The sequence below is a fragment of the Cyprinodon tularosa genome, unplaced genomic scaffold, assembly GCF_016077235.1.
Source record: "Cyprinodon tularosa strain WSP-4 unplaced genomic scaffold, ASM1607723v1 ctg166, whole genome shotgun sequence".
NCBI classification, from domain to species: Eukaryota; Metazoa; Chordata; class Actinopteri; order Cyprinodontiformes; family Cyprinodontidae; genus Cyprinodon; species Cyprinodon tularosa.
The window spans coordinates 842,357-986,535 of record NW_024038493.1 but is presented as its reverse complement, the minus strand read 5'-3'; the positions used below and the strand labels follow the sequence as shown (position 1 = coordinate 986,535).

Sequence of the window (144,179 nt, the reverse complement as noted above, 5' to 3'; positions counted from 1 at the left end):
ACCAAATCACTATAAAGAATAAGTACCCTCTACCTCTCCTAGCCTCAGCTTTTGAACCAGTTCAGGGGGCAACAGTCTTCACCAAACTGGATCTGAGAAACGCATATCATCTCCTCAGAATCAGAGAAGGTGATGAATGGAAGACTGCTTTCAAGACACCATTAGGTCAGTTCGAGTACCTGGTGATGCCTTTTGGTTTAACAAACGCCCCCGCCTGCTTTCAAGCACTAATGAATGATGTTCTCAGAGATTTTTTAAATGTGTTTGTCTTTGTCTATATAGACGACATACTCATTTATTCACGGAACTTAACTGATCACAAGAAACATGTCCGCCTGGTGTTACAGAGGCTACTGGAGAACAAGTTATTCGTCAAGGCAGAAAAATGTGAATTCCACCAACCATCAGTGACCTTTTTGGGGTTTGTGCTCGAGGGCGGGCAGGTTAAGCCTGCTGAGGACAAGATAAAGGCGGTATTGGACTGGCCAATTCCTGAAACTCGAAAACAGCTTCAAAGGTTTTTGGGGTTCGCCAATTTTTACCGTCGTTTCATTAGAAATTATAGCCAGACGGCTCAACCTCTGACCTCTTTAACTTCGGTTAAGAGGAATTTTCAATGGACTCCCGAAGCTCAGTCTGCTTTTGACAAACTGAAGTCATTGTTTTCCAGAGAACCGGTGTTAATTCAGCCTGACCTTTCTAAACAGTTCATCCTCGAGGTTGATGCTTCGGATTCTGGCGTCGGAGCCGTCCTTTCCCAGAGACACGACTCAGATCAAAAGATTCATCCATGTGCTTTTTTCTCTCGCAGACTCTCATCAGCAGAACAGAACTACGGTGTTGGAGATCGAGAACTATTAGCCATTAAGTTGGCGTTGGAGGAGTGGAGACACTGGTTAGAGGGAGCTGAGCATCCGGTTCTAGTCTGGACTGACCACAAGAACCTTGCTAGCATCCAGTCTGCCAAACAGGCCAATCCTCGTCAATCCAGGTGGTCCATTTTCTTCTCCAGATTTAATCTCGTTATCTCCTACAGACCCGGATCAAAGAATGTGAAACCAGACTCCCTCTCGCGCCTATACTCCGTCGATCAACCCGAGACACCAGAGCCAGTCCTCCCGGCCTCTTGTACTGTGGGAGTCGTGAATTGGGAGATCTCCGATCTCATTAACTCCGCCCTGGCCACGGAACCCGACCCAGGTAACGGTCCGGCTAACAGAACTTATGTCCCGTCTTCCGTCAGGTCCAGGCTCATTCAATGGATGCACACTGCCAAATTCTCGGCCCACCCTGGAGTCAGTAGAACCATCGCTCTCATCACCAGACGCTTCTGGTGGCCCACTCTCCACAGGGATGTAAAGGAATATGTGCTGGCCTGCCCCATTTGTGCTAGAAACAAGGCCTCGCATCAGCCACCCTCTGGTCTGCTTCAACCTCTTCCGATCCCTTCACGTCCATGGTCCCACATTGCCATAGATTTCGTCACTGGTCTCCCCGTCTCTCGAGGTATGTCCACAATACTCACCATCGTTGACCGTTTTTCCAAGTCCTGTCATTTAGTCCCTCTCAGGAAGCTCCCCTCGGCGTTCCAGACTTCTCAGCTTCTCGTGAAACACGTCTTCAGATTACATGGCATCCCCCAGGAAATCCTATCAGACCGTGGTCCTCAATTTATCTCTCAAGTTTGGAAAGCCTTCTGTTCAGCTCTGGGTTGTAAGTCTGCTTTGACTTCAGGTTATCATCCACAATCCAACGGTCAGACCGAGCGCATGAACCAGCACCTTGAATCCACCCTCCGCTGCCTAACTTCTAACAACCCCACCGACTGGAGCCAGTATCTCCCTTGGATCGAGTACGCCCATAACTCCCAGAGATCCGCTTCCACCGGCCAGTCACCATTTCAGGTCAGTCATGGATACCAACCACCACTTTTTCCCGCAGATGAAAAGGAGATATCTGTCAGGACCATCAACCAACACATCCGCCGCTGTCAAAGGATTTGGAAGGAAACCATCACTACCCTCAACAGATCATCAGAAACCACCAAACGTTTTGCCGACTCTAAGAGACGTCCCGCTCCTGAGTACACCATCGGACAGGAGGTATGGCTGTCTACCCGGGACATTCCCCTCAAGGGAATGTCTCGGAAACTGTCTCCCAGATTCATCGGTCCGTTTAAGGTTTCCCAGGTCATCAGTCCCTCCGCAGTCCGTCTCCAGCTACCTCCGAGTCTACGCATCCATCCCACCTTTCATGTATCTCAGGTCAAGCCCGTAGTCTCTAGCCCTCTGTGCCCGCCATCCGACTCCCCTCCACCCGCCCTGGAAGTCGATGGTCATCCTGCATTTACCGTCCGTCGCATCGTGGACTCCCGTCGGCGAGGTCGCGGCTGGCAGTACCTCGTCGACTGGGAGGGCTACGGACCTGAAGACCGTCAGTGGGTTCCCGGCTCTTACATCCTCGATCCTTCCCTGATCGAGGAGTACGAGCGTTCCTGCCCATCTACTTCCTCCGGACCGCCAAGGGGCGGTCGTTGAGGGGGGGGTACTGTTGGAGGCTGGAGAAGTACCTCTCTTCTCCAGCAGAGTCCGCCGTGGATCCTCCTGAGCAGAGCCCTCTGCACAGCTGCTGCTCGTTACCATCATCAGGAGGACCCACTACTTAAGCTGTCTTCAGACCTTGCCTCAACGCCGCAGTGTTGAGCCAGTTGGTTAGCACCTAAGCCCAGAACCTCTGAGAACTTTGCTTGCTCTGAGATCCTGACAGGATCCATGTCATCTCAAGTGCCTTGAGATGACATGTGTTGTGAATTTGGCGCTATATAAATAAACTGAATTGAATTGAATTGAATCTTGTCTCTGTCTTTCCAGGAAAACCTGATCTTCCTTCGTGAAGCTCTGGAAGAGCTTAACCCACCAAGCCTGCCCTCAGAGCCAAACCTGAAGACTTCCCCTGGATTCTCTTGCGGCTCTGGACCAAGAGCTGGAAATCCAAAGTCAAGGTCAGCAACCTTTCTAGAAGCAAGACGCTGAAGCAGCTAACGGACTCAGCTAATCAGACTCTCTCCAGTTCCAACAACCTTCCTCTCCAAGATCCATTCAAGGACCCACAAGGTACAAACCAGAGACTATCAAAGGACAAACCGCTAAGAGCCCAGCTAACTAACTGTCTTCCTCACAGACTCCGGTGAACCCATTTGCCCAGGACCAGAACCAGAACATTCTATCTTTAGATTGTATTCAATAAACTCTGTTAACTTTTCATCTGTTTCCTGTGTCGTGGTGTTCTGCATAATTGGGTCACATTCGTGTACCGATCATGACAAAGGGACTATACAAAATAAAAGCCTCTTCCTTACACACACTCATTCATTGTGCCGTATGGCTCGTAGCTATGACCCAAACTCAACCAATTTCTTCAAATAACACTACCATGGCCTGTTGACCACACACCTCAGTGCATATTTCTTAATAAGATTCTAAGATTTACACTGTAATAAAGCATCTGCTAACCTCGTAACATGCAGCCTAAGCCTGCTAACGGTGCTTTCATCACCACAGCGGCTCGTAACATGCAGGTTAGTTTGTTTTGATAAATTCAGCTCTTTAAGTGGTATTAGCTCTCTTTCTATAAGCTTCTCTCTCTGTCCTTCCTCTGCTTCTCATGGTCAGTCTTGCACATAGGTTTGTAGATTTTCAATCCTCTAAGGATGACACTGTTTTCTTTATGCTGATCAACCTACAAATTTTAAATCATTTCAAATAGTTTTGCCAAGTCTTGACATTTCCACATATGATTTCAAAATTCTGATACTTATTCAATACCATCTTCCTCAACATTTTATTTCCCATCCTTAAGCTTTTCCTTTTTTGTTCAACCAGAGAAGATTCAAGTTCTTCTTTGTTGTTTCTTTTCTGATTCAGCTAAATTAATACTATTTAGCCTATGCTGTGAACTTTGGCTTCATTCTGTTCTCTTTCTAGACAGGAATTAAGCTTTTCTGTTTGCTGCTAATTCATAACACGCCTGACATATTTCTGTGCAGTAGGTGACCCCCCCCTTCAAAATTTAAACATTTTCTAGAAACTTGGGAGACATTATGGTAAGACACTTCTAGTGCCCACTTTCAAGACATTTGTTGATATCATGTATGGTTTGGCTGAGCAGCTTTTAAGATGAGTCTGTTTCTGCCATTTTACTGCCAAATGATTCTACCCTACAAAATCTTCAGATGATTCAATTGTTTTCTGCAGTTTGAAGTTTCTGATGACTTCCTATCACATTTTCATATGTTCTTCAGGTAATTTCAGCTTTTTTCATTCAGCAGAAGCATTCTCACTGGCTGTTTCTCCGAAACAGCTTTTTCTAGTTTTAATTGTATGACTAATTTGACCATTAAAAAAAACATATCTCTATGTAGATGTACACAAATTTTCATTGAAGCACTCAACAATATTTCTCATTTTGAAGCGTGAAAGTCCACTCTGTGAATCCGCTAGGTTCTTCTCTCCTCTCAGTCTTTACGCAGGTAAATAAACCCAATATTTTCAGGCCGCCTCTAGACTTTAGACACTGGTTGCATTTGAAAAGAAGATTATTATGAAAAGATGAAATACTGGTGGCATATTGGCACTTTTGGGGGAGTGTTGGTCTTGTGGTTAGGGCAGTGCGCTTGTGCTCTGAGAACGTTGCAAGTATCCGGTTCAATCCCAACAGCCTCCACTCTGGGTTCCTAAATATCGACCCTTAACTCCAAACTGCTCCCTGGGCGCCGCATGATGGCAGCCCACTGATCCCCAAGGGGATGGGTTAAATGAGGAAAATTTCTCCAATGTGATCAATTAGTATTTATTATCTAGGCTGCAGTGTGAAATTTCAAATTCCTGGGTTTTTTCATTGGGTGCACAATCAATGTTTCAGTTTTGTTGGAAATTTGCCATAAGCCATTTACGTATTTCTTGGTTTTGTGTTGTGAAATTTCTCGCTCTCCATTCAACCCTCCTCTTTTATCCGGGCTTAGGACCGGCAAAGTGACCTTAAAAGATACTCAGGCAGAGGGGGGGCGACAGTGGCGTTGGATGTAGGAGTTTGCCCTGAGATCGAAGGGTTGACGGTTCAAGCCCTGACTCCGACTTTCAGTGTCGTTGTGTCCTTTGGCAAGACACCTGCATTGTCTAATGATGGTGGTCAGAGGGCCCGGTGGCGCCAGTGTACGGCAGCCCCGCTTCTGTCAGTGAGCCCCAGGGCAGCTGTGGCTACAATGTAGCTTGCCACCATCAGTGTGTGAGTGTGTGCGTGAATGGGTGAATGAATGTAGTGTAAAGCGCTTTGGTCAAGTCTCCTAACTTGAATAAAGGCGCTATATAAGTACATGCCATTTACCATTCATAGAGTTACTTTTTTATTTTTTTTATTCTTTTATTTTTTCAAACTCTAAAAGAATGAGCGTGCGATTTTACAACAAAGTGAGCTTCCCTTAAATGGTAGAGCTAACTAACTTGTTGGTCAACAAAACAGATATGACACTGTTATGCTTGATGGTATTAGTGATCATCCCTGATCTCTAGTTTCCTGAGAAGGGTCTGGCTTTTCTCCACAGCCTTCAGCCTTTCTGCCTCACTTCTCTCCAAAGAGGCTCGTACCCTTATGACTTCTTGATAAAGTTCTTGACACAAAGCGCTGACGCTTTCTACATGATTAAAGATTTCAATTTCTGCTTGGAGCCTCAATCTTTTCTCTTCTTGGAGCAACGTTTCCAGCTGCTGGATGTCATGTTGAAGTTTTTTCTGGTTGACCTCCTTGGATGTGCTCTGAGTTTCTTTTAGTTTCCGTTTTTCTGCCTGGATCCCTACTTTCCTCTTTTCTTGAAGCTCTTCTTGCAGTTATTGAATGTCCAGGTTCAACTATTGGATGTAATCTTGATGGTATTAGTGATCATCCCTGATCTCTAGTTTCCTGAGAAGGGTCTGGCTTTTCTCCACAGCCTTCAGCCTTTCTGCCTCACTTCTCCCCAAAGAAGCTCGTACCCTTATGACTTCTTGATTAAGTTCTGGAAATAATTCAAATTCCTGGGTTTTTTCATTGGGTGCTCAATCAATGTTTCAGTTTTGTTGGAAATTTGCCATAAGCCATTTACGTATTTCTTGGTTTTGTGTTGTGAAATTTCTCGCTCTCCATTCAACCCTCCTCTTTTATCCGGGCTTAGGACCGGCAAAGTGACCTTAAGCTCTTCTTCCAGTTGTTGAATCAGGTTAAACTATGGGATGTAATCTTGATGGTATTAGTGATCATCCCTGATCTCTAGTTTCCTGAGAAGGGTCTGGCTTTTCTCCACAGCCTTCAGCCTTTCTGCCTCACTTCTCCCCAAAGAAGCTCGTACCCTTATGACTTCTTGATTAAGTTCTTGACATAAAGCGCTGACGCTTTCTACATTATTAGAGATTTCAGTTTCTGCTTGAAGCCTCAAACTTTTCTCTTCTTAGAGCAACATTTCCAGCTGCTGGATGTCATGTTGAAGTTTTTTCTGGTCGACCTCCTTGGATGTGCTCTGAGTTTCTTTTAGTTCTACATTATTAGAGATTTCAGTTTCTGCTTGGAGCCTCAAACTTTTCTCTTCTTAGAGCAACGTTTCCAGCTGCTGGATGTCATGTTGAAGCTTTTTCTGGTCGACCTCCTTGGATGTGCTCTGAGTTTCTTTTAGTTTCCGTTTTTCTGCCTGGAGCCCTACTTTCCTCTTTTCTTGAAGCTGTTCTTCCAGTTGTTGAATGTCCAGGTTAAACTATTGGATTTAATCTTGATGGTATTAGTGATCATCCCTGATCTCTAGTTTCCTGAGAAGGGTCTGGCTTTTCTCCACAGCCTTCAGCCTTTCTGCCTCACTTCTCTCCAAAGAGGCTCGTACCCTTATGACTTCTTGATTAATTTCTTGATACAAAGCGCTGACGCTTTCTACATGATTAGAGATTTCAGTTTCTGCTTGAAGCCTCAATCTTTTCTCTTCTTAGAGCAACGTGTCCAGCTGCTGGATGTCATGTTGAAGCTTTTTCTGGTCGACCTCCTTGGATGTGCTCTGATTTTCTTTTAGTTTCCGTTTTTCTGCCTGGAGCCCTACTTTCCTCTTTTCTTGAAGCTCTTCTTCCAGTTGTTGAATGTCCAGGTTAAACTATGGGATGTAATCTTGATGGTATTAGTGATCATCCCTGATCTCTAGTTTCCTGAGAAGGGTCTGGCTTTTCTCCACAGCCTTCAGCCTTTCTGCCTCACTTCTCTCCAAAGAGGCTCGTACCCTTATGACTTTCTGATAAAGTTCTGGACACAAAGCGCTGACGCTTTCTACATGATTAGAGATATCAGTTTCTGCTTGAAGCCTCAATCTTTTCTCTTCTTAGAGCAACGTTTCCAGCTTCTGGATGTCATGTTGAAGTTTTTTCTGGTCGACCTCCTTGGATGTGCTCTGAGTTTCTTTTAGTTTCCGTTTTTCTGCCTGGAGCCCTACTTTCCTCTTTTCTTGAAGCTGTTCTTCCAGTTGTTGAATGTCCAGGTTAAACTATTGGATTTAATCTTGATGGTATTAGTGATCATCCCTGATCTCTAGTTTCCTGAGAAGGGTCTGGCTTTTCTCCACAGCCTTCAGCCTTTCTGCCTCACTTCTCTCCAAAGAGGCTCGTACCCTTATGACTTCTTGATTAATTTCTTGATACAAAGCGCTGACGCTTTCTACATGATTAGAGATTTCAGTTTCTGCTTGAAGCCTCAATCTTTTCTCTTCTTAGAGCAACGTGTCCAGCTGCTGGATGTCATGTTGAAGTTTTTTCTGGTCGACCTCCTTGGATGTGCTCTGTGTTTCTTTTAGTTTCCGTTTTTCTGCCTGGAGCCCTACTTTGCTCTTTTCTTGAAGCTCTTCTTCCAGTTGTTGAATGTCCAGGTTCATTATGTCCAGGTCACCCAGTTTCACAGAAGCTGAACCCTCCTGAAATCTTTTCTCTATATCTTTTAGTTTGTTGAAGAGTATCTGTATGATCTCTGTAGCCTTCTGTTTTTCTGCCTCTACTTGGATTCGAAGATCTTTCTCTCTCTTAATATCTTTGTCCGTTTCTTCGAACAAAGCCTCTAACTGTTCAAAGGTTGTAGTCTCTGCTTTCAACCTCAGCTCTCTTTCTTTTTCTAGCTTTTCTTGCAGCTCTCTGATAGTATTATGCATCTCACGTCTCTCTGAAAACCCTTTGGACATCTCCAATTTTTGGAGTTTGTCGGAAAGTGCCTGTGTGATCTCCAGAGCTTCCAGTTTTTTATATTCACTTTCAAATCTGAGGTGCTTTTCTTTTTGAAGCTCTGTCTCAGCTTTCTCCAACTTCAGTTCAGCCAAACGCATTTCAAACTCATGTTTAATGTTGAGGTGGAAAATTTGGTCTTCATATTTCATTTGTAAGTTAATGATTTCCTTGTGGTGTTTCTCTTTGGTGTGGCAGCAGGTGGATCTCATCTGCGGTGGATTTTGTCTTCAGCTTGCTGAAGTTTGTCCTTCAGCTCCATAATTTCCTGCTGCAAAGCCTCATTTTCTTGGCTCAAGACCTTGTTAAACCTTTGGAAGACGTTAGAAGGTTGATTGGCTCCAATATTCTCCATTGTCTTATTTTTAACAAGGTGCTGCTAAGTGAAACTGTTCTCTCAAGAATGCGTCTGGACTGTGCACTAGACTAGGCTTCTAGAATTACTTATAGAATTTTAGACTGATGATGTCATATCTATCACCATGGAAACAGTCACTGATCCCAGATCAGCCTTTCCACTGAATGGAACTTTGGTCACATGACTGCAACATAGCTAAAGATACAGGTGGATAAGACTGAGCAGATGGCATAGAACAAAGGTTCGACTTTTATATGGGACTAAGGACACTTTTAGCAGAGCTATTGGTTTTGATTGAACATAATAAAAAACTAATCCACTTCTAATATAAAGCAAAGTGACTGATGATGATATAGAAAAAAATATTCAAACATGAAAAGCATTTTAAATTGACAAACAAGTTATAGCAACACAATATTTTTTATATCCACAAAAGAATAAATAATCAAGTGGGAATGCATACGTTTTCAACCAATTTCAACAATTTTTGTATCAAAATGCTCAGCTTGTTCAGGAGAATTCTGCTATGTCTTTTGGTAAAGATTTTTTTTTTCTTCTTGATATTCAGCTTTTTCTGTGTTTTTTTTTTTGTCCCATTGAAATGCATTTAGAATTCTTAGATTTTAGCTAAATTCAGATAAAACTTCACCATATTTGACCTTTAACTACTTAAAATGTTTCCATATCTTTCTGCTATTACTGTTTAACTCAGCTTTTTGCTAACTTTTACAGGTTTGCTTCAGTGAAGCTTCAAACGTTTAAAGAATTTTTACAGATTTTCACATTTATAATGGAAGTCTATGGACAGAATGTTCAGCTGCTAGAGTGTGGTCACTCTAGGGTTTTCAAACATTTCACTCATGCCAAACAGCTTCCACTCACTCACTCATTTCTCACTCTATGTAGAAAAATTATACATCAAAACATAAGTATTTTTCTCACGATTCAGAAAATGTATTCCTCATTTGTGTGGGATTTACAGTTTTCCTACAGTTTGCCCTAGACCACGAAGAAGTCCACATTTCCCCAATAGAAATCCAATGAGAGACTTTCCAAAAATCACAGACAAAAATCCAAAACGACACATATTTTCGTATCGCTGCCATTGCTAAACTGTTTGATGTACAAACATGAAACTTGGTATAGAACATCTTCAGACCCTACTAGCACTTACATTGAAGGATTTTTTTCAATATCATTTATAGTTTAGCTGTTTAGCTGACTTTTTCGGGTATACGAAAACGTTGATTGTGAGAAAAATCCTTAGACTAGGAAAAAACACATTTTTACATCGTCACCATGGCCAAATAGTTTTTAGTAGGAACATGACATTTGGCATAATCGAAGCCGAGGGATGGCTGACACCCATAGTAAAAGAAGTTTTTGAATACCCTTTACAGCTTTGGCTCACCACTTGTTTGTGGGGTTTTTCAGCACCTGGAAGCTCAGTGAACCTGAGGTGCGCATGTAATCCAATCAGACGAGAAGGTGGGACAAACCATTATGTTTCTCTTCCCATTAGGGTTGTAAAAGAGCTACAGACATTAATGTTATCCCAATCGGACACAAGGGATAGCTGTCACTTAGACGGAAATCATTTTTTGGAAACCATTTACGGTTTTGGCTCACCACTGGTTTGTTTGGAGGGTTGGTTTGGCTTTTGAGAACTCAGTTCTAACAAGAAGCTACATATTATTTAATGAGAGGAGCAGGTGTGACACACCTTTTTTTTTCTCCTTCCCATTAAAGTTGTGAATGAGCGAGAGCCATGAAAGTTACTCCTATTGGAGACAAGGGATAGCTGTCGCTTAGATTGAAAGAATTTTTTACATACCATTTACGGTTTGCCTTCAGCACTCATTTGTTCAGAGCTGTTTTTCCCATTCAAAAAAGCCTGAGAGCGAAGGAACAATAGTGCTGCGCTTTTCTCTCACTGACAGGCTCTTTAAGCATCCTCAAGGTAACCGAGCTTCAAAGGGAATGCCTACCTCTGCCACTTTGTACAGCACATATTAATTTAATGGAGGGAGACAACACTGATTTAACATTTGGAAAAGGATGCTATATGACTACTGGCATGACCCTTCCCTTGACACTCAACCCTGATAGACTTTCAAAATAAGACTCCATGGACCCTACAAAATAAAAGCCTCTACATTACACTCATATATTTGTTGCAGCATATGGCTCAACATTATGCCACAAACTCAACCCCTTTTTAGAAATTAGACCTTAGGGGGCTTTTCAAAACACACCCCACAGAAAATTTCAAAATAAAAGCCTCCCGTTGCCAGGGAGGCAATGGGGAAAAGAGTGATTTAATGACTGGAAAGTCATCAAGTACCATTGCTGGGTCTGACCTTTTTCTCAACACACAACCCTGCTAGACTCTCAAAATAAGACTGCAGGGACCCTACAAAATAAAAGCCTCTATATTATACTGGTGTATTAATTGATGCAAATGGCTCAGCATTGTGACTCGAACTCCACAAACTAGTTTCTATTAGACTCTAGGGACCTTTTCAAAACACACCCCAGAGCAAATTTCATGATAAAAGTTTCCCATTTACGCTCTAATAAAGCATCTATTTACCCAATTACATGGAAAACCAGTGATTTCACATTTAGAAATGGATTCTATATCACTGCTGGGCATGACCCTTCCCTTGACACAAAGCCATGGTAGACTTTCAAAATAAGACTATGGGGACTGATAAAATAAAAGCCTCTTCCTTATGCACACTAATTTATTGTGCCATATGGTTCATAGCTATGACCCGAACTCAACCAATTTCTTCAAATTACACTACCAAGGCCTGTTGACAACACACCTACGTGCACATTTCTTAATGAAGCTCTAACGTTTCCACTGTAATAAAGCATCTGCTAACATCGTAAGCAGATGCTTTACATCTGTCAACTTCCAGGTAAACAGATACTTTTGGACTTTTTCTTCTGGTTAATCAACTTTAAATGTTTTGCTTTTAAGATGAGTGTGTTTCTGCCATTATTTTGCCAAATGATTCTATCCTACAAAATCTTCAGATGATTCTACTGGTTTCTGCTGTTTAAAGTTTCTGATTACTTCCTATCACATTTTGATATGTTCTTCAGCTAATTTGTGCCTCTTTTACGTTATACAGTTTCTTTAGCTAATTTTTCTTTTTTCATTCAGCATAAAAAAGCATTCCCACTTTGCTGTTTCTCAGAAACAGCTTTTTCTAGTTATTATTATGTTTAATGTATACCCTGTTTGAGCTTTGCAGTTGCTCCAGTCCCTTGGCGGAGCAACCAGCAGGAGGTCGAGGAGCTGAGTATATTAGACCACACCGCATCAGTTCTATATATGTTTTGCTCCATGTGTTTCTTTAGTGGACTAATCAGACACTGTTTAAGTTCACTTTGTCTCAATAAGAGAGGTCAGTTTGTTTGAGTTAGGCTGAATCCCAAACCGCTCCCTAACCACTAACCCTTAACTATCAATTTTCATTCTCAATCAAGTCCCATTCACAGCTGTGGAAGGTGCCTGTATTATACGCTGGGGGGTATAAACGTGAATGGGCCTCTTTTCTCCAACGGAAAGGGAAAACAGTTGTTCCTATGGCAACACAGTGATGCCTCATGGGCATAGGTGTAGCGCTGTGGTGCAGGTTAACATAATATGTCCTTTTCTTAAAAATAAATCTTTCCAGTCAAATAAAACAGTTTAAAAGAGGACCTTTTAGGGATTAATGACATATTTTTATTTTTGTTTTACCTAACTTGTTATTTTCTGTCAGTGTGACAGAAGAGGCTGGTTTTGGATTCAGCCTTAGTATTGTTACTAGTTATTTTGAGTAGTTTTTGTTCCTTCGACCTCTTTTCTAGATCTACTTTTTGAGAAATTTTTGTATTTGTCCCATTTTATTTATTCTTTTGGTTAAATAAAATAACCCTGTGTTGGACATACACCTTTGCCTGACTTTCCTTACTGATAAGGATAAGATAAGAGATCTCAAAATTGGAGAAAGTGATAAAAGTGAAATTATATTAAAAAAATTAATTGGACTTTTTTAAAAAGCAACATTTGTTTTTGTCCAAGTCCACGTCCAGCCTCTCTTTAGTTATTTAGGCTTCTTATCACAGTCCAAAAGACTTTTTTTTTTCCAAACCTAATATGAAATTCTCTATAATTGTGTACACCCCACACACACACACTGTCATGGTTGGTTTAGGGATTAACCCCACATGCAGAACACCACTGGAGACTGATAAAAAGTTCAACAGAGTTTATTGAAAGCTTTCACAATAATAATATGGACTGGATTCAGGAAACTGGTGCGGGCAGGATTCTCTGGTGTCTGCAGAGACGGATAGTTTGATTAGCCAGATAAACAGGTGATTTGTTGAGTTTCAGATGTTTCTGGAAATACCTTGAAGAGGTTCAGGCTTTCTCCTTTGAGAGAGGGAACCGGTTGGGTCCAGAGACTGTTGGTTCAGCAGAGTGCTCAGCAGCAGCAGCGTCTAGCTTCTGACTTTCCAGTGACAGACCTTGGTTTGACTGATCAGCTCTTTCCCTGAGAGCAGCAGGTGGATTCCAGAGTGAGATCTTCAGGTTTGGCTCTCTAGGGCAGGCAGGCAGGTAACTGGCTTAGCTCATCCAGAGCTTCAGAGCTTCATTTATCTCACAGGTCTGGAAAGCTTTCTGTTCTGCTCTAAACTGTAAATCCTCTCTCACCTCTGGTTACCATCCTCAGTCAAATGGGCAGACGGAGAGGATGAACCAGCAACTCGAGTCCACTCTCCGCTGCCTTACTTCTAGCAATCCTACCGACTGGAGTCAGTTCCTGACTTGGATTGAGTATGCGCATAATTCCCTGAAATCTGCTTCTACCGGTTTATCCCCCTTTCAAGTATCCATAGGTTATCAGCCTCCACTCTTCCCTGCAGACAAGAGAGAGATCACTGTCAGATCGGTTCATCATGACATCGGTCGTTGCCAACGTATCTGGAAGGAGACCATAAGCACCCTCACCCGCTCATCTGCCTCAACTAAGAGGTTCGCCGACTCAAAGAGGCGTCCGGCCCCTGACTACGCCCCAGGCCAAGAGGTTTGGTTATCTACTCTAGACATTCCCCTTAAAGCCATGTCCAGAAAACTTTCACCCCGGTTCATTGGTCCGTACAAGATTGATCGGATAATCAACCCCTCTGCTGTCCGCCTGCATCTGCCATCCTCTCTGCGCATCCATCCCACATTCCATGTCTCCCAGATAAAACCTGTAGTCACAAACCTTTGTGCCCGCCTTCCGACTCCCCTCCGACCGCCCTGGACATCGACGGCCATCCGGCCTACACTGTTCGCCGAATCGTGGACTCCCGTCGGCGAGGTCGCGGATGGCAGTACCTCGTCGACTGGGAGGGCTACGGTCCGGAGGACCGCACCTGGGTTCCTGGCTCATACATCCTCGATCCGTCCCTGATCGAGGAGTATGAGAGTTCCCTCCCGTCCACTTCCTCGGGACCGCCAAGAGGCGGTCGTTGAGAGGGGGGTACTGTTGGGATCTGGAGAAGTACCACCTTTCTCCAGCAGAGTGTGCCGTGGGTCTCCTGGGCTGGAGCCCTCCTGCACACCTGGATCTCGTCAGCCCATCAGGAGACCTGCTCTACTTAAGCAGCTGCCAGACCTTCCTTCAACGCTGCAGTGTTGACCAAGTTTGGTTAGCAAACCTGAGCCTCTGTGATTACTAGAATCTTTGTCTCCCAAGAGAAACCCAATTCTAACCTGCCTCTGTCTTCTCACTCACAGGAAACCTGTCTCTTGTCTGAAGCTCTGGATGAGCTAAGCCAGTTACCTGCCTGCCTGCCCTAGAGAGCCAAACCTGAAGGATGCAGCAGGCCAGAAGGTGGTTGGTGAGAGGTCTTGTTTTTGGCGCAGATGGGACAAGCCAGAACGTACTCTTTCACGTCATTATGCAGAGACGGCCACCAGAATCGTCTGTTTATGAGGGCAATGGTTCTGCTCACTCCAGGATGTGCCGAGAATTTTGCTGCGTGCATCCACTGGATGAGGCGGGATCTGACGGAAGACGGGACATACATTTTATTTGGAGGACCATTACCTGGGTCGGGTTCAGAAGCCAGGGCAGAGTTAATCAGATCAGTGATCTCCCAGGAAACGGCTCCAACTGTACAAGAGGCTGGGAGAACAGGTTCGGGTGTCTCAGGTTGGTCGGTGGAAAACAGACGAGAGAGAGAGTCGGGCTTGACGTTCTTGGAACCAGGTCTGTAGGAAATGATGAGATTAAAACGAGAAAAGAACAAGGACCACCTTGAATGCCGTGGGTTGGATCTCTTTGCCGATTGAATATAAGCCAGGTTCTTGTGGTCAGTCCAAACCAGTACTGGATGCTCAGCCCCCTCGAGCCAGGGCGAGCTTAATGGCCAGAAGTTCTCGGTCTCCAACATCATAATTTTGCTCGGCTGGAGAGAGTCTGCGTGAAAGAAATGCACATGTGTGAGTTTTCTGGTCAGAATCTGACTGCTGAGATAACACAGCTCCTACGCCGGAATCAGATGCATCAACCTCAAGGATGAACTGCTTCGTAGGATCAGGCTGGACCAAGATGGGGGCACTGGAAAAGAGTTTTTTTATTTATTTATTAAAGGCATTTTCGGCTTCAGAGGTCCATTGGAAAGTATTCTTAACAGAAATAAGAGCTGTGAGGGGTAGAACTGTCTGACTGTAGTTCCTTATGAACCTCCTGTAAAAATTTGCAAACCCAAGAAATCTCTGAAGTTGTTTGCGGTTTTCAGGTGTAGGCCACTCCAGAACTGCCTTTATCTTATATTCTGATGGCTTCACCTGCCCACCCTCGAGTACAAACCCTAGAAAGGTGACAGATTGCTGATGAAATTCACACTTTTCAGCCTTCACAAAAAGTTTATTTTCCAATAGCCTCTGAAGGACTAAACGAACATGTTTCCTGTGGTCTGAGAGGTTCTTGGAATAGATCAAAATATCATTGATGTAGACAAAGACAAAAACATTCAAAAAATCTCTGAGGACGTCATTGACAAGAGCTTGGAAACAGGCAGGAGCGTTTGTGAGACCAAAAGGCATGACCAGGTACTCAAACTGTCCTAAGGGGGTCTTAAAGGCTGTTTTCCATTCATCCCCTTCTCTTATTCTAAGGAGGTGGTAGGCGTTTCTTAGATCGAGCTTGGTAAACACTGTAGCACCCTGTACAGGTTCAAACACAGAAGCCAGTAAAGGTAGGGGATATTTTTTTTTTGACGGTAATTTGATTCAAACCTCTGTAGTCTATACAGGGGCGCAGGGAACCATCTTTTTTACCAACGAAGAAAAAACCAGCACCGAGAGGAGATGAAGATGGGCGAATTATTCCAGCAGCTAGAGACTCGTTGATGTATTTCTCCATGGTTTCACGCTCTGGTTTGGAAATATTATTTAATCTACTGCTGGGAAGAGGAGCTCCTGGTAGTAAGTCTATGGCGCAGTCATATGGTCTGTGAGGTGGAAGAGACGTCGCACTGACCTTACTGAAGACTGGTGCCAGATCATGATACTCGGGAGGAACAGAAGTAAGGTCAGGAGAGTCCATCTCCCCCCTACCTCTAGGGGACTGAATTGCAGGAGCAGCAAAACGAAGACAGGATTCGTGACAGGAGGTGGACCAGGATTCTATGTGGCGTTCAGCCCAGTTGATATGGGGGTTGTTACGTTCCAACCACTCGAATCCAAGCACCAGGGGAGAGCAAGCTGAAGGAAACACAAAAATTTTTAGCGTCTCCCGGTGGTTTCCAGAGATAAGCAGTTAAAGGGGTTGTGTCTGATGAGTGACTTGATAAAGCTTCTTTCCATCGATAGCAGATACTCTGAGAGGCTTAGTTAAAGGAACAGTCTCAATTCTTAACTGCTGGACCAGGTCTGAATCAATCAGATTTCTTTCACAGCCAGAGTCGATGAATGCAGATAAGGTGAGATTCTGATTAGAGAAGAACAGAGTTGCAGGCAATAACAGATGAGGAGTTTTCCCAGATTTTAGGTGGCCCGTCAGACTCCTCACATCCTCTGACGGGCCCTGGCTTTTGATTTAGCCGGGCATGAAGCAATAAAATGACCAGTCTCACCACAATACAGACACAGTTTAGCCTTAAATCTCCGTTGCCTCTCTTCAGGGGATAGCCTAGTGTGTCCAACTTGCATGGGTTTGGCCTCCGTTCCCTCTGAGGAAGAGAAATGAGAGATTTGGACAGGTGCTGGGAGAGTCTGATTCCTAGACCTTGGCTTGGTACTGGGTTCTGAGGATCCAGAAAAAACAGAAGCATTATTAAATGCAGGAGATGAAACAGGAAAATTCAGGTCTCTTTGCCTTGAGAGATTTCTAGTTCGAAGTCTATTATCCAACCTGATGGTCAAACGGATTAAATCCTCCAAACTAGCAGGCTCGTCTATAGTGGCGAGTTCATCCTTAATGTTGTCATTCAAAGCCTTAAAGTAAGCACTTTTAAGTGCACATCGTTCCATCCTGAGGCTGCGGCTTTAACCCGGAAGTCAATGGAGAGCTCAGCTACTGTGGAATCTCCCTGTTTTAAATCTAGCAGGGCTCTGGAATCAATAGTTTTATCTGCATCATGGTTGAAAACTTGAGAAAACTCAGATATGAATTCAGAAAAAGTACATGAAAAGCTGGACTCAGAAGAGAACCTTGCCTCCGCCCACTCAAGGGCTCGTCCAGTAAGCTGAGAGAGAATGAAGGAAATCTTTTTCCTATCATTTGGAAAACTGCCAGGTGAGTGCTCAAAAAGTAAACAACACTGAAACAAAAATCCTTTACACTCCTTTTGATCACCTGAAAATCTTTCAGGAGGGAACTCAGGAAATTACGTCACAGACGGTGACCTTAGTGGCGGAAGTGGTTCCGGAACAGGACGGACTGCAGGCGTAGCGTTAGCATTTGCCATGTAGCCAGCGTAATTCTGCAATACTTGGTTCTGATATTCAAATTGACGGTTTAACTCACGGAGGGTGTGCGTTTGTCCAAGGATTTGAGCATCCTGCTCCTCAAGCCTCCTCCGGAGGTGATCTGCTGGGCTTTGTGTTTGGCCGCAGTGTTCTGTCATGGTTGGTTTAGGGATTAACCCCACATGCAGAACACCACTGGAGACAACTGGTCCGGGCAGGATTCTCTGGCGTCTGCAGAGACGGATAGTTTGATTAGCCAGATAAACAGGTGATTTGTTGAGTTTCAGATGTTTCTGGAAATACCTTGAAGAGGTTCAGGCTTTCTTTTCTGAGAGAGGGAACCGGTTGGGTCCAGAGACTGTTGGTTCAGCAGAGTGCTCAGCAGCAGCAGCGTCTAGCTTCTGACTTTCCAGTGACAGACCTTGGTTTGACTGATCAGCTCTTTCCCTGAGAGCAGCAGGTGGATTCCAGAGTGAGATCTTCAGGTTTGGCTCTCTAGGGCAGGCAGGCAGGTAACTGGCTAAGCTCATCCAGAGCTTCAGACAAGAGACAGGTTTCCTGTGAGTGAGAAGACAGAGGCAGGTTAGAATTGGGTTTCTCTTGGGAGACAAAGATTCTAGTAATCACAGAGGCTCAGGTTTGCTAACCAAACTTGGTCAACACTGCGGCGTTGAAGGAAGGTCTGGCAGCTGCTTAAGTAGAGCAGGTCTCCTGATGGGCTGACGAGATCCAGGTGTGCAGGAGGGCTCCAGCCCAGGAGACCCACGGCGCACTCTGCTGGAGAAAGGTGGTACTTCTCCAGATCCCAACACACACAAACACCAGACGTCATCTAGACAGGTTTTTATTAGGCTAAATGCGGTTGGTTAGTCTGATTTAGTCCAGAAACATTTGTTGTGAACATCCAAGAAAATTATCTCTGCAAGATGATGTCCCTGGTGCAAAAGCAGATGTTGACTAGACATTAAAACTGGGTCTTAACATGGTCTCCTAGTGGCTTCCTGTCCTGCTGGCCTGGGACTGACTGGAAACCTGTTGATGGTAAAACCTGCTCCCCTATTCTACAAAAATTAATGTAGCATAATCATCAAGACAGTCAGACCAAGGCACAAATAATCCAAGCTGTTGAGTCAGGCCCTTAAACCATAAAGGCCCCCATAGAACCATAAAGGCCTGTTATAGACAAGATGATAATATCTAAATTGCTAAATTTTGTTTGACAGTTACAGTTTTTTTAATCGCTATGACACAGTTTTCAATACATTTAACAGGTTTTGGACCAAGGCTGGAACCATGGATGTTTAATCATCTGCTAACATGTATGATATGAAATGTGATGATGTGGCGGACTGGAGATGTATAAAATGCCTTTTTAATTGTTAATCGGGGGCCACTTCCTGAGAGGTGAGCCCAGAGGTGAGCTGCTGCCTTCTGTAAACTCTAAGCAACTTCTCTGATCTGAGTAAGGTTACAATTTATATCAAAATCTGTTGTCATGTCTCCTGGTTATTTAATACATATAAGTTATGAAGTAGTTGAAGAGTTTTAATCTGTTTTCAGGAAAAAGAACCAGAGAGCTAGAGCTTCAAGGTGCATACACAGAGCCTATCTTTAACAAATCCAGGTTTTTTCAATCGCTAAGAAGCGCTTATACATACTTCAGATACTTTCTCTAAACTTTTAACCCAGACTCACACCTACAAAACACAATTGTCCAAATGGGTAATTTTCCTCTCAAAAAGACATTTTGCTAAATATATAATAACTCTTCATTTCAAAATAGAACACATTTTTTTATGCACACACTATCTTTACAAAAAGAATGGAAATCTGACTCAAAATGAAATTATTCTATCAAAGAATGACACTTGTTTTCATTTCACAAACTACATGCAGTCAATCAAAGTACACCAGGTTTCAAAATACTGGCTATTGTTGACTTTACAAAAACTACATAGACTTTTATGTTTCAGTTTTACAGGCATTTGCATGCAAAACATGCATTCCACCATTTTTACACTTCTTGGTTGGTAACTGTATGTCCATATATACAGTAATTTTCACATTAAAAAGCAACAGCAGTAAAAAGCAAATCCGTTTTTTTTTCCCTTTACTGTTTACTACAGGAGGTACAGTAGAAACATGGTTTGATAGAACAGGAAAACTTTTTACAGTATTTCTTATAGTGAACAAAATATCTGTGAGACACACAAGACCATTCTGAACTAAAAAACAACAGCAACAAGTCCAGATAAATATTGGGGGAACTAAAGAAATAAAAAACACAACATTGCTGTGTCTAATACCTGCGATCTTCAGGGTTAGGCCACATGTTTTTGTCAACATCATATCTGATATTATCGAAGGCGATGCACCTGGGATAAAACCTCTTGATATGTCGGATCCACCCTTGACAATCCTGAACTGTGATGTCCCTGCAGCCAGCATCCATGGCTTCAAGGAGGGACATCTGGTCATGTGGCTGATGGTCATAAACCTTCCACCACCATGCTGAAAATAACTCCTCTATGAGGTTAAGGAAAGGGGAATAGGGTGTAAGGAAAAGACTTACCAGTCTTGGGTGAACTTCAAACCTTGTTGTTATTGCTTGCGAATCATGGAAAGCCACATTGTCCCAGGTAATTACAAAGTTCTTTATTTACTGTATATTGTTTTCGAATTTATATAATTGCAGAAACAGAGGTTTTTATACTGTATATAAGGTTTGAAATATTGTTTTTAGTATTGTGAGATGGTGTGTGTTACCATTTGTAAATACTACAAAAACAATCCATAATTTTGTTGGGAGGTATAGCCTGTCTGTTAAGAAAATTCAAGCATGTGGAAATGTGTTTACTGACTGCATATTGTGTGAAAATGATATGAAATGTGTGAATGGTATGGCCAGAAAAGACCGATGCTGTGCCAACTGTGTTTAGAGTTTTGAAAATGTGACAACTGATTGGACAAAGGCTTGTTAGTGACTGAAAAAACTGCAATTGTAGAAAAGTGTTTCTTGACTTGCCACCACTAGAGGGTGCCAGATATGTTTTGTAATGTTACTACCAAATCTTTCTAAATCCAATAGCTGTTTTTTAGACCAGCATCTTCTCTATCAGTCAACCTGTAAGTGTCAGGATGTGTAGAAGTTTGTAGCTGGACCCGAAATGCAGAGCCGAAGGCATAGATGGTTTGTTGTAGGTTTAATGATAAAGACAGTTGTGGTATAAATCCAAAAGTAATCAGGCAAGAAACACAGGAACCAGAACCGACTGCATGGAAGGTGACTGACAGGAACTGATGCAGACATGAAATGAAGATGACGATGCAGCAAAGACAAACTGCAGAGGACAGAGATTGGAGTAATGATCTGAGTGGGAACAGGTGTACAGAAAAAGAATAAGCAACCCAATGGGAAGGAAAGTGATACTAGGGGGCAGTGAAGACTAACTGGGAAATATAACATCAGGATAACTGTAAAAAAATAAAAAATAAAACTACAGCGAAACTAAAGAATACTGAATAGGCGATAAGTAAAACATCACCAAACAACAATTCACAACAACTTTAACAAAGATAATAACATAAACCCAAGCCTAACTGAAAACCCAAAGAAAAAAACTAAACAGAACAAAAAATCCCACTATGACAGATAATAAGAGTAAGCATTATTTGTTTGTTTTTTATGTCTTATTGTTCTCTTCCAAGTGAAATGCTCATCCGTAGGTAAAAGGCAAGGCAAGGCAAATTTATTTGTATAGAACAATTCAGTACAAAGACAATGCAAAGTGCTTTACATGATTATAATATAGGAAAATAAAACAGAATCAAAACAAGTAGGAAAAAATAAGAAAAAGAATGTAAATGAGAAAATAACAAAAAAAAAAAAAGAAAATAACATTAAATGAACATTAAATGAATGTTATTTCGCATTTGATTAATCATTTTATGGACATTTGCCTACAGATAAAGTCAAACCCCATATCAATTTTCTTTTTTTTCCCTGTATTTCTGATAGGATTGAGGATTTTGCTAAGTGAACATGAAAATACTCTAAAGCTTACACTTTTTCAGATATTTTAAAGTTTTTCTTTCAATAATATAGTATATTTTTTCTTACTTGTTTTTGCCTGTTTTATGTGAGATAGCGGGTTTAAATAAATGTAATTAGAACAACCTCAAAACATTTTTCTTACAGAAAGTAATAAAGTATGAATAAAAATTAAGAGAAATACCTGGTGAGGAAAAAAAGTCAGGATCTTCCTAATTATTTTCAGTCAGAATAATCTAACAGATCACATTAACTTTGATTTCATTCTGTCTATTGAAATCAGAGTAACCAAGAATTTATAGAGGTCTTAAAATATTTTTCAGTTCAACTCAGTTTAGCTACTATAACAAGGACAGGCAGAGAGAACATAAAGTTAGAGGTTGAACTAACAAATACTGCACATTGACTAGAGATAGAATGACGCAGAATGATGAAGGCTTTATATCCTCCAGCAGACTATGCTTATAGCACATGACTGTAGAAAATGCTCTGGACAACCTGAGTGACTGTAAAAAATAAGGAAGGAAGGTTTTAAGTCAAGTCTTAACAGTAAATATGGTCTGAGTTTCTTGCTGATGCTGCAAAATTTCAAGTTCCCTAGAAGTGAGGATGCGAGAAGTTGGTTGATGTTTTCGCCTATAAGTAATAGTTTATACTGTTTCTGCTCGAAGTTCTTCTCTCAGAAGGGGAATTAAATTAAGAATGGGTGTAACTCCTGGAAAAACTGCAGTGAGACTAAAAATTCATTTGAACAGTTCTGATTGCACTAAGAACGTGGGATCATGGATCGACCAAGGGAGCTGAATGAGAACAGGCCAAACAATAGAGAAAGTAGGAAAGGCACTGATAAATGCAGAAAGAAAGGTGGCATGAAGTGCTTAACCGGTTGGTCGCCATCAATGACTGTATGATGGCAACTAGCCTGGTTAACACTTCAACAAATGCCTGCGCTCATCCAGTCATTGTTTACATTGCAACATTTTCTCAGGTGGACCACTGAGAGATGAAATGCTCCCAACCAAGGGTGTACTGCAATACCTTATAGAAGGTTAGGTTTGATATATTGTTAAAAAATGTGCACAAACATAAATGGCAATGCCATATGTCTATCTAAAGCTTTCCTATTTTTGAGAATGCAAAAGTTGCAAAAAACACTAATATTTATAACTAAAGATAGATAGACGGATACCTTTTAGTGTCTCATTTATAAAGTGCTCTAAGTCATCAGGCACAATAACAAAAAATGTTGATATATACAGGTGCTGGTCATAAAATTAGAATATCATGAAAAAGTAGATTGATTTCAGTAATTCCATTTAAAAAGTGAAACTTGTATATTATATTCATACATTACATACAAACTCATATATTTCAGATGTTTATTTTGTTTAATTTTGATGATTACAAATGACAACAAATGAAAATCTCAAATTCATCATATCAGAAAATTAGAATATTACTGAAGACCAATAAAAACAAAGGATTTATAGAAATGTTGGCCAACTGAAAAGTATGAACATGAAAAGTATGAGCATGTACAGCACTCAGTATTTAGTTGGGCCTCCTTTGGCCTGTATTACTGCAGCAATGCGGCGTGGCATGGAGTCGATCAGTCTGTGGCACTGCTCAGGTGTTATGATAGCCCAGGTTGCTCTAATAGTGGCTTTTAGCTCTTCTGAATTGTTGGGTCTGGTGTATTGCATCTTCTTCTTCACAATACCCCATAGATTTTCTATGGGGTTAAGGTCAGGAGAGTTTGCTGGCCAATTAAGAACAGGGATACCATGGTCCTTCAACCAGGTACTGGTAGCTTTGGCACTGTGTGCAGGTGCCAAGTCCTGTTGGAAAATGAAATCTGCATCTCCAAAAAGTTGGTCAGATGCAGGAAGCATGAAGTGCTCTAAAACTTCCTGGTATGTGGCTGTGTTGACCCTGGACCTCAGAAAACACAATGGACCAACACCAGCAGATGACATGGCACCCCAAACCATCACTGACTGTGGAAACTTTACACTGGACTTCAAGCAACGTGGATGAAGTGCCTCTCTTCTTTTCCTCCAGACTCTGGGACCTTGATTTCCAAAGGAAATGCAAAATTTACTTTCATCAGAGAACATGACTTTGGACCACTCACCAGCAGTCCAGTCCTGTTTCTCTTTAGCCCAGGCAAGACGCTTCTGACGCTGTCTGTGGTTCAAGAGTGGCTTGACACAAGGAATGCGACAGCAGAAACCCATGTCTTTCATACGTCTGTGTGTGGTGGTTCTTGAAGCACTCACTCCAGCTGCAGTCCACTCTTTGTGAATCTCCCCCACATTTTTGAATGGGTTTTGTTTCACAATCCTCTCCAGGGTGCGGTTATCTCTCTTGCTTGTACACTTTTTTCGACCACATCTTTTCCTTCCCTTCGCCTCTCTATTAATGTGCTTGGACACTGAGCTCTGTGAACAGCCAGCCTCTTTAGCGATGACCTTTTGTGTCTTGCCCTCCTTGTGCAAGGTGTCGATGGTCGTCTTTTGGACAACTGTCAAGTCAGCAGTCTTCCCCATGATTGTGTAGCCTATAGAACTAGACTGAAAGACCATTTAAAGGCTTTTGCAGGTGGTTTGAGTTAATTAGCTGATTAGAGTGTGGCACCAGGGGCCATCAATTTTGAACCTTTTCACAATATTCTAATTTTCTGATATGATGAATTTGAGATTTTCATTTGTTGTCATTTGTAATCATCAAAATTAAACAAAATAAACATCTGAAATATATGAGTTTGTATGTAATGTATGAATATAATATACAAGTTTCACTTTTTAAATGGAATTACTGAAATCAATCTACTTTTTCATGATATTCTAATTTTATGACCAGCACCTGTATATATATATATATATATATATATATATATATATATATATATATATATATATATATATATATATATATGAAAAAAACAAATAGTAGCAGCTGATACTGATTTTAAGGGAAATATACTGGGCATTCCTGCATATGTACAATTTCAAATAGGAAGTCATTCAAAGAATAAGACAGCACTTTTTGGGGTTCCTTGTTGCAGACAAAAGAACTGGGCGATGTGAAGAAAAAGGGGATTATGGTGGACAACGACATCAGCAAGTTCGAGAGCTTTAAGCACTTGTTCCTGCCAAGCACCCACTCCATGGAGTTAGCGTATGGAAGCAAGTGCAACAGGATGGCCCAACGGAGAGAAACTGCGGTGATCTGCCTGCTGGACAGCAGGGGACAACATCACAGGGACAGCTCTGGGATGTGCTCTACATCTTTTTGGTGTTGAGAACAGCCAAAGGATGTGCGACAGTGATCTTCGAAAAAGGAGACAGTCGCATAATCGGCATCAGTTGCAGGTTTGACATACATGAGTGGTAATTTGCATTATTTACCTACTGTTGACAATGATGCTGACCAGTTGAAAGTGTGTCATGATGTGCAAACTGTCATGATCGGTTTTACCAATCTGATCCAAATGCAGAGAAACCCCTCAGAGAACACAGGAAACTGGTTTATTGTGGTAGAGTACAGGTGTTGGATCTGGTACTTAGTGAGCTGGTGAACCGGAACTGGAGGTGAGAAGGGAAATTCAGAGGTCAGTTCAGGAACTGTAGGAATCTTGGATGTTGTTATATTAAGCAGTAATGGTAGTCACATTTCAGGGGGCCTTGTCAGTCCTTGAATCCAGTCTGTGTGGGGGAATCCAGAGAATAGTGCACATGTTGGAGGACGGACAGGTAGATAGGCGTTGGACCCGGAGGAGTAATGGAGCGGACTGTCACTCAGATAACCGATGGGAACTTGAACGGATCATGTGGAGGTTTTCCCCTGCTCAGTGTGAACTTGGTATTTCCTTCCAGGGAGAGAAGGTCCAGGTATCCAGTAAAACAGGAAGACTTCCTGCCGAGGAAATAAATACAAAAGAATATAAGTCTCAGCTAATCTCAACTTGGATAGAGTACCCAAAACTGGCAAACACTCTGGCGTCGAGGTAGTGACAGCCCACTGCTCAAATACTCCTCCAGATAATGGTCCAATGAGCTGCAGGTGTGCAGGGAGGGCCAGCAAAGACAGGGCACCTCCTGGTGGTGGAGAAAAGGAAAACACAAAAACAGACAACACAAACTGGATTCCTAACACAAACTTGGTAGCAGATATTGGGTCACTGTAATTTTGAGGATGTGAAAAATTTAAAAAAGTGTTGTGAAGGGCATGGACATTAAGGGAGTTTCTTCTGGGGTGAATATGTCATGTTAGGTGTGGACACCAGGGAAATTCACACAGACACAAAATAGGAAGCCAGATAGGAAAGTAAAAAGGCCCCTAGGACTAGTACACACTTATTTAGCAGGCCCCATGCGCTGCGAGTATGTAAGGGCACCAATATGTGCAGTCATTTACAGATATCTATTCAGGCACTATGTTTGTGTACTTTCACAAGTCCAAGACTGACACAATTAAGGCAACAGATAAATTCCTGGCAGACGTAGCATCCTACGGGCAAGTGTATCTGTTCAGATATCGGCACTGAATTTACAGGTCACGAATTCCAGACACTGTTAACCAAATACAGGATCAGACACGAGATGTTCTTGCCTTACTCGCCCAACAAAAACGGCACTTCAGAAAGAGGTTGGCGCACACTCCATGAAATGAGAAGATTTCTGTTGATTGAAAGCGGGTTATCAAATAATATGTGCAACTAAACTGTTCAGACCTCAGCATATGTGAGAAAAAGGTGTTACAATAGGTGCACAAAGAAGACGGCATACGAGCTGTTCACAGGCAATATACCTAAGCTGTCCAGATTGCAAAAATTTAGATCCGCGTGTTTTGCTTACAAGCAAGAGAAAGGCAAAATGGAATCTAGATGTGGCCAAGGTGTTTTCATAGGCTATGGCAAAAACAGCCCAGCATACTTAGTGTACTACCCAGACACAGAGATGGTACAGAAACATATGTAGGTTGGTGAAATTCACAAAAAAGATGACAAACGAGAAAGGTACACAAACAGATCAGTCACACATAGGTTATGAGGACATGCCATGTGTATACCATGGTTGACAACACTGACGATGAGAGGGTTGGTGAGAAACCTGAGAAAGCAGGTCAGAGTGTTCAAAATAGTGGTGTTGGTGCTTCACCTGAAAAAACTGAAAGTACCCAGCCAGGTGAAGTCACAGAGATTGTTTACAGAAAGAACCCAACAAGAGCCAAAAGGAGGCTGGTTCACCTGCAGGACTATGACACAGGTGATACAGAGGACAATCTAAACACTTGCATGGACCTTTGTTACAGGGCAGTGTGCGATGTGCCTCATACTTACCAGGGTGACATTGCATCAACCAAAGCAATGGAGCGGAAAGCATCTATGAGAGAGGAGATGCAATCTCTCGAGGAGAACGAAGCCAACCAAAACAGCACTTGTGAAAGAGGTTGGTGCACACTCTATAAAATGAGAAGATTTCTATTTATTGAAAGCGGGTTATCAAATATGATGTACAAGTAAACTGTTCACCCCGAGCCAGTTACTGGGTTTATACACTTAAAACAGAAATTGATGGGTCTGACAAATACAAGGCAAGGCAAAGCAAAAGGCTACAGTCAGAAAAAAGGTACTGATTATGACAAAACTTTCTCACCTAGAGCTGAGAATGGGTATTAGGAGGGCTTATTTACATGTATATATATATATATATATATATATATATATATATATATATATATATATATATATATATATATATATATATATATATATATATATATATATATATATATATATATATATATATATATATAGATATAGATATAGATATATATAGATATATAACTGCATACTACTTGGAGGTAAAATAATTGCCATCATGGCTTTGTCAAGCTGCTGCCTACCTTTGTGAAGCAGGAAAAAGACTAATACAAGTGATTTTTTTATTGACTACCTGCAATGGGTGACAATAGTTCAATAAACTTTTGGCTCCCAAAATGGTATCGGTACCCTATTTGTCGGTACTCGCCGATACCGAAAACCACCATTTTAGTGCAGTATCGAGGCCCTGGCCGATACTGTTTTCGGTATCGGTTCAACACTAATTGATTGTGAGATTTACATGGAGCAACCTGAGGGTTTTTAAAAAAAATCAGACATGGGTGAGAAGCTAGTCTGCAAGCTTAAGAAATCCATTTACAGAGCACAATGTTGGACACATGCCTGGTTGAGAATGGTTTTATCCAAAATGCTGCAGATATATGTATTTACACTTGAAAAAAGCAACAACAAGAAAGCGACCATAATAGCTCGGGTTAATGATCTCATCATAGCTGCAAACAATGAGAATGGGGTGAAAATGGTGAAACCGATGCTCACTGAAAGGTTCAAAATGATTTTGAAACTGATTTTGAACATAAATATGGTGTTGTAACAGGTAAAATTTGTGAACAAGGTCTTAGACAGATTTGACATGCAGGACTGCATGCATAGAGAAAGACCATGTGAAGCCAAACTAGGATACACTGAAAATGGGGAGAAAATGCAAGAACCGAGAAAGTACAGGGAGGCTTTAGTAAACTTACTTTACTTGTAGACAGGCACTAGGCCTGATATTAGATTTGTGGTTAGTACACTCTCAAAGCACTTTGCTGAACCAAATAGTGAGCACTGAAACACTATCAAACACGTGTTCAGATACCTCAAAGGTACAATAGAGAAGAAAGTTTACTTCAGGAGAAGCGACACAGAAAAACTAGGCCTAAAGGTCTACAGTGATGCTAACTGTGCATCAGATTTGGTCGATAGGCAAAGTACATCAGGGTATTGTACCAGTCTACAGGAAGCTCTTTGCTTTCCTGGAAATCAAGAAAACAACAAACAAAGGGCTTTTTCAACATGTGAGGCGGAATATATGACCTTAGCATCAGCCATGCAGAAAGGCATATTTAGAGCAACTGCTTAGTGGGGTTGATAATTACCAATATGCACAAACAAAGGTTTACAAAGACAAACAAGGTGCCATAGCATTGGCAAAGAAGAATAGAGAGAGGTATAAGCATATTTACATAAGGTATGACTTCATTAGAGAAAATGTAAATAATGAAAAGTTTACCATGGCATATTGTCCTACAGAGCAAATGATTGGAAAAATCAGATCTCTGATATCAGATGTCGCTGATAGAGAAGGAGAATTTTAAATTCTATTCTGGATTTAACAGGAAGGCAATGAAGAGAAGCTAGGATTTGAGAGTTATGATCTCTTTTTAATTTTCATCAGAACTCTGGCTGCAGCATTTTGGAGGCTTTTAACTACAGTTTGTGGACTTTTGGATAGTAAAGAATTACAATAGGTCCAACCTTGAAGTACATAGCAAACACATGGACTAGCTTGTCAGTGTCACCCCTGGACAGGATACTTCTAATTTTTGCAATAATCCAAAGATGAAAATATTTTTTCCTTTATTATCTCAGATCAATATGATACCATCTAGTATGTGTATGTAGTATTTTTTTCCCCCAATTTTTATTTAAATAAAAGAACAGGTATTGTAAACCTAAATTTGAAGAAACACATTTTGCAAATTGAAACTTGAAAAAATACAATTCAGAATTCAAATTTGAAATAAAAAAGCGGTTTTAAGACATACTTGCTTCTTCTCTCAGATTGAGGCTGTAAATAGTCACTGCTCCCACCCACTGGTTTAGTGGAGAACTGCTTGTTCCACCAAATATCCCTAACTCAAAATGTTAGAGAATTGTTTAAGAATGCCCTGTATTCAGATCGTAATCTGAATCATAAACCAACATTTGATGGATTGTTCCTTGGCATGAGGGACACCTCTGATAAAAATCTTATTAAAATCCATCCATTTGACCAATTGATCCAACATTTGAAGTTATCCTATAGACAAACAGACAGACAGATAGAAAGACAGACCCACCCACACACACACCCACAAACTCTCCCGAAACATTACCTTTTTGGTGGAGGTAAAAAGCAAGATGCTAAAAGAAAATCAGAGGTGTTCTGTCTGACTGGACTGACCGAAGCCTGTTGTTGAGGAAGTCTAGCAGCCAGTTGCAAAGGTTTTTGCTGAAGCCGGGAACTCATATGGGTGAGTAGAACATGATGTAATAACATAAAATCAAGGGCCCAATGTAAAAAAAAAACCCACGGCACTCCCCTTTAAGGATGTGTGAATAAAGGTCTTTATAAATGCTGATACTAGTGATAGCAATACAATTCTTAGTCTCTACAAAGTATAAAACATGTTACAAATTGGCTCTTCTCTTAACGCTGTTTCCCTCTTGGCGTTTGTTAGAAAAAAATGCATTTTTTTCATTATTATTCTGAAAATAGGCTCTTGGGAGGATTAACTAGAACTTTCAGTTTCTATAGATTGTTTTGTTCAATTAATATAGGTTAGCCTTTGACCATACCAATCTGTTTCTTTACCGTAAGGTGTTGCAGTTTAGTGCCGTGTTCAGCTTCCAGATGGTGGCACATCTGCTTAAGCCTTGCCAGCCAGACTCAATTACACATAGTGTTAATAAAATAAAACAATTATATGTTAAATTAATAAACAGATCTATAGCAACACTTCTAATCAATCCTCCCATGATACTCCCATCAGAAAAAAACAAGGAAAAAAAAAATCTCCCTTCCTAACTAAAGGAAACATAGGAACATCATCAAGGTAAGATTTATTGTTACAACATCTTCGTGGGAGGTGCTAGCTGACTTAGTAAGCTAGCACCAGTAAGCTTCTTTGTTTGCCTCCTGCTGCTATGTGCATTATTGTGCACATTATATAGTATTTACTAAGTATTCAAGCAAAAACTAAGCATAATTCAGCCTGGAGAGACTCACACAGAGAAAGGTTGTAATGAGAAAATGATTTAGTTTATTTATACAGGTAACACAATCATATTTTTCAAAACATTTCAAACTAAGGAAAACCAGCTGATTGCAAGGACTAATTGATAGCAATCCCTCACAAGCAGGTCTGCATTTAGCGATGGTGGAGAGGAAAACTCCCTTTTAACTGGAAGAGACAGTAGAACCAGGGTCAGTGCGAAGGGTCATCTGCCGAGGCCGATGGAGTTTGAGGAAACAGAAGCAGATTAAACAGAAGACATAAATAATACTTCAACAGCACACAGTGATCTTTCAGAAAAAAAACTTAATATCTAAAATATGATAAAACATGATGATAAATGATAGACTAGAGGTCTGAGATGCTTCCTGTCTAGGAACCCATCAAAGCGCATGACATCTAGAAGTCTTAATACCAACAGATTTTGGTTAAAAACAAACTTAACTGAAAATAGGTTGTCTCTGTGTTTCACAACTGCATAAGAATCAAAAACATTTGGCCAAATACACACAGACATAATTTCCAAGACAAGAATCTAGACCTCGGCCTTTAAACCTAAAAAAAAGCTATGAAGTTAGCTCTGAAGATTGCATAAAAGACTCAGGATTTTAGAGCAACAAGAGAGATTCTGTAGAGGGAAGATCAAAGATCCCACTTTCTCTACACTCCAACGTTGTGTAATTTCATAGAAGGCGACCGTATTCTAGTGCGCAAATGACCATGATTTTTTTTCCAGCTGCAGAAATATAAAAAAAAAAAGCTTCATTTGAATTAATGAGATAAAATTATTTGAAAGCATTTCACACATGTTCATCTGGGATGGCAATACATAGGGGTTACGTAGGTAGATGTTAAATGATTCGGTTTTAAGCGCATGGAAGACCTTCATCTTTGTGTTTTAGGGCTTAGAACTGATTGCTGTGTTGGAGATTGAAAGAAAAGCTGACTAACCAGCGCAGGTGATGACCCAGACTTCTTATCTCTACTCTATCTGCTTGCTGTCCCTCTCCTCAGCTCTTCCTGATATTCCCCATTTCATTTTTCATCATTCTCACTCCATCCTCTCCCCCTCCTCCTCAGTCACTGTGCCTGGGATGAAGATTTGGCTCTTGCTCATCTATTCAGGCCCCCATGTGGCCAGCCTAATTCAATTTTTCCAATCTTTCTAATCTAAAGATTTTCATTTTCATTTTTCTAATACAATCAAGGCAGAATGGATGGGGTGGGGGCTACAATTTATGAATATTACAGCTTTATTTCTTGTTGGGATAAGACTTCTTTGAACACGTCCCGCTGCAGCTCTGCCCTCGTGTTCCTTTCTCTCTCTCACTTGTCATTTTTATTTAATTCCTATTCATCTTTCACTCACTTTTTATTTTCTTCTTTTGCTTTTTTTGTCATGTCTCCTGACTTTCTATCTCTCTTGAGTCAGACCTTAAGTCCTAAATCATTCCAAATATTTGGCTGTGGGCGGGGCAAGAGAGCATATGGGGGAATTGTTAAATCCATGATGGATTACGACGTCCAGATTGTCATTTTGAATTAAAGAAAATCATAAGGAATATATGAAAGAGGAATTTAAAAACAATCATAAGTGGATTTAGTTCTCAAGGAGAAACTGTGTTATTATGAAGAGAGGGTGGGGGTGCGGTGATGCAGTATTCAATCACTGAAAATCTTTTTCTTGCCCCAGCAGGACCAGCAAACAGTTTAGGATAAGTCATCATGTTTTGTTTTTTGTTTTGTTTGGGTTGTCTCTGTCCTTCCACAATCACACGGATTCTAGGCTATCATTATACAGTAGCTTATTTCTGAATGAAATGTTGCATAAACTTTTCTTCCTCAGACTTTCACAATATTCTAAGATACAACCTTTTTTAATCTCCAAAATTCCAGACTAAACCATAACTAGTAAAATTTTTGCCACTTTCAGATGTTTTTGCTAAAATGCTTTGTGATTGACTCTACTGGCTGTCAATTTCATCTTTTTACATGGTAGCAAACACAATGACAAGGTTTCATTTCTCAGATATCCCAGCTTTTCCCAAACCTTTAATGTATTTGTGAAGCACTCTTGCGGTAAGTAAGTCTCAAAGGTCAAAAGCACAGCAAACAACATTCATGCACTCGTGTTGTCCGATTATAGCCTGACGTAGTCCTACTCAATTCTAGTCAGAATATGAGTCTGATACTGCTCCATAGAGCTGTGATTATGGGGCGTGTTTTGAACGAACCAGGAAAAAAAATGCCTCTGCACTCAATTGGATAGACCTACAACCAATAAGAGCAACGGAGTGCGTGACGTATGTTAAGCGACGCATAGTTGTTGTCAACAAAAATCAAAGCGTGCAGTTGAACGCCTAGAATAAGAAGATGAGCCTTGATCGCGTTTCTCTGTTCCTCTTTTAAAATTAATTTGCTGTGGATATCTTCTAGAACAGACCTAATAGCAGAATCTACTCACCTCAACTCTCCAGCGGCAGCCATTGTTGCTGTCACCCAAGCACGCTTTGGTCACGTGGTTGATTACGTTACTGTTGATCATCTGTCCATCGTCGTATAAAGCCCGCCCTGACAATTTGATTGGCCCACCAGATATTGTGCTAGCATACTGGCGCTACTGTTGAGCAATGCCAGACCGAACTTCCCGACCTCAAACGTTGTGGGCGGGACTAAGTTCGGAATGGCACCCAGGCTAGTCCGATTAGTCCACAGCTGGCAATTTGTGCACGTGCAGTGTATTACTTGTGTATTTTGAATGGTGTGAATTTAAGAAATTGCAAACACATTTGTAAATGTCAAGGCACAGATTTAGGCTTTGTGTGGTACACCTTTGTGAATTGAGAGGTATACTTACGAATCTTGATGTACGCTTGTGAATCTAATTGTATGCTTACAAATCTTGCCATTTGCTTCGGAATTCATCTTGAAACTGATTTAGTTCCATACTCACATGGTTGGAATACATATGAAGGGAAAAAAAGGCAATATCTCTTTAAAGAATTTTTCTTAGAGTTTTTGTATTTGTTTTCTTACTCAAAAAAGGGTAAACATAGTAAATATAAACAGTGCTTGCATCAAAACAGAAAATAATATTCTCCAGGTGAACAGAGAAACGCGATCAAGGCGTTTGTTGAAAAGAAAGATGTTTTTGGCGTCCTTCCTACGGTATTCGGCAAAAGTTTAATTTATCAAAAATAGAATAATCTCGCCTCCATAAATGTACTTGCAAATGTTTTGCAAATGTCTTGAGGTCACACTTACTTTTAGTTGCAAAATATACAATTGCTTCAGAGTCTCTTGTTCTTATTATTGCATTGCATGCACAGTCTACTGTGTATATAGTACATACCTATATACTCAGATTAACAACTCAAATTGAAGTGGGTGCCTTTTTTTTTTTCTTCCACACTGAATGCTTCTGTTAAAGTCAAGTCATTCCCAATATTTCATATAATCTGAAGACAGAAGGAGAAGAGGAAGTTGATGATGAGAAAGCATGGGATTAGTAGATGAAGACCATGTGGTCTTTAGGGAGATTAAGGACTAGGCCACCAAAAGCTCAAACTCAGATTATATTTATAAAAGATTTTTGGATTTTGTAATCCCTGCCATGTGTTCTTGGTTTGAGTTTAGCATCCAGTGTTGATCTTTTCAGTTTAGTCATATCCCAGTCTGCACTAACCAATTCATGCCAAAGCTTTTATGATTTGGAGTGGAACACAATTTGTTTAATAGTTGCCATTATAATGATGCTGTTGAAGATTTATTTCTTATAATATTTAGCGCTGTCAAACGATAAAAATGTTAAATCATGATTAATCTCATAATGTCAACAGTTAACTCAATATTAATCGCAAATTAATCACATATTTTACCTTTTTATTTCATAAAGTGTAAAAGCCTATTTGGGCATTTTGAAAGTGCAATTGTGGAATAAATGACATGTAAAAACACGTGTACAAAAAGTTTTATTTATTTATTTTTGTTTAAAGCACTTTTAAGAAAATGGAGAGAAAACATCCTGATGCTATGATATTTTAAATTCTGGCAAATATTTCTTCAAAAATTGTAAAATGTAAGTGTTATGCTTGCATCAAAACAGTTCCACACTACAGAACAGTAAACAATACTTCAAAGTACTCTGTAAGCCTAAGTTGTTTCTCAAACATACATGGAAAAACAATCTAGCAATAAGTAAAAGTTTCCTAAATTAAGTGTATTTATGCTTAATTTGAGCAGGTAAATGAGATAGTTTGCCAATGAAATGAGCATTTTTACTCTTAAAATAAGATAATTAGATGACAATGCAATTGTGTTTTGTTATTTTAAGTGTAAATTGTCTTGTTCCACTTGCAAAATTTCTCTTTTACCTCCTCAATCCAAGAAAAAATTAATTATTTTAAGAAAATAATTACTTATCTAGTTTTAAATTTTTTCCAGTGTAGGAAGAAATTAAAGATGTACTGTTAAAATATGCTGGTGAAGGTTCTCAGTCATCCAGGTGATATTTAAATTTAAAATCTACTGGACTTGGTTTCCAAGTTTGAAGACGTTTCGCTTCAAACTTGGGAAAAAAAAAAACAAGGCTTTGTTGGGCTACTGCATAAAACCTCGAACTCAACGATAATCCTGACTTTTTGAAATGAAAAAGCTTCCTGGATGGGAAACGAAATGTCTTCAAACTTGGAAACCAAGTCCAGTTGATTTTTTATTTTCTTGGAATGTTAAAATAAAGTGCACATTAAGTCACTAAATACAGACTTAATTCAAATAAAATGAAATTACTCCCAAAATAATCAATAAATCAAATGAAATTACAATAGCTGGCTTTTTACACTTATCTCACTAACATAACATTTTACATCTAGAATATTTTCAAAATGGAGCAAATATTCCTTTGCTTTGAACAGGAACTTCAGCAGCAATACAATTCGTTTCTATGGCTTAATGAAAGAAATGGGCTTTATGCTGCCCTGCAAGGCTTTTAAAACTGGGTTTGAATGGCGACAAAGCCATCCTCAAGAAAATATCACAGTGCTTATTTGTGAGCCTGGATCGATATTTATTTTTTATTCTGTTCATGGTCAGGAATCCTGCTTCACAGCAGCAGGTTGAGCCAAACATACTCCAAATGTGCAGGGTCATCTTTGAGCAGGCCATTTCACTTTTCTTTCACCAGTTCACTGCAGCTTTTTCAGCAGTCCACACTTTCTCTGCTCTCTTTTTGTCATCGTCTTCTCCTTCATTGCCAATGCCCGGCATGCCACAGGTTTGTCTGCTGTGTCTAGAAGCAGCTCGCAGCAGTGACCCAAATTGACACAATTTGTATCACGTGTAGCCTGAACCTGGTATTCCACAGGGCTTTACCATATTAACAGGAGAAGCAGCGCAAGTAAAGTTAGACACTGTGGTTGCACAGCATGTGGTAATTTATAAATGTTTTAAATCAGGTTGGGTCCGGATTAGCCAGAAGGTTGGTCTGGATCTGTGACCTCTGTTCTAGGCCAACAATGGTTTCTCTAGCTCTATGCTCCTCTCAATCATGTCCTTATCCTCATCAGATGAATTAGAATGAGATGATGATGATGAATTAGAGACAGCTTTTTTTTAGGTGGTCCTGATGTCTCTTGATCTTACACTGGTCCATCAGGCATCAGGCATGTAGAGTGACCTCCATCACCCTTGAAAGATGGCATAATGCTGGCAGCACCACAGAGCAGGAAACAAATTCCTCTCCTCCCAGACTCACTGATGTGCCTATCAATATGCAAAAAAGGACAAACTTATCAGAAACTTGTATCTAGATTGTGTACGTTGAATAAATATAATCATATGGAGTTACAAGTGTAAAAAGCAAAAGCTCTTCCAGCTCAGCTGGTGTTGGTATAGTGATGTTGGTAGGATGTAGAGCAAGAACGTCTCTAATAGGTTCTTGATTTCTCAGTACACGGTTGATAATCTCCAGGGTACTGTTCCAGCTTGTAGACACATCTTGTGTGACTTAGTTTTTTATTGTGTTCAATCTGCTCCTGTTCAAGCTCTCTGGGTTAGAAGGACTATGTTTAAAATGCCGGACTAATTTTCTGCATTTTGCAAGCGTGTTTTCATAGGGACTGTTTTCCAAAGAAACAGTAATAGCTTGGTGGATACTGTGTGTGATACAAGGCATATGCTCGAACGACAACTGTCTGGCTGCAGCTACCATGTTGCGAGCACTATCTGTTGTCAGTGTACTGATTTTATACTCAATATCCCACTGCTTTGCAACCTGCACAAAGTGCTCTGGGCATATGCCTGCAAAGTGCCTCTCATCTATTTTTACAGACAAAGCTTGTAACTGTAGATTCCACTCAGGAGTAAAATAATGTGCCGCAATGCCAAGGTAGTTGTTGTTACCGAGAGAAGTCCAGTAGTCACCGCTGAGCGCTACTGCATGTAGCTGACTCAAAAGTTGTAACACAGAAACCTTATGTTCTTCATACAAGCTGTTAATCTTGTTCACAGTTGATGCTTTCGTGGGAAGTTCCTACAATAGATCATTGCTTGCAATGTGTTGCCAGGTATTTCTTAGTTGTGCTGTTTCCTGCGTTTTTTGGCAAATATTATCTTGCATTGTATGTCTTTGATGAGTTGCTTGCTGGCTTGAAGTCTCAGCGTTGTGTTTGGCTAAATGGTGGTATTTCAGACTTGACATACTCTTGTGGTAACTCATTTTGCAAGTACAGTACTTGCAATGCTACAATTACAGAGGATGTCGGCAGTAATTGAGGCATTAATTAGTCTGTCTGCCGGCAGCGTTTGACACGCTCACAAAGGCTGTGAATGAGCAGAACCGGGAGCTGAGCCGTATGCTTGGTGTGAATGAACTCAGGCTGACTGCGGTGGTTGAACTCAAAGTTGAAATGGGATAATATCTTGCAAGAAAAGACTCAATGCTGATGGAAAATTCCTGCTCTCAAAACAATAAGTGTTATTTTGGATTCGGCCTCCCCTTTATCAAACCTCGCCTAGATGTTATGGCGGAAGGGCCCAGAAGAACTGTACTGAGAACTCTATTGGCATTTGAGCCCCGGCAAGCCCCTTCTGTCTGTCGTCATACCTACATGTCCTGCCCCAAAAAGCATTGCTGACATGTCATTGGTCCGACTTGCAGCTAGTAGCGCAGGGTTATAGCGACCTGCCAGGTAGAACCGATCTCTCTCACTAGATCGGATACAATCAACCGTGGCAGGGGCGTGTACACGGCATGGACACTCAACAGCACTTTTCAGTGGAACTTAAAGGTTAAGCATACCACTGAGGATATCACTCAGGCATCAGAGGCCTGGCTGCCAGCTATTTATATTCAGTGGAAGTAAAGCCTTGATGGAAAACAAATGTGCAGGGAAACCTCTGCAGAAGTGCCCTTCAAGCTCTATTTGTCACAGTCTTGGTTTAGTTATGTTTATTTAGAGTATTCAGCTTTACTTTGCTCCTTATTTTGGTGTTTAATTATTATTTTGTTGTTTTCTTTGTTGTCCACTGCTGCCCTCTTGTGTCCTCTATCCCTAGCTCTGTTTTCTGCTCTGTCCTCACCTGTTTCTAATCCTCTCGTTAGCCCTCTCTTTGTCTCTGTCCCCTTTAAAAGCCTCCCTCTTCAGTTCCTGTTTGCTGGATCCTCGTCTAACGTCTGTCTGCTTACCTCGTCTCTCCCTGGCTCCTAGAGTTTGGTTTCCCCAGATGTCTTCTTGGTTCTGGTTTGTTTGTTATTTTTGTTGGATTTTTTGATTCCTGCCTCTGTACCTGTGGACCTCATTAAACCCAAATAAATTCACCTCTGCCTACTTGCCTCTGCTTTTGGGTCCTCAATCCAACACCAAATCGTGACACCAATGTTTGTTCTGGTGGAGGCTGAAAAAAATACCACCCAGCAAACCTACCTCATGACGTCAGGTTTTCAAAGTTGGATTTCTGGATTACAAAATCTGTTTTTCGAAAAACTCCTTCACTCCATAGGTATATTTTCCATGCAATTAAAGTAGGGCTGGGACTTAAAAGTTTTAGCTTTGTTTAATTAATAAGAAACATTTTAATGCGCTTAAAAAGAAAATGTATGCAGATAATAGCATTTTCCCATATACATACTAATGTCCCAAGCAGGAATCCTTGTACTTGATGTTTTTCTTATGCCGTACAACTGACATTACAGTCATTGGACAGAATATTCAAGATTAAAAACTATGGCTTGATCCGAATACCTCAAGTCGGTATTGACATCTATGCTATGGCTGGAGTGCTTCTGGTGTCACCATAAATACTTTCCAAATACTACTGGCAGTTTGAAAGGAACTAGGTGAAGGAATATGGATTATTGGTGTCAGTAATTGGCCTAACGAGGAAAAAATAGGAAATTATTTCAATTAAATTAAATGCTCCATGTTGAAAAGCAATTGTTAAACCCTTTTATGCCTTACACAAGGCTGAACTGGCATAGTTTAGCTTTGCAGCTTTATCTTCTGATTACAGAAAATTTTGTATAACTTATGCTATATATATTTTACTACCATATTTGGTGGAAGTAATTGTGCCATAATTAACGTTTTTGCGCTTTTTACACTTCTATAGAGGTAGATTTGCAATGTAATTGCATAAAATATTAGGGATTTCTAAAAAAAAAAAGCTAAAGAAATTATAACTTTCAGCCTATCAGATGGCTGAATAACCAAAATAGTTGGATAAAAAACAAGAAATATACATGTTGTTGTGCTTATGTAATTATTGATTCAACTATTGAGGAGAAAGACATTTTCTTAAAGAAAAGGTGGTTTTCAGATTAGATTTGGATTTCAGAGCTGACATGGTTTTAATAGACATCACCGCTTGGAGAGAGTGGAGGGCACTGGCGGTTTTAGACCAAATGTACGAGGGGGCCAGGCGGGGGCCAGAAAAGCATGAAATAAAAAACAGCGGCATTAAGATATTTAGATAGCTGCATGAAGGGAAATTTCTGTTCAATTAGGTTTTATTAAAATTATATGTCGTATTAGGTCTATATACATTCAGAATTTAGGAATTTTACATATTTTTCACTTAATTTAAGTTAAAATGACTGTTTTCTATAAAATCTGAATTAGAACTCAAGAAAAACTGATAAATTCAGCTGTAAAAATTAGAGCATTTTTTTTATTTGTTTTGAAAAAAACATTTAGCAGATGAAAACTGGGATCCTATCTCAATACCACTGAAGCTATCACCTTTTAGTTTTTAAATAATTAGTAAAACAGAATTTATAAAGAAAAAAATTAAATAATAGAACAAAAAAATTGTTTTACAAATAATGAGATATTAAACCCTTTAGCCGATTAGCATCAAACTATTAGGCTATTGTGTTTCACAAACGCAGCTAGATTGTTTTTTGTACAGAGCAGCTGTGCTGTCAGATATTGTTCGAAGATCTTTTTCTGAAGGGACTAATAACCTCATGACTTTATTCTATTATGACTTTATTATTGTAATATTTCTAGAATAAAGTCCTAATATTACTACTTTTATCAAGTAATATTATAGTTTTCTGCTGAAAATCTTACAGGAATAAAGATGGAATATTAGCCTAATACTTTAATCATGTAGTAATGCAATGTTTTTTCTGGTAATATTAGGACTTTATTCACATTATTAATTAATTAATTAATTTATTTATTTTTATCTGGCCCCAATACGCCCTTGTAAAAAGGCAATTGTGCAAAACACACACTCACAAAAAAAAAAATAATAATAATGTGAACGTCTGGCAGAAGAAGAAAAAAATCTTTGTCATTATATAATAATGTTTAAATGTAGAATTTTTTTAACATACGTTATAAAGGAACAGCTTAATCTTAAACTTAGATTATGTTACAATGGCATTTGTTAATTAGACCCTGGCATAGGCTAGTATTACAGACTAAATAAATTAAGTTTAACAGATTTTGTTCAGTTGTTTGAGGTGTTTCATAGTTCAGATGTAGGCAAGCTGTGATCATGAGATGGCCAGGATCCAGGGAAAAAGGTTAGTGTACTGTATAAAAATATTTTTATACGCCAGATTATAAGCTTTAAAAGAAGGACACTACGGTATGTTTCTTAAGAAAAATATTAACTTATGATTTTTTTGTTTATAGTGACTAATAAACCAGATTTAAGCGAAGCGAATGTGATCATCATGGGCTCCAACGACCACAGTCAGCTCTTTGAACAGAATTTAATCAGCCTGCTCAGCAGGTTTTATTTGCATCAGTTCTTTAAGATGGCACCCAGATGAATGAAGCTAATTATTGTTTAGGTAACAGATGCTCCAGCAAATTGTGCTCTCTCACCAACATACACTATATTGCCAAAAGTATTTGCTCACCCATCCAAATTATTGGAATCAGGTGTTCCAATCACTTCCATGGCCACAGGTGTATAAATTCAAGCACCTAGGCATGCAGACTGTTTTTACAAACATTTGTGAAAGAATGGGTCGCTCTCAGGAGCTCAGTGAATTCCAGCGTGGAACTGTGATAGGATGCCACCTGTGCAACAAATCCAGTCGTGAAATTTCCTCGCTCCTAAATATTCCACAGTCAACTGTCAGCTGTATTATAAGAAAATGGAAGTGTTTGGGAACGACAGCAACTCAGCCACGAAGTGGTAGGCCACGTAAACTGACGGAGCGGGGTCAGCGGATGCTGACGCGCATAGTGCGAAGAGGTCGCCAACTTTCTGCAGAGTCAATCACTACAGACCTCCAAACTTCATGTGGCCTTCAGATTAGCTCAAGAACAGTGCGCAGAGAGCTTCATGGAATGGGTTTCCATGGTCGAGCAGCTGCATCCAAGCCATACATCACCAAGTGCAATGCAAAGCGTCGGATGCGGTGGTGTAAAGCACGCCGCCACTGGACTCTAGAGCAGTGGAGACGCGTTCTCTGGAGTGACGAATCGCGCTTCTCCATCTGGCAATCTGATGGACGGGTCTGGGTTTGGCGGTTGCCAGGAGAACGGTACTTGTCTGACTGCATTGTGCCAAGTGTAAAGTTTGGTGGAGGGGGGATTATGGTGTGGGGTTGTTTTTCAGGAGTTGGGCTTGGCCCCTTAGTTCCAGTGAAAGGAACTCTGAATGCTTCAGCATACCAAGACATTTTGGACAATTCCATGCTCCCAACTTTGTGGGAACAGTTTGGAGCTGGCCCCTTCCTCTTCCAACATGACTGTGCACCAGTGCACAAAGCAAGGTCCATAAAGACATGGATGACAGAGTCTGGTGTGGATGAACTTGACTGGCCTGCACAGAGTCCTGACCTCAACCCGATAGAACACCTTTGGGATGAATTAGAGCGGAGACTGAGAGCCAGGCCTTCTCGTCCAACATCAGTGTGCGACCTCACAAATGCGCTTCTGGAAGAATGGTCAAAAATTCCCATAAACACACTCCTAAACCTTGTGGACAGCCTTCCCAGAAGAGTTGAAGCTGTTCTAGCTGCAAAGGGTGGACCGACGTCATATTGAACCCTATGGATTAGGAACGGGATGTCACTTAAGCTCATATGTGAGTCAAGGCAGGTGAGCAAATACTTTTGGCAATATAGTGTACATTCATCAATTTCCCTTCGAGTTTTTTGTTTAAAATGTCATTATGGGAAAACTTTAATGTTATGCTTGTAAATGTTTTTATCTCAGTATTTCAAAACTATAGTGTGAAATATTTATAGTATTTGTATTATAGATACAGTATGTGAGATTAACAGATAAAAATATTATATATTATACTTAAGAATGTTATTTAGTATCATCTGAAGGTCTCAATGTTTATGCTTAAGTTGCCTTAGAAATTGCTACTTATCATTACAGAGGAGCAGATCTGACAAACTAGTGACTTTGGAGATTGCCATGACACTTGAATGTGACTGCAGTAACTGATGCCTCTATAAAACTAGGAACATTGTTTGCTTGCTGACGAGGCAAATTGTGTTGGTCACCTGCATGGCCATGAAGGTTATGATAGACTTAGACTTTGACAAATTTTATTGTCATTCTTTATATACTGAGTGTATACAAAACAAAACATCTCATTTCTTAAAGGGCAGCAGTGATCAAATGTAAACATGTATTTAAATATAAACATAAGATATGATTTTCAACTTTTTTGTGTTTGTTTTTATCTAACATTCAGCAGTCTGATGGCAGTAAGGAAGAATCTGCTGGACTTGCATAATATGATTTGAAGCCTCTTCCCAGAGGGCAGCAGAGAGAACAGAGCATGGTGGGGGTGTGAGGGGTCATTGATAATGTTACGGGCTCGGGACAGGCAGCGCTGGGATGAAATGTCTTCTACGGAGGGAAGAGGACCCCTGATGATCTTCTCTGCTGTTCTCACTTCTCTTATCACCTTCTTCGAATCAGCAGTCAGCGGCATCGCAGCCTCCACACCACGCAGTGAGACAGCTGGTCAAAATGCTCTCTATGGTGGGTGAGGGCAGGTGGGCTCTCATCATCCTCCACAGGAAGTACATGCGCTTTTGTGGCCTTTTGACCAGCAAGGTTGTTTACAATCCAGGTCAGGTTATCTGTGATCTGCACTCCCAGAAATTTGGTGCTGCTGACAAACTCCACAACTGAGCTGTTGATAAGTAGTGTAGAGTGGTTAGGCCAGTTTTTCCTGAAATCAACGAGGATCTCCTTCATCTTCTCCACATTCAGGATCCGGCTGTTATCTTTGCACCAGCCCACCAGCTGTTCCATATTCTCTCTGTAGTCTTGGTTGTTCTTGTCTCTGGTGAGGCCCACCACCGTGGTGTCGTCTGCAAACTTCACTATGTGATTGGTGGTGAAACTGGACACAGTCATGTGTCATCAGGGTGATCAGCAGGGGACTCAGGATTCAGCCTTGAGGGGAGCCTGTGCTTAGGGTGGTGACATCAGAGTTGTTCTCTCCGACCCGTGCTAAATTAGGTCTGTTTGTAAGGAAATCTAACAGCCAATTGCAGAGGGGTGCAGTTGAGGGCGGGGACCTTGGCGTTCTGATCCTTGTCTGAAGAAGCTGGGTCTTGGGATGTGGAATTTTACCTCTCTGGTGGGGAAGGAGCCTGAGTATGTGCACAAGTTTGAAAGATTCTGACTAGAGGTAGTTGGACTTACCTTGACGCATGGCTCTTGCTCTGGAACAAGTTTCCTTGAGAGGGGCTGGAAATTCTTCCACTCTGGATTTGCCCCTGGTGAGAGGAGCTGACCAGGAGTGGGCTTACTTGTTGCCTGTACGTTGGGGTTCACCCCAGTGAGTGAGAGAATTGCCTCCCCACATATGGGAGGATGGGTTCTGACTGTTGTTTGTGCTTATGTGGCAAACAGCAGTTCAGATTACCCAGCTTTTTGGAGTCCTTAGGGGGGTACTGGAGAGTGCCCCTCCTGGCTACTCCCTTATTCTTCTGGGGGACTTGAATGGTCATGTGGGCAATGACAGTGAGACCTGGGGAGGCGGGGTTGGAAGGAATGGCCCACCTGACCTGAACTAGCGTGGTGTTCTGTTGTTGGACTTCTGTGCTGGTCATGGATTGTCCACAACAAACACCATGTTCAAGCATAAGATTTTCCATATGTGCTCTTGGCACCAGGACACCCTAGGCCATAGTTCAATGATCGACTATGTTATGTTTCATCTGACCTGCGGCCGCATGTTTTGGACACTAGAGTGAAGGGAGGGCCAGAGCTCTCCACCAACAACTACCTGGTGGTGAGTTGGCTCCGATGGTGGGGGAGGATGCGGGTCACACCTGGTAGCCCAAGCTTATTTTGAGGGTTTGCTGTGAATGTCTGGCAGAGTCCCCCATGAGAAGGAACTTTAGCTCCCACGTTCTGAGGGAGGTGGGGAACATTGAGTCTGAGTGGATCAGTGGATCAGGCTGATCAGTGGAGCAGTGCTTAGAAATCCTGCTTTGAAGCAAGATGGTTCTAGGTTCGATCCCTTGCCCATGGTCTTTCTGCATGGAGTGTGCATGTTCTCAGAGAGCATGGGTGGGTTCTCTCCGGGTGTTCTGGCTTCCTCCCACAGTCTTAAAAACATGACTGTTAGGTTAATTGGAATCTCTAAATGTGAGTAAGTGTGTGAATAGTTGTTGGTCTCTGTGTTTCCCTGTGATGGACTGGTGACCTGTCCAGGATGTACCCCGTTTCTCACCCTTGGACAGCTGGATATGGGCACCAAAACTTGAAGTTGGTCCAGCACATGGACCCCACTTGGTATAGAGCGTGACAGAAAATGGATGGGCTTCCTTAAAACCCCTTTCACACTACCTGTCTTCTTTGTCTAAAATGTCAACATTCTTAAAAGAATTTCCTTTGTCCTTAGGGTGTAGATATACAAACTTTACACTCTTGTCCGGAGGAGGTAGTTCTCCTTTGTTGAACCATACTTCTGTGTAGAGGTTGTTTGGTTTTTCCGATATAAAAATCAGAGCATTCCTCCCTGCACTGAACTGCATGCACCAGTCCGCTCATCTGAGGTCTGGGTTATTTTTTTTCTTCAAGTGGCATTTTTCCAGTCTAAGCGTAAATTTGTTTTCTTTTATTTCTCGTTTATGCCCTTATAACTGCCTTACATGTAATAGGAGTTTTCCTCTTTTTACATCAGTTGCCTCTACAGTTTCTAGTGGTCAATGTGTGAAGGAGAGATCTGGGTCAAATTTCCCTGGATGGGACAAGTTACACACTCGTCGCATGGCTACTTTGATTAGTTTCTGCAGGTGAAAGAATGGCGAAATAACCCAGGTTACCGTTTTTTAAGATGTAAGTGCACCTCAAACCAATAAAAGTTGTCTAAGGGCCATTCCCATTTCTGTCACTTGGTTCTACGAACACTCCAGTGAGTTCCCTCCACAATGAAGTCCACTCAATATGAGGGAAAATCAAGTGAAGATTCTTACTAAGAGACGGGACACAGCAATTAAAGCCCAGCCCAGTAGATGGCGGTAATACCCTCAACCCTTTGTGTGTTTTTTATCCGAGTTAGAAATGCCGGCCCCAGCAGTTATTTTACCTACTGCTTTGACGCTGATGAATGTTTGGACAAACAACAGAGAAGAAATGCGGAAAACCAAAGACGGCTCCACCTCTATCTTGCTCTTATTAATCCGTTTACGGTAAGTGGACTCATTTCCATCCAGGAAGCTTTTTCAATTTCAAAATTTCTGGATTAGCGTTAGATCCAAGGCTTTATAAAGTAGCCAACAAAGCCTTGTTATGGGACTCCATTTGTGTACTAAAATCTGATAGCAGACCACTTTGGACCAGAAGATTAAGAAGTAAGGGCCATGCTCATCAAAAAAAAGTCATATTCACCCCTCTAGATTAAATCCTACATCTCAGAACCAAAAATGTCTCTGTTCATATAAGTGTTATATATCGTTTGCTAGCTCCATGGTTGAATCAAGCAATGAATGTATGGTTGGATAGATAGTATGGAGGACCAATTCTGCCACAATCAAAAATACATAAATAAATAAATAAATAAATAAATAAATAAATAAATAAATAAATAAATAAATAAATAAATAAATAAATGACCCATTAATCCATTGCCAAAGATAATAGCTTAAAATGTATGTTAATAAGCAATTAAATGCAGCAAACTGATAAAAATGAATATTCTGCCATGGGTTATTTTCTGGGATGCTGTATTTTCCTTTATGTATTTTATTAAAAATAAATATATTGCTGTTTAATATTTCTTAAGCAGTTTTTAATTGTATGTATAATCCTTATAGGTCTGTTGCATTTAATAGCTCACTAGTTTAAATTTTAAGCTCTTATTTTGCCATGTCATTTACTTATTTCTTTATGTATTTTTAAGTATGGCAGAATTGGTACTCCAAGCAATGTATAATAAATAGATAACCAAAAACAACTCAAATTCAAAAGCACAAATATGTTCCACACTCTATCACAATGGGGAAAACTTTTTTAGAGCTCAGCAATAATAAGCTTTGTATAGAAGTGCAAGTGTTCATCCCTGCCTGATAATTATTCATGTGCATCTCTATTTTTCAAACTTTCTTCAACATTTTAATTCTTTTTCGGTTAATAACAGAAATTACCAGACATTTGTTTTGTGATTTTAATCCTGTTTTCATTTTTCATCATCTATCCATCCTTACTTCTCCTTATCCTCCCTTTGTCCCTCCATATCTACTTCCATCAGCGGTCTGTTCGCTAATCAAACACCATCTGTCCCTTCATCCCCAACCTGTCAGGAACAGCTGCCAGACGCTCTCTTAACAACACTTTTAACAACCCTGCCGCATCTTCCATGGCCTGCCACTTGCCACTTCCACGGGGTGGGTCGTTGCCAGGGAAGGCCGCCGGCCCCCATACAGGAACGAAGACACACATGCAGCAGACAAATAGTTTGATGGATATGTTGCCAAACGGTAGCTTAAATTGGAAAGGAAAAAAAAAAGATCACCAACTTCAATTGCCCTCTTGTTGAACCCAAGAAAAAAAAAACTCAAATTCATTAGGCAAAGGAATTAAAGTTCCAGAGGAGGAGCAATTATGGACAGATAGAGCAGAGCAGAAATCTAAATAGTAATCAAGGGAAGAATCACAAAAACAAACCAAAAATGCAATTTCTTCACAATCACCACTCACACAGGAATATTATACTATTAGCATAAATGTATTGCTACAATTCAATCCCCTCTCACACATGAACAGCAAATAAAATCTCACACAAGTAAATGTGCTGCTGTTGTCGTGAACATGCCAAGACATTTTCAAGTGTTATATCCCGAGGAACTTCCCCAACCAATCATTGGTGCACAGGCCAGATGTTCACTGGTGATTCACTGCAATTTGGCAAACACACACTGGGAGCGCCAAACTGACTGGTATCTCTATTTTTTATATGAGCTTTCATAAGTGACAGTCTTTCAATGCTTTAATCTTGAATGGTTTGTACTAAATCTTTATTCAAAGATTACATGCCAATGTCAGTACAAGAAGGAGCTCTTTCTTTGACTTCAGTAACAAATAGATAGCAGCTAAGGCTTCATAAAGGCCTCCAGTACATTACCAGGACCACTTTCAAGGTTCAAACAGGAATTAGCACCTTTCACACATGCAAAATATAGTTGTTGAATATTGGACTGTTTTTGGTCGGTCTGATTTTGTCTCACTTTAGTCAAATAATAGAGGTTGAAAAGATGTTGAAAACTGAGTTTTCAGGCATCCATCCATCCATCCATCCATCCAACCATCCATCCATCCATCCATCCATCCATCCATCCATCCATCCATCCATCCATCCATCCATCCATCCATCCATCCATCCATCCATCCATCCATCCATTTTCCATCACGGTTATCCCAAGTGGGGTGGCGATGGGTGCTGGTGCCTATCTCTAGCTGTCTACAGGCAAGAGGCGGGGTACATTCTGGATAGGTGACCAGTCCATTGCAGGGCAAATAAAATAAATAGCTCCTCAACAGTTAAATAATTAAAAATAGTTTCAAAATTGAACTATTAATTCAATTCAACTCAATTCAGTTTATTTATATAGCGCCAATTCACAACACGTCATCTCATGGCACTTTACAGTTCACCAGATCATAGAGTCAAATTTTCTATCTAAAGAAAACCAGTTGATTGCACTGACTCATTGACTTGAATGCAATCCGTCACACTAAGCATGCTTGTAGCGACAGTGGAGAGGAAAAACTCCCTTTTAACAGGAAGAAACCTCCAGCAGAACCAGGCTCAGAGTGAGCGGCCATCTGCCGAGGCCGACTGGGGTTCAAGGAGACAGAAGCAGAGATTAGACCATCAGTCTTGATGGAAAATGTGTGCTCGAGCTATATACTGCCCAACTATACAGAAATATACATACACATAAATATAAATATGCCTACATATACAGAACATATTTTGTAAATTGAAATTTGAAAAGGTAATGCCATCGAGAATTGAAACTAGATTATATAAGTTCAACTTTTTTATATTTTTTACTTTTCCCAAGAATGTTTTTGCTTGATATATTTTCTTTTCCAACATTTGTTTTATCTAAATAGCATAGATGTAAAGGAAAGTAGCATTAACTGGATAAATATCAAATCCATGAAGAGACAGACAAAGAAAACAGTTACGGAAACTTTTTTAAAGCATTAAATAAACTACATACATTTTTTAGAGATTGACAAGTAGTAGTTAATTAAGAAAAATGTTTGAAGGACAACCACATCTGAGTGTGTATGCAGTCAAAAACAAAGTGCAGTTGTAAAAGAAAACACCAAAGCAAAATAATAAAATTAATGACTTACATTTTTTTATTTTTGTTCATGGAGACAACTTCAAAGACAAAAAGTCAAACTGTAGGTCTTAGAGGTTATCATATTATGAAAGTTTGATAGCCACAGCATACATTAATGGAAATTACAGCTTTGAAACTTTCTGCTAATTGAAAGATGTTTTCCCCTTCAGCTTTGACTTCCCGACAGCCGCTAGTGGACACCCTGTGATAGTTAAACCCAACCAAGCAGAGAGCAAGAGGACACATCTGGTGAGGCAATCAATACAACCTCATGCAGAGCAGACACAAGGCTTTGCATACACATTAATACGTGATTATAGACCAACTCACTTTCAGCTTTTTTCCTGGACATACCAACTGTGGAGACTGTGTCAGCCACGTGTCTCATTTCCAATAAAGACATTAAGTCCGTCGATAAGGGCCTTTCGGCAATGCTGGGGGTTATATGGATAAAACACTCATCTCTATGAGCGCACATTAAATCATTACTACTTACAATTTTGTCCTTTTAACTCTTATCACTGAACTCCAATGGTTACATTTCTGTAGCCTTTTTCTGTACATGAAAGAATAAAAAAAAAAACACAAATTAGGCTCTTGCTTGGTGCTATGTTTTCAAATTGTATGAGTTTTTGCCCTTTTGGGGCCGATTCTCCAGTCCTACGAGATCTTTTTGGATCAGGCCAATTTCCAGCATCATCGTGCTAACCTCACTAAGACTAAGAAAGTAGAGCACATCAGCCCGGTTCTAAAGTCCTTAAACTGGCTCCCTGTATCTCAGAGAATAGACTTTAAAATACTTCTGTTAGTCTATAAATCTCTGAATGGCTTAGCACCTAAATACATCACAGACTTGCTATCAGTGTATCAACCCTCCAGACCACTCAGGTCTTCTGGCTCCAGCCTGCTCTGCATACCTAGAACCAGAACTAAACATGGAGAAGCAGCATTTAGTTCCTATGCTCCACTTAGACTAAAAACACATTTTGTTTAGGATTGCCTTCGACCGTTTTAGTTAAACAGTTCAACTAAAACATCATTAGTTCAACTATTTTATGTTCTTTAGTCCAACTTTTTTTTAATATTCTTTTTTGTTTCTGCATTTTTATTTTATTTTATTTATTTTTTCCTACTTGCCTTGATTCTGTTTTATTTTCCTATATGTTAATCATGTAAAGCACATTGCATTGTGTTTGTACTGAATTGTGCTTTAAACATAAATTTGCCTTGCCTTGCCTTGCCTTGCCTAACCTCTTAAACAGGAATCATAAGTTTGGCAGAAAAGTAAACATGTTTGAAATTCATTCTGCCCTCGTGAGGTGCTTGTGAGCAAATCCTACTTTTTTATGTAGAGCTACGAGCGTCTACGAGACAATTTTCCTTAACCTGGAACACTGAGCATGTGTATCTTCTACTTCTTCTAGATTGAAAAGTCCGACCAGCGCCATCTGTCAGCGCTGATTCCGACATGTGGTTTTTGGATTTACAGTGTGAGAAGGTACGTAGATCGCATCAAAGAATCGGGCCGTACATATATAGTGAGCTGTGAACTTTTGAAATCTGCGGTTTCATCATAGAGTTTGAGCTGTAGCTAAGTACAACGATTTGTGTATGTGCAGCTTAATATAGAAAGAAGTGTTTCCATCTCATTTAAAGTCATCTACACATGACAAATGAATTGCATTCTGGGTTTAAAATATGGCTGATCTAAATAAAAGAGTAAACAAATGCTTCAGTGTAAAAGCAATAAGCACAATTTGGAATAATTTTGAACATTTGAAGAGGTTTGGAGATGCTGGGGAAACTAATAGTGCCTGCTGTTGAGCATGTCTTTGTTACTGCTACACTTATTTTCCAGGAGATGCAAAACAACCATGTGTCATGTTTTAACTGCTGCAGTTTAGGATTTGCTTTAGTTACACCATTTTCACTTATATTTCCAGAAACTCGGATGTGTTAGCTTTCAAATGATGTATCACACATGTAATTTGTGCTTACAGTTCCTTAGTTATTTGCTTTTCTATTTGCCAATGCAAAAAGCTCAGGGATAACCTAAAATTAGGTGGGTGTTAATTAATGAATGATCACAGGAAATGATAAAATTCCCTCCTTTTTGAGAGGGTAGCTCACCGTCCAACTTAAGGTAATGTATATTCCGTAGAAAAGCAACAATCTTTATGAATATGGACCCGTCACCTTTGGTCAGGATGTTAGTTTTCCATGAGAGTTTAAAGTGTAAACACTAACTATTTGACTTAATTAGACTTAATTATAGGTTCTGCTGTTTTCATCTATTAAAAGCCCAGTAAAAGTGACACTGCCGAGAAAAAGAGAACTTTATCAGTGGGATCTTGTGATTGTAACAAAATATGATAGAATCGGGCACACACCTGGCTAATTATCAGATATGACTGTTAGAGGGAACTTCAGCTGGGTTTGGGATTGCAACTGATGCTGACATTGCTCATTTCCTCGTGACCAGTTAGGAAAACATTTCCGCATGTTTAGAGCTTTATATGAAAATGATAGGACTCGGTGAGACCTAACGTGATGCAGCATTAGCTGTTACCACAAATTAGTTGCTGTACAGTGCAATGTTAACAGAGGCCACATTTTCCAAAGCATACACAAAGGTTGCTAAACTTTTAGACCCAACCTCTTAGTCGGGATATTATGTTAGCACCTTGCTCTAGCCACATGCTAAAGGTTTTGTCTGTAGTAACATTTGTTGTTTTGCTTTAATGCAATTTGTTTACAAAAAAAAAGAAGGAAGCCAACCTATTGTTACTACCGTACAATAAAAATTTAATTCTACTCAATTCAGTTTATTAATGTGGCGGTAATTCAGAACACATCATCTCAAGGCACTTTACAATTCAACGAGATCATGCAGTCAGATTTCTGAGGAAAAGAAGTTGATTGCATCGACTGATTGACTCAAAGGCAATCCCTCACACTACACTGCAAAAAATTGAAATCTTAAGAAGTAAGTTTTCTTAAAATAGGTGCATTGTCTTATTTCAAGCGTATTTTCCTGCATAATCCTCTTATTTACCTACTCAAATTAAGGGTAAATACACTTGATTTAAGAAATCTTTACTTATTTCAAGACTGTTTTTGTAGTCTAAGCATGCTTGTAGCGACGGTGGAGTGGAAAATCTTCCTTTTAACAGGAAGAAATCTCGAGAACCAGGCTCAGTGTGATCAGCCATCTGCCGAGGTCGACTGGGGTTGAAGGAGACAGAAGCAGAGATACAGAAAGAAGCAGAGATACAAAAAGAAATTTTAAACCAGCTCCACAGGCGGCCCCATTCAGTTAACACACAGCCAGGTAGACGAGGTTCGAGCCAGCCCCTATGTCAGGGGATGAAGAGAGCACATTCAGCCAGTCACAGTCAGAGAAACAGGACTACTCTGAAAAATAGGCTGAGATCGAACATCTAGAAACAAAGGTGTTGATCGCTGCAGCACAGCTGATATTTCTCTCCAGGATGGTGTCACAGCCAAACAGGAACAGATGAAACTACTATGAGAAAAAGCAGAGAGAGCATAAAGTTAGAGGTTTGGCTGTCATAAGATATGCGCAGTGGTCTTGAAGTAAACCATCACGTAGTTAATAGCGGTACAGTATTACCAGTGCAGTAATCTGAATACGGCCTGTTTTTGATATGTTTCTTTGCGCTCCTGTGACGACCTGTCTTTGGATACAGTGAGAGTATACAAAATGAAATTTTGATGCACACAGCTTTATACAATGAAAGAGCAGCTTACAACAGTGAAATGAACATTACCATTTATAAAGTGCAGTAGTGGTGTCACTAGAAGTTGATAACATTTTATTCACCTTTTCTTCTTTCTTTATTGTTTCAGTTTTTTTTTTTTTTCGTTTCACATAGAAATACTTTCTCCAGCTGTCAGTCATCATTCTACAACCCATGACATCTAAATTTCACCTCCACACAGGGGCGTCAGTAACTTAAAATAACTAACCAATCCTAACTCAGCTGCTCAATCATTAAATCATAAGGTTGGATGACATTTGCATCGGGTGCAGGAGTTTGCCTTGCAATCTAAGGGTTGTCGGTTCGAGGCCAAGCTCTGGCTTTCAGTGTCATTGTGTCCTGGGGCAAGAAACTTCACCCACATTGCCTACTGATGGTGGTCAGAGGGCCAGGTGGTGCCAGTGTACAGCCTCACTTCTGTCAGTGAGTCCCAGCTGATTGCAGCTGTGGCTACAATGTAGTTTGACATCAGTGTGTGTGGGTGATGACTGAATGTAGTGTAAAGAGCTTTGGTCAAGTCGGCTGACTTGAAAAAGCGCTATATAAGTACGAAAATTGACCATTTAAGTCAATAAAGCTCATTAATATTGCTTGTCTGCTGTTATTCTCTATGCGTTGATATACTATTTCCATTACCGTTAAAAAATTTATAAAAAAGGTTTCTTTTATGTTTTTTTTTGTGTGTATACAATACATGTATCTATTTAACTGCCATTGTTAAGCTTCATATTTTTTCTCCATTTGTGTTTTTTTATGAAACAAGACAATAACTATCTTTTATTAAAGTTTAGGCTTTTATAAATCCTGAGCTTTCTTTTTACTGATTTTGTTTGTAGTGTGCTATGAGGTTTAAGAAATTAAAAAACTAACCAAATTATAAGATTTTAAAACTTACGGCATTTTAATTTCTTTATAAATATATTATTTATCATAGATTTTCGCAATTTTTCCACTACATCTGTTAGATTTATTTCTATCTAACTTAGCGCCCTGTTTTCCAATAATGCTGCTCTTTTGATACAAAGCACATCAAATCCTCTTACCGGGCATGCTATACTCTTAGTGTTTTCTTGGCAGTCCATATGCAATGAGGGGCACAGTTAGGAAAAACAAGAGGCAGCCTAAAGACATTGTTGTAGAGGGATAATCTAAGCCTTTGATAAGGATGATGGAGACAAACATATGATGAAAGTAGAAAGCGGGATTATTCTTCAACTGCTTTGGGGTCGCTACAGATTGGTGAAGTAAAGCTGAGGAAGCCTGGTTCTGGGTTTTTGTGGGCAATTCCTCTGATTTTATCAGAGCTTTTTTCCCTAGCGTTATAAAAGCCTTTGCTCTGATCCCGTCATAGAGACGGATTTTATCTCTAATGTTTAGGAGAGTTCCCCTAAAGTCAAGAGGGAAAGATTTTCACAGTAGAAAGTGCACATAAATCCAGATATTAACAAACTATAGTGTCTAACATTGGCACAGCAGATTAAACAATTATATTAACAAAGTACAAAAAAAATCTGTTCTAGTCTTATTATTTTCTAAATGAGCTTTTACAGAGAAGACATTATTAGTTAGATGAAGGGAGATAGTCTCTGTAATAAAGGCAGTTATCGCCCAGGCTGCGTCCCTGTCATTACATCTCTGTGTGTTTGGGTTTATGACGTACTGATTGAGATTAAAACAATCATCATGCCAACACAAACACAGCTGTTTTATTGTTGCACTGTTCAGATGTGCTTTCGCAGCCAGACGTTGTGGGTGTTTGCATGTGTGTGTGTGTGTGTGTGTGTGATCACGTACACTGATGACTGACCCCCACCTTCTGTTCAGCCTCTCTTGTTCTAATCGAAAGCTTTGCCAGTGACAGATAAAGTAAAACATATCATCCTTGTTGTTTGCCTTTCGTTTTTGATGGTGTACAGTTGAGTCACTTTTATCATTTCTGTCTCTTTAAAGCCCTTTTTTTAGCCAGTGTCAGATATTTGGGTTGTCAATTGTTGATTGATCAGCACTATTAAGATTAACCTTATAAAAAAGGCATCATAACCAGATAGGTTATGATGACCTTACTATGACCTTACTCTTAAGGTTATAATTTAAAGAATGAAAGGAAGTTAGGTTAAAATAGTAATGATAAAACATAAAGATATAATTAAGATCTGATTGTTGATCCTTTCATCCATCATCCATACGTCCCTCCTTCCAGCCGTTCATCCGTCTATTCATCATCCATCCATCCATCCATCCATCCATCCATCCATCCATCCATCCATCCATCCATCCATCCAAACATTTGCCCATCCATCCATCCATCCATCCATCCATCCATCCATCCATCCATCCATCCATCCATCCATCCATCCATCCAAACATTTGCCCATCCATCCATCCATCCATCCATCCATCCATCCATCCATCCATCCATCCATCCATCCATCCATCCATCCATCCATCCATCAAAACATTTGCCCATCCATCCATCCATCCATCCATTTGCCCATCCATATGTCCGTCCGTCCCTCCATCCATCCATCCATCCATCCATCCATCCATCCATCCATCCATCCATCCATCCATCCATCCATCCATCCATCCATCAAAACATTTGCCCATCCATCGATCCATCCATCAAAACATTTGCCCATCCATCCATCCATCCATCCATCCATCCATCCATCCATCCATCCATCCATCCATCCATCCATCCATCCATCCATCAAAACATTTGCCCATTCATCCATCCATCCATCCATCCATCCATCCATCCATCCATCCATCAAAACATTTGCCCATCCATATGTCCATCCGTCCATCCATCCATCCATCCATCCATCCATCCATCCATCCATCCATCCATCCATCCATTCATCAAAACATTTGTCCATCCATATGTCTGTCCGTCCCTCCATTCATCCATCCATCCATCCATCCATCCATCCATCCACCCATCCATCCATCCATTCATCAAAACATTTGCCCATCCATCCATCCATCCATCCATCCATCCATCCATCAAAACATTTGCCCATCCATATGTCCATCCATCCATCCATCCATCCATCCATCCATTTGCCCATCCATATGTCCGTCCGTCCGTCCCTCCATCCATCCATCCATCCATCCATCCATCCATCCATCCATCCATCCATCCATCCATCAAAACATTTGCCCATCCATCCATCCATCCATCCATCAAAACATTTGCCCATCCATATGTCCATCCATCCATCCATCCATCCATCCATCCATCCATCCATCCAAACATTTGCCCATCCATCCATCCATCCATCCATCCATCCATCCATCCATCCATCCATCCATCAAAACATTTGCCCATCCATCCATCCATCCATCCATCCATCCATCCATCCATCCATCCATCCATCCATCCAAACATTTGCCCATCCATCCATCCATCCATCCATCCATCCATCCATCCATCCATCAAAACATTTGCCCATCCATATGTCCGTCCGTCCCTCCATCCATCCATCCATCTATCCATCCATCCATCCATCCATCCATCCATCCATCCATCCATCCATCCATCCATCAATCCATCAAAACATTTGCCCATCCATATGTCCATCCGTCCATCCATCCATCCATCCATCCATCCATCCATCCATCCATCCATTCATCAAAACATTTGTCCATCCATATGTCTGTCCGTCCCTCCATCCATCCATCCATCCATCCATCCATCCATCCATTCATCAAAACATTTGCCCATCCATCCATCCATCCATCCATCCATCCATCCAAACATTTGCCCATCCATCCATCCATCCATCCATCCATCCATCCATCCATCCATCCATCCATCAAAACATTTGCCCATCCATATGTCCGTCCGTCCGTCCCTCCATCCATCCATCCATCCATCAAAACATTTGCCCATCCATCCATCCATCCATCCATCCATCCATCAAAACATTTGCCCATCCATCCATCCATCCATCAAAACATTTGCCCATCCATATGTCCATCCATCCATCCATCCATCCATCCATCCATCCATCCATCCATCCATCCATCCATCCATCCATCCATCCATCCAAACATTTGCCCATCCATCCATCCATCCATCCATCCATCCATCCATCCATCCATCCATCCATCCATCCATCCATCCATCAAAACATTTGCCCATCCATCCATCCATCCATCCATCCATCCATCATCCATCCATCCATCCATCCATCCATCCATCCATCAAAACATTTGCCCATCCATATGTCCGTCCGTCCCTCCATCCATCCATCCATCCATCCATCCATCCATCCATCCATCAATCCATCAAAACATTTGCCCATCCATATGTCCATCCGTCCATCCATCCATCCATCCATCCATCCATCCATCCATTCATCAAAACATTTGTCCATCCATATGTCTGTCCGTCCCTCCATCCATCCATCCATCCATCCATCCATCCATCCATCCATCCATCCATTCATCAAAACATTTGCCCATCCATCCATCCATCCATCCATCCATCCAAACATTTGCCCATCCATCCATCCATCCATCCATCCATCCATCCATCCATCCATCCATCCATCCATCCATCCATCCATCCAGCCATCCATCCATCCTTCAAAACATTTGCCCATCCATATGTCCGTCCGTCCGTCCGTCCCTCCATCCATCCATCCATCCATCCATCCATCCATCCATCCATCCATCCATCAAAACATTTGCCCATCCATATGTCCGTCCGTCCGTCCCTCCATCCATCCATCCATCCATCCATCAAAACATTTGCCCATCCATATGTCCATCCATCCATCCATCCATCCATCCATCCATCCATCCATCCATCCATCAAAACATTTGCCCATCCATCCATCCATCCATCCATCCATCCATCCATCCATCCATCCAGCCATCCATCCATCCTTCAAACATTTGCCCATCCATATGTCCGTCCGTCCGTCCGTCCCTCCATCCATCCATCCATCCATCCATCCATCCATCCATCCATCCATCCATCCATCCATCCATCCATCCATCCATCCATCCATCCATCCATCCATCCATCCATCCATTTTCCAGCTGATTGAAATATGCTATTTATACTTTTAAAATGGGCCCGAAGGACCTTGAACTTTAAATACTGATTTTGAAAGGTGAAAACTTCTCATGAAATAATGGATTAATTGTATTTTACAGCTCTACCACTAGATGCTGCTAAATTGCGTGCTTTTAAATTGTGTAATTCATTGTATCAGAGCAAACTGATTAAAACTGCACAATTTAAGGTTATAGTCTTTTAGTAAATTGTTTTTTCTTTAAGTTTACAACTTTATCTTGCTTTCCTCTGATCACTTTATCAGATTTCAAAATCTCTTTGTATAGCTCTACATTATAATTCCCTGCTTTTTTTGTTAGGTTTGTCAGAAAGAAGAACAGGAAGTATTCAGCCCTGAAGAGGGACACGGAGGAGCAAGAGAGACTTACAGTGTAAAGAGAAGCAAGAGGTTATGGTAGTGAGGGCAGCCAGGACTTATTTTGTGTGTCCGAGTGTGAGCCTGTACCTTTGTCTTTGTTCTGCCTAATCTAGGCGTCAGCAGCTTTTGAGGCTTTTGTGCTGACAATAATCGCACAGCGCTCTTCTTTTCAATTCATCAGCAACAACAGGGGATCACATGTCCCTGTGCAGAATCCAGAAAGAGAGAGGGCACTGATGGAGTGAAAGTGGCCATCGCGTTGCCTGGATACGGCTTGGGTCAATGGTGAGGAGTCTATGTGCGCAGGTACATGCTTTCTAACAGTCAACCCCCTTACACTAAAAAAAATAAATAATTTGGGTTGATTTTTTTTTTTTTTTTTTGGTTGCCCTTTTAAAGAACAATTTATCTCATGTTGCAGTGTGATGGAGAAACAATGAACATTAGGAGATATGATCATTTGTTATAAATTCAAAATATTTGCGCAGCTATGTAACTTAGAAATTTAGACTTTTTTCAACTTTTTTTTTCTCGCAAATAAAATCTATGAAATGGTCACAAATTACTTAGATCAGCCGCCCTCCCACCCAATCAGCACAGGAGGATGAGGAATTGTCATGATCTGGCCTGTTTGCTCCTCCCTACAGTAATTAGTAATTCCTCTCACCTGCCGTTTTCCCTCCCTGCTTTAAATACAATTTATTCCCCTTACCTGTTTCCTCTGGTTTAAATTCAGTTCAGCCTGAGCATTCATGGCCAGATCATTTCTTGTCTTTCTGTCAGTCTGTCTGTTCAGTTTTTAGTTCATGGTTCATATCCTGGATCCTGGCAGCCAGTGAAAGAGGGTTTTTGTGTTTGTCTCGTCTCCTGATCGTCCACTGTTCCTCCCCCGCGGAGTCCTCTGGGTTTTTGGCTCAATATGCGGTGAGGTTCAGTTTTTATCCAGTAAGCCTGGCTCCAGAGAGGAGACCAGTTTAAAGTCCTGCTTCAACTTCTGGTTCTACGTCCTGTCTCGGCTACCCTCTTCCACTGTGCCTGCCTGTCTGCACCTGATCCTGTCTGCTCCTGTGCGTGACCACCTGGTCATGCTTCTGGACCCTGTCAGACTCTGAACCCGCCTGGGAGCTTGTGTATGCCTGGAAGTCTGGATCCTGTTCTGTTCCCCCATTTCATCATTCTGCTTCATTCTCTCTCTGTTCTCCTATTCTGCAGAATCTGTTAGTTCAATCTCTAACCTTCTGCTCTCTCTGTTTTTCCTCAGAGTAGCTTTGCCTCGTCTGTTCCTGTTTGGCTGTGACGTCATCCTGGAAAGAAACATCAGCTGTGCTGCTTCCATCAACACCCTTGTTTATAGATGTTGGAGATCGGCCTGTTTTCCAGTGTGGTCCTGTTTCTCTGACCGTGACTGAGTGGATGTGCTCTCTTCGTCCTCTGGCATGGGAGCTGCCTTGGAGCTTGTCTGCCTGGCTGTGTGTTTCCTGGACGGGGCCGCCTTTTACAGCTGCTTTATGTATCTCTGCTTCTGTCTCCTTGAACCCCAGTCGGCCTCGACAGATGGCCGCTCACACTGAGCCTGGTTCTGCTGGAGGTTTCTTCCTGTTAAAAGGGAGTTTTTCCTCTCCACTGTCGCTACAAGCATGCTTAGTGTGAGGGATTGTACTTTATTTGAGTCAATGAGTCGATGCAATCAACTGGTTTTCCTTAGATAGAAAACTTTGTATCAATTTGACTGTATGATCTGGTTGAACTGTAAAGTGCCTTGAGATGACATGTGTTGTGAATTTGGCGCTATATAAATAAACTGAATTGAATTGAATCTGTTCTGGATCCCTGACCAGGATCGGCTTCCAGCATGACCTCTGGGACTGCAGCCTTTGGGGACATTCTTGGTCTGGACTGTTAAACCAGGTAAGTGACCAACTCAGATAATCTTCTGTCAAATGATCGTGGTCACTTACCTGTGTTTCTCCCACTACAGAGTGTCTGAGATTGGGCGGTGCCCCGCCCCCCTTGCCTGCAGTGTCCACGAGCCACAGCTCCGCTTTAGTTTGTTTTATTTAATAAACTTTTTTAACTTTCCTACTGGCTGTCTCTCCTTGAATACTGGGTCCATCTGTCCTCATTTTATGACAGGAGTATATCAAGATATCGAGATATTAACATATTTTAATCTGCCATTATTTATTCTCACCTTTTAAGAAGTCTTTGAGTATTTTAATACTGTAGAGTTACACATTTTTAGAGAAAAAACGTTAACTGGTTCTTAGATATTGTGACATAGTAAACATATAGTCATATCTGCAATATATGGTGAGTATCATAGGGTGACCAGGTTTGGGTTTTTTCTTTTGGGTTTGGGTTTCCTTCTTTTGCCTGCCTTGGGTCTGGGGATTTCCTCCTAGGCCTATGGGCCTGTTCCCCCTAGGGGGATTGGCCCCCAGACCTAAGAGAATAGTTTATGTATGAGGAGTATAAGAATATGTTTAGTGTCTGCCCCTCTGTGCATCTCCGTTGAGTGCTTGTATGTGTGTATATGGGTTTAATGGTGGTATTGTGTGACTGGCTGAATGTGATGCTGTTGCTGTCTACTTGTTAGGTTGGGTGTATGCATCCCCCGCACCACCTACTTAACATTCTAAGCCCCAAGAATGAGCAGGGCCTGCTTCCTTCCTCTTCTTTTGGTCCCTGCCAGTGACAGGTGCTTGTGTTTGTTGGGTTGGGTATGTCAGAGGGCGTTGTCTCATTCCTGGTTGTTGCTGGGCTTGAGCCTCCTGGCCCTGTGGGGTCTCCACTTGGGGATATAGTGTGCCCCCGTACCTCAGGGCTCTCATCGGTTTCCACCTTGGTCGGGACCAGCCGCCGGCATAGCCCATGGGCTCGCTGCCGCAGACCCATGGGACCACAACACAGGTCGGGCCCCTGTGCGGTTTGGCGCATCAGGGGTCTGGGTGCGGGTAACCTCATCTGACATTCTTCTCTGATGGGTTTGGCCAACCCTATGTCTGCCCTCCTTGTATCCCAGTGATCCAGAGTATCTCTGAATATCTTGGGCTCGCATCACCTCTTTTTCTGTCCAAGGCCTTGTAGGGTGACTCCGGGGCTGCTCACACCTGCTATTAGGCATAATTTCCTTCTGAAGCAGCTTTGTAAATCCTTTATACACGAGGATGCCTATGCATACATCCATACTATGGGAGTTGGGTTCCAGGTGTTATAAACACTAATACTTAATGCTAAGCTGCAGCTACAGATATGTACCACCCTGAATAATGATGTGTAATCACCTTACGTTTTGCCTTCCACACACATGAATATCTAAGGGATACACGCTGCTCATTTTTGGATGTGTACTTCGGTTTTATGTTGTCTGCTTTTTGCTGTTATGTTCTCTGTTTTCTGTTCCTCTCATCTCATACAGGTCAGGAAGCAGACTTCTAGTAGTTAGTGTATATCTTCTGTGTCTATTTTTGCTGTTTTGTTTTATTTTCTCTCTTTTCATTAACTCTATCCTGTCTCTCTCGCTCTCTCCCCCTTTAGTTTTCTTAAAACCTCTTTGTCCGTTGTAAACGGACACAGAGGTTAAAAGGATAACTACATTTGACCCCAAATATTATGACTATTTTGATGAAAAAAAGGCACATGTTATCCATAAGTTCAACATATTCTCATTATCAGTTCGTATGAAATCGTACGAAAAGTGATGCACAGTATTTCATGGGTTTTTGACGTTTTTCTACGAAAATACTGTGCATCACTTTTCGTATGATTTCATACGAACTGATAATGAGAATACACTGATAAGTTTGATGTTTATATAGATGATACATCTGTTATAAATTGGTATATATTTTCTTAGGTTACTTTCAGCAGTGAGGACAGGATTCTCTATGTGTTTGAAAACTCCTTCATTAACCTAGGTTAAGTGAATAACATCTTTTTAAGAATTCATTGAAAATTACAGCAAAAACAAAAAAGAGAACAAAAAGATAAAAACTTTGGAGGTACTGAAGGTTTTAGTTAATCCAAAGTTTTCTTTATTTATTGCCTCTTATTTAAAAGGATTTGCATCTATATATTCCAACACCATTTTTTCAAGTTACTCTACCTTCTATGCTCGGTGTGACATATTTGAGATTTTTTGGCATTGTGGTTTCTAGCCACACAAATTAAATGTTGATATCATTTAATCACATTAAAATGAATACCCTTTCACAGTTTTCACTTGCAACTCCAAGAGATTCTGTGTTCTATTTACAACAGGAATCTTGCTTGCTTTTAAGTGCAAAAAAGGCGCCAGAAATCCTTAATATCACTTATCTGGTAAAACCTGATGCTAATGTGTAACTTTATTATGAATAAAAAAAATAAATAACTGCATACAATAAAATATGATAACTGATTAAATGTACCTGTTGATGTAAAAATACGAGAAGTATCCCGATCCGATATCGTTCCAAATATATGCACATCCAAATATTATAGTGAATAGGATTCTCTGTTTAAATATTTCTTGATCAAGCCTTTTCCTTTATGATAAACTAATAATAAACTATAAATGCCTATAAACTATAAATATGATAAACTAATAAAAACTAATAAATTCAATACCCTAAACTTCAAGCCCAAAACAAACGTTCATTTCTGACAAATAAAAAAGGTTTTGCTAAAGTCCAGCAAACCAAAAGAAAAGCTAATTCTTCCAACGACAGAGGATAGAGGAAAGCCCGCCCCGGAAGAGAAGAGCTGACCTGTAAAACACAATTTAAGAAGAATAACATTCTTTAAACTCAACTGGAAAGAGAGGACTTCTACAGATATATTTTTAAAATAAAGAATCTGTAAACAAAAAAGAAAAAAATTGAAAAACTAAAATCTAAGACAACAGCAAAACCTTTTTTGATTAAACATTTTTCATAGCCTTATTTCTGATTGCATTTTGTTTTAAATGTACGTTTTTTTTTATTCATGTTTTATCTGTAGGAATCTTTTGATAACACTCAGGATTAGTCAGAAATAAGAACCAAGCAGTTTTTTTTCATGTCTCTTTTATGTTGTGACCAATACAGCGTCCCCCATTTTGAAACTGATTAAGCAATCAAACCCACAACTGAAGTTCATGAAATAAATTATTTTACTAATTTCTTTGAGAGAGAAAGCTGATATGGGTAAAGTGCCTCAACAGAGAATCTATACGCCTTAAAATCCACATTTTATCACAGTTCAACCAAGAAAAGAAATTTATTGAGATTTCACTTAATAGACCAACACAAAGTGGCACATAAATCTTAGGAGGAAAGTGATATCAATAAACAATTTTAATAAAGGGTAGCATGGGTTTATATTTACCCCCCTTTTACTTTGAAACCCTCAAATAAAACTTAATGCAACAACTTTGGGTAGGAATGCTTTTTCAAGGCGCTGGATATTATTCTGTGTTTTCAAGCAATGCACTGAAGTCTATCTTTCAGTTCAATAAAAAGAAAGGCTGAAGTGAAAAGATAAAAATGATGGGAAAATGGGGGGTTAAACTGTTTTTCTGCTTGTTCAAGTGAGGAGGATGGATGCTACTGTGCTTTGTCTATGTGTGTGCATGTTTGAGGGTTCATTGGAGAAAAGAACGGGGACTTGTACAAAGGAGCAAAGGAGGAGCAAATACAGAAACGTCACATTTTTTTTCCTTCAAAAATGTCCATGTAAGTTAAAAACATCCACAATAACAAGATTTTGTATATATTATCATCCCTGTTAGAAGTTCAATTCATGTCCAGCATCCTTTTCATATTTTTTATTTCCTTGAGAAGGATGACGAGAAAGAACAAAATGGACAAAACCTTTTTTTTTTTTTTTTATAAGTGCAAGGAGGATCAGTGGCTCATGTTTTTGCTTTTAATTTTTAAAAGTCCAGACATAAATATCTAAAACTGAGATGAGCCCTTTTTATTCTGTTATTCAGGAGGAGTAACTTTTCTTATAAAATCTTATTAAGGGCAGTGTTCTCTTTAAAAGAAGGCCTGCTAAAACATCCTCTGAGCAGGACAACTACCAAGATCTCTAAGGAGGATTGTGTTTTACGGTCTTCTGACAGTCCTTGGTGGTTCGTTCCTCTTGCCTGTTTTCCTTGAGTATCCTAGTCAGTCATGAAGGAGTTCTTGGAGACAGTTGGGAGATTTGAAGACCTCAGGAACGTCGCTGTCCAGTTTGCAGATTACTTTGTAAATGGCCTTCTTCCATGATGGATCTGCATCCTTTCCAGCCACTATAGCGTTGAAGAACTCACGAAGCGTCACCTGGGCCACTTCAAGAAATCGATCTGGAACCTGCCAAAGAATTTTGACAGGTAAGCCGAGAACTCATAACTACTTTATATATGAAGCCTGATTATTTTATATGACAAAGTTCTTAGTCTAATTGGGGGTCATATTCAGACGACGCAGCATCAAAACCAACAATATCCAAAACTTGCTTCCAGTGTTAGAATTAGTATAAAAAATACAACATCTACAGATGTTTGTACACCCTTAACTTGACTGGAACCTCTTGTGGTTTAAATCTTAAGATAACACCCATAGATTGTATGTAATAATTGTCATCCCATTTTCATTTAAGCTACAACCATTGTTTGCATTTAAAGCTGTGATGAATTCAAGATGAATTTGTGTGATCCTCAAATACAAGAGCTGTATACATTTGATGTGCCTACTTAAAAAATCTTATACCTCTTCCCCACTGGCCGAAAAACTCATTTAAACCTGGGAATAATCAGCCCTTCGCAGCAGTGGCATCAGCTCACTGACCCGTGTCTACCCAAAACGACTCGTTAAGCAACCCATGTTAAAAATCGCCTCAGCTCTGAATGGCATGCAGAGGCAACACCAGATGCGGGTCGACCCGCTAATTTACATAATACCATAGAGCTGTCTTCCTTCCATGTTGCTCTCCATTGTTTACTTTCCTGATTTCTGTTGCACTGATGTCCCGAGTGTAACAGAAAGTTGGTAGATTACAAAAACAGAAAAGGAAAGCTGTTTCTTTACTGACTTTGGACCAGGGTGGGGGTATAACCAGATTCAATGGAATAAACTGTAAGCAGCCAAAGTAGATATCTGCTTTAGTGCAAATTATTAAAGCATGAAGGAAAGCTTTCTAGTAAAAAAATTATTTTTCATTTTGTGGAATTTTACAAATACAGGTTAAATTAGAACCCCTTAAAAGAATAATTGTCTTTAATGCATGGTAGGTCTGTTGGCAAATAAAAAAAAACAAACACATTTTGTAAGATTAATGATGAGATGATATTAAAAATAACTGTACAAAAAACACTTGAAAAACCCTTGGAAAATTATTACCAAAAAAGGAAAAAAAATAAAATGGCGATCTTAGCGAACTGTGTAACTGAAAACAGTCCAGGATAAGAAAAGTCTGTTTGTTTCAGGTGTCTTTAAATTACTATTCCTGTAACCAAGTTCTCCTTCAGAACTTCCCTTAAAAACACTTCTTCTTTCTGTAAAGCCTGTTTTTGTGGGTGCTGTCAGAGTTCCTGATGCACGCAAAGTCACAATGACGACAGACAGCAGATGAACCGCATGGTTATTGACCAAGGCAGATGAACATCTGTCTGGGATCTGTCAGCGATACTGCTTGTATGAATTAACACCTTGTTTGAAAGGAGAACAATAGTACACACCCATCCCCCCCCCCCCCCACACACACACACCACCACACACACCACCACACACACCTCTCCCAGGGGGAAGATCATCCAAAAGCACAAAACAACCAGACCATGGTTTCCTTTGTATCTTTTTTTTCTTGTTTTGAACTTTTTTTTTTTTGCATGCACACACAGCTGACTCTTCCAGACTAAATGCAATGACCTATACACCCTGAAAATCTCATACACACACATGTAGAGGACAGTGGAGTATAACCCCGTCACGCGTGGCAGGACGTGCCAAGGTTAGCCGCCACCAGAACGGATGAATCACTCCACGTGCACGCACACACCGGTTAAATGATTCCCTGGACTCTCATATACTCCCTCTACCCCAACCTACCCTTCCTCTCTTTTTAGCTGATCCCCCCTCCCGAGACCACTGTTATTTCAATGAGGCTCTCTGTCATTGTCTTACAGCAGACGGTCCTGTACAAACGATATAGATGCAACTTTCAGGTAATTTCTACTATTGGGCTTAAAGTTTGCAACCAGTTTCCCATTCCAGTTTTTAAGCCATTATTTCGTAATATTTGAGAACTCTGTGGATGTTTGCAGTGATGACCTGATATCTTAATGAGGTTATCACTACTATCACTTCCTTTGCTTAGTGAAAGCACTGTTTGATTTTGGGTTAAATCAGAATTATATCCTGAAGTGAAGCAAACAATCATTTCTGATGTTGTGTGCAAAGGATGGTGTAATAAAGACAATCACCCATATTCATCCTTTTGCTGATGATAGTGTGATTTACATTGATTCCTTCAAATTTGATATGTGGGACATGGAACACGAGACCATCTCTACACCCTCTGTATGGTGCTTAAGGGTTTATGAAAGTTCACCCATTTGGTCCTCATATGCTTTGTTGACCTGCAGAAGACATTCGACCGTAACCATTGTTGTGCCCTGTAGGGAATGCTACATGTGTGGGGTCTGGGTAACTTTACTAAGGTAGTCCAGTCTCTGTAAAAAGTCAAAAGAAGTCAAATCCCCATTGCACGTTGACTCGTTTTTAGAACCATAACGGTCAGGATTTGTAGGTGCAGAGAAAGGCTAGAGGGTCTTGTTTGGGGAATTTATCCATACTTTTTGCAGATGGCTTCCCTGACTCATTTCAAGACCTATAATATACAGTATGCTAGACCAGTCTTCAACCAAGTGTGAAGCAGCCAGGATGCATATCAGCTCCTCCAAGTCCATGGTTTTAGACCCGAAATGTTTGGCTTTCTCAGTTGGTTTGAGTGTCTATAGGTCATGTTCACGAAAGAGTATAATTAGAAATATATATGGAGCTTTTCTTTGTTTTAAAAATGCCTCTTAGCAGTTAATCATATATAAATGGATAGTCTTTTTACTTCCCCTAAAAGTTGTGCCCCAAGAAAAACAAATTTGTGGATTAAGAGATAAGATGTGACAGTGTTTCTTTTCTCTTTTGGGCTAGATCCTACATGCTAAAATTAAACTCAATTTAGTTGAAGGTGGTGGAATGGGTGAATTCAAACTGGAAACTTTAATCCTCCATTCCAGTAAATTCCAGTTATTTTCCAGTGCATTGGAAATGTATATTTGTCAAAAATCTAATGTGTGAAACCGACTGCTTGTGCTTTGAAGGGCGTTGACAAACTAATTATTATCACATCTTTACCAATAGCTGTAGTTGTACACTCTAATTACAACAGACAACAGGGTATCACATGACAAAAAATGTAACAGAAAATAAAAATCATTGCTTCTTGTGCTAGGTATCTAATTTGTTGTTCTATACTTGAGCTACCACAAATGTCCAGCCAGAATTTGCATACAGGGCCTTCATGTTAGCAAGAAATTAGCTGAAAATCTGCCCCCCCCTAGAAGATGGGTTAAAAAATGCCATAATGCTAACTACAACTAAAAACTGTAGTTTTAACGATTGGTCTTGTCAAAGTCGTATGTAGCTAACCCCAGTAGCTTCCATATAAATGCTCATTGATTGTGCTAATAGAAGTACATATATTAAAACAGTGGAAGCTCCTCACTTTCTACTACTTTTATTTGTACATTTCAACATTATCCAATAGGGCTGTGAGAAAAATTTCGTCCTGTTAAAAATGGTGACCTTTAATTAGAAGATATTGCAATTGACTGAAAATATGATCCATTGAAAAAATATCAATGGGCCAATTTCTGTTTTTTGGCTAACTTTTATATAAAACTATTATATAAAACCCTAGAATCGATCTCTTGTATACAGTACTTCGACTGAGAGCATATAATTCAGCTGCTCGTCACCAGTCACAGCAAAGCAACAAGCTATTTTCCAGAGCTATATCAATCTTATTATATATAATAATTTTCTGGACGTAAATATTGCATAAATTGTGTGGCAATATTTTTTGTTACATACATCGTTTCGCATAATTCTTGCAATACACACAATGCCAAATGCCAAGGCTAATTAATAAATAGAGTTGGGCACCAAGAATCAATCGCAACCAGTTCTGACCTCTCAATTCAACTGGTACCCATCCATATTTTTTTTAACACTTAATCCCAAGTGAGGGGTGCTGTTGTCTATCTCCAGCTTACAATGGGCGAGAGGCGGGGTACACCCTGGACAGGTCACCAGTCCATCGCAGGGCAGCACAGAGACAAACAGGACAAACAACCATTCACACACACTCATGCCTAAGAAGAATTTAGAGAAGCCAATTAACCTAACAGTCACGTTTTTGGATCGTGGGAGGAAGCTGGAGTACCCACGTATAGTGAGGGAGAACATGCAAACTACATGCAGAAAGACCCTGATCCGGGAATTGAACCCAGAACCTTCTTGCGCCACTGAGCAGCCCTTCAACTGTTATCATTCACCTTTCTTTTATTTTTGATTCCTGGTTTTGATGCCCTGTTTACCGAGGAGAAATAGACTCCAGAATAGCTTGTGCAAAACAACCGTTTTGTGGCTTGAAGTAAAATACAGAAATTGCAAGTAGGTCACCTGTGACACTGGCGAGTTTATATGACAGACGTGATTGAACTCTGCTGCAAGAGTCCAGATGAGAGCCTTTCAGACTCTGGTACTGCTGTTTAAGGTAGGTTCTCTAAAGGAATATATTCCTCCTCTAACATAGCACCCCTTTTACTGGAAGAGCCTTTTTATGCTTTCTTCCTTTTACTTCCTTTACCTTCTTGATAGAATGGAAAGCATAAAGAGGCTGAACTTATGATTTGAAGCGCAACTTCATGAATTGCTTATTTTAGTTCATTTTAAATCTGTAAAATTCGGTAACTGAATGATGGAGTGCGAAATCTGATTGGTCCTACAAAAGTAAAACATCTCTACTTTCACATCTAGTTAAGTGAAATTGAAATTTAGGAAACAACACAGAGGATATAAGCCTAGAACCGCACCGCAGTCAGAATCAGATAGAATACTACAATTGCTTTATACAACAAAAGTAGCTAAAGAATCAAAAATTTGATGCATTTAAATGTTTCAACTGTTTTCAAACAGAAAGCAGAAAACACCCATATTTCTAACCTAAAACATTTAATGAATAAATCAGTTCTAATTGTATTCCTATTGAATGCAGAGGAAATGGCCTCACATTCAGAGTACAAATTCCTCTCCTGACTAAAATTTTTAGAAGTGAAAACCAGTTTAAACCACTAAGCTGCTGTCATTGCCTCAGATATATTCCTGCAATCTGTAAAAAAAAGCAGCAGAACGCTGAGAAAGCCCCAAAGTCGAGATGCTATTTAATGGCGTACATGAAACTGCCCACTGGGACAAATAAAAGTTGAAACCTGAGCTTGATCTTGAAGATGGATGTGCCTTTGAGGCAACCTTTCCCTTCTGGCACGCACCCGCTTCATCCCACAGCTCTTCCCATCTTAAAACAAGACTAATCGTCAATTCCCTTCGCAGTCATTTTAAAGGATGATCAGCCTCATCATCAGTCCGCGGATGTTTTCCAAATCTTTCACGGGTGAAACGGTTTTAAACTGCTGAAGCGAAAAGACCTAAAGGACAACGCTGACTTGCACGGAGATGTAAGGAAACACAAGCTGGAAGAAGGAGATTAAGCAAGCAGGATATTGAATGTCCAGGTTGGGTGTCGCCTCGACCGGACGGCCACACAATGACTCCAATTGACACTCTCTGGGATTCCAGATGCCCAGATTTGTCCAACTGCTGTAAATCAGTCCAATGAAGAGATCTAAATTAGGCCATCATCAATACAGATGGGTCTGTTTTCTCTTAGTGTGTGTGTGTGTGTGTCTCCTGGCCAGGATCTTGATATTATGTCTAGTTGCCAGGAGAGAGAGAGAAGGATGGAGCAATTGGGAAAGCGAGGAAGAAAAGGGAAGATAAAGAGGAAGAAAGACACTTTGTTTCCAGTAAACATAATTCGCATGATTGCTCCGGTTTGCTGGGTAAATATTGGATGAGGGGAGGCTCAATTACTCTGTCTTCACACAAGCACACACTAACACACGCACACACAAGGAGGACAAGAGCCTGTAAATCTTTAAATCTCTACCCATCAAAGGAGCTTACAGGGAGGACGCTTATTTTGTTCCGCTTGTTTTCCATTATGTTAGAAATATAGTCATCCATTTTTTCTATTTTATTCATTTTTTTTTTTTTATGAAGAGTATTTATATAAAAACTTCTGTACACCTGAACGGTAACAATGGCACTTGGGGGAAAAAGCTCCACATGAAGAGATGCAAAGCAATAAAAAGATACTGCTCTTTGCAGCAGCAAAGTCTTCCTAACTTTTTTCGTCTATATATTTTTATTTGACAAAGCAGGTCATACGTACAAGAAAATCAGGCTTGGACTTAAAATATTTTAGGACAAAGAAAAGTCCTTTAGAAGTAGGATACTTAATTATTAGAGTAAGACAGGCACCACTGAAATGTGACTTTAAAAAGGGGTTTATATATTCAAATAACTCTGGTGTGTTTGTCTAAATAAAACCAAATCAATGGCACTTTGGTACGGACCAGTGCCAAGACAAAATGGATGAGTTTTTGTTGATATAATTTATGCTTTAAAAGTGAATCCAACCTTAATATGGCAAAACTACTAAGTGTTTGCTGTTAGCTTGAGAAAAAGTATTTCCTCTAAGATCTACATTGCTTTGTTGTATGTAGTATGGTAAAAAAAAAAAAAAAAAAAACTGTTAAGCAAAGGCTATGAGTCTTTTTAAGGGAAAATAGAAGCCCAACAAAATTTTAGAGACGTCTTTTTAATTCAGATCATTCCGTATACCTCTTGAACTGTATCACATAAAAATAGAGATAAGAAAAATACTATGAGGAGTATATTCTCTGCAGTTCTTACTAACGTGGAACACAGTTTGTGCCTCTTTTATCCACATTTAATAATCTCATCCAAGATCAATCTGGTCAAAAAAAAATTCCTTTTAACAGGATTTGCCTTATCTGATAACAACTTAACAAACTTAGCAGCTGATTCAAAGATAGACGCAGATCACATGAAGATAATCACGTTTTTTAATAAGACGTCCTTACAAATACCTCCAGTACCAAAGACGAAGTTGTAGTACAACCGTGTCCGTTTGTTTGCGCTGTAACACAGAATTTACCAAAAACCTTTAACAGAAAACAGATTTGATGCTAATACCTTGAAATTGTAGCTTGTAAAGGTGCTAGGATCCCTGCACGTTTAGCAGGGTCAACAGTTGGAACGTTATCCAGGGAAGGAAAAGAGCTCTGGAGTGCTGTAATGAATCTAGACAGCTTTTAGCCTTAGGAATGTCATTGTGCAAGAAACACACACATAAAATGATGCTGTTTAATTTAGGACTACAATCATTGAGGGAAAAAAACTACAAATTGTTTTTTACACAAATGTAGCCAATGGCTGGCACTTTCCATTATGAAACCTCCATCATAGTGTGTTGATATGTGTTTATTAAAATAAAGCTTGTTGCACAGTATCTTAATCTTCATTAATTCCTTCTTTTCTAACTTAAATCCCTCCTCTTGTATTCTTTTTGTTTCTGATCTGATATTTTTCCACTTCTTCATTGGCTAAAAAAAGGAGACAAACATGATTTCTCCCTGCAATGTTCTACGCTTGAATCAACAGCAGTCTGTTTCACTTTGCTTGTCCATTTCTAAGATCTTTTCTTTAATTTACTGCTCTTTTTAAATTTTTCTTAACACACACCCATTCATTGGCTCTGTGGCCTTGAGCTCTGCTCCGCCGTTGGTCTGCTGAGTGTTTCTCCATCATGAAGACAATACTGGAACTATTTCATGTGCCGCTTCTTCATGGACTGTCAAATGTTGGATCTGTGAGTGCATGTGTATGGATGAGTGTGTGTGTACCTGTCTTGCCCTCAGAGTGAGCACCATGTTTCCAATTTCACCATCAAATTGAGGACCAGCTGTTGCAAAGTGAGGACATTTTGCTGGTCTTCAAATGCTATTTTGCTAATGGTTAGGGTTAGGGTGAGGTATGCATTGATAATGGTTAGATTTAGGGCTAGTTTTAGGTTAGGGCATAGAAAGGGTTGAAAATGACTGAAAATCAATGGGAGTCAACACATGGTCCTCACTACGATGGCATTACGAGTAGGGGTGTGTGTGTGTGTTGACTGTTTGGGACTAAGTGAGCATGTCACTTCTGCGCCAACACACAAGCATCTGTTTCCTTTTTCCTCTCTCTATCTCTATCCTGCTTTCACTGCTATCAGACCTGGCTTTAGTCACACTCAACCTGGCAGGAAAGTACACAAAAACAACCAGAGGAAGCCAGACAGCATTGCTCCTAGGTGGAATATGTAGTATTTAAGTGCTTTTAATTTTTTGGCATTTGCTTTCACTAACATATAAGATGAAGACAATGTCTATACTAATAATACATTTCCTCTCTAACACCAGACGTCATTTAGCTGTTGGATTTCAGGCTAAATCTGGTCGGTCATCAAAGCCTGGATTCGGTCCAGAAATACTTGTTGAAATTAATCTTGGTTTGGTTGGTCTGATATTGTCCCATTTTAGTCCAATAAAAGACATTGAAAACCCAGTTTTTGCACTCCCCTTTTACTCTCCAACCAAATATAGATGTCATTTGGATGTCAATCATGTTATCTTTTCAGCCAATTTTTGCTTGAGGGGTTCCACTAATAATCCAGAGATTACCGTAATATTTTAATAAATGGCATTTGCTTTACAAAAAATAAAGCAAATGTTTTCTAAGCTGTATCCTCTACCTATATATTTAGTGTTTGGTCCTGTTTTTCTCCTAGACAGGATTCTGGATTCAGCTTTTTACTGTGGCTAAATGTTTGTGCTCTCTTTCATCCTTTTTGACATGAAAATCGACTTAGAGCTCATTTGATTTACTGTTTCTTTCCTAAACAAAGACCCCTGTGGAGCCAGTTTACCTTTGTTCATCATAGAAAGTATTTATATATGCATACTTCTGTGTTCCTATTGTGTATCTCCTTCTGTCTCCTTGAACCCCAGTTCGCCTAAGCCGATCGCCGCTCACACTGAGTCGGGTTCTGTTGGAGGTTTCTTCCTGTTAAAGGGGAGTTTTTACTTCCCAGGGTCACTACATGCATGGCCAGTGTGAGGATTTGCTGTAAAGTCAATATTGATCAACTGTCTCTACCAGCTCATCCAGGAGGAGACAGTCTGGCAATGACTAGATTCAATCAGCTGGTTTTATTGGAAAGCCTTTAGCCAATCTGACTGAACCACTTCCTGTTTTCCCTCTTTCTACACCTTCTTTCTTCCTTAATTTCTCTTCATGAAAATTCCATATTTAAAACAAGAAAGCTCTAACAGATTCCAGTTTGTATAATGTTTTGCAAAGTAAAATATAAAAAGATGGTCCACTCTGGATCTTAACCGTCTTATCCCTGTGCAATATATGACGGCTGCTGATGTTTCTCTCATCAGCCCAATGTATTCTCACCTTCTTCAACATAAAACCTTTGTGTCCCTGTGTTTTCCTGCTTTATTAAACATGCCAACATAACAAGCAGCATTGGTTGCAAAGATACAGCGGGACAATGTATAAAGCTCTTTAAGCAGACTTTTAAAACATTTGTATCTCTAGGAAGAAGGCTAGGCTCCTTTGGGACATGAGCCATATGTTTCCCCTTTCAGCTGATCTGTTGTCAGTCGCGGATCTCACTGTCACCAGGACCAAAGTGTCTTTGTTCAGATTGCATGTGACTGAAGGAAGGGTCTGCGTCCTCAGATGGCGTCTCTGTCTGTTCTCGCTATCTCATCAGCGAGGGCTTCTTAACTTGGTGCGTCTCAGTGTCTCGCCGCTGAAACACGTGCTGCGTTTCCTTCGATCTTTCTCTCTTTGCTTCCTTCACTGTGTGTTTATGTGTGCCACCCATAGAGGACAATAGCCCCGGGTCATCTGACCGAGAGGCTGCAGACCACTACTATCACATGATGGGGGCTGAAGGCCGTGTCTTTGTTAGCAGCCCTATTGTTAAAGCTAAAGAGACAGCTGGAGCAGAGAAAAGGGAATCACTGCGTGCACAACACAAGCACATGCCTTCATACACCCCCCCTCGTGACTCCAATCAGGCTCGGTGACAAAGATGATGCCTTCGTCTTCTCAGCTGGAATACTAACACACGTATTCACACCAACGCGCACACTGTGAGCGGATCGCTATAATTATAGTGACAGAAACTGGCAGGTGGTATTGTCTGCAGCATACCGCTCTGTGAGAGGAAACACTGGAAGGAGACTTGCTCATTTAATGTTCTTTCTTCATGTTTATTGACCGACAGCAGAGTCAAGAGGGTGTAAATGTGAATTATAGGCTGGTGTTTACTCAAAAAAACCTGGGATGTCTTCAAATAAAAACAAAAACGGCAGAACTTTTTTGGCTTAAGTAATTAAAGTTTTTATTGAGAGAAAGTTTAACGTCTCCTCTCTAACTTTCTAAGAGCCAGGTAGGCATCTGGGTATCTGAGAACATTGAATGCCAAAATATAACCTACTTTGGCACATAAAAATAGATATGTGTATGACATATATAAAAAATTGATAAATAGCCATCAGATTTGCAGTTGAAATGTTTAATTTTTAACAAAGCAGGAAATAAATAATTAAAAACTTTATTTATATAGTCACACATAAAGTGTTTGACTTTAAGGACATCTAGCTACCAACCAACAATCTAACAAGAAATACTTAACAAAGAGCAAAAAGCTCTAACCAATAAGTTACACAACTATGTCAATGACAACCAACAAACAAGTAACAACCATGAATCAGCTAACATGTAATAATTAAAAACAAAGTAACTGCTAACAAAACAACTCACAAAATACTACTAGATCAACTAAGAACTCAAAAATTGCAAAAAAACAAACAACTACCAAATTAGAAAAAAATAACTTATTAATAGAAACAGCCATTAAACAACCAATCCTTTTGGGATTCAATAAAAATCCAACAACCACAAAACTACTATGAGGCAACAATGTACAACTAAAAACAACTAATAAATAGCTGAAAATTTTAATTAAGGAACCAACTCAGAACCGACAGCAACCTGAATCTGAAAAATAGTAAACCAGACAACCAATTACTGCAAACCAATCGACTTATACCTAACAACTATTAAGTAACAAATATTTACCAAGCTAAACAGCTAATAATGAACTAACTACAGATCTAAAAATAAAGCTGTTTAAAAAAAACTAGCTCTAGTAAAAAAGTACAATAAGACTTTTTCTACAAAAGTAACTTTTAACAGCATATATAGCCTGAAAAAATGACTAACAAGTGATCACATGGCTTTGAACAGACACTAGCCCTGTTGTTGCTAATGTCCATGTAGACCAAAATGTGTTTGCTCTGGGCTCCAAAGGGCTGAAGTGAAGAGAATATGATTCCTAAAGTGCAACTTAACAGAGCGCAATTCAAAAAAGCCAATATGAACAAAGGGAAATTTAAAAAAATATAGGAAAAATATATGAAATATATTGGACTTTTTAAAGAAAAAAGCAGTTCTCAAAACATTTTGTGATTAAGAAGTTTTTCAAAGTTTAATTTATAGATACATTTTTTTTTGTTTGTTTTTTCAAATTTCTATTTTAAAAACATGCTCCTTGCTTGCAAGAATAAAGGAACAATATTACCCCATAGGTACGTAAAAATATGTCACATAATGAAAATAAAAGAATTCTTTTAAAAGAGATTTTAATGAAAAAAAATCTATTTTATTTTATTAAAAGGGATTTGTATTAAGGGATATAAAAAGATTTTTTTTTTTTAAATAGTGTAAATAAAAGTAGTGAGGGACCAGAGATGGAGACAAAGACTTCGGACAAAGGAAAGCAGGACAGCTCTTTGTAGACTTCAACCACCTTCTTTTAAGAGGCTGATCCATTGGCTTAAGCGTGCACACACTTGTGCAAATGTGCCTTCTGGGTAGGTTATGGCTAAGATAAGCAGAGGAGGTAAAAGGACAAACTTCCAAAGAGAAAAAACTTAGTAAATTCAATGAGCTAGTTTAACCTGCTTTTTTATGCTTCCATAAAGAGGAAGTTGAAAAAAAGATTAGTACCTTGATGAAAAGGGGTGACAAAGGGGTGACACAGACATGAAAAGTTGAGCCTTTGATAAAGAGCGAAGCTTATGAAAGCAGATAGCTCTGAAATGTGAGTGTGTGACCACTCTATGGCCTCCAGGTGTGTGTGTCTGTGTGTGTGTGTTGCTCAAAGTCAAAGGGCAGATTTTGGTTGCAACCACACCCGCCATTCGAGGGAGAGGATATCTGCACATTCAGATGAACACAACCGGGCATCTCTGTGTGTGAGGCACAGCTGTGCCGTCATTTGGTGCTGACAGAGCCAACGAGGATCCTTGAACTGGAAAGATGAGAACGTCCTCTAGAAGGCTTCATAAAAATATCTCATTGTCCCCGCCGACACAGCGGAATATAACTGCGGGTTTGTTACGCTCCACATTAACAGCATTTAACCACTTTGGCGTTTCTAACCCTCTGAGTTGCAGGTTTGACGCTAGGCGATCTGTTTGAAGTTGAAACCAAACAAAAATTTCAGGAGGAGAAACATTTTTCTACCTTTTGGCAGAACGAGCGGCTGACACCTTTTCCCTGATTGTCCTGGCAACATGAGACTATTCCCACTTTCCTCATTAGTTAGTGGGAAGAGCAGCAATTAGCACAGAATTGTTAAGATGAGGAGCACCAAAGAAGGATAGGGGTAAACAAAAAAGAAGAGTAGAAAGAAGAGGCGGTAATTAATGAAGCTGCTATTATTACTCAAGCATGTTTACGCCAACTTTGGAAAATACACACACCCACACCCCACAAACAGAGCTTTGTTTTTATGACATATGGGGACATGAAATTGACTTAGATCCATTTTATATGGCCTAACCTGGACCCTAACTATTAACATATACCTAACTCTACCCCCCAAATCAAAGAAAAAAGCTTTACCATATGGGGACCAGTTGAATGTCCCCATATGTACCTGAAGGTTCCTACATATAGGATATTTTATTAAATACTTCCTCCACATTGTAGGTAAAACATCAGTTTTTTTAGGGGGTGTTGTTTTATTTTAGGAGAAGATGGTTTTAAAGCAACAGAAGAAGAATATGGTTTTAAAAACAGTAGAATAAGTCGAAGACTATTTTAAAACAGAAGAAGATGGACTTAAAACAGAAGAAGAAGACTTTTTTAAAACAGAGGCCGTTTCTCAATATGCATTCTTGAGAGAACACCAGAACGCCCAGAACGCCAGACCTAGAACGCACCAAATCCCCGGATGTTGTTCTCGCCCCGCCCTCTTTATCGAGTATGCATCAGAGCAGGCTGGTCCGTTCTTGAGATTGACAGCTGTCCCAGAATGCACTGCGGCAGCAGAAACTTTCAATGGAGCGCTCAATTGAAAATTAAAAGTTCTCTTTTCGGTTGCTGCCGTTCAATAAAAGTATGTTTTAAGATAATTTGAGGTGAGAATATTATACTTTAAAGGGTCACTATATGGTCCATTTACTGATTTAATGCGTAACTGAAAAAAAGATTTCCGAAGTTGAAGCTCCAAAGCTAACGGCAGCCAGGGCTAACCGCAGCCCTCTCTCAGCCTAGCTGGTTGTTAAGTTTCGCTGGCTCTGATGGCGATTTTTTTTGTTTTTTTTGGCAAAATGTTCATTTGATTTGTTTCTATCTGACTGTGTTCATTATTATTCCCCCACTAAATGAAAAAAGTCAGTATTTATTTTTATTATCTAGAAACTATTAGCTGAGCGTGTGATGACATCACCAGTACGCTTCTGTTCCAATTGACCCAGATTTATGCTGCATGCTCCCATTCTCACCAAGTCCAGACTTTCCTGTGTTCTTCTCAAGAACATGGTGAGAACACGAGTCCGTACTCGCGTTCTAGTGAATTGAGAAACGGCCAGAAGGTTTTAAAACAGAAGAAGATGATTTCAAAAGCTATATAGTTGAGGAACCAGCAGCTTAAATAAAGAGAGAGGAAAAAAATACCAAAGTGAAGGAAAGGATGGGACTGGGCTTATTATTAAAGGGCACATTCAGTTGGAAGATGGAAAAGACAGGAAAGAAGGGGCAGAGGGAGTTATGATGAGGGACAAAGCAAGGTGGAAGTTAGATGATGCTAAATTTGGCAAAAGGAGAAAGCTTATGTGTGTGTGTGTGTGTGTGTATACATCGGGAGACTTGCTGAATCGGCTGTGGTTCCAGTTTCATGCCTCTGAGTTTGACAGAGAGAGATAGAGAGTGAGAGAGAGAGGGGAAGACGGTCCCTAGCCAATAATGTTCCCTAAAAGAGAATGATGTGAAGAAAACCAGAGGTGAAAGCAACAAAGTCGTGGGAGACGAAGTAAATGTATCTTCACTTCAAGGAACATACAACCTTATTTCAATGTCCTTATCAGCATACACTGATCACAATTACACGGTAAAGCTTTCAAATTTAGGCTGTTAGCTGCAAGTATTTGTATTGATTTTCTGCCTTTCAATCAGCCTTTGATAAGCATTCAAGATAAGTCTGCATGAGTCAAAACCTTAGCCTCTGTTTGTAGATAAATCCACACATGGAGGACGTTTTGAAGCTTCCTCAAATGTCTCTCCAAGCAGGACCTTTTTAGAGATCTCTAAACAAGGACGTAAAGAATACCCACTGTTCGAGCAATTTATCTTTAAATCCTAAATAAAAAAACTTTTGTGTTGAGCAAACAAAACAAACAGAACATTTGTATGTGTGTCTATTTCCTGATCGTACCTTTCCATTCACCTTGTAAAAAAGCTGCCTGACTTTTGGTATGCAGACAGTTTCCTTTTCATTTTACCTTACATAGGATGCTCTGACCTCTCCGTTTTACCAAAGGGTTGGTTTAAGTGTGTGTATTTTGTCTACACATCATCCTCTTTGTTGCATTTTAGCTTCAACACCCATCTTGCTGAGCAAAAAAGACAAGTGTGCGTGTCAGCGGGAAGGTGCGCCCTAATGGACGTCTAAATGCTGCTGATGTTACGTTGCGCAGTTTAAGGGCCCTCAGGTCCCCTTAGACCAATATTGGCATGGAAGAAGTGTGATGGGGGGGTGGTGACTCCTGCAAATCGCTTTGACAAGGACACCCGCGCCTAGAGTCGCGTCCTCTTTCGTCTCATCGAACACACACACACACATTATCGTAACATCCACACCTCAGCAGAATTATGAGGGAAACAGCTGACATGATGGAGGACATTTTTTTTTTTTAGCAAGATGAGCTAAAAGGTTTATGAAATGCACATAAAAAAACTACTTAAGAAACTGAGGTAATAGACATGTCAGATGTAAAGCATTTATCCTGTTCAAAAATGTTGTCATTGATTTTTGGTTTAGGTTTTAATTGACCATTCTTTCTCCAAAGTGGGAACAAAGTGACGCAAACTACTTAAGTAAACTTTAAAATGAAGAATTCCTTATCCACAAACATATTTTAGTTTGGAGGGGATCAGGGCTTTCACATCGTTATGAAGAAAAAAAAGCACAAATGTTTTTGTCTAGGAAATTGAGCAATAAAGGGCATGGGGGAGACTAAGAGGGAATGATGGAATTGGCACCTCTAGGGAAAGAGATGTATATCTATCTATTTATTATTTTATATATGGGCACTACTGGAATAATTCTGGATGGATATTTCAATGTCCTTCTTGGAAGAATTGCAAAAGTTTATTAAAAAGGTTTAAATTTGTGTAAAGGATGTGGCTTTTAAGCAAAACCCTAAAGTTTGGTTGAGGTCATGAGCTTGCAAAGGTCATTTCTGAATATTTATTGAATAATAAAAATATTCAAACTCCAATGTAGATGTCACCCTCATTATAACAATTTAATGGCTTAGGATGTTAATGAGTCTCTGTAACTAAGTTCCAGAATGTTAGATCTACCTGAAAAAATATTGTTCTGAGATATACTAAGTAAGAGCAGATTCTCTTAGAAAATTAATCTTCCTAAGAGATTCAGTGCGGTGAGACAATTGCACATGGTAAGATTTCTTGGACGCAATATATATATTCTCTAAGCAAAAAGTCTTACCATGTTTAACTGTCTCTCTTCACTGGCAGATTATTGCACTTATTTTTGAGTACAATTTTCTCAAAAGATGGATAATTTCAATAGTGTTGCACCGATATTGCACTAAAGTATCGGTGGTGGTATCGATATGGGCGAGTATCGACAATAAGGGCACAATGCCATTTTGAGTGGCAAAAGTTTATTCAACTATTGTCACCCATTCCAGGTAGGCAATAAAAAGTTCTACTGGATTCACTGTGCATTAGTCTTCTTCCTGCTTAACGAAGGTAGGCAGCAGCTTGACAAAGCCATGATGGCAATTATTTTACATCAAAGTAGTATACAGTTCTTCATATATACACTCACACATCAATTTCAAACAGATGGCATCGGTATGGTATCGTCCGGAATTGCACAGCCAGGTATCAAGTATCAGTATCGGGGCCAAAAAATGGCATCGGCGGAACACTAAATTTAACATAGTTGGCTTAGTATATTGATCTCAAAACAAGATTAAAACTTTTTCTTTCTATAGATCAGAGATTGTAAGACTTGGTGTAATAGACACTATTACAGACTTCACTGAAGTAAAAATTGCTGCAAGACCAGTTTTTATGTCCAAAAGGAATATATATATATATATATATATATATATATATATATATATATATATATATATATATATATATATATATATATATATATATATATATATATATATATATATATATATATAATTCTCTTTTTGCTTTGTTTAGGAATAGAGCATCTACCTGGGAATATTTGACAACATGAACAAAAAGACATTGAAGGGTAAAGTTTAAGCTTTGAAAAAACAAAAAAGCTTTAAAAAGATTACTGCATATCAAGCTAAGTATGTAAAATATTGGCTTAGCTAGCAATGATCACTGCGGGCTACATGGTTTTAGTATTACTTTAAACTAACAGCTATGTGTTATGTAAGATGAGAAATCATGTGTGCCAAGATCCAAATGGTGTGAAGAATATGTTAGATCTGCTTTAAGCGAAGGATAAACACCAAGTCAGGCTCTAGAATCAACTAAATGTCAACTTTGTAAAAATCCATTGACCTTTCCCTAACAGCTGAATGGCTCTCTGGTAACGGCCGGTTTAAATTGGTTGTGTCACAAAGAGTGTTGGAAAATTCAGAGAGGACTATGTCTCAAGCAATCTAATGGCTCCGTCCCGTTCACAAGACCAATGTGGTGCCTCATACTGTTACAGTGAGGCTACTGTCAACCATTATATGACAGGGTAGATCCTCTAAAGCAGAGGTGGAAAATTAGGCCAGTTACTGGGTTAAAATGGCATAAGGCTTGGGGTTAGCTCAGTCCAAGTATTTGTTTCCCAGATTCTTTATGGCAGTGATAAGGGTGTGCTACCAATTGAAATTTGTCCAACTATCGTTGGGCTCTATAGTACGTCTTTTGGGTCTAAGAACCAATCTTACCTCAAAGTCGTTTGCCTTGTTGTAGTGCATGTTGAGCGCCCGGTAGAGTTCTGCGTCCCTGCTCACCGTCAGGTCTTCGGCCACCGTCACACCCTCATTGATGGCCTGCCGGGCAAACTTCTCCATCTGGATGTAGTAAAACTCTCTAAAGTTGCTGAACCACTTGATCAGCTGGGAGGTGATGCACCGATTAAACTGGGGGTAAAAATAAATAAATGCATGTATTAAATCTAATACATCAAAAAATAAAGGTAGTGATGTTTACTTTCTAAGAAGAATACATCAAAATTATGGAAGTGGATCAATATGTCAGCTGTGTTTAGATACTGATAGTAAAACCATCAAGTGTTTTCTACTGTATCGGGTATTATGTCATAACCTGATGTTTGCTTTTTCCTCATTTGCATGAGAGCATCTTACCATATTTGCCTTCATTGGAGCCCCTGAATGACTGCTAGCACTGATTACTGCCCGGCATGAACGCAGGAATTTGCTTTTAATTTGGCGAGGTGGATTTTAGATGGAAATAACTCTAATTTCCCATTTATGAATAGGCAGGAAGTTGGATCTGTAACTAAATATTTTCTTCATAAATCCCTCTAAATCTAAATAAGGGGGAGATGAAACAGGATCCAAATACAACGCTTTGGATCTATCAAAAAAGCTACTTTAAGCCTAAGTGAAGCTTAAGGGTTGCAGAGCTACAAGGAAAATTGTTTCCTTTTAATTTTGAGGGTTTTACAAGGTGTCCCTTTTTGCAACCTTGCTGCAGTTAATCTTTGCAAATATTCATTTCTACGCTGTTCTTTTGCAGTCATTCCACATCTTTTGGATCAGCTTGAGGTTTGGACATTGACAGGGCTTTTCAAATACCTTCATTTTTTTCTTTATTTCATTCTTTTTTCTTTTTTTCCATCTAAAGGTGTAATTTAGGTCATTCCTCTTTTACCAACATCAGCTGTAGAGATGGAGACTCCAAGCACTTGACTTGGACTCCAGTCATTAATTTTATGACCTTAGATGTGCCTTTAAAAAAATCCTTGAGCAGATTTTTTGACTTTTATACCACTGACTCAGGACTTGAATGGGAATGGAATGTGTCCTTAAAAAGACAAACCCTAAATAATTACCTTAATTTAAGTGCCATTTTATGAGGCTTGTACACCCATTAATGATTTATATTATGTATCAATTTTTTTGTGTTCTTTTTTTTCTTTTTTGTGTTCATTGCAGATTTAAAGACTTTTGTGAAGACAATGTTGTTGCCTGCACTTTAGCTATAGAGGGTGCAACTGTGTTATATTGCCCAAGAAGAAGAAATTGACTGGGGGATCAATAGGGTAGTTTTTACCGTGCTGCGACGGAATAGGTTGTCACACAAACATTTAAGTAAAGAGGGTACATTGAAAATGAAGAAGAAATAACGAAAAACTAAAGATTAAACTCTAGAGTAACCAACAACTTGAAAACACTCCTTTCAGTGTTACATAATGCAGACCAACTCTCTGACTTTTCACACTCATGCATGAGCTGCTGTTCAGACAAATGGATTTTGGAAAGCATTTCTTTCAAATTTCTGTTGATCAATTTCTTTTTTTTATTTCAAATTAAACAAACATGTTCTTTCTTTGCAACAATAATGCAACTTTTCTAGAAGGAGGGTGAGCATCGTGCAGCATAAGCTCAAGCAAAGGATCCCAGTTTTTGCAACTTTTTGAGTAATTGCAACAGAATTGTGACATTTACCTACGAAAATGTAGAATAACATTGATATCTGTGAGAAAATCCAATAAAAATTTATTTTGTAGAAAACTTGATATTTCTCTCAATTTACAGATGTGATAAGGATATGTAGCACAATTTTATATGTTTAGTGGCTTCTGACCAGTTTATATTTTATTAATAAAAACATCTAAATATTAGAAAAGATTAACCTAGTAAAGAATTACCTGTCCTTTTGTTTTTTATCTATCTTTCAGTAGAAGTAAAACATGCAGGAAAGCAAAAAGACATCCCAGTGAAAGTGCATGTGTGTGTTTGTTTGTGTGTGAGCGTTCGCTGAAGGGGAAAAACTGCTTTGACATGGAGATTAAACGCGGTATTGTTACAAGACATTGTCTCACAGGAACGAGGGATGAGGAGTGGAAACATGGGAGGCTGGGACGGATAACAGACAGAGTAGCTGAGCGAGGGATGAATGGTGGGTAGGAAAAAAGGAATGCACGAAGGGCAGGGTGAGATGAGGGAAAGAGATATTTTGTCACTGGTAGTCACAGGGGGTGACATAATGGAGCATAACTGAAGCCAGAGGCGGGGGTGCGAAGGTCAGAGGGCTTGGTCTGCTGGGGCAGGACTGTGAGTTGTTTTAAAAAAAATAAATAAACAGGAGTGACAGGAGGCGAAAGTGCTTGTGAAGGTGGGAGTTGTTCTTACATATAAGTTAACAGTTGCATGAAACAAAAGCTTAACTCAACAACTAAATAATTCTGGAAAGAAAATGGGTAGAAAGTCTTAAAATAAAATATTTTTAAACAAAGAACCATCTTCTTAACCTGACTCCGCCAGATGGATTTGCCCCGCATATCCATCTGGAAACCTTCGGTTGAAGTAATTTTGGGAAGGGGCGAAAATACTGGTTAGCTGATTGGCCTATGTTGGTGATAGACGGGCCAAATAAATGACGTATTTACAGAGCGACGACGAAGAGGAGCCAATTGATAGATCAAACTCTTACCGAAACCAGTCGGGAGAAGAGCAAAAACATCTTTTCTTCTGAGAAAAGCCTCCAGAGGAGTGTTTTGCTCTTCTTTCAGTGAAGAAATACTCTGTAATTCCGATAAAACTTGCTCGATAGCCATGCTAACGCTAGTTTCATCCGCTGAAGCCGCCATGTTCTTTAGACTGTTAGACTGAACTGTCGTGCTTCTCGTTGCGTCACACCTTAACCCGCCTCAAAGCCAATGCTGATTGGACGCTCGTTTGGTGAACGGCTCCAAATTTTCTTTACCGGAGAGTAGCCAGACTAGCCTGGGTGCCATTCCGAACTTAGTCCTGCCCACAAGGTTTGAGGTTGGGAAGTTCGGTCTGGCATTGCTCCATAGTAGCGCGAGTATGATCGCCCACTCTCTGGCGATGCAATCAAATTGTCAGGGCGGGCTTTATACGATGATGAACAGATGATCAACAGTAACGTAATAAACCATGTGACCAAAGCGCGCTTGGGTGACAACAACAATGGCTGCCGCCGGAGAGTTTAGGTGAGTAGATTCTTCTATTAGGTCTGTTCTAGAAGATATCGACAGCAAATTAATTTTGAAAGAGGAACAGAGAAACGCGATCAAGGCTCATCTTCTTATTCTAGGCGCTTTGAGTTTTGTTGACAAGAACTATGCGTCGCTTAACATACGTCACGCACTCCGTTGCTCTTATTGGTTGTAGGTCTATCCAATTGAGTGCTGAGGCATTTTTTTTCCTGGTTTGTTCAAAACACGCCCCATAATCACAGCTCTATGGAGCAGTATCAGACTCATATTCTGGCTAGAATTGAGTAGGACTACGTCAGGCTATAGCCAGACTGATCTGCGAGTGAAACCTTGAAAGCTCACGAGATCAGGATGGTCTCACGAGGCTACCATCTTCTCACACTGAGATACAGAAAAAAACTCAACATTTAATTCGAGTATATCTGTTTTTAATGTGGTGATACGATATGTATTACAATACGTGTCCAAATACAATATTTATCTGAATATATCCAAATGCAATAACAAAGATGATATGTTGAGATCATTAGATCTTAATGCTGCTCTGGTCTGGATGGTGCAGAGCAGATAACTAATAGGCTCTATAAATTTAAATAAAAGTTTTAATTCTAGATAGTTTTTACATTTACTTTTGGCTCTATTTTTGACCAATGCCAATATCGTCCAATGAAATATTGCGATTTTGGTATTTTGTATCAATACAAATACTTTTAAATAAAATATCATGATATTTGACAAAAGCATTTTTTTTTGTACACCCCTCATTTTTGACACAACAGAAGAATTCTGCACCAATATTAATAGTAAGTTTAAGCCAAGTGAGCGAGAGCTTGGGTGTTGCCGGATCCTAGTTGCTCCATGACGGAGCTAGAAAACAGCTCTTCTTGGCAATATATTTCTCTGATTAAGGAAAAAAAAAGAAGAAAAAAATGAGGCAATAACGTCTAGGCCAGGAGGAATTCAACATGTAGCAATTGCCTTCAAAAAGTCTTTACACATCATAAAACTTCCCCCCCCATCGATGTACTCTAACGGATGCTGCCCAATTTACCATTACACAAAAAAGGTTTTGGAGAAATGGTATCTTTTTCCATTTGGGGCAAAAGAAGTTCAGTCATTCAAATATTCCAAACAGGTTTTTGTAACATATTTGCAGCAAGAAAATTCTGAATAATTCTTTAGAATAACTGACCCCTTGGGAAAAGCCCAATTGGCGACTACTTTCACTCTGCAATATCTAACCAGTATAGACACTAGACTGAAAATCTATCAGATTACGAGAATATATATTTGACCTTATCCTCTGCAGGACAGACGCAGATTTTGTGCCATACTTAGTTTGGACTTTTTTTTCATTTCAAACTGTTACCTTTGTATAAGGAGATCAGCTTTGTCCACGGTAACCTATCTGCTTACAGTGGATTGTGAAGGATGCACATTTCAAGAATATCCTAGTAGGGGAGCTGAACTTGATTAAAGATTAATCAGATACTCTGAATTAATCAAGCCAAGAAGACTGAATGCTGCATTTGGATGAAAAAGGTGAAACAGTAAAAGTACTACAATAGGAGGGGGGGTGTCGGTGAGTGTGAAAGCAGTTATAATCTTTAGGGTTGAAACAATTAATTGCCAGAATTCAGAATTTCTTAGTCATTAGAAGTAAGACTTAATGATATCAGGAAACTTCCTGATTGATTTAGAAGTTATATTATCCAAGTTGATGCTTTTTTCTAACTTTAGACCTGTTTCTAAGTTCTACACAAACATGCGCCTATGTTTGTGCACCCATGAACCAACAAACTGCTTACATACAGAGTCCCATCCAGCTCATGCCAATCAGCACAAAAAAAAAAACAGACAAAAGAAAGAAAGATAATGGAAGTGGTGAACAGGCAAATTGCTGAGTTTGAGGAATGCCATTTTCTGTTTACAATGAAATGGTGGTAAAGGGAGGGTGTCAGGGAGGCCTGACTCCCTGTTTTCTTCTGTTGACAGTGGGTGTTGTCAGTGCCCTACGGGGGCTCAACTGAAGGGTTTGCACTCACATCCTTAAAGAATACGCCAACTTTAACAAAAATCGTCATAGTCAGCAGGTTTGTTTTTCTGTTTGTTTCTAACAGACAGTATATGTGCTTACTGAACAGAAGTCTGGAGAAATAAATTCTGTCCATATGTCCATTCATCCAGATAGATCTAGAGATTTCATCATGAGATTCGAGGTCCAGGAGGGAAAATCAGATATCCACCCCCCCAGAGACATGATCCAGCCCATTCTGGGTAATCCCTAGGTGTTCTAATTCCAGAAGGTATGTATACCCCCTCTAGGGTCTCATTCCCATAGCTTTTATCTCTTTTTGTTTCAGCCATGATCAAAATGCCTATGGTCATCATTGAAGATGACTTCACTAAAACCAACCCTCACAATAAAGGCCTCTCCAATTAACAGTCACTGTTGTTGAACTTATCATTACTTCTAAACTAGATGTGATAATATTTAAACTCTTCTACTTGAGTCTACAGTGATTTTTAATCTATTGGGAGTTCAACTTGTTCCTTTTGAGTTGTTGCTGTTGAAGGAACACCACCTTAAAATGACTGAGCCTAAGTGACTATTAATTTGCGGGCTTAGACTTAGAAATATAGGAAGATTTTCAATGACATATTCGCCTGAAAGAGTTGATCAGTCAGTTTGAAGTAAACTTAAAGGCATAAAAGAAATGGAAAACCTTCATGACATCAGATAAATGGGGGCACCCTTCTTTGTAGTTCCCATGGTGTACTAACTCAAAATGTTTTTTCGCTCTCAAGAGTCTCAAGATTTGGTCGTCAGGATTCAATGTGGCTTAGCTTGAACGGGGTACACACGAAACAACTAATCCACAAATCCACACCTGATCAAAAAACACATACAGTGTCCAATAGGTACATACGGTTTTCCTTTACAAGTCGTAAGAAAGCAGCTTTTTGGAAAATTTAACAAAAAGTCTTACAGTTATTTGAAGGGTGGGGAAAAAAGGGTTTGGCAGGCCCTAGATCGACTACTTAGAAAGATGAAAAAGGTCTGTTATTTTCAACAACATGGACTTTCATCCCCCTCCACAAATTGTCATGTGGTCGTGGTCCAGAGACTGGCAAAGCCACTACAGGACATTGAAATACTTTTTATAGTGCCACTCCATCATCAGTGAAGGATTTGGGATTACTATCAGGGTAGAAGACCCATCAACATTCAATCGTTGTTGCTCTCACTGATGAAAAGTTTCGGCTTAAAATCTAACCTTTCGTTTTTCCCTTAAGATGGATCAGTCTTCCTGTCCCTTTACAGAAAATCAGCCTTAAATCATGACGTTTGCAACACCAGGCTTCAGAGTAGGTATGCTGTTCTTGGTATACCATTCTTCTTTTCTCAAACACGAAGTGTTGGGTAGTGCCAAAATGTCTGAGATCTACAATATGCTCTCGGGCAAATCAAATATCGGATGATATCTAATTTGACAATATTGGTATTGATTAAATATACAGATCCTATTTTTTTTTATATATATTTCTATTGGCCAGCATCAAATTCAGTGTATTTTTTTCATGTAACTCTTAAATCTCCAGCCACTTGTTGGCAGTGCAACACACAAGAGCCTGTTATCCTGCTGCTCCGCGCCAGCTGTAGCAGGGTAATAAAAAGATCTCGCTGGATTTTCAAGAGCTGAAAAATTGTAATAGCTTCAATATATCATCTTTGTTTATTTGTCGCAATAACTGGGATTAATTCGACTGTAACACATGTATCGTGATATTGTATCACTAGATTCTTGTCAGTTCACACCCCTGCAATTTTCTTCCTGGTCTATGGTTTTGTTTGTTGTCTGACTGTTTAAGGGTATGCACAGGTGTCTTTTATGCAGATAAAAGAGTTAAAACAGGTGCCATTAATGCAGGTAAATAATGGAGGACAGAAAGGAAAAAGATAAAGGACTGGGAGATCCTTTTAAAAAAAAGAATTTAGTGACTAACTAAATATTGTACGAAAACTATAGCTTTTCACAATTCACTTAACCCTGGCGTAAGTTGTAATATTTGTATGACATGAGTAGAGCTCAGCTACAGTACTAAACTTGCCAACTGCTAGGGTAGAGTTATATTGGAAAGGGTAAATTGTTTTGATTTCTTTCCTTAATTCTCTAAAGTGACAGTGTATCTTCTTGTCTTAGCAATTGATGGGACAGCTAAACGGGCGGTGTGGACGCTAATTAATTCCCGCTGAGGTGGATGCGTTAAGATGTCATTTCAGTTTCATACCAGCTGCATGCATGTAAGTTAGCGACAGTATAAACTCTCAGCTGTGTGTGACTTCCAAGGAGCTCCCTGAGCCAGAAAGCGTCTAATTAATCCTCCCCCAGTCTTAACGAGGTCTTAATAACTCTCACTGACTCTCAAGATGAGACACTGGAAAACCCCAGCTTCTCATGCTAACATGTATGACTGTCTGGTCAGAAGGCAAGAGGTCTAGCCGTGCTGTTAGGATTCCCCGTGTGTGTGTGTGTGCATCTGCGAGTGTGCGCGTTCACTTGCTTGTCTTCCCCTAAAACAGTTGTCAGATCAACCCACTTCCCACACTCAGTGAGGAGGCTATTGTACATAAGAGGCTCATCTTTAAGAACTAGTTTCCCATAGACAAAGTCCATTCAAGTCCAATTAGCAGAAGCCATTCAGGGACCTAATTCCCTTACAGTGAATCTCCCCAATCCTTCTAACACATGCTACTTATTGTTCCCCTGGAAGGAGGGAGTCATTGGTTGGAGTAAGAGTGAGGGTGAGAGAGGGGACCGGGAAAGAGACACTGACCCGAATTTTAGAGTTATGATAATGAATGCTGTGGGACAATGAAATGGGACACACATATAGAGACAGACAGCAACAGGGAGCTCGCTATCTCCAGTCGCCTACGCAGACTTTCATAAAGCCACAAAAAGAACAGCTTTACTCAACAAAAATAGGATTATCCATAGTAATTTTTTTTAAGTGTTTCATAAATCTGATAGATTAAGTGGGATTATGACTTAATTAAAGTTTAGCATAAACACTTATTTGCATAAGCCGAACTGATAAAAGACCCTGTATTTCTTGAAGTATCTGGAATATCTAGAAGTTATGTTAAATTTTGTTAAAAAATCTAATTCTTGTCGTAATTATCCCCTATTACACAATATGCTAATGACAGTGTTTGTTTTTTTATATGATAAGTCTAAGGGAAACTTTGAATCCTGCTTTTAGTTTTATGCTAAAATAACAGGAATAAAAAAAGTCTAAGAACTGTTGCTTGAATTTAGTCTCTTTTGTTTTTATACCTGTAATTACAACAAAAAACTGTAATAAAGTCTTGCAGGGCAATGTAGGTCAGTGTAAAGTGGTTATTTTAGCAAAATAAAAAAAACGCTTAACCAACTCATCAGGCAACTTGAAACATGTATTTCACCAAATATCTTCACAGTGATTAAAAATCTAAGGATAGATTGCAATGTTCCATGAAATCCTAGTTTTGACCTGAATAAAATTAAGGATGATCTGATACCAAAAGTTGGTACTTTCTTGGCACTGACCAAATTTAGCTGGTGTTACCAAGTAGCTTTTCATGAAAAGATACTATTGTTTTGTGCCCTAAAGTATGAACAGCATATATTTAAAGCTATTAGAAACATAAAATAAAAAGTTTAAGATCTGGACCTGAGAGGAGCATCATATTTAAGGTGATTGCCTAGCCTGTTTAGCTAAAGACTAAACTCTACAACTGATTTTCTGGAATGTGATTGTATGATCAAGTGATACCCAAGTAAAGATATAAAAATAATAAACTGTCTAATATCATATCATATATATGTCTAATATTATATTGTAAAGTGTCTATATTATAGTTATAGCACTGCTGCAAACTGTCTTTAAGTATGGAGTGAATTTTGTTCCATTATTGTTGCAAGTAACAAACACGTTTTGTAAATTGAAATTTGAAAAAGAAATGCAATCCAGAGACGGAACTTTGAAAAATGTTTAAACCTGTTATTTGACCAGACCAAAACGACCAAAAGGGCTAAAAAGAATAAATTAACTCAGCCGCTGTTCTTTTACTCCTGGGACGGTCATGCCTGACATATAAAACTGTTATAATTTGGACAGTAAATATATCTTTAATGTAGTGGTAAGATGCTGTAAATTTGGAAGTATCATGTATGTCCCCGCAGACGTCACCTTACCGATTAACAGGTTTATTAAAAAAAATGTGTTACACATTTCTCTTTTTCAGATTGAGTTTTACATATTGCACTATTTTCACTAAGGATGTTGTTGCTAACGTTGATGCAATCCAATAGATATGGGTCTCTGATTTTCTCTCCAGAGGAAAGTCTGCCATAAGAAGTAACAAGAAACAGATCATGAAAAAGAGAAGTTTGAAAAGAAAAAAAGGGAAAATTAAAAAAAAAAATGAAGAAAAGATTATGGTTTGCATTCGTTTCTCTAATTTCCATTGATAAACATGTTCTTTGCTTGCAGCAATAATGGAACAAAATTCACTCCATAGTCTTGGGAAGCACTCTGCCCTGTGGTTTCTTAAAATCTTTTTTATATTTTATTGCATCTTTTTTTTGTTTTATTAGTTTAAAAATCAATTAGAGTTTTTTAAAATGTGCAAAAAACCCTTTTGGACATGTTGTGAAACTTTCTAAATGTAAACGGCTTAAATTGTTTTCATTGAACTGATACCAGTGTTTCTTTCTGAATTTTAGGTGGAGTATTGCCAGAGTCCCTATATCCCCTCGTAGAACAAAAAGCAGTTTTTAATCACTTAATGGGCTCCTGGTTAATGACAAGTCGGACTCTCACTCTCCTGTGGTAGGTCAGCTTAGCAACCTTGAGTTTGCTTGGCAACCCAGTGTCCCATGGCAGCCAATAAGGATGTGGCACTGCCACAAGGAAGTGGTCACCATAGACATGAGCCAAAGGGCAGCTGGTGTGTGTGAAAGAGAGAGAGTAGATGCTCATTTGAATAGAGCGTCCTGAATCTGTCGAGGAGCCCTATGCTCTTTAGCAAAAAAAAAAAAACCTGTAGCAGCCTGTAAACATGAAACAATCAGCGCTTTTGTTTCAAAGCTGTTGTTCTGTTGTCATCCATTTTATTTGTCCCCCACCCACATCTCCCCTCCTCCCCCACAATCCCTCTGTCATTTTCCCCCAAACATGAAATCACTTGCACATGGTCTTTTTTTTTTTTTTTTTAACCAACTTCTCTGAGGTCCATTAACCTTCTTTATCTAACGTCTGTCATCGGGCTCTCCCAGGTAAGGTTTAACAGCTTGGCTAAAAGCACTAGCATACATGCCTGTGTTTGGAGTAAAAACAGCTAAAAGGTTCAGGTCGGGGTGTGTGTGAGTCAGGGGGAAGGGATTGTACAGTATGTGTGGGAGTGTGTGAGAGGGAAAGTGGGCGTTAACCCCCTCCTAAATAACCCTGCGCCGATTAAGGGCAGAAACTGTAATTACGCTATATAAAAAAAAACAAAGAACAAAAAAAAAAAAATGCCAGACTGGAGCGCCCATCTGGGCTTCAAGTTTTAACAACACACACACCCATACACACATATATATACATATAAATATATATATATATATATATATATATATATATATATATATATATATATATATATATATATATATATATATATATATATATATATATATATATATATATGTATATATATATATATATATTTATATATATATTAGGGATGGGACGATTTATGAAAACCGTCTGAACCGTTCGGTTCGACTGTCTCGGTTCGATTCGCGTGTGTTGCGTTCGGTTCATGCGCTGCTCCTTTTTCTCATAGGAGAAGCGATTACACTTCAGAGCAGAAGGTGGCGGTACTGCGACCAAAGCCAACCACCAGTAGTAAACAAAAAGAAGAAGCAGCGTAGCCGGGTGTAGCAGGGGAAAAAAATCAGTTGTTGTGGAGAATTGTGTAGGAATGGCGAGTGCGAAAGAACAGGAGTTGGAAGACGCGCCAGCAGCACTTTATAGGTCTGCTGTATGGGACCACTTTGCATTTAGTGACCTACGATGAAGGCGGAAAGAAAGTTGTGGATAAAAGTGCAACAGTGTGCAAGCATTGTGCAACATGTTTTGTTTATGCTAATAGCAAGATGACCAACATGTCATGCTAACCCCAAAATCCCTCATACTCCGTCAGCAACCCCCCTTCCGCCCCGCTGCGCTCCAGACCGGCTGCTCAAAGCAAAGCCTACAGCCTCCACTGTGGCTCCCGTCCGTTCCCCTCTGAGTCCCTTGGAGATGGTAGAGAGCATGCGCGAGATGATTAAATTCAAAGTAGTAAAACATACGGAAATAATCCGGGGTTTCCGCGGATCATTTAAAATAATTACAATCCATTATTTTTGGGGTGATTTTTTCATTAATTTCATAAATTTTTATGGGATTTCGGTGTAACAATCAACATATACCGAATCGAACCGAACCGAAAACCGTGACCACGAAACCGTGAATCGAACCGAACCGTGGATTTTGTGAACTGTTCCACCCCTAATATATATATATATATATATATATATATATAGAGGCTGGGGTCTACCACACCAGGCAGGACCCCCGGTGCAGACTGTGCAAAGATGCCTCTGAAACAATACAGCACATAACAGCAGGGTGTAAAATGCAGGCAGGAAGTGCATACATGGAACACCACAACCAGGTAGCTGTCATAGTGTACAGGAACATCTGCCATGAGTATGGGCTGGAAGTCCCAAGGTCAAAATGGAAGACACCTCCTAAGGTAGTTGAGAATGACCGAGGCTAAGATCCTATGGGACTTCAAGATCCAGACTGACAAACAGGTGATGGCTAACCAACCAGACATCGTGTTGATCTACAAACAGCAGAAGAAGGCAGTAGTGATAGATGTGGCAATCCCAACATCAAGAAGAAAGAACACGAGAAGCTTGAAAAATACCAAGGGCTGAAATAGGAGCAAGAAAAGATGTGGAAAGTAAAAGCAGCAGTGGTGCCAGTGGTAATTGGAGCACTGGGGTTTGTGACCTCCAAACTGAGAGAGTGGCTACAGCAGATTCCAGGTAAAACATTAGAGGTCTCTGTCTAGAAGAGTGCAGTCCTAGGAATAGCTAAGATACTGCGCAGAACCCTCAAACTCCCAGGCCTCTGGTAGAGGACCCGAGCTTGAGGATGACACATACCACCCCACAAGGGGTGAGAAAATAACTTAGGATCAGAAGGAGCCCGATCTCAAAGGCAATAGTAACAGAGTCGACGGAAGGGGTTTAAAAAAAGTCGGATGTGCCACGAAAACATTATTTAAAGAAGAAAACTTTTGCGGCAGCCAGTTCTTCAAAATTAAACAATATAGACAACTCTTTCACAGCCGTGTAAAAGGTATAATAAAAAGATCAGTGATGCAGCTTAATTCTGTACTAAAATGGTTAAAGCAAAGCGCTGTTGAATTATGGGCCCGCCTCCCATGATTGGTGCAGCCTGTTTTAGACCGCAGAATTTTGAATCTTAATAGACTGACCTATGCCCCCTGCAACTCTAGCCTGACCGGCCAGGCTAAAAAAAGAAACAGCTTTTTAACATGTCAAACTATCTTTCTGTTTTAATCTCTCCAAACAGAAATACCAACATTCTCCCCCCTGCAAAACACCTTAAAGGAATAGTACACCCAAAACATGATTAGCCTTCATTTTCTACTCACCCCCATGCTGAACAACACTCTGGAGTACTTTTTTGATATCTCAAATGCATCTGGAGATCTGGGAGGCTTCTTGCTGTCTGCTGACATTCAAATAATGGAGGTCTATGGTGTCCGAGGCAGAAAGGTCCATAAAAGTCCACAAAAAACGTGTCAATATTCCTCCATACTGCTCGTCCAATGTATTCCAAGTGTCCTGAGTTGTTAGCATCCAGAATTTACTCGAAACGAAGTCATTTAGAATGTTTTTAGAGCATAAACAGTAGTGTATAGGATTACCTGAAAGCGCGCGCCTGCGAGCTCACGACGCTACAGAAACCGCGGCAGACCAAACCAGGCGAAAGTGCGCATTCAGCTCGGCAAAGAACTCATGCTCTTCCTCAACACTGAAGTCCTCAGACATTCTTCTTTCGTTGTTTCTTTCTTTGCACAGGTAAACAGCACATTTCTTCTTCTACGCTTGCATTATCGGCAGAGCAGACGCTGAATGCGCACTTTCATCTGGTTTGGTCTGCCGGCTTCCGTAGCGTCGTGAACTCGCATGCGCTTTCAGGAAATCCTATACACTACTGTTTATGCTCTAAAAACATTCTAAATGACTTCGTTTCGAGTATATTCTGGATGCTACCCACTCAGGACACTTGGAATACATTGGACGAGCAGTATGGAGGAATATTGACACGTTTTTTGTGGACTTTTATGAACCTTTCTGTCTCGGGCACCATAGACCTCCATTATTTGAATGTCAGCAGACAGCAAGAAGCCTCCCAGATCTCCAGATGCATTTGAGATATCAAAAAAGTACTCCAGAGTGTTGTTCAGCATGGGGGTGAGTAGAAAATGAAGGCTAATCATGTTTTGGGTGTACTATTACTTTAAGGAAAAATTAAAGAGATTTTTAATGTCAGCCAGTTTTACTTGTCAAACTGATACAGTTATGTTAAGAATAAATACATAAATAAAATCGGCCAATACCAATTACAATTGCTATATTATACTTCCCTAGGTTGTGGCAGTAATATGCTGGGGTATGCAGTACTAACCTGACTCCGCCAGATGGATTTGCGCCACATATCCATCTGGAAACCTTCCGTTGAAGTAATTTTGGGAAGGGGCGAAAATACGGGTTAGCTGATTGGCCTATGTTGGTGATAGACGGGCCAAATAAACCAATCAGATCAACGAAGCATATGACGTACTAACAGAGTGACGACGAAAACACAACCACAAGCCGCTACTCTTGCTGCTGCAGGTAAAGGCTCGTTAGCTCAGCAAATAAGCAACATGTCGGCAAAGAATATTTTCCGTTTATGTTTTTTCAGTGAAGAAATACTCCGATAAAACTTGCTCGATAGCCACGCTAATGCTAGTTTCATCGGCTGAAGCCGCCATTTTCTTTAGACTGAACTGTCGCGCTTCTCGTTGCGTCACACCTCAACCCGCCTCAAAGCCAACACTGATTGGACGTTCGTTTGGTAAACTGCTCCAAATTTTCTTTAATGGAAAGTAGCCAGACTGATCTGCGAGTGAAACCTTGAAAGCTCGCGAGATCAGGATGGTCTCACGAGGCTAATGCAGTACTAAAGCATACTGGAGTTGATGGGAAGATAAAAGAAGCTAAAAACAGGCTCATCATGAAAAAAAATAAATAAATTGGAGCTATAAGGGAATAATTTAGGCCAAATTACATTTAAACTTTACTTTTATATTTTGCAATGGCCCAGTCAAAGTCCAAACCTAGATTATATAAGACATTTTTACCAGACATCAATATTGGATCTCAAAGATGCTCCCAAAAATAAAAAAAAAACATGATCCTGTCAAATATCATTTGGTATTTAATTTGACAATATCGGTATTGATTAAATATACAGATCCTAAATGTTTAAAAAATGTATATATTGGCAAACAACCACTTTAGTGTATTATTTTCATATAACTCTTAAATCTCCAGCAACTAGTTGGCAGTTCAACACATGAGACCAGTTATGCTGCTGCTCCACTCCCAGCCGTTGCAGGGTAATAAAAAGATCTTGTTGGCTTTTCCAGAGCTGAATTATTTAATAGCCGCAATATATCGTCTTTGTTTATATATCACAATAATTGGGATAAATCGTGATACGTAGCGTAACACTAGATTCTTGTCAATTTGCACCCCTCCTCTCCATCCAATCAGTCTGAGCTTAAGAGTTGGAGGAGAGTTATTCTGCAAAGTCCAAATTGTATGTGGAATAAAAACAGATGTGCATGAAACTTTTCGCTTTAACTAAAAAATAACTTTATAAACCACCAATTTCCCTCTTTCCTGCTTCGTATTTGCATATCATGTAGTTTACTCATATGGTGAAGTTTATGGGAAATGTATGAACAGATCAAAGGTAGGAGGTTTTTAATAGAAATATTTACCTCTAAATAAATATCTTTTAAACTGCTTATCATCCAAGAGAAAATAAAAGAACAGTCAAACCAGAAAGCAGTAAAGAAGATCAATGTTCACAAAAGGGAATGGAGGATTAAAACCAAAGACAAGTGGAACGCTGTGGTGATAGCCGTACTGCTCCACTTGTGAAAACACAATCTGTTGGGCTATTTTTTTGGCATCAAGACAATTATTCTTATCGCCACATCGGCAGACAGGACAATGTTAAAAGAACAAACAAACAAAGAGATCTGGTCTTACCTTTACGTCAGAGAAGAACATTTTGAGCATATTAGAGGAAGGGTAGCGAGTGTAGAAGAACATCAGCTTGGCTTTCTTCAGATGGTTTGGAGACAAGCCTTCCTGAATCTGAGATATGAATGTTAAGGAGGTAAAGGGAAAACATTTTTTTGTAATCTCCTGTACATCACTTCAAATGACCAAGTTCTGAAACATGAAGAGGTTTTTCAACTCGACAGAGCTCAGACAGACACATAAACTAAGACATTTTTTATGGTTACTGAAGAAACTTAACACAGAAATAACAAATCATGCAATTTATAATTTTACACCTTTTCTGCTTTTAGAAGCTGAGCTTCATTTTAAAGAACAAAAATGGAAACCCTGCAAAATCTTTTTATTTTAACAAAAATAAAAAGAAGAAAAACTATTAAAGCTTTTAATGAAGAATGCCTGCTGTGTTTGTCTTAGACTTTCTGTTTAATCTAACCTGACCTCAAAACAATTATAATAAAACTAAATTATTGAAACTTTAATGTTAAAATATTATTAAAATATAGCCAAATAAAAAACAGCAAGTATGAAATATTTTACTCTCCGCTAGGAAACCATTAGCTTGCAAGAAAAGGTTGTTTACATGCTGTTAATAAGTCTTCACACTACTTTCAGTCATTTGGGGTATGTTTCCTTATATGGAGTGAATTTTGTTCACTCCATTTAAGGATGTATTCCAAAATGAAACCTTGAAAAACTTCATCAAAAAAAGATTTTGAGAGGAACTTTTTTGTTTTCACTGATTTTTATATATTTTTCCTATTACAATTTTTGAAATCTGATTTAATTTTTAACATTTTATTTTTTTATTTCTTAATTTACAATTGCATGTAATGGATTACATTTTCCAGATAACATTCTATCCACTTCAGTGGGTAGGCTTCAGGCTAGAGTTATTAGTGAAGAAGCATTTCTATTAGTCTGCATGATGCAAGCAAAAATATTCATATTGGTTTATGTGTGTTAAGAGCGAGCTTTTGAAAGGGGCTTCAAGTGACAAGAATATGATTTGTAAAGCCCGGTTTAAAAAGAATGTCATTTGTAAAACTTGAAAACATATAACATGTTTTGAAAAAGTAAAAAAAAAAAAAAAAGTTGGAAAAAGAAATCTGAGAAAGCGACATATCTACTTTTAAAAACATATTTTTGGTTAAAGGCATAATAGAGTATTTTCACAAATGTTCTATAGACCCGCCATGTACCTGTTGTTAAGAAGGAACGACTATTAAACGTGTGCGAGAGCATGCATGTGCCCATTTCTCCTCGTGCACACTTTTGTTTAAGCGTTGTTGTTTGTATCGCTCATAGAAGCTTACTTTCCAAAAGACGATTTGCAATTTTTCCACTATGTCAGCCTCACCAATGCTAAGTCGAAATGGGGACGAGCATGTAGGACATCCTTACGTAAACATATCAACAGAATGATGAGAATTAGGAAGACCACTTATTTTGATTATCTACCCGGAAAAATAACATCCTCCACTATACCTTTTCTTTTCTTCTCCTGAAAGTTCAGAATTTTCATAATTTATAATGTTAAAAAGGTATAAAAATCCCCAAATTTCACCTATACCTTAAAAAAGGCGTTACTCTTTAATCAACAATGTTAATCTACACCAAGCTGATCAAACCAATCATTTGAGTTCAATCCAGCTCCATATTTGACACAAGATTGTGGTATTAGCAGCATCTGTCCAAACCAGACTTACAAATAAAAAAAAATCTTAAAATAAGAATATTTGCCCTTAATTTTAACATGTAAATATGTGTTTTTTTTAAAGCGTAAAATAAGATAATCTGTTATTATGCACTTGTACCTAAATGATTTTATTCCAATGGCAAATTGTCTTACTCACCTACTCAAATTCAGGGTAAAACACACTTATTTCAAGAAAATATATTTCACTTTTTGCAGTGAGGCATTCCCTTGATGTGACACTGCAAAGACTGATCTAAAAATAATAAGATTTTTCGAGAAAAAAAAAAATTATTATTTACCCTTTAGTGAAACAATTAAGACAATCTGTGTCTCTAAAGTAAGATCATTAGATATTATGCATTTAAAACAAGATAACAGATGTATTTATTTATTTATCTAATGTAAGTCATTTTATTGCAATGGTCTTACCTGTTCAATTCAAGGGAATATTCACTTATCTCAGAAATTTTCAACACTTTTTATTGATTTATTTAGTACTTCCGTATTCGCTATCCACTAGTGCTGAAATGTAGATACTTTTAGGAGATCTGGTACCTATGTGTCACTCTACAGCTTTTCCATTCAGTAGTCTTTTAGAGAAAGTTGCTTTAAATTGTCAATGTGGATGTGAAACATCGTTATCAATAGAATTAACTTGTAAAAGCTTGGAAGAAATTGTCTCTTTGCTTTTTTTGGCATACATTTAACAGTCGAGTACAACGCAACCAAAGCTGCAGTATATGTGAAAGGGCTGAGATGGTTGGAATATGAAAAGGCAAAAAGAGGTCACTCTGTTTGGATAAACATGTATGGCCTAAAACAGACTTACATGGAAGGTTTTGGAACCTTCTGACTCATTACTGAGTGGAAAACATACATTTTTATATCACATGCCCCAATTTAGCTTAAATTCATATAAACAAAGATGTCCTGGTGTTGCGATAAATCCGGTCGTTTAAACCCAAAGCAAACACTAGCACCTGCCGGCTTTTGATCCAATCCCAAAAACACCCCTGCATCCCACAGTCTCTGCGACAAAAATCATAATTTTGAGGGCCTTGAATTCAGGGGTGCCGAGAGCATGTGTGTCTAACAGCAAGTGAGTGTTAGTGCGTTTGTGTGCCGTGGCAACAGCTGTGCCCCACCATGCTGCCATTTCCCCACCACATTAAAAGGCCTATAATCTATCAGAGAAGATGAGGCAATCAATGGAGCCCCCTGCAAGGTCAATTAGCAGACAGAAAGACACACACACACACAGACACACATAAAGAAAACCTTAGGGGCCATCCACAGCTGGAAAATAGTGGTATTAAAAAAAATTATCTAAGCACAGGATAAAATCTAAAAACATGCTAAAGTGGTATATTTTAGTTTTCAGGGCTTCCTTATAATCATACACCTCTCCGAATCATAATCAAGCAAACATCTGGAAAGTACCCTGATGCGGCCACAATGTAGAAACAAATCTCGGCGCGATCCATCATTCATTTAGAGGTGGATTCATCAGGTCAGGGTATGAAACAAACACAATCGCATTGTTAACATTCATACCAACCTGTCACTACGCGTTCGTTCAGTACATTTTGTCCGGATTTTGTTCCGTTTTTTTGACACAAACAGACTAAACAGGACTGTGAGTAAACAAGGGTGATATAATATGATGAATAATGAGTAATTGGGCTTTGTTTTTGGGTAATTTTTTGTGTAATAGTAGCTAAAGGTGGTCTCTTAATAAACAACATGTTCTTTTTCCTTCCATTCCTCATCCCCACTAGTCCGCTTCTACCTTCCTATTGGTCTGTGTTTAGCCCCACGCATGTCTGTCGAAGAGCCTGTGGGAGTTGTGCGGAGCTCACTATACCAGCAGTAACTTGACCTTGTTACCAGGTGTGTGTGTGGGGGTTTGTGTGTAAATGGGAGGGCAGGATTGAGAGGCAAAGAGGGAGGGTAGTGGGATAAATTCATATATGAATGGAGGACATCTGCTCAGCTCAAATTTAAAGGATTAAAGATACAGAGACCTGAGTGTGTTTGCTGAAGAAGAAAAAAAAAGGACTTTCAGGTGAAAGATGATCATTGCAAACTGTCTTGAGGAAACTGCAAAAAATAGGAACATCTCAACTTGAATAAAATTATTAATTACTTAACTGATCATTTATATATTGGTGACTTTAATTTGCCATTTTGTCTTTTATTTTTCGATTCACTTAGTTTGAAAATTGAACAAAGATACTTCCCTAGTGGTTGCTTTGGAAACGAGGAAAATTGACCTAAAGGAGTCCTTGAGATGATGCTGTCTTTTTTGCAGTTTGACCCAGTAAAGGCCAAAATCTTTCAACGTTGGCCAAAATCGCATTCTTTTGTTGAAAAGAGCTCCCTGTGACTGCTTTATAAATAAGACCTTTACCCTCAGCGTTGATACTTTGCAAACAAGTTTACTTTAAAAGGAATGAATATCACAGAGAGTACTGGAAAATGGAAAAATTAAATCACCTTCTCTTAGACAATACTGCTTATTTTTACGGTAATGCTGACATTTATACCAGGAGGTGTGATGAAATCACAATAATCATAATAATTCATATTTCTTAAGGAAATAAATCACTATCACTGCAAACTGTATGATAAAAGATATTGATGAATTGTACAAATGAAATTATGTTTCTATTTTAATTCATCAAAATTTCTAACCACCGGTTAAAAAGAAAATATGTCCAATTTGAACCTATTAATTTTATTTGTTTAGAGGCATTAAAATAAAATAGAGATATATTGTGTCATTATATTGGGTCTTTTACTTTTTATATCAGATTAATATTGTTATCGAGACAATAACATTAACATTTTAAAATAAAAAATAAAAAATTCCCATTTTCAGTCTATCTAGCAAGTAGCTGCCACACACCAACGATGAATTTTTATTTCTTAAAAGAATAGTAGCTGACATGTTTTAATTATATACTTCTTTTTTTTTTTTAAGTACTAATGTTCTTATTGTACGACTTTTTGTACCTTTTGACATTAGGGTACATTTGGTCAAAAAAATGTAGAGACAACAGGAAACAAGGCTCCATTAGTATGCTACTGAGCGCTATCATACGGAAAGCAGTTTTGAGTTTTAATGGCATTGTTTACAACATTAAGTGATTTTTTTAAATAAAAATAAAGTTGTGAAACTATAAACTGTACTTGGAAGAGCTACTGAATGTATGAAGCTACAAACCAAATGTGGTAAGTAAGTTTTGCCAATTAACTTGTAACCCGTACTAGCTAGTCATTGGCTATCAACCCACAAGCTAGCTAGTTTTTCACTCAAAAGAGTACTTAGCTTACATTTTGTTTGGATTTTTTTCACATAGTTTTCTCTCAACAATTTTTTTTTTTTGTTTTGTTTTTTTAATGGATATTTTCCTTTTTTCACCATGTTAAAATCAGAGTAAATTTGGAAAAATCTAGAAGGAACCAACAGCATGTTACTTAGGATTATCGTAAGAAAAGCAGTATTTAGGTTTTGATGGCACTGTTTAAAAACTTTAAGTAATTTTAAAAATTCATGTTAAGTATTACAACAAACTTGATATATATTTCAGTAACAAAAATGTGATGTACATATGGTGAAGCTAAAAACTAACAAAACTTACTAAATTTAGCTATCGGCAAATTCAAAACTTTTAACTCTGTCAAATTGTTAGCTTAATAAGAATGTGATTTTGAAAATATACCGGGAAAAAAATGCTTTAAAGCTTAGTCTTTGTCTATAAATCAATTAAGCATTTCAAAGATTTGTTTTTCTTTAACAAATGAATAGAGGAGCATTTTGGTATGAATCGGCTCAACAGGATCAAGAGCCACGTCAAATATTTCTTGTCTTTCCATGAAAGCAACATCTAAATTAGCTTTGAAGACGACGTTGTAATTGAAACCCCATCACAGCTGCAAGGAGTCCCCGTTTTTCAGGTTCAAAGTCTTATTTCTCTTTTTACTTTGTTGTTCAAACGTGCGCATTTGTGCACATGTCCCTGTTTGCTTTCTTGTCTGAGTCAAAGTGAGGTGGCCTGGAGATGCCCCCCCATATAAAAGGTTAGGAATGAAAAGATAAACAGCTACCTGCAAACACCTGTCCACATGCATGCGCCATGAAAGAAGAGGGGGGAGTGTTTCTGCGTGCATGGGTGTGTGCACTAAACATACACAGCTGCCTGGCAACTAAGAACGACGGACCAACAAATGAAAGTGAGTGGGTGGGTTTCAAAAAACATTAGGGTGAAGGAGATGGAGCTAAATAGGATAAAGACGAAACTTCACTTTTTAGATAACACTCTTTTCCTTATTATTGCCAACAAATCTGTTACACACAACTTTAGGGAGCTGCCGTCAATAAAACCAAACATTTGCCTGCTCCTCTAACATGCTCTTTGAAATATGATTAGCTTTGAGCTCCTGTGAACAAGGTCTTACCTCACACACATGCACTCAGACAAAGTGAAATATGATTTGCTTTGAGCGTTTATGTACAAAGTCTTTGTGATGAAAGAGAACCTAACAGCACCGGAGTGTCTCAGACAGTGCAAATAGTGTGTGTCTGTGTGTGTGTGTGCATGTTCAAGAGGGAGCTCACTAGCCTCTACCCTGCACCTTTAAACAACACAACCTGCTGCACAGACTTAAAAGAGCTGGAGAGAGCAGCGTGCGACCTGTTTAATCTTCCCCCTCTTGCAAGACCCGGCGCGCCCTTTTCATCTTCCCTACTCGCTGTAGAAACAAGAGGCTTAGAGCAGGAACCAATTAATGCAGATTAATTGATATTAAAGACTTTTTGTCACTTTGCCTCCTGCTGCTGCCTCCCTTTATGAAAAATGTGACTCTTGTGGGCAAGAGAACTAAAATATGAATATCCAGGATCACAGCAAGAGTTTTGAGGCTCATCTTCCAAACCAGTATAGGCTATACCTTGGTTTTTTTTAGAAGTATGTCTAACAGGGAACTCATGAGTTAGCAAAATACTTAAGAAATGTTTGACTCTTCCACAGCTCTTTTTAGACATTACCTTCAACAATCAACATGGTAAGGATACAGTACTGCCTGAGTAAGGAGATATGTCAGCCATATCCTGCAGATCCCCACACTCTGACTTGATAAGGGACAGCGACAGGCCCTCTGGTCCGTGCTGGCTTTCAGAGCTCTGTCTGTGGTGATGGTGACCCATGTGGCCCCCTCCGAGAGATGCCATTTTGGTTCTGAGGCTGACAGTTTCCCGGTTTATGTCCATAGAGTCGGGGGACACCCGACTGTGGTCTTTCGTTCCTGGAGGGTAGCCACCTCCATGTGACCCTAGGGGATTCTGAAAGGGGTAACCCATGAGGGGGATGGGAAACGGGTGGCGAAATGATGGAGGGCTGAAGCCAAGAGAAGCAGTGAGCGGAGATGGGTGGAGCGAGGGATGATGAGGAGGTGGAGGGGGGGGGAGAGAAGGGTTGGTGGTCTCTACTGCGCCGCCACCACTCTTGCGCACTACCAATGGCAGTGCCTCCGTTTGATCGTTGGGTGTTGGCACACCACTAAGCCTGCTGCTCAGCCCACCGAAGGAATCAAGGGGGCTGGGGATGATTACATCCCCAAAGCAGTGCAGCCTCTGGTTGGATGAATGATAATTAGGGGTGGGACTGCCTTCACCATTCAAGCTGAGTGCCAAATTACCGCCACCAAAGCGTGACTCTGGGGTAAGTGGGGGTAGTGGCACAAAAGGTGGTGGACAGGATGAAGATGAGTTGGAGGAAGAGGAAGGTGCAGCTGGTGTGCTACTGTGACAGCTATGATGGTGACTGGCAGTCTGTTTGGGAGAGGAAAAACCTTTGACAACTGTGTCAACAACCTGTGATACGGCACAGTTTAGCTCCTGCTTCAGAGTCTCGGCCAACTGCCTACCCCCACCTCCCCCACCTCCTGTTACTGCTCTCCTCTTTACCCCCCTTTCTCCATTTCTTTCCTCCTCTTCTCTGCTGTCAGCGTCCTCCTCCATTTCTCCATCTATCAACGCTTGCTCACGGAGGAGGGCTCGAGCCCGGTCGAGAAACAGTCCTGGGTCCAGTTCAGAAAGTTCATCGTGGCTGTGCCGTCCTCTGTCTCTGTGCCTCTCCTCTAGGCCGTCAGAGCGGATGCTGTCCTCTGAAAGGTTGCCGTCCTCCTCTCTGTCCCCTCCTCGGTTGGCCTGTCCGTTCACTATATTTTCTTCCTCTTCCTCTGTCTCAGAGTCATAGATCTGGTAGAACTTCTCTTGCAATTGGCGCAGTTGTTTCTACACAAATAAAAGAAAAAGACCATTGTGGTTGATTGTTTATTGTGTGGACTGATTTGTTTGGGAAACATAGATTAACTCTTATGTGATATTTAAAGCTTAAGAAATCAAATGAGGAGGGAAAAAATTGCCCAAAGATTGTGGTCCTTTTTAAAAAAAAAAGGCCTGGTTACCTGCATGTCTTCAAGTTGTAGTTTGAGTTGCCTTCTTTCTTCCTGTCTCTGCTCCTGCCTGGAACAAACCAGCTGGGTGAAACTGTGTTGCTGCTGAGGTAGACGCTGCTTCCTCTTATTCTCTCTGTAAACTTCACCGATGCCAACCACTCCACCTCGTGAACCAGGAGAGCTTAAGAGGGAAGGGCAGTCCCCACGACGGCCGCTTTCCTCCCCTCTGCGGTTGTTACTGTTGCTACTGCCATTTTGATTCTCATGATTGCCTTCTTGGTTGTGGTCGCCGCCGCTGGGACGGACCAACGGGGAGTGACTCATGCCACGGATTATGTTCTCTACGCGGGCTCTCTTGGCACGAAGATGCTCATCGGACAGTCTGTCCAAGTCGAACGAGGTTAAGGATTGAGTGGAGGTGTGAGAAATGTGATTTGAGGGTGGCAGTGGTCTTCCGAAGTTGGAGGAGGAAGATGAAGGAGGTAATGGAGGACCAGGGGAAAGGCAGTCAGATGGACTGTCCCGCGAAGAGTTACTACAGGCGTCTTCCGCCTGAATCTCTGAACCCCCACTGGACAAAGCCCCACTACCCTGCAAAAAAGAACAAAAAGTACCTCATTTGTCAATTGTTAATGTAAACAGCATTCATTTTTAACCTATATTGCTGATTTACTCGTACCTGAAAGCCTGAGTCACTCCCTCCATTCTTTCCTATATTGTTCTTTAATAACTGAGAGATAATAGTAGCCCCAGGAAAAGGTATCATGGCATCCTCATAAGAGTTGGCCCTCTTCAGCAGCTTTCTGAGTACATTCGACTTCTCCCCGTCACCATTGGTGGGCCCGTGGCCGTGACTCCCCAGTGAGCAGTCGCCATCCTGATCGGGGCCGTGTGACTGGTTCATGGCATCAAGCAGGGTCTCCCGGGAACGAGGGAATATAGCACTACCCACGGTCCTTTTCACTCCGATGTCGACACGTCTGCGTTTGGTTTGTCTGGTTAGGAGGGTGGTGCTGTCATGATCAGGCATCACGCAGGGCAGCTAAACAGGCATGTCCAGGGGGGGCCTCACAGTCCAATGCACAGTGAGGGGATTCGCTAAGAAACAGAGTCAAAATGAATTGCCATTGGGTTATTATCGTCAGTCTTATTTGTGTTTTTTTAAACTGTTCAAATAATTAAATAAAAAAATAACAAACAGTTTCTTGCCTGGCTTATATGTTGCTGACAAAAAAAGCAAGAACTGGCTATTTTTTTTTTTTTAAGCGAAGGGAATGCCTTAAAGTAACAACATATTTTAAAATGGCTCAAGGACATATTCCCACATGAACGAAGCACCAAAAATCATTTCCTCTTTCCTTTACATCCCCTTAAGAGGCAATCTTGTTTTCTGCATCTTGGAGCGAGTCGGGTCAACTGGTTCTTAATGCCAGAGGTGTTCCCTTCACTCTAAATTTAACATGTTCTTCCAAGTTGTGTATTGTTTCGATGGTTAACTGTCTCTCTTGAAAAAAAAAAACATAAACCAAACTATAGTTCCTGGACATTAGTTATTTTAATCTGAAAAAGAAGAGACGCTATTTTAAATGTCTAAACTGATGCAGGCATTCCCGAGGTGTTTTTCTTTACCTATTTTAAAGGACTAGACGAGGTTGTTTTTGTCAGCCTGAAAGTAATTCTGTTCAAATCACCTCGTTTTTCAATGCCTGTGAAATATACAGGTGTAAATCTGTTCTTTTATTATTTAAGTGAAACTTTTCATAAAGGACTTCTAGTCCGACAGAGCGTTCTCTGGAGGTAAAGCTGTGAACCCAGCTTTGTGTTTGTTCTTCAAACAGATGGACATTGGACCTTTTTTGAGTAAACAAGTGAGGTTAAAGCAATGTTACCTAACTCAATTTCACAATACACCCATTTATCGCTTTTTATTGACATGAAATCAACTTATATGTTTTGCTTGAAATTTAAATTACACCACAGGAGGCAGAGGGAGAAGCAGATTAAAACAATTAGACGGAAATAGATTTACTTCAGTTGATTTTCATGAAACTGAGGAGAGGTGTCGAATAAAATTGTCCATATTATGTGAATTTAACTGATTTAAGTTTCAGGTTTTTAGTTGATAAACAGAGGAAGAAGGAAAGGAATCAGGACAGCTGTTCCTTTTTGAGTTAAACTGTTCAAAAGCTTTTAAAAAATGAATTATTTCAACAGTTTTATTTATCTGTCACCATTTGGACAGTTAGTTGTCTATATTTTCTGAATTTCTCAGATGGCTTGCCTTAGAACCAGAAACTTTGGGGACCCTAAATCCTTTTTTTAAAGACACCGTGGAAGTTTGAAGAACCTTTCAACAGCTATTGTTACTTTAGCTTTAAATTTGTAAACCCCACTGATTGTAGTTCTTTTTATGCATAAATCATAGTAGTTCATACATGAAAGGATGTTTTGCATCTTTTACAATAGGGATAGAAGTTTTAAAACTGTTTCCAAATCGAGGCATTGCCAGCTCCAACGAACATGACAGGCAGAGTTGTTCCAGTTACGAGAATGCATATTTTTGCAAGAGATTTCAAGGCCATGATTCAAACAATACCCTTTTTTTTGCTATGCAGTTGTGAAGAAATATGTTAGCTAAGAAGACCTGAAAAGTTTGTTTCATTTAACCAAAATAGGTCTGTTTGTTTTATTTTTAAATCACTCAATACATGCATACACACCTTCCTCTCTGCTGGTGTTATTTGTGCACATCTTATTCTAAAAAGAGTCATTTTGCAACAGAATCACAAATACCATCAAATATTTCTATTCCAAAGAAGCCAGTTAAGATTGTACTTACACACACACACACATGCAAAAAAAAAGTTGCAGATTAAATTTAGCAGTGTTCGTTTAAAGGTAAAACTTACTGAAAAAGGAGATGTGAGACAGTTTGAGTGTGTGGTTTTGATGTCAAAACTGAAACTTGAGTTTGACTCTGAATTTAAAGAGCAGGAAAACCAACCACACAACTGAGAAGTGAAATGCAGGTAATGACTGGAAAGGCTATTTTTCATATCTAAACTCTAAATGGTTAATACTCGGATTCAGAAATACCTAATTCAGCCAAATTTGACTGCTTTAAATTTATTTGAGTTTATTTAAACTCTTCAGATTATCTAACCTAAATCTAGATTGAAATTCTAACTTGTAGTCCTTAACCTAAAAAGCATTATTGTGTCTCTAAGTCCGGACTCCGGAGTCTTGTTACTTTTACGCACAGGAGATCTGTAGATAGGGGGATATTTGTCATCTTCTAAACAACTAGACAGTTGAAGGAGGATGAATCTGCGCTCCCAAGATGAGCGCATTACCATCCAGAAATATATTTTTTGACTCTTATGCGGCGTTTATGTTAAACCAAAACCATTTAAGAGTAAAAACTGACTATGTCTCTGAGCTTTAATCGGAAAATGAAATGAAAATGATGTTTTTAGTTGATTTGAAAACGTGCGTCAGTAAACGCTACTTTTTTGTTGTTGTTTTTCTCTCAAACAGAAGCAGATAGAAACAAACTGAATGCGGAACAAGTGCCGCCTCAGACATCTGGAAGCTTAACTTAACCTGGACTGGGTAAAACAGGAATAAGCTTTTTTTTACTTACTTTCTTTTCTCCCTGCGCCTCTCCGAGACCCTCCGTCAAACTGAAGAGACAGATCCACACTCGCCTCCGAGATCAATGCAGCAATTTACTACGGCCAAGTGGAGACGTACGCGTGCGCGCGCGAGGTGCGTGCGTGTGTGTGCGGGAGCAAGAGAGAGAGAGAGAGAGAGAGAGAGAGAGAGAGAGAGAAAAGGGACGCGCAGAGATGGAGAGAGTGCATGCGTTTCAGCGCGCCGCGCTCCTGCCGGGATGGAAAGTGTGTGGTTATCGAGCACACCCCTCCGCCAGGTTCCGCGTCCCGCTTTATCCTCTCTGAGCGGACTGGAAGACTCTTAAGTTAAGAAACAAGAAGAAGGGAGGAATAAAAAAAAAAGAAAAAATACGAAGGATACGTGAAGACGCTGCGTCACTGGAGTGAGGTAACGGCTTCACCTGACCAATAAGGACGAGGAACCGGGTTGGCGGTGAGGGGGGGGGGGTGTTGGTCACTGGATAGTATTTATAAAGAGGCGCGCTAATAGAGCAGAGGAGAAGGGACAGGAGAGAGAGTAAGTGGGAACTGGGATTTCCCTTATTTGCTTAAAATATTGGCTGCCTTTTTATAAATATATAAACTAAAGTCTTATAACTAAGTTAGTAACAAATAATAAGCTACTTTTTATATAAAACGATTGATAAAAGCTATAATAAGTAACAATTATCTTCTTATCTTCTAGCTTTTTTTATTTTAACTTTTTCATCTTTGCTAATTTAATAATTTTTTTTACTATTTTTTACTATTATATGGCTTCACTTTTATTAATCATCGATGATAAATTAATATTAAACATTGCCTGCTTTTATGGGACCTGTATAAAACCAGAGAGAGCTGTACAAATTTATGACAGAGTAAATAAAATCTATCTATCTATCTATCTATCTATCTATCTATCTATCTATCTATCTATCTATCTATCTATCTATCTATCTATCTATCTATCTATCTATCTATCTATCTATCTATCTATCTATCTATCTACCTACCTACCTACCTACCTACCTACCTACCTACCTACCTATCTATCTATCTATCTATCTATCTATCTATCTATCTATCTATCTATCTATCTATCTATCTATCTATCTATCTATCTATCTATCTATCTATCAAATTTATTTTTTGAATCAGATGAAAAATAAATCCGCGTGGTTAATTTAATTGAATTTCACTCATAAAAGCATTTTGTAGTCTCCTTCTACACCTAAAATTAGCTTTCAGAAATGAACGCATACAGTTTTCCCGGTTAAATGTCACAGGTGAGTTGGAGATGTTATTAAAAAGGTTAAGAGGCGCCGAGTTTTGGATCCAACAAGGTGGTTTTTAAAAGGCAGCAAAGTGATTATTTAGTAGGTTTAATATTAGGTATTTATACCCTTAAATGACTGGTGTCAAAAATAAAAGTAAGACAGGAGCATTTGATTTATTATTTTTGAAATGATAATAAAAATTAAAAAAAAGTACAGCTGAAGATCCTTTTAAAAAAAAATGTTTTCTCCTCGAATGCGCTCTCATTCCAGCGCTCATCTCATTTCAAGCACGGAATCTTTCCACAACATAAAAGTTTAATCCAAATATGATCATTAATATTCAGTCTGACTGTTTTTTTTATAATTTTTTTTTTGTTGTTGTTTTTCTTTTATTCTACATAACATGCAGATTATTAAAAACTGTCCTGAGCGCAGCGCGTCGCTGAGCCACTTCTCCAGGATCCGTAATCGACATTTTAAGCCGCAGCAGGGAAAAAAAAAACCTTACAGAAAATAAATAACGGAACTGCGTAGAAGCTGTCTGCTTTCTCGGTAAGGCCCCGTCGATTTTAATTTTAGACTTCAAAAAAAATAAAAGTAACATTTCCGAGAATTTGAGCTCATATCTGCACACATAACACCATATGATACCGATCTGTAATAAGTGGAGGCATCCTGAATGGCGCAGATATTTAGCCACAATGGGAACATTATGTAAGGCCGAAAACATGACAGGCGTTTGTTGGGACTTATTTTGGAAAACAGGACAAGACAGTTTTGATGAAGGCATAAAAACGACTTTCACGATTCAAAGAAATATAATACAACAGTTCAATTAAAATCACTCTGGAAATAATCATTTAGAGACCATACCTCATCAAAGAGAAGCAGAGAAGGGATTTGTGTGTTTGAATTAGTAAAAACAACAACAATAAAACACAAAGACAAGTTGGAAACTGTGTTAACTTTCTATCAAACTTAAACAGTAAAGTTTATACCAAGAGAAATACACACTGGAAAAAATGATCTAGAAATAAGTAAAAAATTTTCTTAAATTAAGTGTATTTACCCTTATTTTGAGTAGGTAAATGAGATAGTTGCCAATGGAATGAGTGTTTTTACTCTTAAAATAAGATAATTAGATAAAATGCACCTGAAATAAGACCATACAATTGTGATTTCTTATTTTAAGTGTAAATTGTGTTGTTCCATGGGCAAAATGTCTTTTTTTCCACCTCAGTTCAAAAACAAATGCACTTATTTTAAGAAGAAATGACTTATCTAGATTTGGATTTTTTTTCCAGTGCAGATGAGCTGACTACAGGCTGTTCGCCTGTATGATATAAAGTAATTCATGCGAAAGAAGCTCCTATTGTTTAGGTCATTTACTTCACTGTGAATAGAAATTATAGGCTGACATCTCTGTTACAAATATAATGTATTATTTTATTTTTGGGTGGGGGTAAAATAAGTTTTTTTAAAAAGGTTGGAAGCCAGTATAATCAGAATAATGTGTAAATGTATTTCACTGTAGTTGATACATATAAAAGATGGATTCCTCTTTCTGAAGTGAACTACCGGTACATTCTAGAACTTAGAATTTCCAGTAATGATGCTGTTTTTTTTTTGTATGACCAGTTTTTTTCTTCCACTAAATTTTCAATAAATATGCTGTGGTGTAGTGCTAATAGTCAACAGCCAATTTATTTTCTATTTATCGTTTCTGCGCCACCCTAATCAGATCCTAATCAAAAGTTTGGAGTCTTTCGCATTGACTGTGTTTGAATTAGTTGTTATATTTACACAGGACTCCATATTGGGTTATTAGAAACCAGCCATATATGTATAGTATATAATTTTATAGCAAAAATAAAAGTTAAGTAGAATCTAAAGAATTCTTAGATGCACCTTTTTTCTGTTTATTTATTTATTTTTTTTACAAAAAATGTCAAAAGCCAAAAACACATGTGGAGTTTAAATCTCCCTCTTTTTTTAGGAAGAAAACACAAAGATGAAAACTGTTAATAAACAATGTCTAAATGGAGCACTGAAGTCCACTTTAAAAAATAAAATAAAAACATTTGCTCAGAAATTCTGTGAATTGTCACAAAGCTGCTGTCAACGTGATTAGTAAACGTTTATAGCCAGACTGGAAAAAATTAGAGGTGGACTGAGGCAGCCCTCAGAAAGATCTGGAACATCAGAGGCTGCTTATAGCAGGTGTGAATACTTCTTTGTGGCATTCAAATAGGAAGCAGCATTATCTTGTAAGTCTTGAGCGGTTTTCTTCCAGTTCCACTTTTTCTGTTTCAACCACGCACTCAAGGGGAGGGTACACATGTATAGACTTGACTTCCTTTTTTGTTTTGTTTTTTTACATTGAGATCCATAGTTGGAAACAAACACTTTTTTTCCAACAAGATGAAACTTTTTGGTGTAAACAAGAAGCTGTATTGTATTTTCTTGGAAATAATGCTTCATTTTTATTAAAAGTTTGGAGCCACTAAAGGCCCGGGTGGAAGGACTCCTTATATGAAGACGGACGGAATGAGAGGTGGGCTTTTGCAAAAGTAAGTAAAATGTCAGGATTATCATCCTGCTCAAAAAAAAAAAAAAAAAAACACAAAGAGGGGAATAATGAAAATAGAGGAGCTGAGAGAGGGAATAATGGTAGTTCTGCTCCTGATGGTGCTCCGCAGGTAAAGACACAAGGGCGCGGGTTTCTCATTCTGTCTTTCTCTATGTCTCTGTCCCCCCTTCTATCTCTTTTCCCTCCGCTCTGTCTCCATCAAGATGCCATTATTCAGGACATTAGCGAGGAAGAGCTAAAAGCTCTCTCTGTCGAGGAGGGTCCCAGGGTCCTCTCTGAGAGCTCTGATGCCAACGTGTGCTCACGCAACCATACACATGCGCGCACACTCACACTTTACCTAGAGAAGTACAGTGTAGTATAGGTGAAGAGGTAAGAGGTGGTAAAAAGGTCTTATTGCAGGCATTACCAGGTATCTAAGCTCTTCTGTGACCAGAAATATGGACATTAGGAGACACAAAGAGAAATGAATATGGGTTTATTTATACAGGTGAACTTTCATACACATCACCTACTCTTTTCTACCTTCTTTTGTTCCCAACCCCCCCCAAGAGCACTGTAGAAAAATAGTGAAAACTGCAGCGAATCATCACAAAAGAAGCAGAACTTTTCTTCTTTTTTTCTCCATCAGGTTTGCTGTAACTTATCTTAGTAACGTCAACAGCCTCAATCCTTAGCTTAGCATTTTTTTGCACATGAACCAACAAGCTTATCTCTACAATTAATCAGTGCAAGAGCAAGAGGTTATAATGGGATACTAAATTAGAACAAACACGCAAACGCAAAAAAAGTAAAGAAAAAAAACCATCAGCTATTGCAGCTTAATGAAAATTCTCCAGACCACTAGGAGGAGTCGACAATCATCAACTCATATGGGACCTTACCCTCAGAAATGGTTTCAGTTGAATACTAAAAGATATATTTTTCCACCAGATATCTACTGGATATCATCCAATGCAGCATTTTTCCTGTTGCATGCTTTTGTACTGGTGTGTTAGTCTAATTTTTTGTGCTTTCCATTGTAACTTTTCAGCTTGATATTCCAATGTTTAAGTTTGCAGGTCTTTTTGAGTTTGCTGTAAAATCATTCATTCATTCACATGACATTTGCACCCCTCGGACACCGTAGCGTTCATGCCGCTATTCTGTGAAGACTGTAGAGTTCGGATGGTAGTGGATTTATTAATTAGAATTTAGCAAGGTTTAAAAAAGATTTCCTCATTAATAGTTGGTATAATGAGGAGTTCTTCTGGTAAAAGTAGATGACAAATTAATCAAAGTTGACCAAAACGGCAATCTTGGCATATGGATCAAGCAAGTTTTCTTAATGTTTTAGACTTTAAGCAAGCTTCAGCTAAATGTTTTGAAACATTGGATTTCTTCAGTGTATGATTTTCATTGAAAACTAAAAGGTATTTGAAAACAGTTACTGTCACCTGGAGGATGTTGTCTTATTTAAGGTAATCAGTGGGTATGGTACAGTGCGAAATGCTGACTTCTTTAGGAATTCTCCAGAATTACATATGAAATACATCTGACCGGTAAGATTATGTAGTCGTATTAGCTACTGCCAATCGAAAAAAGGTATTTGCATGTTTTATGCATGTTTTACATAAATGTCTCTTTCTCCTATGTTCTTAACAGTTTGTTGATGAAGATTCTCAGTCACCCAGGTCATAGTCATTCCGTAAAAGTTTAAAAAACAATCCACTGGACTTGAACTTGGTTTCCAAGGTTTGAAGACGTTTCGCTTCCCCTCCAGGAAGCTTTCTCAATTCAAATGTCACTATCGACATTCCTGGAGGGGAAGCGAAACATCTTCAAACCTTGAAAACAAGTCCATTGGATTGTTTTTTAAACTTTTATGGAATTCTGAACATTTCAACTTAAAAACCAGAAACCACCTAACCCTTACAGAAAGTCCTACATTTTTGATTTCCCTTAAAAAAAAAAACCTTAGCCACAAAGTTTATGCGTGTTGCTGGTTCTTAGCCTCTTTCCAACTCAACTTTTAATCTCTTTCTGCGAAAGAGGAGGATGCTTTATTAACATTGCTTACCACAATCAGCAAGACAGCAATAATGTCTTAAGAGGCAATATTTTCCAAAACATAGCCATACTCAGGTGATGTGCTTTCTCCGCTAATTGACATCCTCTAACTGAAAACAGTTGACAAGAGTGTGAAGAAACAAGTCAACATGCAAATATTAAAAGAGGCTACGAGTTCAGAAAAAATACTATGCACTGTGACACACAGTGTTAGGTCTTGTGTTACCAAATCTGCATTTGTAAAATCTACAAAACACATCTGGAAAAAGTAGTTCTTGTTACTGTTTACAAAAAAAAATAAAAATAAAAATAAATAAAAGGCTGGTATGAGTATTGCCAAAAAAGTTTAAAAAAAGACCACTGGACTTTGTTTTCCAAGTTTGAAGGCATTTTCCTTCCCATTCAGGAAGCTTTTTCAATTTAAAATGTCTGTATTAGTGTTGAATTCCAAGCTTTTATAGAGTAGCCGAAAAAAGCTTTGTTATGGCTTAAAAAACATGCAACTTGAAGCAGAAGAGCAGGTCCACCGCTTAGTAATGGGGAGTTGTTGAGGTCTTTGTTAGCCAGCAATACCCGATACTAGCCAATACCTCTGAAAGGAGAGTCGTTAGGGTCGCTGTTGGCCTGGTTGACCAGGCGAGATGTCTTGGTCCCCTACATGGCAATGAGTGTTGAGGTGATTGTGGGAAGGAATCAACACTATCGCTGTGTTGTAGGTTTTTAAAAGCTGAAACCTGAGTCTACCCCCTCTGTTTAAGGTTGGTTATTCCCTCTTAACATAGATGCTTCCTTCACACCCCTTTCAAACCACCCTTTCTTCTTTGTCCAAAATGTGAACATTCTTGTCCTCAAAAGAATGTCCTTTGTCAAAGTATTGTTTTCGTCAAGGATGAGGATGACAAAATTGCTTTATTGACGTGTTCATGACGATAACGAAAACTGACGAGCTAAACGTGGATCTTTGATGATGAAAACTTAAAAATGATTAAAATGATAAAAATAAAATGAAAATGAAAATAATGATGAAAATAATCCAGAATGGTCCGGGTGTCTGACAGAACACCGGCACAGCACACTGAACTCTGACAAAACTTCTTCCAGCCGTGCTTGTGCAGAAATGCATCTTTGCTCTTACTTACTGTAGCTCAGAGTCTGCGCTTCTCCCCCTCCACATTGATGGTTCGGTCTCAGCAGTATGGCTCTTCCCGCTCTCGCAACTTAATAAACTATATGGCTGATCATCTTCTACCAAGCGTAAAAAATTCCTTTGTCTAACTACTGTATCAAGATTTTATTGCTTCCAGCTCATAAGAAGTGATTTTAAACATTATTTAACTTCTACCATAATCCATAAATTATATTCAAACAAAATCTTTATTTGCTTACTGTTTTATTTTTGGATAAAGAGCCAGGTGAAAAGGTACATAGATCTTTGAATATGTCTTTGTCATAGTTGTCCTTTCTATCTATTTAAATATGATTTAAATGTTTCCTTGTATTTTCATTAAAACATGTTCCATGCTTCCTTTAAATATTTCAACTTTTTAGTTAGCATATTCATTCAAATTATATCTGGATGGCCATGGCATTACAAGGCAATTATGTATGTTATCTCTGTATTTTTGTTTTTATATCAAAACCCTGTGATTTTAAATCTATTTTGACCCCTGAGCAGCGGTAACAAAGGGGTAAATTCTCAGAAATAAAGCCAAAATTGCCAAAGTAGAAAGAAGATTTTTTTTTCTTTGCTTATCTGGAGTAATGAAAATTTTATTGATGCATGCTTAATGCAAAATTCATAGTAGCATATTAGCTAATATGATGTTTTGAGCTAGATCTGCTATTTTCACAACTTTTGTGAGACACTTTTGTATAAAGTAGGGCATTAATTTATAAAGATGTTTATTTGAATTCTATAAATCAAAATGTTCTGCCCAACAGCAATGATGAACTGCACGGCAGCATCTATACCCAGCAATTATATGAAGGCAAAAGCTGTCAGTCTGGTGAAGAATCTGGTTGTGATTCGCAATTATTAAGTTTAACTTTATTTCAAAAAATAAAATTGACTAAAACTGGACTAAAAACCGACTAAAACTATTACATATAGTCATGACTAAAATGTGACTAAGACTGATGATAATTTTCGTCCTAAAGAATAAGACTAAATCTAAGATGGCTGTCGAAAACAACACTGCTTTGTCCATAAGGTTAAGATGGACAGCCGAGTCTTGTCCAGGTAGCCCATGTGTGGAAACAAAGTCCATTGGTTTTTTTTTTTTTACTTTTTAAACTTTTTTTGGAATGTCTATGACCTGGATGACTGAGAATCTTCACCAGCAAATTGTATATTTGGGTTATCTGAATACTAAAAAACAAAGATGTTTTTTTTTTTTTTGTATCTTTGGCCCTTACTTTGTTGAAGCAGTTTGGGGTTGTCCCCTTTTTGTTCAACTGTCAATGCTCCTCACTGATCAAGCAAGAGCAACAACACAACGTGGTTGCACATGTTGATCTAAATGTGTTGAAATTTCCCTATAAACTTGAAAATTCCCATTGGTGATACAACCTTATAATTGCTTCTACCGTTACCAGACTAGAACCAACAGAGTAAACACAGGGAGGCTAACATTAGCTAAACTGTTGTTTTATCGTATTGCGTTTGATTGGTGTAAATTTCGCCCCGTGTGTCACTGCATTAAACTTTTCATGAGCCATTGTACATAACATATGTGTGGAAACAAGCTAATGTGATCAGTTTGTGATCTACTGTTTATTAGCTAGAGCTAACATCGTCCGCAGAAACTTTCCTTCTTTCTACGTTTTGACCTCATCTTCATCACCTCTTGTGATTTTTACATTCTCATCAATTTCAAGCCGCTGCGGTTCAATCTGAAAAGGTTTGATTTTTATCTATTGCTGTTTTAGCTGGATGGAGCTAGGGCTACGGGTCCTAGCATAAAGCATCATTTACCAAAAATACATTGCAATGTATGCAACATGGTAATGTCCGTGCAATAACAATAGGCCTATTCAAACTAAACACCTTACCGTATTTCATTTACATCAAAAATAAATATTTGTCAAAGAAAGTCTATTGTTACTGCTAACCATGCATCCATTTAAAGTAACCAACATGATATTAAGTTCTGTGGGTGTTTGTATGAAATAAAATGTGATGATGCTTACACTCCATTCAGTATTTACTGTTTTTCAGTTTTCGCATCAACATCAGAACAATTTATCTCAACTTTTTCTGCTCTTGTTTCTCTCAGGACATGTTTTTCTTTTATCAGACTTTTAAAGCTGATGTATTTGCCAATGTCTTTCTGCCTCTGATGGATCAAATAGAATAGAGGCGGTTTGCATGTGCGCTGCAGACTTTGTCCATTGTCGGATTCTAAGAGAAAAGGTCTTAATCTAGCCGCTGCCATTGCCTCTGTTGAGACCTCCACCTCCCCTCTTGCCCTGATGTCGTGTCCAGCCATGAAGGCCCTGTCGCAAGTAGGTTGGCAAGCCAGATCAGGGTCCTGGGTCTAGAGCTTGGCTTGGATCCTCTGTCCTCAGCCTCCAGCACTGTCGCCCCCCTACAGCCCCACAGCGAAGCCCCCTGTCATGGCCCTGGCTTGGCCTCGAAGCTGCCTTCCTGGCTCGGGTCCGTGGGTGGATGAAGGGGAGAAGAAAGGCTGCGCTGCGGATGTGCAGTGGAGTGAAGAGAGTTTCAGAAGCTAACAATGCTATCAGAGAACTGTCGTCCCTCTCTCTAAAGAACACACCGACGAAATCCGCCCTGTTTGTCTTTATTTATCGCAGCTCTTCACACACAGAAGACGACAAAGAGGGACAGCGTAATGAGAGAGAGCAAGAGGAAAGAGGACGTCGGAGGAAAAAAAAAAGAGAAATGGAGCCGCTTAAATGGATGAATGAGGAAAAACAAATGAGCTGGCAAAGTCGAATGTAAAGAAATGAGAAAAGAGAAGTATTTTAAAGATGAGCTCGGATTCAGCAGGACACAATGTGAAAGAAAGAAAGATAAAACAACAGCCGAGTGTCGGCCAAAGCCTCTTTGACATTTTCAGGCCTCCTGGATCCCTGTGGAAAACAATCTGCATGTTTGCTCAAAATAATTTCATTAACGCCCCAAACCTAAGCCAATTAAAGCCAGAGGGATGAGAAGAGGTTGAATTAACAATACATAAATAAAACAATTCTGTAAAAGCTAGTTTTTTTTTCTATCCCTCTTCAACGTCCGCTCACTGACCCATGCAGTTTTGTACACAAGGATATTTAGGAGTTCAGCTTGGTTTTAAGTGGCCATCGCTTCAGGGATCAACCTGTAGGCATTGTAATAATGTCACCATGTTTGCAAGAGGTATTACAGTGATAGCCTATTGGTTCGTTAGAATAAGCTCTGGACAGTAAACAAACAGTGCCCACTTGTTAACTTTTTGGTAAATAAAACACACGCAAGATAAACGCATCCATGAATAAAAGAATTTGACTTGGCCTCACGAACGTGCAGCATTTTATCCCATCACCCAGCAGCCAACACTGGATCCAATTTATATCTCGTATACTCAGCAAACTTGTTTGATTTAATGGTTAACTAGCAATTAAATCAAACAAGTTATTATTCAGTAATTTTAATAACTTGTGGTCAAACAGCTGTACATGATTTATGTCGCTTCATATTAATAATATTATTAGGATTGATTACTATTGAACTGCATGCTTATTTCTGTATAAATCAGTACATTTACCAATTGGCAACACCTTTGCCATCTTACTGATGTATTGTTTTACATTTGTATTTATGTACCTTAATATCAGACACATTTAATCTGAGTAAAGGTTATGTAAAATAACAGGAAGTTAGCTAGCTCTATGTCAAGCATGCTTGACATAGAGCATGCTTGTTCGGTCTAATGTCAAGACAAAGTATTTCAAACAGAAAGTTTCCAACCATTTTTTGTTGTTTGATTTGTTGTGTTATGTTGTATTTACATAAAACGGCATTTTTGTGCCGATGAGTTCACATGTTAGCTACATGCAGAAAGTGGTTCAGGAGCACAGAACATTTAAGGTTGTGCACTGGATGCAGCACTATACCACATCAGTCCATTTACCATAGAGCAAGATACCGTTCTTTGATCACCTGCACTTACCAATGCGAGTCTCTCCCCTCTCTCAGCGAGGTCTGGAAGCAAAATATTTATATCTAGCCTTTCAGCAAAGATACTTCTACATGGCTAGGCATTTTATTTTGGCATTTGACCACTAATATGAGCACTTGAACGTTTGAATCTGTTTCCTTCACTCTGTTTTTCATGGGTTTCTTAGAGAAGAACTTTTTTAATTTTTCTAAATATATTAGAGTAAGTGCTCCTTTTTTGTTGTTACATTGACCTTAACTTTTTCCATCCATTTTTTTTTATATTTCAAGCGTAATAAGATCTTGTCCTCTCCTCCAATAGCACTCTTGGCTTGCAATTTAGATTTTCAAAGTATTTCAATGAGTGCCCTATAAAAGGTTAAACCCAGTCCTAGCTGCCCATTATGACTCATTTGACAAATTTTCTACGTTGAGTTATCTTTTTTAATGAGTGACAAGTATTATTCCTAAAGGTTCAAAAGTGTATTTAGTTGCAGTATTAAATCCATTACGAAGAGGTCAAAAGGGGGGTTGCTTGTCATTGTTTTGCTATTACTGAGTAAAAATTGTTTGAAAAGACGACAAGATTTACATCCAAATGACATCTACATTTACGTGAAAAGCTGTAATTTTCAGATGGTTGAAAAGACGTTGAAACAAAGGTTTTCAAAATCTGTGTTGGACTTAATCTAGACATAATCAGACCAACCAAACACAGCTCAATTTTAAACAACTATTTCTGGACGAAATCAAGACTGACGGATTGAACATATTTAGCTTAAAAACCTGACTGTCTGAATGACATCTTGTGTTTGGGAGGACAGGACTAAGGAAGTGAAAAGTAAAATTTCTTGACAAGGCGTATAAATTATACAAAATAACACTTGTATACAGGGAGTGAAATAGATTAGCACATTCTTAGTCTTACTCGTTCTAGGAATATTGTCAGGTAGATAGACAATAGGCCATAGAATTGATAACAGTTGACAGAGTATCAACAGTTACATGTGGTTTGAAGTAAATTATGAACCACAAATTGGCTTAATTTGGAATGCAATGTCTAGTTGGAGCGCTGTTTAATTTAAACAGCATGGAGGTTGCCATGGCCCGGATGACTGAGAATTTACAAAGGTGAGTAAATTGGGAATATTGTGCAGGAAATTCAAGACCTAATGGCTACAGTAAAAAGAATCAAGGTGTTTCCATGATTCAGTCAAAGTTTCGATCTCAGCTTGATTGAAACCGGCCTCATCAACTACAGCGACACTGCAGATTAAAGTGGAACAAAATTCCTTCAAATAAAGTTTTCAGGGAAAGAAAAGAATATTTTAGCATTTTAAGCCAAACTCGATGAAAGTACATTTAAATAAAGATAAAGAGCAGGAAAAAGAAAAACAGCAACAATCAGACCAAAAGTGAAAAAAAAAAAAACCCCGGAGAGATAGAGAGAACGATGAAAAGCAAACAAATGAAAGCAGAGACCTGCGCCAAGCTGTGATTTCGCAGTAAGAGATAGCTCTTCATCTGCCGCTCAACCCAGCCCTTCAGTAGAACAAAGCCACCACACACTGCACTCTTTATCGTCCATTTTTCATCTCTCCTTTTTTGTCTACATGCAAGAGAGGCTCCCTCTTCCCCCACTCTCTTCCCCCATCTAACACAGTGGGAAAACCCTTGTACGCTCACACATACACCCACACACCCCCATACAAATATTGGCCAGAAAATCAGGAGGATTGATAGGAGTCTAACCTAAATACACGTGTATCCGTCAGTATTTCTGCCTGTTAGTGATGTTTGGATGGAAGTTTTACAGGCACCGCCCCTGGCCTACACCTTGATCCACCCCTCTCCCCGGTGTGGGTCGAGAGGTGGTGTGCTGACTCCGCCACCTGCTGTCTGATGGCATATAAACAAACCAAACACACATTTCCTCCTGAGCCGTACCCAGTAATCACAGCAGCAGTAAAAACCTCACACTCCATTTCCCTTCAGTGCAGGTGACTGCCTGGGCACCGGGTGCTTTAGAAAAGTGTGTGTTTATGAGTGCATTGAAGAAGTTGGAGTAAAGGAAGTTAAACAGGAGTGGTTTGAGTCAAACTCGTGACTAGGGATGAACGTTATTGATGATTGAATTAATGTAAAGTTGATTGATTTTATTGACTAATGATTAATTGACCAATGATTAATTCAATTAAATTCGATTTACCGGTCGGTCTACGTTCCTATCTTCATCTATGGTCATGAGCTTTGGGTCATGACCGAAAGAATGAGATCCCGGATACAAGCGGCCGGAAGGAGTTTTCTCCGTAGTGTGTCTGGGCTCTCCCTTAGTGATAGGGTGATGAGCTCAGTCATCCGGGGAGGACTCAGAGTGGATCCGCTGCTCCTCCACATCGAGAGGAGCCAGTTGAGGTGGCTAAGGCATCTGATTAGGATGCATCCTGGACGTCTCCCTGGTGAGGTGTTCCATGCAGGTCCCACAAGGAGGAGGCCCAGGACACGCTGGAGCGACTATGTTTCTCTGCTGGCCTGGGGGCGCATTGGGATTCCCCCGGAGGAGCTGGCCCAAGTGGCTGGGGAGAGGGACGTCTGGGCCTCCCTACTGAAACTGCTACCCCCAAGACCCGACACCGGATAAGAGGAAGAAGAAGATGGATGGATGGATGGATGGATGGATGGATGGATGGATGGATGGATGGATGGATGGATGGATGGATGGATGGATGGATGATTAATTCAAAAGGGGCCATTAAAATCAACAAGTCGTATCAACTTGTATAAAGAGAATCCTTCTATAAACATTTTTTTTTCATAATGGGTTGAATTAAAAATAAGATAGTACATCATAATATTATAAAAATGTTTTATTGAATCTTATTTAACATGTCATATTTACTAGATAGAACAAAAAACAAAACAAAGAAAAATAATGAGGCAGAGCGTTGTTCAGTTGCCTTGTATAAAACCTCGAACTCAACGCTTTTCCTGACATTTTGAATTGAAAAAGCTTCCTGGATGGGAAGCGAAACATCTTCAAACTTGGAAACAAAGTCTAGTGGATTGTTTGATTTTCATTTTTTGGAGATAGTTCCTTTATTGTTGAAATAGTATTTTGAAATCTTTGCTTAAAGTGTAAACAATTTATATTTTTTAAATAAATAGTGGTTGTTACGAATCAACATAATGCTTGATTGGTTTTCTATTAAACAATTTGTTAGAATCTGAAACATGGTGGGTCCTAAAGAACAGTATGATAGGTTCTACCTCAACAAGTATGTAATTGGGTTTTTAGTTCTGTATTTTCCTGTATGAGTTAGCAACATTTAAGGGGTTAAACACTCTTTCCTACCCTATCCCACGTTCCTTATTCCTTGTGTATTACATTCTTTCTTTCCAACTTCCTTTAGAACTTCCTCCGGTCATTTTTCACTTTAATTTTCATTTCCTTGTTATTGCTTCCATTTTTCCTTCCTTATGTTTTTTACATCCTTTTTCCTTACCTTTCTTCCCTTTTTTAAATTCTTGTTTGCTTCATTATCTTTTGTATCTTTTTGTCTATCCAAATTTCTGCTTCTCATGCTTTTTCATCCTGCCTCTTGTACTTTATGGCCTCCCTTCCTCCCTGTGTACTTCTTTTTTGTGTTTCACCCCCTCTCTGTGTCCTTTATTCTTTAACTCTTCTGTGCTTAGACTTTAACTCCTTTCCTCTTTTATGTCCAGCCTTCTTCCCTTTATTCTATCCTTCATTGTGTCCTGCCTCCCTTTCTTGTGTCATCCTTACTTACCACCTTCTTTATTTCTGTTTTACTTTTTCATCTTTGTGATTACCTTTTTCATTTACTGCCTTCTCTACTTCCAGGTTCTATATTTTTTTACAGGGTTCTAAATGCGATTGTTTCAGTCTTAGTATTCCATGAAAATAAACAGGAAATAAAAAATAAACACAAAGGCTCAGAACTCTGGAAAGTTGCCTATAAAAGTTTTTTGATCAAAACCGAAACCAAAAAAAACCATAACGTTGTTCTGATTGGAGGGACGCTGCAGGTGATCGTATGAACAAACGTTTGTGAAATTGATTGCACACAGATACAGGATCCTTTGACCTCTCCGTCACCCCACCATCTTGTTTGTTTACTGGTTTATTTGTTGGAAACAACAACAGGAACCAGCCTGTGTAATTATTCCTCAGTGCTGCTTCACTCGCTGTAATTATAGACCCAGAATGGTGTGTGTATGCTTTGGCCTATGGGTGTACCCATGTGTGTTCTTGATGCTCTATATAATGTGTTTGTAGATATTTTTGCGAGTCCTGACACTACACACCCAGACGGGCTGGAAAGAGGGGAAGAAGAAGAGGCTGATAAAGAGGGATGAAGGGGCATCAAGCTGAGGTCTTTGTTGGCAAAATGGCAGAAAATCAACATCAGGCCGCCCATTTAGTTTAAGCAAGCACCTCATTTGCTTGTGTGTGAGTGTGTGTAGACACAGAATGAGGGAGTGACTGTGTGAAATGTCGATGGGAAGATGTTACAGAGGAGGAGAGAAAATGAGGTAATTCAGAAGTTAATGTGTGCTATGGTCTCCCTCCGTTCTTCTCTCTGTAAAATCAGAAGCTGGCAGTCCACCCAAACCCTCTGTGTTAATTCGTCTGAATCACTCTGAGCATAAATATGTTTTTGGGAACATTTTGTAACTCCACCGATGGCCTCTTTTATGAAAATGATTTTGCATTTTCTGTCATTTTATCATACCTGGTCCATTGCAGTAATCATACATCTATGAAAACAGTCCGGTCTAAATCAGACAGTGAAGCGATTCATAATCATCATCACTTAAGTTGAACGTTTAGCTGTTTATAGGGACATTTTACCACACAGTGCTCTGTTAAAGTTTTCACATCCTTTTAGCTTTTCTATTTTTATTCCACAGCTCAAAAGTTGACCTACTGGGCTTTGTGTGGTAGGTGCAGGACTGTCTCAAAGTAAAAACAAGCAAAGTGAAACTTGGGGCGCATCAAGGCAATTCATTGTTTTTGCATCTATACTCACACCGGTCAATCAGTACTTCTTTAGAAGGAAAGGTTGCCTGCCTCATGGATTAATCTGGTAGTTAGTTCTACAGGAAAAGAGCCTGAAAACTAAAAGATCTGCCTCCCATTCTACTCTTAGAAATTCTAAGAACCATTAGCTAAACTGCAGATTGAGATTGAAGTGCTCCACTAGGAACATAAAGATCAATCAGATGCCTTTTAAGGCTTTGTGTGTGAAAAGGAGGATTTTAAATTCTATTCTGGATTTAACATGATGAATGAAACAATGAAAAGAATCTAGGATAGGAGAGATGTCATAATTTTAAGTACCGTTTGTGGACTTCCTGATAGTAAAGTACAATAAAGTACAATAGTCCAGCATTTAAGTAACAAATGCATGGACTGGTTTCTCAGCATTCTCCCCAGGATGGCTTCAGAGACATGTATTTGGGGTTTAAAAAAAGATCAGAATTTTTAACCAATGATTACATAGAACAATTGCACAAATAAAAAATGTACACTGAGTAAATACTTTCCTTGCTGTAGTCATATGTTTATTCATTTAATAATTTAAAAGCAAGTGTTTTTTGCGATACAGTGTATGGTTTTGATTAAAATTTGATTAATTACCTTTAATATTATAATTATGCTATTGATTTTATTAATGTGTTTTAAAGCGATGTTTAGTTTTAAATTTTGATTTTACCCATATGATGATTTTACCTTTAGCACTTTGAGATTTTTTTTTTAAATGTAAAGTACATTACAAATAAAATGTATTATAATCATTATTATTATTAATTATGATCAATTAATGACCATTTCTTTAATAACTCTAATAAAAATTTCTACTCAGTCCCACTACCAGTACTAAGTTTGAGTAAGTAAATGAGATGATTGGTCGATGGAATTTATATTTCTGCGGTTAAACGAAGATAGATATTATGCTCCTGAAATAAGATAATAGCTGTTCTTTTTTTTCTATTTTTAAAGTTAAGCAATTTTATTCCATTGGCCAATTGTGCACACATCATGAACAATCTGGGCCTCTATTGCTCTGGTGCTCAGGGTCTGCTCCTGTGCAGCCATGATGATGTTTATATATATATATATATATATATATATATATATATATATATATATATATATATATATATATATATATATATATATATATATATATATATATATATATATACACTATATTGCCAAAAGTATTTGCTCACCCATCCAAATTATTGGAATCAGGTGTTCCAATCACTTCCATGGCCACAGGTGTATAAATTCAAGCACCTAGGCATGCAGACTGTTTTTACAAACATTTGTGAAAGAATGGGTCGCTCTCAGGAGCTCAGTGAATTCCAGCGTGGAACTGTGATAGGATGCCACCTGTGCAACAAATCCAGTCGTGAAATTTCCTCGCTCCTAAATATTCCACAGTCAACTGTCAGCTGTATTATAAGAAAATGGAAGTGTTTGGGAACGACAGCAACTCAGCCACGAAGTGGTAGGCCACGTAAACTGACGGAGCGGGGTCAGCGGATGCTGACGCGCATAGTGCGAAGAGGTCGCCAACTTTCTGCAGAGTCAATCACTACAGACCTCCAAACTTCATGTGGCCTTCAGATTAGCTCAAGAACAGTGCGCAGAGAGCTTCATGGAATGGGTTTCCATGGTCGAGCAGCTGCATCCAAGCCATACATCACCAAGTGCAATGCAAAGCGTCGGATGCGGTGGTGTAAAGCACGCCGCCACTGGACTCTAGAGCAGTGGAGACGCGTTCTCTGGAGTGACGAATCGCGCTTCTCCATCTGGCAATCTGATGGACGGGTCTGGGTTTGGCGGTTGCCAGGAGAACGGTACTTGTCTGACTGCATTGTGCCAAGTGTAAAGTTTGGTGGAGGGGGGATTATGGTGTGGGGTTGTTTTTCAGGAGCTGGGCTTGGCCCCTTAGTTCCAGTGAAAGGAACTCTGAATGCTTCAGCATACCAAGACATTTTGGACAATTCCATGCTCCCAACTTTGTGGGAACAGTTTGGAGCTGGCCCCTTCCTCTTCCAACATGACTGTGCACCAGTGCACAAAGCAAGGTCCATAAAGACATGGATGACAGAGTCTGGTGTGGATGAACTTGACTGGCCTGCACAGAGTCCTGACCTCAACCCGATAGAACACCTTTGGGATGAATTAGAGCGGAGACTGAGAGCCAGGCCTTCTCGTCCAACATCAGTGTGCGACCTCACAAATGCGCTTCTGGAAGAATGGTCAAAAATTCCCATAAACACACTCCTAAACCTTGTGGACAGCCTTCCCAGAAGAGTTGAAGCTGTTCTAGCTGCAAAGGGTGGACCGACGTCATATTGAACCCTATGGATTAGGAACGGGATGTCACTTAAGCTCATATGTGAGTCAAGGCAGGTGAGCAAATACTTTTGGCAATATAGTGTATATATATATATATATATATATATATATATATATATATATATATATATATATATATATATATATATATATATATATATATATATATATATATATATATATATATATATATATATATATATATATATATATCTTAAAAATAATTATGAAGTAGTAAAAAAAGAAATTTGAATTATTACTTTTATAATTCAATATAATAATATGATTATAATTCCTATACAGAAGAAGCCATTCAAAATTAACCTTCTCAGTCAACCGCCAGCGACTCCCAGCAAAATCCTCTCCAACTTTCAGCCACTGGTCTTCTCCTGGGCGTGCATTTTTGTTACCCTGACTCCACCCTTTCCCTGAATTACAGGGTCTGACCAGGAGATGAGGCTTCTCTTTAGATCTTTATGTCCACAAATCATGACAGAAAGAATATTTTAGCACAATGATTGATGTTTAAAAAGGAATTCTAGAGGACCAACCAAGGACCAGCCCAGGGCCCATTAAGGAAAGTGGGGAAATCTTGAAAGCTTCTACTGTAATGTAATTATAATAACTTTATTCATCACGCACTTTTAAAGAATGTGCTTAACAATGAGTGACAGAAGCGTTAAACTAAAAATAAAGTAAAAAACAAAACAAAAAATAAACAGATAAAAACAGGTAGAAACCAAAAAACAAAAGCCAGGACCAGTATACGTTTAGAGTTTGGTCTCATTAAGTTTTGAACACAGAAAGATCTCAGCCTGCGATTGAATCTATGACTGCCATGACTCAAAACAGAGGACCCAGTATTCGACGCAAGACAGACAGTGGAATTACTCAAAAGGCGTTTATTAAAAAGGCAAAGTTGAACTTTCTGAAAGTTGAACTTTCTGAAAGTGGAACTTTCAGAGTTACCAAAACTATTGTCTTCATCTAAGCCTTCAACTTGTATGTTAGATCCAGTTCCAACCAGGTTATTTAAGGAGGTATTCCCTTTGATCTCCCGCTCCATTTTAGATGTGATTAATCTATCTCTGTTACAGGGATATGTACCAAAGGCTTTTAAGGTTGCTGTAATTAAACCTTTGCTTAAACAAGTTTGCGATCACTTACACCATAATGAACTTTTTGAAGAGTTTCAGTCTGGCTTTAGAGCTCATCATAGCACTGAAACAGCTCTGATGAAAGCTGCTAATGATATTTTCATGGCCTCAGATAATGGACTTGTATCTGTGCTCCTCCTGTTAGATCTCTGCTGCATTTGATAAAGTTGACCATAATATGCTTTTAGAAAGACTTTAGACTTTAGGTTTTTGATTTCAGTTTGTTCACGTTAATGACAAATCTTCAACATGCTCAAAGGTTACCTGTGGAGTACCACAGGGATCAGTACCAGGACCAATTTCCTTTACTATATAAATGCTCCCAATCGGTAGAGTTATTAGACAGCATGGGTATAACTTCCACTGTTATACTGATAATACCCAGCTATATCTGTCTATAAATCCAGATGAAGCTAAACTCAAGTAAAAAATCTTGGTGTTGTTTTTTGATCAGGACCTGTCATTTAAATCCCATATCAAAGAGGTTTCTAGAATTTCTTCCCTTCATCTCCGGAATATTGCAAAAATTAGAAATATCCTGTCCAGGGGTGATGCTGAGAAACTAGTTCATGCGTTTGTTACTTCAAGGCTGGACTATTGTAATTCTCTACTATCAGGAAGTCCACAAACTGTAGTTAAAAGCCTTCAGCTGATTCAAAATGCTGCAGCCAGAGTTCTGATGAAAATTAAAAAGAGAGATCATATCTCTCCTATCCTGGCTTCTCTTCATTGGTTTCCTGTTAAATCAAGAATATAATTTGAAATCCTCCTTCTCACATATGAAGCCTTAAATGGCCAAGCTCCATCTTATATCAGAGATCTGATTGTTCCTTATGTTCCTAACAGAGCACTTCACTCTCAATCTGCAGGTTTAGTAGTGGTTCTGGCTACTCTACCAAAAATGTAGGATTTATTAATACATTTTTGAATTATTAGAATGCATTTACAATCTACCAAAATAATTTCTTATAGTCTAAAATGCGCATGAACATAATTTCTTTTAATTTTACTTATTTTCCATTGAACTTTGGTCTGAGCTTTCATTAGACTATCAAACTGTTTTTGTTCAATCTAAATTCAACTCTAGATATATGAAGTGAATTTTGTTTCATTTGTGTTAAATCAAAAAGCAAATTTTGTAAATAGAATTGCTGTCTTTTCAATTTTTGTTTTACAGACGTAAAGTTCTTCACTTCAGGCCTAAAAAAAATGTTATTGCTAATGTCAATGCAGGGAAGAAAACCGAAAAACACAATTTAAACATTTTAAAAGGAATACATTTTGTGAAACTCAATCTCAAAAACAGAAATTTTTAAATAAAAAAAAAAAAAACATAAAAAAAATAAACCACAAATAAAATTTAAATAATAGAATCTGAGAATTACAGCAAAGGTACCTTCAAAATAAAATGTTAATCAAGACATGTTTCAAAGTGATTTTTCTGTATTAGGAATGGTTGTTATGTTGGAAGGTGAAAACAAGTTGATCTAGAGAATTTAATATAATATGATTTTTCACAGTCCCCATAACCAGAAAGTTGATCTAATTCTCCCAAAAACCTGAAACACAACTCTATGCCGTTTCTCCTCCTGAATTGTGCCTAGATGTTGGTTTGGCCTCTCCAGCTGAGTGCAATTTATTATTAATGTCTAAACACAGTCTCTAAGGAGCCGCCATTCATTATTAATGCTTGACAATCTCTTTCTTTCTCTCCAAGGAACTCCCGTCTTACCCCTTCTACGCCCATCCCTTCCTTCTCATATCCTACAGTCTCAGTTTCCATCTGATCGGCCTTCTGGAGAAAAGCTAATAACAGGTGTGTATTCATCCTGTCGCCTCTTTAGTCTCTTCTGCCATCTTCGAGCTGTCTGGAATTCCTTCTGGTTCACTAGCGTTCCTTGCAAGGAGCTAATATGATGTGTGCAGGTGGATGTGTGGAACGGTACCCCATGGATAATGTGGCAGCAGGCAAAAACATGGGGTTGAAGACTTCTCCAGGTTATTAACTTGGTGGCTTAAAGAGCAGCAGCTCACCTTACCAATAATGTTTGTTAACTGACATCTGCAGTGTGCTGTTACTGCACACATCTGTCCAACATGAGCAGCAGTGATAAGAGATCATAACTGTTTGATTGGACACAACTTCAAGTGTTTTGTATCATTATGATTTAAAAGTTAGATATATTCATTTAGGAGCAGAATGGGGGAGCTCATGTTCTTTTATTAATTAATCATATAGTTGCAGTAATATAAAAACAGGTGTTAATTTTCTTTATTTCTTATTAAAATATTTCAGTTATTCTTGTTTCAGCCCTTTGATATAAGGATTACAGTTATAGTTTTTTTTCAAGCAGCTTAAAATGTGAGAGGCTGAATTCTGTTTTGAAAATACCAGAAGAATCAGAGATCTGGTAACGCCAGTTTATCCGCCACCGTCCTAAGAAATGTTAAAGTAACAGGAATAGAAACGACATATATATTAGATTAGATTAGATTAGATGAGCTTTATTGATCTCACAGTGGAGAAATTCACTGGTCACATATTGGCATAGTAATTAAAGAAGGTGCAAACAAGAAGGAAAAAGGTGCATTAAGAATAACAATATATATACAGTATATCAAGATAAATAAGGATTAAGGTGCAAGTGTACATGTATCACACACAACGAAAAACAAAATAAAAATAAGAAATAAAAAAATAAAAAATACAAGGGAGTAGCACAGAGATTTGAGGTTACATATGTACAATCCGGATGGCTTATATACAGGTGGATTTCCTTTTACATTAAAGTGTAGTGGGTAAGGAACAACGGTGAGGTAGTGGTATGACTATTCTATTCACATAGATTGCACAGTCAGCATATTGCACAGAATATTGCACAGTCAATAAATAAAAAACTATAATATAGCTGCACAGTGGTTTCTACAGGAGTTATTGTGGTTGTAGTGCATTATTATAGAGTCTGGTGGCAGCAGGAATGAATGACCTGCGGTAGCGCTCCTTTTTACAAACAGGGTGTCTAAGTCTTTAACTAAAGGAGCTGCTCAGCTCCTCTACAGTCTGGTGCAGGAGGTCAGAGGTGTTGTCCATGATGGATGTGAGTTTGGACAGCATCCTCCTTTCAGCCACTTCCTCCACCGAGTCCAGAGGGCAGCCTAGGACAGAAGTGGCCTTCCTCACCAGCTTATTCAGTCTCTTTCTGTCCCGCTTTGAGCTGCCAGGGGCCCAGCAGACGACAGCGTATATGCCTGTTGGAAGAAAAAAAAAAGCTAAATAAATGTATGTTTGATCAATGTTTTAATCAGTTGTGTCAAGCAACAGAGTAAACCCTGTTTCCTGTTGAAATTAGCTGGTTAATGCAGGTTTTTCAAGCATGGGTCAACTAGTGGACAATTGGCATTTGGCTCACTTTCCAATTACAAAAATGTACCGGTTGACGGCTTTTTGAACCATGTATCTGTCTCATTGAATTTGTCGCATCCATCACTCAGGGCATCTTTTCCTCAGGAGAACATACCAGATTTTGTCTCCAGCAACATTGCCTCTGTGATCATCCAGCCATTAAAGACCTTCCAACTCTTGAAGATCGGGTTTTGAGGAGGTGATCGCTCCTGCTCCATATAGAAAGGAGTCAGCTGAGGTGGAATCTTTTTGATATGCCCCACTGTCCCTTCCGTTGGGAGGCCCAGGAGACAACCAGGAAACAATGAAGGGACAATGTCTCTTTACTGGCCTGTGAGAGACTGGCTTTTTCAAGCAGGAGGTGTCTTGTGGGAGTGAACTCTGAGAGTCTCTATTGAGACTGCCAGTCCCAGATAAATTGGAATACATCAAGTATGAGTAAAACTAAACTTTGACAGGTCGGCTATATTCCTCATTGGTCCCAAATCATCATACTAGAGCTGCAAACAACTTTATTCTAACCCATCACAACACCACTTTGTGTCCTTCAACTCATATCTGCAACCTTTGAGTCATCTTCAACAGCAGCCCATCCTTTTAACACCACATCAACCACAACAACTGCTTTTTTTCGAGTAAAAATTTTTGCTAGGCTTCGGCAATCACTCCCATTCTCGGTTCCTGAAATTGTCATCGATGCCTTCATTACCTTCAGACCTGAATACTGTAAAACTATTACTTAAGGCTCATCAACTAATGTTCTAAATAAACTCCACCACATTCAAAACAGCTGCTCACATGTTTGCCCACTTCAGTGACCACAACACCCCAATTATCCAGATGCACCAATTTCAAGGCCTTCCATAACCAAGCCCATGCTACTTCACCGACCTGCTCCACCATCAAACTCCTTTTTGCTCCTATGATTCTGATCTCTTGTCTCCACTACTAAACACCAAGGACCAAGCAATAGATCTTGGGTGACCTAAACAAACTGTATATCTCAAATCAGTACGTGCACTTAAACCTAGGCAGAATTGTGTCCCCGGCCTCCATAAGTGCTATTTGAATAGTGCCGGCAGTTAGGAAAGAGGTCCAGCGAGCAGCCTGCTCCAATGCAGTTACCATAGGGAAGTCCTGATGTCCCTAGCAGTTGCTAGGAGCTACTGTATGCAGTTGCTCACAATCCTTTACATGAAAGATCTTATAGACAAAACCCACTTCACAGAGTTCAACAGCAATACATTATTTCTTCACACTTGTCTGTGTGACACATACAAATGTCCGCACATTCACATGGTTTGGAATTCATAATGAAGAGCTTCAACTGATCAACTGCTATATTTATGTGACTTTTGTTTATTTTATAGTTCTTCTTCAAAATAATACCCTTTCAACTGTTCAAAACATTATTTAACCCTCAAACGTGAAATCACATTTGAAATTTAGTTTATTTTCAATACAGTTTATTTATATAGTGCCAATTCACAAGACATGTAATCTCAAGGCACTCTACAGTTCACCAGATCATACCCTCAAATTGATTCAAAGTTTTCTATCTGAGGAAAACCATTTTATTGCATCGACTCATTGACAAAGAGGCCCCATGCAGGAAACACACAGCCAGGCACACAAGCTCCGAGCCATCTCCCATGTCATGGTGTCACACCCAAACAGGAACAGACAAGGTGAGCTATTATGAGAAAAAGCAGAGAGAGCATAACGTTAGAGATTGAACTTACAGATTCTGCAGAGTGGGAGAAGAGAGAATTTATAGAATGATGAAAAAGGGGTCCCTATGTCCTCCAAAAGTCTAAGCCTATAGCAGCATTACTATAGAGATAGCTCAGGATAACCTGAGCCACTCTAACTTAACAAAAAGAAAAGCTTTAAGCTTACTGTACACTTAAAAGTAGACAGGGTGTCTGCCTCACGGACTAAAACTGGTACTGGTTCCACAGGAGGGGAGCATTATAACTAACAGACTTGCCTCCCATTCTACTTTTAGATATTGTAGGAACCACTTCTAAACCTGCAGATTGAGAGCAAAGTACTCTGTTAGGAACATGAGGTACAATCATATCTCTGATATACGATGAAAATCCCACTTCTGGTTAGGGCAACCTTCAAATTTACTTAAAAGTTACCTGCTAATACTCTAAAAATAGTGTATGTGGATCAGGTCGCCTATTTGCACTTGCTCCTCATGGTTCCCATCCACTTGCAGGGGGTGGGCCCACTAGGTCATGGACTCATGTCTCCTTGACTTGGTCCTGAAAGGAAGAACCCAAGAATAATTTGTTCATTTATGAAACCCAACCCTAGGCCTGGTTCCATGGTGAGGTACCAGCTTCACCATACCAGGCAATATCATGGGCCTCATTTTCTTGCTCATCTTTAACTTTGTGAACCTGCCTCTAACCCGTCACCCAGAGCCTGCTTGCCTTGGGTTGAGATCACCAGAGGGCAATTTAAGCTTACAACAATATAGCCTCTAGGATCATCCAAGCACCGAAACCTCTGAAACACGTTACGGGGAGGTTAAAGGAGAGTTGTTGGTAGTTGAAGGATGGGAGAATGGAGTAGGAGATTGTAAGATGGACTGTCTGTTGTGGAGAAGACAGAGCTGAGCCAAAAGTAAAAGCTCTCGATTTACCAGTCGCTCTATATTCCTACCCTCACCTATGGTAACATATTTTGAATCATGGCCAAAAGAACAATATAACAGATACTAAGGGGGGTGTTTGATCCCCACAGCCTCCACTCTTGGTACCTTAGCAAAACCCTTAACCCCACACTGCTCCCGCGCGCCACACATGGCAGCCCACTGTTCTCCATGGGGATGGGTTAAATGCAGAGGTAAATTTCTCCAATGTGAGATCAATAAAGTTCAATACTAGTAGCTGAAATTAGCTTCTTTTCCACAGGGTGGCCTTCTACTCCCTTTGTGACAGGGTAAGGAGATCTGCCATTCAGTAAAGAGGCTCAAACTAGATGGTTCTCCTCCAAATTAACAGGATTCAGCTAAGGTTGCTTGGACTTCTCTTCCCCCTTTGGGGCTCCCTTAGGAGGTTTTCTATCACTGGCCAAATAGACGTTGGCCTACTAGGAGTCGTACAATATATTGATTGGTAAATTTCCTTGTTTTGTTAAATGATAAGGACATAATTTAGTGTTTAACTGCAAGATAAACCTTTTAGTCTCTTAAACTAGGTAACAAAAATGCCTTAACTATCAGTATGTAAGCATTTTATAAAGAAAGATTTATTTTTAATGGGATGTCCTAAAATGTCACATTAAAGCATTTTATTAGCTTTTTTTTTTAAAAATCCCTCTTTGCTCTAGATCTTTAAAATCTTCATTGGCTGCCATAAACTTACTGGAACACATTAGAAACTGATGATTCAAAGACTCGTCTTCAGAGCACGTACTCTTTGAATATTCTATTAAACCGAGTCCTTGTCTAATGTTTACCCATGTAAGCATTCAAATACATGCTTCTTATAGTTTTCTTGCTTCAAACACAGTTCCTGATACTTTAATTAAGATTCAATCATCTGCTTGGGTATCCTTACAAACTTAATAAATGCCTCATATTCAACAAATAACAATTAGGCTTAATTAAAATGATTAAAAACTCCCATCTCATCTGTCAACATGATGTGTTTGTGGCTCAGGCTCTACAAGTGTGTATGTGGGCTTCTCCTCTTCATGGTTCACAAATCAAGAAGATAAATGCATAATGACTGTATAATGAACAGGTCCTTAAGATACACAGACAGCAACCCACCCACATATATCTATAACAAATAAACATGTCCTTAAGACAACCAAAGCTTATCAATAGCTGTTAATTAAATTCATAAATATAAGACATACTGAGTATAATATACTCAATGTGTTTCTCATCTTGTTTGTCTTTTTTAATGAAAGGATTTAACCTTGGAGGAAGCATGTGTATGTTCATGTGATTGTGTAGGGGTGCTTTGTGTTTAACTATTTCAAAGTAAATACACTTTAACAAAGATAATAGATATTAAAGATGCATAGTTAATTATATAATTTTTTTTTTTATTCATATGCCAATAATTCATTTTGGTTGGATGTAAAGTTTTTTTTTTTTTCTGGAAGATTACAATGTCATGCTGGTATACAATCTCTTATTTTTGTTCTTACCCTTTGATTTTACTCAGTTTGTTAGTAAATAAAGTCTTTCATGTATATTTATAATAATTATTGTAACCTTGTATTTATTATTTTGCATGTATTTTCCTTTAGCACTTGAGAGTTTTTATTTGTTTCAATTCAATTTAATTCAGTATCTTTATATCACGCCAATTCACAACACACGTCAACTTAAGTCATTTTACAGAGACAGTTCAACCAGATAATACAGACATTTACATTCTTCTTCTAGAAATTCTAGGACCGCTAGTTAACCTGCAGATTGAGAGTGAATTGCTCTGTTAGGAACATAAGGAACAATCAGATCTCTGATATAACATGTTTTATTCTCCCCTTGTGTACAATTTCTTAGTTCAAATCCAATGTTCTGTTTCATTCCCTTGACAGGTTAACTGTCTCAGAGCTCTTTTGCTCAAGCATTTCTTCCTAGACCAGGCATGTCCAAAGTCAGTCCTGGAGTGCCAACGTCCTGCAGGTTTCCCTGCTTCAGGATAGCTTATTTCCACTGATATCTGGTTAAAGGCATTTACTTAAAGGAAAACGTTTTGTTTTTTTTACATTTGGCCCCCGATTTTACGTTATTACATCATGTTCTACTCACCCATATGATTTTTCTGTCATTTGGAGCCGTTCTGAAGATATTCTGTGAGGTTATATTCAAGTAATGTCTTCCTATGAGCAACGACTTGAAGGCACAAACTAAACTGTTCATAATTTATTCTTTATGGTACGCCAGCATTCATAACATGTAGGCGAATCACTGTCCCCCAGACATCTGCGGTTATATTTTTATATTAATATCTTTTTAAAACAAAGAGGAGTGTGTATGACATAATCCACACTCCTCGGCTACCATTCATTCATCCTGTCAGCAGAATATCTTTAAGTATGAATTTTTTTATTTTTGCGTGGTATAATATTGTATGTAAGAAGAAAAAGAAAGTCGAAATCACTAAGATTTTTAAAGTAATAGTGTAGAAGTGAAGTCTGAGAACTGTAACTAGCATTTCCCAGTGAAGTCTATAGTTTTTGAGAAGTAACTTATAAGCAACTTTAATTTTAAAGTTGCTTATAAGTGACACTTACCAACTGAATAACTGTGTCAGCCAATCAGTGTCAGCAGGTTGAACCTGCACCACATTGGCTGATCCAAACAAAACTTTGACTCAGATACAATAACTATTGAATTTTAAGACCAGTTTAAGTTATTTACATTCAGACTGTGACTCTGTGTTACAAGGCTTCACATTAATGAATGGTGTGCGCGGATGACGTCATACACGCACCGCTTTGTTTAAAAAAAATATAAATATAAATAATATAACCGCATATGTCTGGGGGACAGTGATTTGCCTCAGTGTTATGAATGCTGGCGTACCATAAATAATAAATTGTGAACAGTTTAGTTTGTGCCTTCAAGTCGTTGCCCATAGGAAGACGTTACTTGGATATAACCTAACCAAATATCTTTAGAACAGCTCCAAATGACAGAAAACTCATATGGGTGAGTAGAACATGATGTAATAATGTAAAATCAAGGGCCCAATGTAAAAAAAAAAAAAAAAAAACGGTGTGTCCCTTTAACTGCTATCAGAATTGGCTGTGCTAAAGCTGAGAAAAACGAAAATCCTTTAGGACAGCAGCCCTTGAGGGCAGACTTTGGACATGAAACGGTTGAGCAAAGGAGCTCTGAGGCTGCATGCCTGTCCAACACAGAGCCACCTATGGAGCTAGATTACTGGGACCTTTTCTAGCATAAAATTTATTTATAGATCACTGCTTATATGTTCCCTTTGTTTCTCTGCTTCTGTCTCCTCGAACCCCAGTAGGCCTCAACAGAAGACCACTCAGACTGAGCCTGGTTCTACTGAAGGTTTCTTCTTGTTAAAAGGGAGTTTTTCCTCTCTACTGTCACATTTAGCATGCACCTTGTGAGGTAGTGCTATATAGTCAATGACACAATGCAAACAAATACTTGCTGTCACTACATGTTCATTCAGGAGGAGTTAATCTGCAAAGTTAATGACTCAATGCAATCAGCTGGTTTTGCTATGATAGAAAAATTTCATCAAATCTGACCCTATGACTCAACTGCATTGTCTCTGTAAAGTGCCTTGAGATTAATTGTGTCGTGAATTGATTTCATATTAAAAAAATGAATTGAACTGTGCTTGCATACTTTTTCGTACACTAGTAAAAACATAATTTTTGTAAGTAACTTGATATTCCCAAGGTGATTGGAATATCTAAAGTCATCTGCCTGCCCAGATCTCTAATAAAGAAACATATCTGATGTCAGGTTTAACAAGTGCTCCATTCCATATTTTGTAAACCATGAATTAATCATCACAGATACATAAGGTCAAAAAGGGTAAAAATTACAAGAGTTATAGCTGAGGTATGGATCATAAATCACAAATCTAAATCCAACCCATTGACAGCATTTATTCTCTGTTTCCTTTATTTTTTTTTGGAATGTTTACAGCTAAAGTCAAGATGAAATCCTTTCTTATCTCTTATGGTTCATCACCATCTTTTATTTTGTAGGAAAAACGAGCTCACTTTTCTTTGTGGCTGCTTTCATCACTCATCCTCTATAACCTGGGAGAAAAGTCTCTAAATTCCTTGGAACATTTTTTAAAACAATCTTACCCTGATCAGGATTTAAAAAGAAAAATTGGTGTACCACAGATTATATTTATCTACACTCCCTCCTTCAAAACCTTCCAGTTTTTCATATTTTCCCCTCCATTTTCTGTCCATTTTGCTCATTCTTGAGGGCATATGTCAAGAGAAAGCTAGCATCTGTTACTTCGGAGGGATTTTATGTCCTGCACGGCGACGTCCTGTGCCGTCAGTCAAAGGGCGGCAGTATGGCCATGAAAATTTGGGACACAAACCTATGTTGGGGGATGGTCATGAGGGGGGGGTCATTTGGGTTGTTGGCATCTTGGTACAAGCCTCAGTAGATGTGAGAAAAAAAGATATTTCAGACATGGCATTATTTATTGCAAAAAAGAATAGAAGAATACAAGACATGTAGTGTAAAGAATGAATGAATCCTTATGATTATATCTACATGTACAGCACTGCTAAAGATGTTCAAGCAGATCATTTAAGTCACATGTTACTCATTATGATATGTGATAGTTTTAGTCGGTTTTATTCGACTAAAATTTAACAAGGTTTTAATCTAGTTTTAGTCAGTTTTATGTAGCAAAAAACAGCTAAACTTTACTATTTCAAATAACAACCACATTCTTTTGTTAGACTGACAGCTCTTGCCAAGATACTACTGGCGCCTTAAAAAAAAAAAAAACTATTCTAGGAGGAGTGGCAGCCAATTGGTTAGGGTATAGAACTTGGAATCCTGAGATTCCTAATTTGAGCCTGACTCCCACAGACTGCCACTCTGGGTGTCTAAGCAACACCCTTATCCCAACACTGCTCCCAAGAAGCCCCACGATGGCAGTCCACTTCTCCCCAAGTGTATGGGTTAAATGCAGAGGTAAATTTCTCCAATGTAAGATCAATAAAACATTTTTACTTTACTTTATACAAAAGTGTCTCACAAAAGTTGTGAAAATGGCAAGCCTAGTTCAACACATCGTATTGGTTGATATAGCAGACAGACAGGCTAACAAAATGGACAATAAAGAAATGTTTTTAGACGTACAAGGTTTCCATCCTAAAGCAAATACTTCCTGATCTAGATTTAGGATTTTTGGCTTTAATTCTTCACTTTGTCCCTTGGTTACCACTGCCCGAAGATCAAAGCAGATTTAAATTCACAGGGTTTTGATTTAATAAAAAAATACAAAGAGAACCTACATAATTGCCTTGTAATGCCATGGCAATTTAGACCTAAATTGAATGAAAATGCTAACTAAAATGTTAAAATATTTAAAAGAAACAGAGCAACTGTTTTAATGACAATACAGTGAAACATTTACATCATATTTAAATAGATAGAAACAAGCTGTATGATAAGATCTATGTACCTTTTCCCCTGGCCATTTATCCCAAATAAACAATATGCAATGAGATATTTGCTTTGGATATAATTCAGGGATTCCTTTTGGTAGAAATTAAAGAATGTTTATCATCACTTCCTGTGAGCTAAAATAAATAAAATCTTGATATTTAGACAGATGGACTTTTTTACACTTGGCAGAGGATGATCAGCCACATATAGTTTATTGAGTTGCGAGAGCAGGAAGTGCCGTGCTGCTGAGAGAAAACCATCACTGTGGAGCACAAATGCGGAAAAACACATTTCTTCACAAGCACAGCTGGAAGAACAGAGTTTTTCAGAGTTCAGCACGCAGTACCGGTGTTCTGTCAAAAACCTGGACAATTCTGGATTATTGTAACCCCTGCTGCTGCTGCCATTATCCATATGTGGTCATTTATAATGTGTAGCACTGCACACCAGGTGGGCTGTTTGACCAAACAACACGAAGAAGCACAGCTGATACTGCTTAGCAGATTACAGCAGAATGATGCATTTTAAACATCTGACAGGCCACCTGTTAACATTTAGATTTAGTCTCTTCTCGTTGACGAAAACTCTCACCCATATCTCTCAAGTTTTCGTCAACAAAGATCCATGTCTAGCTTGTCAGTTCTCGTTATCATCATGAAAAAAAGACGCGTCAATAAAATAATTTCGTCATCGTTAATGAAAACATAGCTGACGATATACCCTTTTTTAACATCTTTTTAAAAAAAATTTCCTAAAATTCAGCTGTTCCACTTTGAGCCTTTTACATACTCAGACAAGGTCACAGTTTATATCTGCTACCTCTTAGTTGTCCACAGCTACAAGTGGCTCTTTGGCTAAATTAATATTGCCTGACAGTATAAAGGAATCATCCCCTGATTCGTACATTATTCCAATTAAGAAATCAGCAGCAGGTTGAGCTGGCAGCAAGTCTAGCCCCAGTAAAAGTGCAAGCAAGATTCATGCAGTGAATGAGTGAGAGAGTGCCAGTGAACTCAATGGGAGCGTCTGGTTGAGTGAGGTGATGCCTGAGTGAGGCCGTGATTAGGTGAGCGCATGAGTGAGCATGTGATTGTGAGAATGTTAGTAACCGCATGAGTGAGTGAATGAGCATGTGATTGTAAGTAACCATATGAGTGAGCTTGTGATTGTGAGAATGTGAGTAACTGCGTCAGTGAGTGAGTGATTGATTGAGTGAGTGCGTGATTGGGAGAATGGGAGTAACTTCATGAGTGAGTGAGTAAGTGAGTGAGTCTGTGATTGTAAGTAATCTTGTGAGTGAATGGGTTAGCACATGATTGTAATAATTTGAGAAAGCACATGAGTGAGTGGGTGATTGTGAGAACATGAGTAACTCCATGAGTGAGTGAGTAAGAGAGTGATTGATTGAGTGCATGATAGGGAGAATGGGAGTAACTGAATGAGTGAGTGAGTAGGTGAGTGAGTCTGTGATTGTGAGTAATTGCATGAGTGAATGAGGTCGCTCATGATTGTGATAATTTCAGAAAGCACATGAGTGAGCGCGTGATTTTGAGAACATGAGCAACTGCATGAGTGAGTGAGTGATTGAGTGCATGATAGGGAAAATGGGAGTAACTGCATGAGTGAGTGAGTAAGTGAGTGAGTCTGTGATTGTAAGTAATCTTGTGAGTGAATGGGTTAGCGTATGATTGTAATAATTTGAGAAAGCACGTGAGTGAGCGGGTGATTGTGAGAACATCAGTAACTCCATGAGTGAGTGAGTAAGTGAGTGAGTGATTGATTGAGTGAGTGCATGATAGGGAGAATGGGAGTAACTGAATGAGTGAGTGAGTCTGTGATTGTAAGTAATCTTGTGAGTGAATGGGTTAGCGCACGATTGTGATAATTTGAGAAAGCACATGAGTGAGCGGGTGATTGTGAGAACATTAGCAACTGCATGAGTGAGTGGGTAAGTGAGTGAGTGATTGATTGAGTGAGTGCATGCAAGGGAGAATGGGAGTAACTGAATGAGTGAGTGAGTAGGTGAGTGAGTCTGTGATTGTAAGTAATCTTGTGAGTGAATGGGTTAGCGCATGATTGTGATAATTTGAGAAAGCACGTGAGTGAGCGTGTGATTGTGAGAACATTAGCAACTGCATGAGTGAGTGAGTAATTGAGTGAGTGATTGATTGAGTGAGTGCGTGATAGGGAGAATGGGAGTAACTTCATGAGTGAGTGAGTAAGTGAGTGAGTCTGTGATTGTAAGTAATCTTGTGAGTGAATGGGTTAGTGCATGATTGTGATAATTTGAGAAAGCACGTGAGTGAGCGCGTGATTTTGAGAACATGAGCAACTGCATGAGTGAGTGAGTAAGTGAGTGAGTGATTGATTGATTGAGTGAGTGCATGATAGGGAGAATGGGAGTAACTGAATGAGTGAGTGAGTAGGTGAGTGAGTCTGTGATTGTGAGTAATTGCATTAGTGAATGAGGTCGCTCATGATTGTGATAATTTCAGAAAGCACGTGAGTGAGCACGTGATTTTGAGAACATGAGCAACTGCATGAGTGAGTGAGTGATTGATTGAGTGAGTGCGTGATAGGGAGAATGGGAGTAACTTCATGAGTGAGTGAGTAAGTGACCGAGTCTGTGATTGTCAGTAATCTTGTGAGTGAATGGGTTAGGGCATGATTGTGATAATTTGAGAAAGCACGTGAGTGAGCGCGTGATTTTGAGAACATGAGCAACTGCATGAGTGAGTGAGTAAGTGAGTGAGTGATTGATTGAGTGAGTGCATGATAGGAAGAATGGGAGTAACTGAATGAGTGAGTGAGTAGGTGAGTGAGTCTGTGATTGTGAGTAATTGCATTAGTGAATGAGGTCGCTCATGATTGTGATAATTTGAGAAAGCACATGAGTGAGCGCATGATTTTGAGAACATGAGCAACTGCATGAGTGAGTGAGTGATTGATTGAGTGCATGATAGGGAGAATGGGAGTAAGTTCATGAGTGAGTGAGTAAGTGAGTGAGTCTGTGATTGTAAGTAATCTTGTGAGTGAATGGGTTAGCGTATGATTGTAATAATTTGAGAAAGCACGTGAGTGAGCGGGTGATTGTGAGAACATCAGTAACTCCATGAGTGAGTGAGTAAGTGAGTGAGTGATTGATTGAGTGAGTGCATGATAGGGAGAATGGGAGTAACTGAATGAGTGAGTGAGTCTGTGATTGTAAGTCATCTTGTGAGTGAATGGGTTAGCGCACGATTGTGATAATTTGAGAAAGCACGTGAGTGAGCGTGTGATTTTGAGAACATGAGCAACTGCATGAGTGAGTAAGTGAGTGAGTCTGTGATTGTGAGTAATTGCATGAGTGAATGAGGTAGCTCATGATTGTGAGACTGTGAGAAAGCACGTGAGTTTGTGATTGTGAGAATGCGCAAGAGATTTCGAAAATGTGACTAACTGTGTGAGTGAATGAGTGCGTACCGTAACAGCGTGGATGAACCAGCGCCATTTTTGGTAAGTACTAGTTGGTGAATTACTCTTTCCTCTGTGTTCAATAGAGTAGCATGGCACAGGTAACTTCCGTCATTAATGTTTGTTTGAAGTAACAGATGGTCTTGTGTGAGTCACACTAGAACATCTGTGCT

At 39.3% G+C, this 144,179-nt stretch overlaps 1 protein-coding gene across 1 annotated transcript; it reads right to left on the bottom strand.

The window, feature by feature from the left end:
* Window positions 1–63,271: 63,271 nt before the first annotated feature.
* prox1a (prospero homeobox 1a) lies at window positions 63,272–109,701 on the bottom strand. Its single transcript, XM_038280916.1, has 7 exons — window positions 109,350–109,701; window positions 106,386–106,804; window positions 105,716–106,297; window positions 104,322–105,542; window positions 97,513–97,620; window positions 81,807–82,001; window positions 63,272–64,380 (listed from the first exon to the last, which is right to left on the bottom strand). The coding sequence occupies exons 2-7, from the start codon at window positions 106,734–106,736 to the stop codon at window positions 64,195–64,197; spliced, it is 2,643 nt and encodes an 880-aa protein (XP_038136844.1). The 5' UTR covers window positions 106,737–106,804; window positions 109,350–109,701; the 3' UTR covers window positions 63,272–64,194.
* Between the last annotated feature and the right edge of the window lie 34,478 nt (window positions 109,702–144,179).

Excerpts from the sequence above, each read along its gene's own strand:
- prox1a (XM_038280916.1), bottom strand. The coding sequence starts at position 106,736 with ATGCCTGATCATGACAGCACCACCCTCCTAACCAGACAAACCAAACGC. Across the intron at positions 105,543-105,715 it reads TACAACTTGAAGACATGCAG|AAACAACTGCGCCAATTGCA; the intron begins GTAACCAGGCCT and ends TTATTTGTGTAG. Across the intron at positions 64,381-81,806 it reads ACAAGGCAAACGACTTTGAG|GTTCCAGATCGATTTCTTGA; the intron begins GTAAGATTGGTT and ends ATTCTTTGGCAG.